This window comes from Geotrypetes seraphini, chromosome 9 (assembly GCF_902459505.1).
Source record: "Geotrypetes seraphini chromosome 9, aGeoSer1.1, whole genome shotgun sequence".
In the NCBI taxonomy this organism is placed as follows: domain Eukaryota; kingdom Metazoa; phylum Chordata; class Amphibia; order Gymnophiona; family Dermophiidae; genus Geotrypetes; species Geotrypetes seraphini.
In genome coordinates, this window is record NC_047092.1 from 175,392,620 (window position 1) to 175,508,125 (window position 115,506).

General features: G+C 41.8%; 2 protein-coding genes across 10 annotated transcripts; one reads left to right on the forward strand and one right to left on the reverse strand.

Annotated features, from left to right (window-relative positions):
* Positions 1-348: 348 nt before the first annotated feature.
* Positions 349-23,467, reverse strand: ZMAT3 (zinc finger matrin-type 3). Of its 3 annotated transcripts, none has more exons than XM_033958769.1 (6): positions 23,348-23,467; positions 14,191-14,525; positions 6,717-6,839; positions 4,749-4,915; positions 3,954-4,054; positions 349-2,249 (listed from the first exon to the last, which is right to left on the reverse strand). In XM_033958769.1, the coding sequence occupies exons 2-6, from the start codon at positions 14,467-14,469 to the stop codon at positions 2,041-2,043; spliced, it is 879 nt and encodes a 292-aa protein (XP_033814660.1). In that variant the 5' UTR covers positions 14,470-14,525; positions 23,348-23,467; the 3' UTR covers positions 349-2,040. The 3 variants fall into 3 exon arrangements, with proteins under 3 accessions (XP_033814660.1, XP_033814658.1, XP_033814659.1); XM_033958767.1 differs by lacking the exon at positions 23,348-23,467 and adding an exon at positions 16,966-17,165; XM_033958768.1 differs by lacking the exon at positions 23,348-23,467 and adding an exon at positions 16,853-17,165.
* An 11,048-nt stretch (positions 23,468-34,515) lies between these two features.
* Positions 34,516-109,410, forward strand: PIK3CA (phosphatidylinositol-4,5-bisphosphate 3-kinase catalytic subunit alpha). Of its 7 annotated transcripts, none has more exons than XM_033958291.1 (22): positions 34,516-34,651; positions 36,705-36,781; positions 45,869-46,309; positions 63,231-63,440; positions 67,610-67,860; positions 74,211-74,456; positions 76,097-76,182; positions 80,995-81,100; positions 82,675-82,827; positions 83,102-83,236; positions 89,519-89,643; positions 94,033-94,114; positions 96,269-96,433; positions 98,435-98,538; positions 98,968-99,139; positions 99,921-100,027; positions 100,991-101,112; positions 101,746-101,824; positions 103,202-103,396; positions 105,152-105,269; positions 106,373-106,524; positions 108,095-109,410. In XM_033958291.1, the coding sequence occupies exons 3-22, from the start codon at positions 45,958-45,960 to the stop codon at positions 108,363-108,365; spliced, it is 3,231 nt and encodes a 1,076-aa protein (XP_033814182.1). In that variant the 5' UTR covers positions 34,516-34,651; positions 36,705-36,781; positions 45,869-45,957; the 3' UTR covers positions 108,366-109,410. The 7 variants fall into 7 exon arrangements, with proteins under 7 accessions (XP_033814182.1, XP_033814180.1, XP_033814186.1 ...); XM_033958289.1 differs by having other exon boundaries at positions 34,517-34,651; positions 36,705-36,936; XM_033958295.1 differs by having other exon boundaries at positions 34,517-34,651; positions 36,705-36,936; positions 103,226-103,396.
* The last annotated feature ends 6,096 nt before the right edge of the window (positions 109,411-115,506 follow it).

Genomic DNA, 115,506 nt, shown 5'->3' on the forward strand with positions numbered 1-115,506 from the left:
AGAGTTAACAATTCCCTCCTCCCCAGAAACCTAAGTTCAAATAAGCTGTTAGCTGTTAATTGGGTGTGACCGAGACCATGTATTAAATGACAAAACTGACATTATTTCATCAATACATCTACGAGCAGCTGCAAAATAGAAGTAATATATGTATTCCCTACGGTATTCCCACACCCAGAACACGCCCCCTTCACATCTGTACATAATCAGCAACTTTTCAACGCATGCTACTTATACATAGTATTTGTGGATAACAAATGAACCACAGATACTGTTTTCTGTAAAAATGTCTGTAACAGAAGTGTGCATGAGTACCAAAGTGTCCATGGGGAGGTGAACTTCATCGCCTACAAAAACAACTTGTGATCTTTACTTTCTTGGTAAACATGGAGTTTAAAACTTTCTTTAGCATTAATTCTGCGAAATAAATGAACATAATTATTTCCCCCCTCCCCAACTACTAGCAGCATTTTCTCAGAATTCTAGAAACTATTTGAAAACTATTCAAATAGTCTAAATTATACAAACCCATGAGCTACTACACTCAAAGTTTTAAGAATGGTTATGCACACAATTTTTCTGGATGCATGACCTCCTTTGACTTTTAGAATTTTGCTTATTTGTTAAATATATACAGTAACCTATTTAAATTGCAGAAGTCCCTAACATTTCATTACCTTGCCTTTCCAAATTCAGGGCAAGTTACTAACTGAGGTACAGCAGCTTTTGTTCTCCCATCTACTTCAGTCATGCATACATATTCATAAGGAAGCAACCTATTGCATATGACTCCAAAAGATGTCCAGAAATTACATATATAACCAGAGAGAGATAACTATACCAGTGCTACCTTTTTGGTAAATTAGGCTGCAATCTGAAATGATTTTGGTTGCCTCACCCCAAATCACAGCTAATGTTCAGGCACTACACATATCCATAAAGAAAGTCAAAGGGATTGTCAATCTGATCAGGAAGAGTCCACTAGCAGATGGCAAGACCTATGTTCGCTCTACCTGGCTCTAGTGATGCTACAGTCTTTCACTTCCCATAGCACACCAATGCAGCACATACCAACAAACCTTCTATACCCTGACAAACAAAATACTGACTTGGAAAATATAGAAAATCTATCCAGAGAATAATGGTCCTACAACTATTTGACTATCACTACATTAGTTACCCCTCAGGGGTATTACACATATTGAGTACAATATGCTGAGAATCACAATGTGCCTTTCTTTATATATTCATATTCATTTCCCATCATAATGAATGGAAGCAGCACTCAATTTATGTAAATACATCTACAACTCTCTTTCACAGTGTCTTGTAAATGTAACTGTTCAGCTATAATGCCCTTGGCCCTCTACCTGGTGAGGTGTAAGCCTTCAATCTTCATATATATTTTAGAATTTTATATAGATAATAATTTTAATAAAAGATTATATATATATTTTTATATACATTATATATATATATATATGTAACATATACATAATCTTTTACTAAAATTCTAAAAGCAAATCTAATCATTATCATAATTAACATGAAAAGAAACAATTTTAAAATGTCTTGTATAGGAAGGGAAAGATGCAAGGAAAGGAAAAAAAAGTAGTAAGTTTTCCTCCAACCCTCACCAAAAAAAGCTATTCTCCGAATGAATTATTAACACAAGAGCCCAAACACTGGAGCTTAATAAATGCAAAAAAAAAAAAAAAAAAAAAATCAACAATGTATATGTGGGGAAAGAACGGCCTATAATGTGTATCACCACATATCAAGCCTGAAAAAAAATGATCAAAGTAAGTATTTGAACAGGTGAAAAAATGCAAGTATCTGTCATGCCCTAAAGAGCATAACCTTTTCTGTTTTTATACATAATTTAAAAACTTACAGTACCTTAAAGTCATATACATTGAATGTATACCCAGGAAACATACAATGCTTATACCAAACTGATCACAAAGCATGTCATGTTTAGTAAGAGCGATTAAGACAAGCTGCGATCACTCTGAAAAATGGCAGACTGAATGAGTTCTATTACGCATATCCCAAATTCTCCATTTCATTCCTGTACCGCTGTTCAGACACCTTGCTTTTGTGCAGCTTGCTTTCTAAATGCTGTCGAAACTCTGTTTCCTCGCCAGCACCAGCGTTGCACATTGAACAATAGAACTGGCCACTTGGAGTTACACACATAGCTAGATCGCGAGGAATTCGCTGGCGAGAATGTGGATTGAAATAAGGACCTGCAAGGATAATCAAAGGGATATGTGAATAGTAATGCAAAAATATTGGAAAAGTTATAGCACACCACTGCACCCAACTTTATAATTTCACATTAAGCAGAGAGTAATTGATAATCTTCAAATGCCCAGAACGTTTCTAAGTACTTTACAACTATATATGAATTTTAAAGTTTTGAGAAATTTGCACTGAATACTTGGATAAAGAGTAAAACCCAAGATAGTTGGATTGATGGTGATAATGAAGAGAAACATTTATGGACTGTAATATCAGCTACCGAGCTTCCTATATTTGATGGCCTGCATCTCATTTTTAAATATATAAGTATTATAAGGACAAGTTGATACTTGAAGCAGTTTTATTTTTTTTGTTATTCATAGTAACATAGTAACATAATAGATGACGGCAGATAAAGACCCGAATGGTCCATCCAGTCTGCCCAACCTGATTCAATTTAAATTTTTATTTTTATTTTTTTTAATTTTTCTTCTTAGCTATTTCTGGGCAAGAATCCAAAGCTTTACCCGGTACTGTGCTTGGGTTCCAACTGCCAAAATCTCTGTTAAGACTTACTCCAGCCCATCTACACCCTCCCAGCCATTGAAGCCCTCCCCTGCCCATCCTCCACCAAACGGCCATACACAGACACAGACCGTGCAAGTCTGCCCAGTAACTGGCCTAGTTCAATATTTAATATTATTTTCTGATTCTAAATCTTCTGTGTTCATCCCACGCTTCTTTGAACTCAGTCACAGTTTAACTCTCCACCACCTCTCTCAGGAGCGCATTCCAGGCATCCACTACCCTCTCCGTAAAGTAGAATTTCCTAACATTGCCCCTGAATCTACCACCCCTCAACCTCAAATTATGTCCTCTGGTTTTACCATTTTCCTTTCTCTGGAAGGAACTATGTTGAATTATATATTGTTTTGGCCAAGTCTTGAGTAGCTTTCATAAAATAGGCACCCCTTTATAAAATCAAGCCCTATATTAAAAGCTTACATCATGGTGATGTAAAAACATAGATAACTGAATCTTTGGGAAGGTTGTACCAAAACCAATCTATTTGTGATTTATAAACAGTTGTACAGAATATTGTCCTTTTTTTTAACTTTCATGAAAAGAATTAAATATTTGTTTTTATTTATTTAGCCCGTCCTCCCAAAGGAGCCCAGAACGGGTTACAAGAATACATTCATAGTATTATAAGTAAGACAAACTTTGTTGGGAAAACCAAACTTGGTGTACATAGAGGTATAAATTTCAGCTTTTACAGTATAGTCATTAACATAAAGATTTGAAGATACAGACAGTGAACATAGGGTGTTTTAAAAATTGCAGTATTTTCTGAGAAGACAGTCTATGGTGGTTTAAATTACATCATTTCCCATATGGACATAGTCTAACATAGGTAAAATAGCTTTGTAGGTTTGTGCGTCATTGAAGTATGGTGGGTTTTTGGTACGGTGGTCTGACGTAAAGGTATCTGTATTCGAGATAGCATGGGACAGGCATGTGGGATCTCTTAGGGAGAAGATAATGGATGGTGGTGAAGAGCAGACTGGAGGGGCCATTAGGTCTTTATCTGCCATCGTGTTTCTATGTTTCAATGTTTGAGGCTTGTGCAAATACGGACAGAGTCCGCAAGGTTGCGGGTGGAGACTATACATATATGTAAACAAGACGTGAAAAAAAACTGGCGGTACCTGTAGGACTTTGAGTAGTGTATGTATTTCTTCTGTTCTGCAGCATTTTATATTCATTCCCTTCTTTACGTACTCTTCTTTTACTTGGTTCTGCTGAATCCCTGATAATGAAAACATGGTATATTTAAAAAGATACTGTAAATGGGCATAGATGTTTTAATTATGTATACCAAACTTTTAGATAGCAGCTTAAAACACTTTTATTCTACCAACTGTTACAAAATGTATCGCATGCAGCTGGCACAGAGATACATAATTCTCCCTCCCCCCCCCACAAGTCAGACCCAATACTTACAATGCATCAGCGTGAGCAATAACCAAGACTCATCCCCAAAATGAGAATCAGATACAAATATGTTTCCAAAATAAAAAAGGAATTTTGGAGAAAAAATTGGAGAAAATATTTCTTCACTCAATATGCAAGTTAAAACTCTGAAATTTATTTTCAGAGAATTTGGTAAAAGCAGTTAGCTTAGTAGGGTTTAATAAAATAATAATAATAAAAAGATTTGGATAATTTCCTAAAAGAAAAATCCAAAAGCCATTGTTAAAATGGGGAAAATCCACTGCTTTTTTTTTTTTTTTTTTTTTTTTGGATAAGTAGCGTAAAATCTGTTTTATGCTTTTGGTATACTGCTGGATACTTGTGACCTGGATTTGCCACTCTTGGAAACAAGATACTGGGCTTGATGGATCTTTGGTCTGTTCCAGTATGACAATGCTTATGTTAATATAAAAATTAAACTGTCCTAGTAGCACTGAGATCAGCCTTAGTGAAAGTTAACCAATACCTACGAGAGCGCATTGTTTTGTGCTTCAGCTAGACGTAGCCTCTTAGCATGATTCTTCCCTTGATAGTGAGCCTGAGCCACAACAGGAGAACTAAATGAGGCATCGCACATTTTGCAGTAATCATTCTCTGTTGCCATAATCACACGACCAGCTGGTCTGGAAGAGCCCACCTAGCAAGAAAGAATTGATCATCATAAATAGTTTTCTTTGATTTCACAAATGCTTATATTGCATAACATCGTCTCTTGATTTCAATCCCTACTAAGCATACAAAGGGCTTATGACAAGAGGCACAAAGTCTGAAACATGACATATTCCAAGCCATCTACTTTAAACAATTTAAGATTTTCTAGTCACTTCGTTGCCTAAATATTAACTCAGTAGCAAGGCTGAGAATGACATAAGAGCTCTATAAGAATATTCCACAGGTGTCCTACAGAATCAGGAAAGAATAAAAGAATACCAGTTCAGTCTAAGGCGCTCATTTTCACAGCAAACAGATGTCTTCAAATGGCCAAAAAAAGTCCACCTGCCAAGAAAACAACTGAATCATGATTTTTCAATAAGGCAGAATCTTGATGTTTTCCACCAAGTTCGGCCAAACAGCAAGGGGGTTTGTTAGAGGAAAGGGGATGGGATTGGATATTCCACCTTTCTGTGGTTGCAATCAAAGCAGTTTACATATTATATTACAGGTACTTATTTTGTACCTGGGGAAATGGAGGATTAAGTGACTTGCCCAGAGTCAAGAGGAGCTGCAGTGGGAACTGAACCCAGATTCTCAGGCTGCTGTACTAACCACTAAGCTACTCCTCCACTCTCACATTTTGGGTGGGACAAGGGCAAGCACAAAATTAGAACATCTTTTAGCAATAAGAAGTACATTTTTATCTAGATTTGCTTCAATCACGTCCAAGTTAAAAAAAAAAAAAAAGCTCTGAATTACCAGCTGACCACTGGAAAGATTACTGTTTGATCCCTCCTTAATCCCTCAGTGGATGCTGTCTCCCTCCCACCCCTTAAGAAGTGAAACTGAAAGGGGATACGATAGAATCGGGTATTATGGGCATACCCAACAGAACAGTAAGCTGTTCAGTAGTTCAGTTATTATGTGCCATGACTGAACAATGGGATCCAGGCCCACACCTCTCTCTACCTAATACATCTGTGGTGGAAACTGTGAGTTCTATAAAACCACCAAAGCTACCTACAGTACCTAAATACAGGAGACACCTGCAGGCTTGAAGGCTATCGTACTGGTACACACTGTAGTTAAGATAGTAGGTTTTATTCTGTTCCTGTAGGGTTCACAATTCAAAATAAAGAAGTTATAGTGGGAATTGTACCTGGGTGCCACTAAGTCCACTGCACTGACCTTCTGATCTGTAAGGACATCTCTGTATAGCCATTTTTCTCAAAATGATGCTAGAGAGATGTTCCTGTGCCTGTTTTTTTGGCATTTATAAGCTGGTGCATCAGTTTGGAAAATGTCTCTTCCATTTAGACGTCATCTGTGCAAAAACGTTCACCTTAGAGCCATATTTGAAGTAGAAACCCAGATGTTTTTCAGTGACAAAGACCTCCACACCTCAAGCTGTAAGCCTATCACAATCTGGTTGATGGTTAAAAAAAAAAACAGGGGATACCATAGCTTCTGAGTCTGGAAACTGCAAGGTAAAATAAATGCAAAACCATACATAACACTGCTTAATAACGCAGTACAAATCCAATTGACCTGATGTCAGTCAGGACCAAAGTAAGCTGCATGGTAGAGGTGCATACCAAACCCAATATCCCTCCTTTGGATAACACCTAGGGGTTTTTTTTGGCCATTAAAGCATTCTACAATTAAAAAAAAAATCCTTAGAATTCATTGTGGATTCTAGACTTCATACTCTATGAAACATCTGAATTAAAATGCAATATTATCCCCTGCTTTGAGGTTTTATTTCAGACATGTTTACACCTTACTTGTGGTGTGGGAAGAGTAAGCACAGATTGAGCTGGAGGCTCCACTGGATTATTCATCCTAGAGGAAGCTGGACAACTGTTTGCTGCACAGTAATTGCGAAGCTTCTTGCTGTGGTTTTTACCCTGAGAATAAAAAGAAAAAATCATTGGGATGTCCAAAAATTCATTCATAAGGATCAGAACAGGAAATATAAATAAAAAAATTGAAATATTTTACAATTATTCAGCTAGCTATCATTTCAAAAGACATCTAATCAAGCAAACTAAAAAGCAAATGGTTATAAATAGTCAAGGGCAGTAAAATGCTGCAAACAGATTTGATTTTCCAGATTTTCATTAGGAATAGTCATGAGACAGATTTGCACTTATTTCACTGAACACAAGCATAATTTAGCAATTTTTAAAAAAACTAGCCCTGTCTGCGGCAAGTGAGGACCACAGCTTTATCATTACTAAAATAGATAACTAATGTAGATGCTTTTTCTCACTGTATTTGCTAATACAATTGTTCATCTCTACAGATTTTGCCACATTGTCTGGTATTCCTAAAGACAGAATGGGAGAACTCATACTAAACACAGGTCTCAAGTCTTGTGAGTCTGGGGGGTGGGGAGGACAAATGAAGAATAAGGGGAGAAAGAGCAAGAGATTTAATTATGAATGAAGAATAGTTTCATTGTATAAAATCTGTAAGAACAATAAGAAAAAGGGTTTAAAAAGTGCCCTGAAAAGTGTCCTAGGAAACGGGGGGAGGGGGGGAAGTAAAAGGCATGTACAGTTCTTTTACAATATACATACACACTATGCAATACCCCTTCAACAGGGATGCACCACTGTCAGGCTTAATAGAAAGTATCTGTATAAGGAACTATACTGGCGGACAAGTTCCTTTCAGAAACTGCAAAAGAAAGACATTCTATGCAAATTAAGCACAGAGGGTGGTGGATGCCGGAAACAATTTCCCAGTGAAGTTTGTAGAAACAAAAATAGGTGATGGAATCAAAAATGCATAGGATAAACAAACAGAGAATCCCAAAATAGAAAGAGGATGGAATCAAAATAAAACTTAAATGACCTCATGACTGTTGACGTGTTATGAAGGCCATGAGTGGTGCACCTCTGTAGTTGAGAAGTCAGTCCAGTGCCGAGTAGACTTCTATTGTCCCCAAAATGGCATAACACAGATCAGCAGGGGCTCCAGCAGTTGAAATAAGTCCAATGCCAGACAGAATTCTAAGGGCTGTGACCCAAAAACAACAAAGACAGTTCAGGATCTGTTGTTGGACAGACAGGGTGGACCATGCAGGTCTCTATGTGCAATCATTTTACTCTGTTACTATATCCTGCTCTCTCTCTACTCTTATTTACACTCCCCCTTGACAAAACCATAGTAACAGTTCCAACACCCTGTATCGGTAGCATGGAATATTGCTACACCTTGGGTTTTGGCCAGGTACTAATGACCTGGATTGGTCACCGTGAGAACGGGCCACTGGGTTTGATGGTCTGACCCAGTAAGACTATTCTTATGTTGTTATGTACTGCCGCAGCCAGCGCTAAAAACCACACTACAGTTTTGTCAAGGGGGGGGTCAATATATAAACAATTATTTGAAGTAGTCATTATTTTTCCTACCAAAATTCAAGAGCTAAGGAAGGACTGGCATACCCCCAAAGGTCTGCTGTAGCTCCTTTACCGCCCGACTAAATTTTTTCCATTTTTTGTTTCCCTGAAAAAGAAGTCTTACCCCTTCTTCTATAAAACTGTGCTAGCAGTTTCTAGCGCGGGGAGCCGCACTGAATGGCCTGCGCTGCTCCCGATGCTCATAGAGTTCCTATGGGCATCGAGAGCAGCATGGGCCATTCAGTGCGGCTCCCCACACTAGAAACTGCTAGCACAGTTTTGTAGAAGAGGGGGTTAGTAAATCATTAGTGTAATGCATTACTGTACAATTCTGGCAGAAAATAGCAGTCTGTCTTATTCAAGCATGCTATTAGCAGAATGCCAGCACTCTTCCTCATCCCAAGCCAGGTGCAACTAACTATTTATTTATTTATTTATTCATTCATTCATTCATTTGGATTTATTACCTGCCTTTTCATGAACAGATTCACCCAAAGCGGTTTACAATACACTGAATAGTAATCCAGTACTCTTAAGTATTTTCCTAGCAGGTTCACTTATCAGCTGTAGCACACCAATCCCATCCTCTATCTCAGGGGTCCCTAACTACCAGGCTGCGGACCAGTATCGGGCCGTGGGCTGTGCTGAACCAGGGTGCACAGAAATTTTATTTTATTTACATTACAGGCAGTCCCCAGGTTCTGGCCAGCTCCCTCCTCCCAGCCACACTTCTCTTCACAAAGCCGCAAGCGGCTGCTCCTATACACTGCCCGTGGCTGACCCAGAAGCCTTCCTTCTAGGCTTCCGGGTCAGCCGAGGGTCATGCGTAGGAACCGCAGTCATTTCTTTGTGAAGAGGGAGCCAGCCTGAACAAGTAAACACCCATGGGAAGGAGGCACAAACTTGGGACACAGACTAGAGGGAGGGAAAGACACAAAAAGAAAGAACAAACTTCGGACAAAGGATGGAAAGGAGGACGGAAGGAGAGAAGGGGCATGAACTTGGGACATAGGATGGAAGAATGGAGGGAGTGAGAGAAAGAGATGCTGAAGTGGGGGATGGAATAGAAAGGGAGAATTGTTGGGCATGGGTGTCTGAGTGAGGGGGAAAGAGAAGGTGCACATAGGGAAATTAAGAAAGAGGAGAATTGTTGGACATGGTGGTAAGAGAAGAGTGAGGTAGAGATGCATGGGGAAGAGAGAGATGAGAGAGAGAAATGTTGGATGTGTTGGTGGTGAAGAAATAGTGAAACAGATGGAAAGAGATGCAAGCAGGGCCTCAAGGAGGTGGAGAAGGTGGGAAGAATACTAGGATCAGGCAGAGGGGGAAAAAAAAAAAGTTGCTCAGAAAGAATTCTTCCAGGTTAGCCATGGGCATTATGGTGTGAGGGAGGGAGGAATGTTGGACATGGTGGTGGAAGCAACAGAGGGAGAGATATGGCATTGTTTTGGAGAGGGCCATTCAAGGAGAAATGTTGGGTATGGGGCTGGTGGGCAGGGGTGAAAGATGCTGCACATGGTAATAATAGAAATAAAGTGCATAATATAAAATGTTATAATTACATTTACATTATATATGTAATAATTAGATTATGCACTTTATTGATTATGTGCTTGAATCCTTCCCTCCTCCCCCTCTGGGTCTGTGGAAAAATTGTCTTGCATGAAACCGGTTCCTAATGCAAAACAGATTGGAGACTGCTGCTCTAATCACATCTCCCTCTCATCTCATCCTCCTTCCCTCTCTCATTGTCTTTGGGCTAGATTCACTAAGCTGACTGATCATGTCCCGACTGTTTTGCAACCCCAACCCGATTCACTAACCTGCCTCCCGATCCCATCCCCCTATGCAAATGAGTGAAAATGACATGCAAAACAGGAAGGCAGCGATTTACTAAAAATAAAAGGGAACACCGATTGGGCTGGCCGATCCAAAAATAAGTGACTACTGAGGACCAGACGCTCACGTCCCTGCCGACTCTCCTGCTCCATGCCGCCCTGAAATCTCAGCCCCACAGCCCTGAAATCCAAACTTCTCCCACCCAGACTGATCTGCCACCCCAACTCTGGATCTCTGCAACCCTTTCCTGCAGTGCGAGCCCACGGGTTTAAAACGGGGCTGCACTACAGCGTGTTCCAGAACACACCGCAGTGTAGCCTCACTTTAAACCTGCGGGCTCGTACTACAGGGAAGGCAGCAGAGAGCAGGAGAACCAGGGCAGGTTAAAAAGGCCTTGCGTGTTCTGGCTGAAGCTTCTTTTCTGATAGCTCCCCACTCCCTTCCTGCAAAACACCACGATGATGAATGCAGAGGTTGAACCCCGTGAAAGTCCAAAGCGTCTACAGTTTGGCAGAGTCCTTTGCGCAAAGTACTTGCAGTTGCTCATGCATGTTGCTCAGAGTAACATCTGGCTTTTTATATATTTATGGATTTTTTTTTTTTTTTTTTTGCAAACAAAGAGGGATGCAATAAATGCGGCCAAGTGCAGAGTGATTTCTTATAAAGCAGTCGCCAGTCATCCGCTTTTTTTTTTTTTTTTAATTCCCCTCACCATTTGCAAATACATTCCCTGTTACAGTTGACTCCAGTTCATAAGTGTCTTCCTTGCGCGGAGAAACCATGTGCAGACCATAGACAGGCAAAGAAGATGGTCTGTGCATGTGTCAGGATCGCTTTCCAGCAATCTGTGTCGTCGGGGGGGGGGGGGTTGTTCCTTCGATCGCCCCTGTTTGAATATGGACCCGTAGTGAATTGGTTGGCCTGCCATGGATCGCACATGGATGGGACATGATCGGGCAGGTTAGTGAATCTAGCCCTTTGTCCTTTCTCTAGTCTCCTTCTCTCAACCCAAATCCTACCTAGCAATATCAAATCTTTCCAGCTTCCCCTCCCCCTTTAACTAGCCATTTGAACCGACTGATTGATTTATTGGGATTTATTAATCACCTTTATGAACTTATACACTCTCCATCACCTTAACTTGAGCACTCATTTAACCAGAAGTTCACATCAAGTTACTTCCTACTTAAAAAATAAAAAAAATCAATGCAAATCAACTGATATATATCAGTACATATGAATCTTATGAAATTTAAATGATATGTAAACATCAATTGCAAGCAACAGAAATAGTAGCAAAAGCTAAAAATGTGAATTCATATTTTTTTCTTTAAAAACATAGCCAATCTTCACAAACACTTTATTTCTTTAATTTGTTTTAGATCCCATTCTCCCCAAAGAGCTCAGAACAGGTTACAGGTTAAACATACATAATATACAGTATATTGTACAGGTTAATTTTTAAACCAACGGATCTTCCTAATCGGGAGATAAAAGCTTCAACTTATAAGCAGTGGCTAACACAACAACACATTAATTTGCAAGCTAAAGACCATTCAAATATTTTCTATTGTAATATACACCGTCTAATGATTGGGGGAGGGGAGGTATATTTTACATTTTTCTTATTGGAGAAATAATAAAGGAATGATGGGAGGGGAGGGTGGTAATTTTATGTATTGTAAGATAAATCAGAAAGATTGTCAAATGATATGTTTAATTGTATTGTTTTATTGTTTGTGCACTTGATGTAAGATTGAAAACAAATAAAGAATTTGAAAAAAAAAAAGAAAATAAGACAAATGTGTGCTTGCACAGAATAGCTGGTCACACATGATTACATTAGCAGCTGTATTTTGTAATAACTGTGGTCTTGTAATAATTCTCCTGATATAATGATGGCATGGACAATTTCAAGTTTATCTTCTGAAAAATACTACTGCTACTATTTCTCGAGCACTACTAGATGTACGCAGCGCTGTACAAAGTCACATAGGAGACAGTCCCTGCTCAATAGAGCTTACACTCTAAACAATCAAGACGGATTTATACCCACTGTACCAATTTAAGCCTCTATTAAGAAAGCGGAATCCAAAAACGACACCAAGAATTCTCAAAGACCGAGAGGAATGCATACGCCAGCTAAGCAAGGATGTTCAGTAGGAATCAATGATGACAAAATGCAAACCAACTGAAAATCAATCCAGAGAAAACCAATCATTTTATTTGTTGCCCCAGGAACAAACTTTAGACTGTGAGCCTCCTAAGGACATAGAAAATACTCTGTATATAATATGTACTTTGCAGTATATCAATTACAAAACAGATATCCAATAACTTATATGTTTGGCGCAAGGAATCATGAGATAATAATGATGAACGGAAAGAAGTAAAACAAAATTCTTAATTCCCACAAACCAGTACCAAATGATGTTAAATGAAATAGGGAAGAGCCCTGATGGCATCCTTCAAAATCTTACTGAGCAATCTACTCAGGAATCCAATAAACCACAGCTAACCACAGCCATCCAAACTAGGAAGCTTAGCTTAAGGTCAACGTGAAGTCCACATGCACTATTTTACCTCTCTCATCCAGGATTAAATTCAGGTAGGAGAGTAAAGTCACCTGAAGTGTTTCTGTGCTATAAAGGCTATGGGGCTCATAATCGAAAGAGAAAAACATCCAAAAACCGGCCTAACTCAGCACTTGGGTGAACACTATCAAAATACATCCAAGTGCCGATAATAAAAACAGGTTTTGGATGTATTTATAAACAACCTAGGCCTTCATAGTGCCGCTGAACGACCAGAGCTAAACGGGGCATGTCAGGAAGAGTGTCAAGTGCAGGAGTTAGGTGCGTCGTGGGCCGGCTTAGTTGTACTGCATGTATAACCAAAATTTTTACAGCACAGGATCGACGGAACTTGGACGTTGTGACTTAGACCATTTAAAACATGATCTAAGTCAAAATAAACCACCTAGTGACCAGATAAGCACTGCAAACACATAATACAGACCCCCACACACTACCCTAGTGATCACCGATCCCCACAACCCCCATAAAAATATTAATCACAACTTGAAAATTGTGCCTCCAGAACATCATCACCTGGCAGCCTGGCATAGGAAAGCCTAGTCGTGCTGCACAGAGGCGTCTTAAGCTGTCTTGGGGGTGGGTTAGGGACCCATGGAGAGGAGGACCCATGCCCGTAAGCCCCTGTAATCACTGCACTGATATTGAAACATGTGCACTCCCCTATACACCCCCAAAACTCTTTTGTACTGGCATATAAGTGGCTCCTGTAGCCATAAAGGCTATTGAGGTGGTAGATAAGTGGGTCTAGGGGATTCTGAGGGGCTCACCAAGACCTATAAGGGAGCTGTAGTGAGATGATGACATGGCACTCTTTTTGTGAAGTTCACAGCAGTGCCCTGTAATGTACCCCACTATTTAGGTGCTATGTCTGGGTGTTCAGTCCATCACATTGCAGACCCCTCCCACGTACAACAGGGCTTGTTCTAGGCATTTTTGACTTGGACGAAAAGTTGGACCAAAATTTATTATAAAGATGGATGGTCTAGCAGCTTGGATGATCAGATCGGCAGGACGTATACTTAGATGATTTTCGAAACAAAAAAAAATTTGAACGTATTTTTCGAAAATGTGTCCTAAGCTGTTTTCAACTTTGGAAGACTTGTGACTTAAACAAAAACGGACTTAGACATTCCTTTTGATTATGCCCCTCCACAGCATTCTGATGTGTGGGATCAACACCAAATTTGTTTTGCTTTAGATAAAAGCTGCAACTATCAAACCTGCTCAGAATGCAAAAACTAGCCTGTCACAAAATCCCTTCTGGACAAATGTGCCATAAAATAATATTACCATCTCAGTTATATTGCACATCTCTCTTATGCATAAGCATCAAAATGAAATCCAATCGTAAACACCTTTGGGGCATCCACAAAGGTTTCTAATTTTTAGTTTGTTGCCCAGTTTATCATTCTTACCTGGTAATGAGCTTGCGCTTGTTGGGCTGAATTTAAAGTGACATTGCAAAGTTTACAGGACAGAGGTTTGCAAAGATCCTCAAGTGCAGGATCCTGCTCCAACAGTTTTGCAAGCTCTTCGTCTCGTGCAAGTTCTAGGGGAACTTCACGTCCAGACCAAGACTGTTTTCTTGGAGACAGCAATATGGCTGCTGCTGGCTTTGTAACCACTGAGACAGGTAATGGAAATGGAGGCTGTTCAGGATGAGCTGGAGGACTCGCATGCTGCAACACAATCATTGGCTGGAAACACTGCTGGCAGGGTTTTTCAGGAAAGGAAAGTTTTGTCTTGAAATCTGAATAAACACAAGAAACTAGAACTCAGTTATACAATATCATCACATAAAATTATGATTCATAAATCCAATCAACAATCTTTAAATTTTCTTCTTTAAATTTACATTACAGTAGATCTTAGAAACTCAAGTAGGTATTTCCTTCAAATCTGTCATAACTATATTGTAAGCTCTTTTGAGCAGGGACTGTCTCTTCCATGCAGAAAAAATTAGCAGTATAAGGGATGTCCTAGTGACATTGATATTATGAGGCAAACTGACCTAGATCATCTGCTTTTCAGAAGGCTTCTAAATAAATTGTAGGCAGGATCAGAAGCATGCAAAGTTTAAAACAAGCTGGATATATGAACACTTCTAATCAACAGACGGAAGCAGAGCTATGGAGTCAGTACACCAAATTTTCGACTCCAACACCTCTATTTTTCTACTGTCCAGCTCTGATATTAGGCTTTAAATGTTTTGTCCTGGATGTAAAGTACTGGTAATATAAGTTATATTTACCAGTACCTTAGATCCAGGGCATAAGTATAAAATGATAAATTTACCATATTATAATGTAAAGTTTTTATTTTGAAGCTGGAGTCAGAGTAGGTGGAACACTTTGCCTCAGCATGTAAGAGAGGAAAATGATTTAAGTCATTTTAAAAGTATCTTATGTTCTTAAAGAGTTTCCTTTTAATTAAAATTTTAATCTTTAAATTATGTTCAAATTTTATATTAGTTTCTTCCAAGTTTTCACTTTTCCCTCCCTAATGTTCTTTCCATCAATGGTTCTCCTCTGTACTTTAAAGCATTGAATTGTAGTTCTGTCCCTTTTTACCTTGTGTATTGATTAGTCTGCATGTCTGTTGGTCTAACCCCATCATTTTAAATGGTATGTCAAAATAAATACTTATATTTTTTATTAATGTATTTTGCTTACTAAATCTAAATAAGTGATTCATCAAATTAAAATAAAACTTGAAACTTCTCCCCCCCTCTGTCAGTTGCTGGAAGTGACAAGGACCCTCCCCCCTCCCCTCAGTCAGTTGCTGGCAGCAACAAGGACCGCTCCCCCACCTCCCTCTCTTCCCCTCCTTTTCCCTCCCTCAGTCAGTTGTTGGCAGCGACAAGGACCCGCTCCCCCTCCTCCCCCCTACCCTCAGTCAGTTGCCGGCTGTGACAAGGACCCTGTCCCCCCTCCCCTCAGTCAGTTGTTGGCAGCGACAAGGACACTCTCCCCCTTCTTTTCCCTCCCCCTCCCCTCAGTCAGTTGCTGGCAGCACAAAGAACCCTCTCCCCCCTCCCCTCAGTCAGTTGTTGGCAGCGACAAGGACCCGCTCCCTCCTCCCCTCAGTTAGTTGCCGGTAGAGATAAGGACTCACTACCCTCTCCCTCTCCCCTCAGTCAGTTGCTGGCACTGACAAAGACCATCTCCCCCTCCCCTCAGTCAGTTGCCGGCAGCAACAAGGACCCTATCCCCCTCTTCTCTCTCTCCCCCTCCCCTCAGTCAGTTGTTGGCAGCGACAAGGACCCGCTCCCCCTCCTCCCTCAGTCAGCTGCCAGCAGTGACAAGGACCCTCTCCTCCCTCCCCTCAGTCAGTTGCCGGCAGCAACAAGGTCCCTCTCCCTCTCCATCCCGTCAGTCAGTTGCTGGCAGCAACAAGGACCCGCTCTCCCTCCTCCCTCTCTCCCCCCTCAGTCAGTTGCCGGCAGTGACAAGGACCCTCTCCCCCTCCTCCCTCCCCTCAATCAGTTGCCGGCAGCAACAAGGAGCCTCTCCCCATCCTCCCTCTCTCCCCCCATAGTCAGTTGCCGGCAGTGACAAGGACCCTCTCCCCCTCCTTTTCCCTCCCCCTCCCCTCAGTCAGTTGCTGGCAGCGACAAGGACCCGCTCCCCCTCCTCCCTCTCTCCCCCCTCAGTCAGTTGCCGGCAGTGACAAGGACCCTCTCCCCCTCCTCAATCAGTTGCCGGCAGCAACAAGGACCCTCTCCCCCTCCTCCCTCTCTCCCCCCATAGTCAGTTGCCGGCAGTGACAAGGACCCTCTCCCCCTCCTTTTCCCTCCCCCTTCCCTCAGTCAGTTGCTGGCAGCGACAAGGACCCGCTCCCCTCCTCCCTCTCTCCCCCCTCAGTCAGTTGCCGGCAGCGACAAGGACCCTCTCCCCCTCCTTTTCCCTCCCCCTCCCCTCAGTCAGTTGCTGGCAGTGACAAGGACCCTCTCCCCCTCCTCCCTCTCTCTCCCTCCCCTCGGTCAGTTGCCGGCAGTGACAAGGACCCTATCCCCCTCTTCCCTCTCTCTCCCTCCCCTCGGTCAGTTGCCAGCAGCGACAAGGACTCGCTCCTCACCCGCAGCCTTTCTCCCAGCGGCAGCCTCCCCGAACCAGCGCAGCCTGGGCCTAAAAACAGAGCATTCGCCTCAGCGGGCCCGTGCAGAGCCGGCAGCCGCAGGGAAGGCTCACCGGCCCGGCTCCGTCCGCAGCCCAACATCCAGCAGTCCCGGCCCGGGCCTCCCACGCGTTGTCACCGGCCGCTCCGCTTCCCGCATCCGGCGGCAAGTCGCGCGACCGGCCGCCTGGGTAACGCCGGGCTGAAGTCGCGCGAGAGCCGCTCTTCTCGGAGGCGCGAGGCGCCCTGCGTCGAAGTGACGGAGGCTGGCGCGCGCCCGGGGCGGGGCCGCAGGTGCAGGAGAGGTTCTTTCATTTGTGCGTCACTTCTCACTTTGATGCCGGAACTAACTTCCTTTACTGGGACTTAGGAACCGGCTCTCGGGGGGGGGGGGACTTTGAGCACCCCCCAACACTTGTCTCCTATCATGACCAGGGAGCATCAAGTTGGTGGTGGTTTTTAGTATGGTGCCCCAATCGTTTTGAAAAGTGGATTCAAATATCTCTCCCTTCCTCAAAAGCTGAGCCAAAGTCTAAAAACCTTTGCTGTGGTTTTCCATTTTGGCTTTGTGCAATACATTTTTATAAAATTTGCGTAGTATACTGTAGTGTAACGAAACGATGAGATCTGGATATCCAGTCTCTGGATTGATCTATGTTGCTTTGCTATACTGTATTGTGAATGTATTTATTTGTAAACCACTTAGGATTGTGAGATTCTCCTAGGACAAGCAGGATGAGTTAGCCACATATGGGTGTTGTCCCAATTTGCGGATAAGCTGTCCAATAGCTCAGAAAAATTTTTTTTTCTCTCTCTCTCTCTCAGCACTGCAGTGCCCGGGCCCCACTGGGCATGCCCGAGCTCTACCCATTTCCCCCTGCTTCCCCCTAATCCCCAGTCTTTAGTTAGAAATACTGTAAATGAATAAATGCACACTATTACTGCATCCCCCAGACTTAGCCTAATGCCCAAAAACTAGCTAACTACTTCCTAGACAAGATTGAGAAAAGGAGACTGCGTGGGGATATGATCGAGACCTTCAAAATACTGAAAGGAATCGACAAAATAGAGCAGAGAAGATTATTTACATTGTCCAATTTGACACGGACTAGAGGACATGTAATGAAGATAAGGGGGGACAGGTTCAGGACTAATGTCAGGAAGTTCTGCTTCACTCAGAGAGTGGTTGACACCTGGAATGCCCTCCCAGGGGAGATTATTGCGGAATCTACCGTCCTAGGCTTCAAGAGCAAACTAGATGCATATCTCCTTAAGAGAGGCATATAAAGATATGGTGGACTATAAATTATGCCAGGTGTACACCTGGCAGGGCCTCCGCGTGTGCGGATCGCCGGACTTGATGGACCAAAGGTCTGATCCGGAGATGGCAGTTCTTATGTTCTTATGTTAAAATGAAATAAACTATCCAGCACCAAAAGCACAGTGACCAGATCGGAACCCAAAACAACAGACCCCCTTCAGAGTGGTCCAGATCTGAAGCAATTCTGAACCGGTGGCGTAGCAAGGGTGAGAGGTGCCAGAGGCGGTGGTGTCCCTCCCCTTCCCCCATATCTCTAGTTGAAGTTTCTCACGGCAGTCAACAACGTGCTCCTCATGACCCCGTCAGCTCTCCCTATGCGCGGCACCCAGAAGAGACATTAGCGGGAGAGCCGAAAGGGTGGCAAAGAGCAAGTTGTTGAATGCCGCGAGCAACTTCCATTATTGCAGGGGTAGGGAACTCCGGTCCTCGAGAGCCGTATTCCAGTTGGGTTTTCAGGATTTCCCCAATGAATATGCATTGAAAGCAGTGTATGCAAATAGATCTCATGCATATTCATTGGGGAAATCCTGAAAACCCGACTGGAATACGGCTCTTGATGACAGGAGTTCCCTACCCCTGCATTAGAGATATGAGGGAAGGGAAGGGGGGCGCAGTGTGGACGGGAGTAATGGGAAGAGGCTGGGGGCAGAGAGGAGGAGAAGTGTTGACACCTGGGTGGACCTTCTCCCCCCCCCATACACACACACTACACCAGTGTTTCCCAACCCTGTCCTAGAGGACTACCAGGCCAATCAGGTTTTCAGGCTAGCCTTAATGAATATGCATGGAGCAGATTTGCATGCCTCTCACTTCCATTATATGTAAATCTCTCTCATGCATATTCATTAAGGCTAGCCTGAAAACCCGATTGGCCTGGTGGTCCTCCAGGACAGGGTTGGGAACCACTGCACTACGCCACTGCTCTGAACCAATCTTATCAACAGAACTTTTACTCAGCTAAAAATATTATCCACTTGAAGCTGCATACTGGATAAAAATGTCCCCCATGCCTCTTTACTTACATTCCAAACTCCCCAATATCCTGACTAATCTGTCTGCTCAATAACCAGTACAAATGGGCCACATCACACTCACCCCAATCATAAAAAATCTAGGAGCCAATTTATCCACTCCATCCAACTACAGCCCCATAGCCGGTGTCCCATTGCTCACCAAATTACTTAAAACCCTGGTCTGCACACAACTTGCTGCCTACATTGATAAATTATCCTGCCTCCACCCCACTCAGGGCTAGATTCTCAAAACTTTGCGTTAAAAACCGCTGTTGCAGCTGTTATTGTAGCGATTTCAAAAAGGTGAGTCATTCTCCAAAAAACATGCATGCAAATGAGGTTGGCAGAGAGTAGCAAACATTCACTAAATTTGCATGGTGCCCATCACTGGTGATAGCGATCGGCACATGTGCAAAATAAACATACACAAAAACCCCAACAAATCAAAGATCAGCAGCAACACGGCACACAAATGCCCAGGCGAGAGAAGGCCGCAAAGCAGCCTGTCTAGATTGCTGCCGACATTGCTTTTGTTACAAGGTATTTCGGTCTCACGGTTAGCGGGGGAGAGATGGAAGAGTCAGTGGGGGGGGGTGCGCAGTGGCGGCCGGGGGAAGCACTGCTGCCGGCGACTAGGGCTTATTTTCGGTGGTAGGGCAGAATGCAGTAGTTAGGGCTTATTTTTGGGGGTAGGGGTAGGGCAAAACGCAGCAGTTAGGCTGATTTTTGGGTTGAAGAAGTCCGATCACATAACCCCTTCCTACCGACTCCTGCACTGGTTGCCAATGGAGGCACATGCGAAGTTTAAGCTTGGATGTTTCTGCTTTAAGGCACTATACGGTTTAGCCCCTAAATATATAACTGACCTCTTCTCCTTCTCAACCAACAAACATAAGAGAAGCTCACACCCAAAGTTCGTCCCCCCCACCGGTTAGAGGATGTAAATTTAAAAGACACCATCAACATCTCCTCATATCAAGCAGCATCATGGAGCAAAGACCTGGAAAAACTACTTAGGCTTACAAACAACTATTGTGAATTTAGGAAACACTTAAAAACATATCTGTTCTTGAATTACCTAGGTAGCTGATCTGCACAATCTCTCCCACAACAACCGCTCTCATATTCTGTTAGCCACTAACCTCCAACTATGTAAGTTCTACTCAATTGTAGCATTCTTTTTAATCATTGTAAACTGCATAGAACTTCATGGTCCTGCGGTATATAAACTGCTATTATTATTATTATTATACTAGTTGTTTAGCCCGTTACATTAACGGGTGCTAGCAGCCCTTCTCCCTTACTTTTACCTCCTCCCTGTCCAGCAGCACCCCCACCCATTCCCTGCTCCCCCTATATAGCAGTAGCCCTTTTCCTTTTATCTCCCCCTGTTCAGCATCACCCCATTTCCAGCTCCCCATATCCAGCAGTAGCTATTCTCCTTTGCAGGAGCCCTTCTCCCTTCCTTTTATCCCCCCCCCCCTCCCGGTCTAGCAGTACCTCTTCCCTGCTTCCCCTATCCAGCAGTAGGCCTCCCTTCCTGTTACCTCCCCCCCTGTCCAGAATCACCTCTTCCCCGCTCCTCCTGTACTGCAGCACCCCCTTACCTGCTCCCCCTGTCCAGTCCGGTGATCTCCAGCCAACAGGATGGCTCCTGCAGGGAGTCTAGTTCCTGTCCGGTCCGCGCCAGGCGTGCGAGCCTGCTCCGCCCCCTCCCGACCTGCTGGGAGTATTTGAATTAGACCCGACGGTTCCTGTTGAGGGAAGCACTCCTCACCGGACTCAGCGGTGAACTCCAGCCATCGGGCCGACATCCGCCTTGGTTTTTTGTTTTTTTTTAGTTGAAAGATGCGGCGGTGGCTCCTCTCATGATCCCCGCCTGCGTCGGAAGTCCAACGCAGGCGGGGATCGTGAGATTAGCCACCGCCGCGTCTTTCAAAGAATCGTAAGCCGCGCATGCACACTTCCTATGTGTCAAATGCAGGGCTCACTTGACAGTGGATCGCAGGCGCTCCTCTTGTTCTCTGGCTGGTGTTAACGTCTGGGGCATTTTTTATTGTTATGTGTAATCAAGGCAGAGATGAGAAGTGGCTCGAGCCGACGCGCTTCTGCTGGGGACTCGTACAGTCCAGTCCTTCTGGAGAGTGTAGGGCAGTGGGGCCGTAGTAAGAGCGGGGCATGCTGCAGTCTTGGCGGCCACGGACATACGGATCATGGAAGCACGCCGATAAGACTGCGCATGCGCCGCCTACGGTTTTATTATATAGATTAAGACCTATCCCGAAAATCATGCTAGGGCTTATTTTCGGGGAAACACAGTAGGCTTTCCCATACCAAGTGCTGCTGTTCTACAGCCAGGTATGTACTGTTTCATTCAAGTTGGGGGAGGGGGGTCAGTGACCACTGGGGGAGTGTGTGTGGCTCATTACTTAATCCCTCCAGTGGACGTCTAGTCAGTTTGGGTACCCTTTTGGCATTTACGGTAGATGCTTCTCAAACAGGTCTAGTTGAAGATGTCTACATTCCTTCTAGGATGACCTGGGAAAGGTTCAATTATAGCTGCAGGATGTCCAAGGCTGAGCCCACCCAAAGCCCGCCCATTCCCTGCCCATCGCATACCTACCAACATGCCCATCTCTACTCTGGATGCACAGAAGGTAAGATGTCCCGCTAGACCAGTGTCTCTCAAACTGTGAGCCACGGCACAGTGGTGTGCCCCGAAGAGATTCCAGAATTTTACTTTATTTTTAAAAATTCCCTTCATAAGTATACACTAGAATAGATGACATGTATGTCGTGTACGCAAGATTCTGTCAATATTATGAGCATCTGTGTGCGTTTAGGATACAACCGCCCAGACAAGCATCGTTCTTTGACGTGATTTGTCCTTGAAAACTAACGGCAAGTCATTTTCCCTCCCTTTTACTAAACTGCGATAGCAGTTATTAGTGCAGGGAGCCGCGCTGAATGTGCTGCTCCCAACGCTCATAGGAACTCTCCTGCCTCCACCTGCTCATAGGAACTCTATGAGCTTCAGGAGAAGTGCGGAGCATTCAGCACAGCTCCCTGCACCAATAACCACTATCACGATTTAGTAAAAGGGGGGGGGTGTTATTGTTCATTTTTTATGATGTACTTATCCTAACTTGCACAACAAGGCAATCAAGGCTTTGTTACCATTTGGATCTTCTTATCTTTGCGAACTTGGATTTTCAGCTCTGACAAATGAAATTGAAAAAAAAAAGAGAACGACTGCAGATGGTGGATGATGAAATGCATGTTTCCTTGTCGACTATCAAGCCACGTTTTGAGTTAATTTGCATTCAAAAACAAGCACATCCATCGCATTGATTAGCAATTCTATTCTATCTACTTTAGTTTCACTAGTGTTACAATTACCAATACATAGCTTGAAGAACTTTCAATAAATAACTCTCAAATTTAGATTTTTTTTGTTGGATTTGCAATTTTATCATTTCAATTATAATGTGCCGCGAAAAACATTTGCCCCCGTTTAGTGTGCCGGAGCTAAAAAAAAAAGTTTGAGAGACACTGCGCTAGATGTCCAGAAAGTCCGTTATGAAAATGCCCACTTGGACATTTTGAGTAATAAGATGTACGAGTACCAGTTTACTAAATTAATGGCCTTAAAAATAGATCTTCTGAGTGAAGGCAATAATCAAAAACGAAAGCAAACCTTAGTATTCTTGATTTTACTTGCTTGCTTCTATTTCTTCTCATATAGTATCTCTTTTATTCTTTTCACTCTTCAAGAGCAAAGTAACATTCACTTTTCACTCTGTTTCAAACAATGGCCTCAGCGGCTACACTTGAACGTCATAATTCATGTAAAGTTCAAGGCAGCCTCTTCATTGGCCTTTAGCTTAATATTTCATACTGTTTTTAAATATATTCAAGCAGGTTTAAAGCCAATAAATAACTTATCTTACACTGAATGGGGCTCCAGTTTATGCTGTCTTTTGGACATCTATCTTTTTTGAAAATGAGCCCCTTACATCTCAGAAAAAAACTAAAAACTCTTCTCTTTGAGACAGTACAAGTATACTCCATTGACAATCACTAGTATGCTCAACAACAACGAACAATTAGTGTAAACAGTACCTCTAATGTCTTCTCTATATTTCCCTTGTAATAGGCTCGATTCCTTTGTATTTTTCCTCTGTCTTCTTACAATTACTGTCTTCTTCTATACATGTTGTGTGTCTTTTGGTAGTCCCTTCTTTGAAAGTGATCGGCACAAGACGATACGATATATTCTCAGTAGTTGCACCTCAAATCTGGAATTCTCTCCCCCAATATATTAGAGACAAAAAAGATATTAGCCGTTTCAAAACTAATTTAAAAACCCTTCTGTTTAAAGATGCGTTTACCTCCTATATGGAATAATTGCAGTGCAGCAGTCTTTCCAAAAAAAACACAAAACTACCCCTCCTAATGTTTTCTCCTTTCATGTTTCTCTCTTTTTAAAATGATTAATATTGTAACCAGTGTTCCCGCTAAGCTGCGCTGGCGTGCGCTGGCGCACAAAATACTACATCGCAGCGCACAAGTTTCTCGTCACAGCGCACGGCGTACGGCAGATGGCAGGGCGGCGAGAGGAGAATCGGGCGAGTTGGCTCATAACTTGCTGGCGCCCGATATTTTTGGCTCACAGCGAAAAAAGTTTGCTCACAACACCCGCCCGCTTAGAGGGAGCACTGATTGTAACCTGAATCCCTCTTTCCTTCCATCCAGTTGAGTCTGTTGGTCTGTAGGTCAAACCCCCTTTTTTTTTTATTTATTATTATTATTATTATTATTATTACCTTGTATCTTAACATATGTTCAAATTTGGATTTTATAGTAATTCGCTTAGTATTTTATTTATCATTATTTTGTATTTTATTGTACATTCAAATTTAGATTTTAATGTACATCGCTTAGTATTTTATGTATAAGCGATTCATCAAATTTCGAATAAACTTGAAACTTACATTGCTTTGAACCTAGTTAGGCATGGAGCGACTCAAATTGTAGATTAGATATTATTTGAACCCTGGTATGACAGTGTCCCATTGATTATCTTCCTTCCACCTGGTCTCTGAGATGCCAATTTATTAAGTGACATATAATAGAATTTACCTCTCTATGGAGTCCTTTTATGAAGGTGCACTAGTCATTTTAGCATGCGCTAAGCGTCTAGTTCACCTTAGTAAAAGGACTCCCATGTGCAATTATGAGCGTCATTTTAGATTCCAGGGTACATGTGTCATAGAAAACAGACTTTCATTCAGAAATCCATAAACCCTTTTTTTTTTTCCTTTAACCTCTGGCAATAGAATTGGGCCTGTCCCTCCCTTTACCCCTGATCAAGGGCACATTTAGCCTGAAAACCCTCATTTAGCTTGATAAATGACTATTACCATTCTTAATCATTTATATAGTGTCACAAGACATGTGGAGTGCTGCAGAGACACATGTGGGAGACGATCTTTGTCTCATTTCCCTTATTGCTTTTACACCACCCTCGTAGCAACCAGACTGCTCAGAGTGCTTTACAGAACAGTCAAAACATCAATTTAGAATCCATTAGAAAGAAAATAAACCCACAACCCACTCTCCTTAAAAAGGTTATAAATTCCCCATCCCTTAGTCTTACATATTGTTCGACCTCTCAGCTAATCCCACTGAAATCTGTCCTCATTCCTCCCCTTTCCTGTACACTCTCCCTCAGTGTTAAGGGTAAAAGAAAAAGAGATACAGTTTGATTTTGCATGAAGGTTACTCTGATGAGTTGTTATGATCAAACAGTAATTTTTATTTTTTTTTTTAAGAGAAGATTTAGGATTTTTTTTCTGATCTTGAGTCGAGCAAGACGACACGAAGGAGCGAATACTTTCACAGGCAGAAACACAGAGAGGAGGTCTGTGGTAAAAACACAGGCAATAAATAAATGACTGGTAGCATAAGTATAACACCCAGATGTCACTTTAGTCTCTGTAGAATACAGCATATTATAGAACTGAATACGCTCAACTTCCAAAGCTCACAAGTCTCTATGGGCCTCTTGTAACTTCTGTAATGTATCTCCATTCCAGGGCTGATGTTTACGCATTCCTTCCAAGGTGGGCTTTTAAACGAGTCAAATGCAGCACCTCTTCCTGCCTTTTGTGTTTATGATAAGCTACTATGGAAATAAGATGTTCCCTAAGCATGGCCTTAAACCCCTTCCAAATCGTGACCAGAGATGCCCCCTCCCTCAAATATATTCTTCTATGAGAGATTTTTTTTTTTTTTTTTTTTTCAATCATCGCTGGATCATCTAGTAAGCTGATAATTAATTCTCCAAAACTTCTGTCCCAAACATTTCAAAGGTTCCACTAACTGCAACCAAACTGGGGCATGACCTGAACACGTGAGCTGTTCAATGTTAGCCTGAGAGACCCTCTGAAGTAAGTCTTTATCTACCAACAAAAAGTCAATCCTAGAATGTTTTATGGACATGGGAATAGTAAGTAAAATCCCAGCACCCCAGATGTAGCCATCTCCACCCCATCCTTAAGAATGAGCATTTTGCAAAATGTTTGTAACAAGTTTCTCTCTCATTTGCCAAAATGCACCTTCCTCATATCTCTCCCCACACTTCCCCCCTCCCCTGTATTGTCCAGATGAGGTGACATAGTTAAGTTGAAGTCTCCCCCAATAATGAGTAATCCCTCCTTAGAAAGAAGCACTTTGGGGAGCAGAGTCTGGAAAAGCTCACCCTGACTTTCATTGGGAGCATAAAGGTCTACCGAGGTATATGTGGTCCCATTAAGTCCTATCAACAGAATTAAATATCTACCTTGTGCATCCCACAGCACTTTCCTCGCCTCTACATTCAAAACCTTAGTAAAAAGAATACCCACTCCCCCTTTCTTAGCTGTTCCCACTTTGGAAGCACAAAATGATAAAAGAAAATGACACCCATGGGACTTCCTCAGATGAGTTTCTTGCACCATGCAGAGATCCGTAGGTGCACCAACTCTCTAACAAAAAAAAGCCTTGTGGTTGTGGGGAGAGTTTTGTCCATAAGATAACACTTTAAGCCCTGCCATCTGTAACCCAGTGTTGTGAACTGACAGAGCTACCACTGACCACTGTCCCTCTTCATGCAGCATGCTGACGCCACATGGATGTCTGCTCAACATCTTTTTTCACGGCACAGCCCACTGCCTTATTTATTCATTAGTTTTCTAGCCTTTCCTCCCCTGGAGCCCAGAACGGGTTACAAAGGTACATCCACATTAGTTTGAATACATTAGACAGTGAGCAGGCAATGGGCATGGGGGATCAATAGATAATGTGCAGTTTAAATAGGTACATCTGCATTAGTCCAAATACAGTGGACAAAAGGCTGGGGATCAATAGACAACATACATGATATTTGTCCAGGGTGACCCACAGTGTTGGGATCAGTAGTGAGAAAAGTTGGAAGGGCATTTTCAAAACACATGTCTAAGTCTGATTTGGATATATGGCGCTGGATCTCCAAAGTCGGCAGTAAGAAAATGCCCATTTTCGAAAGGCAAAGCACCATATGACTAGAATTTTTATTTATTTATTTATTTTTAATCCTCTATCTGGACGTCCAGGCCATTGGAACACCCAGACCATCAGGATATCTATCTTTATACCACATTTTCGAACAAAATTTTGTCCAAGTCCCAAACGGCCAGAAGAAGACCATTTGGAGGTGGGAGGGGCCAGTCCTGTAATGGACTGGCCACCCAGACATGGCAATAGAGCAGTGAGGCACCTTAGAGGGCACTGCTGTGAACTTTACAAAAAGAGCGCCAACCTGAGCCTCCCCTCGACAAAAAATCTCAAGTACAAAAGAATCTTCCAATCCATGTTCACCTTCCTCGGAGTCACAGTCTGGAACAACCTCACAGAGACTATAAGAACGGAAACCAACCATACCCAATTCCGAAAGAAACTAAAAACTTCTCTCTTTGACAATTAATCCCCCTAATATCCTTTTAAGCATCTGACCCTATTTAACTTGCCCAAGTTTTAAATGTCCCGTCCCTTCTTCGACCCTTCCTTTAAATAAATAACTTTAAATAAATAACTCTCAAATTTAATTTTTTATTTCTTTTGCAATTTTATCATTTCAATTATAGGGCTCCTTTTACTTAGCTGCACTAGTGGTTTTAGCGCGCATTGCAATGCCGCTTGTGCTAGACGTTAACGCCTTCATTGAGCTGGCGTTAGTTTTTCCATGTAGCGTGGGGGTTAGCTACCGCAGCTTAGTAAAAGGAGCCCATAATGTGCCACCAAAAACTTTTGCTCCGTTTAGTGTGCCAGAGCTAAAAAAAAATTTGAGAGACACTGCTGTAGGCAATTCACCTAACCCTAACCTCTATTACCCCAGATACCATAGTTAGATTGTGAGTTCACTGGAACAGATAGGGAAAAATTGTTTAGAGTACCTGCCAAAGAAAGTGTGTGAACTGCTTTGACCTTAAGAACATAAGAACATAAGAAGTTGCCTCTACTGGGTCAGACCAGAGGTCCATCGCGCCCAGCGGTCCGCTCCTGCGGCGGCCCATCAGGTCTATGACCTGTGAAGTGGTTCCTGACCATTTCTCTAACCTACCTCTACTTCTATCTGTACCCCTCAATCCCCTTATCCTTTAGGAACCTATCTAAACCTTCCTTGGACCCCTGTAATGTGCTCTGGCCTATCACAACCTCCGGAAGCGCGTTCCATGTGTCAACCACCCTCTGGGTAAAAAAGAACTTCCTGGCATTTGTTCTAAACCTGTCCCCTCTCAGTTTCTCCGAGTGACCCCTTGTACTTGTGGTTCCCCACAGTCTGAAGAATCTGTCCCTGTCTACCTTCTCTATGCCCCTCAGGATTGTGAAGGTTTCTATCATGTCTCCTCTAAGTCTCCGCTTTTCCAGGGAGAACAGCCCCAGCATTTTCAACCTGTCAGCATATGAAAAGTTTTCCATACCTTTTATCAGTTTAGTCGCTCTTCTCTGGACCCCCTCAAGTACTGCCATGTCCTTCTTGAGGTACGGCGACCAGTACTGGACACAGTACTCCAGATGTGGACGCACCATTGCACGATACAGCGGAATGATGACTTCCTTCGTCCTGGTTGTGATACCCTTTTGATTGATAAAGTGGTATATCATATGAAATAAACTATTTACAAGAGATTTGACCTAGGTTTACATGGTGGAGAAATAGTACGTTAGCACGCTAGCAAAAATTAAAAATATCATAAGTAATGTCAGTTTTTCCATCACTTCAGAAATATATTTCAACAACAGCCAGCCAAGTCTCTGTGGTGAACTATAATGTTCCAAAGGCATCTGTCTGAGGAATGAAAACATGTGTTGAAATTTCAAGGCTGGGACACTTGAACTATTGGGAAAGAAAAAGATACATGGCCCTTGTTATGAACAGAGAAACCTTTACCTCCCCCACCTCCACACACACACACTTATCCCTCTACTCAGTGACTCATGCACTTAGCGTAATTTTGTTGGGGGGGAATTCACAGCAACATATGATGATAAAGTCAAGAGTTATAATGATTTAAAATTAGTGGACAGGGGTGGGGTGGGTCAGTGGGTCTGCTGTGGAAGATGACTGCACATCTGGTCAGCTGCCCAATCTTATCAGAAAATTCCATCCACTTAAGGCAGGGAAACTGGGCCAGAGAATTAAAACAAGATAAAGATGAGAAATAAGCTGAAATCCTCGGCAGTGATGCCAATTTGGAGCATGAATCAGAGACACGAGGCAGAGGGAAAACAACCCCAATTACCAGAAATGACAGAGGATAGAGAGATCACTGAAAACCAAGAGAAACTTGTACAAGTATTACATAATACAGTATGCTGAAATGATGGCTCAACATGTCCCAGAAATAGGAGGAGACAAAAATATGGTTAAGCAAACAATACCAGCACTTCACAAGGGATATCGTATGCTGATGTGGTGCTGAGGATCCTATTTGAATAGTTTGATAATGAAGATTTTTAGTATGAGAAAGGTTACTGAGGTTGTCCCAAGGAATATCCCTAACCACACCTTCTTCAAAGAACATCACGTAGTGTGATACTCACCAGTGAGCCTTCTCTGGAGTAGCCCCCACACCCTGGAATGGACTCCTTGAAAGGTTTGGCTTAACATGAGTCTATTTCTACTTTAGGAAGCAGATGGAAGCTTGGCTTTTCATCCAGGCTTTTAACTGAAGAAATAACTAAGGGCTAGACCAGGGATCTCAAAGTCCCTCTTTGAGGGCCGCAATCCAGTCAGGTTTTCAGGATTTCCCCAATGAATATGCATTGAAAGCAGTGCATGCACATAGATCTCATGCATATTCATTGGGAAATCCTGAAAACCCGACTGGATTACGGCCCTCAAGGAGGGACTTTGAGACCCCTGGGCTAGGCTCACTAAAGTCAGCAATTGTCGCTAAACCTGTTTTTACAGGTTTAGCAATGATCGCTGCTAACCGACCCGATTCACTAAATGGCCCACCATGTGTTTTTCCCCTCAATCGCCTTTTTTCCAATTCGGCCATGCAAATTTGTAAAACCCAATGCAAAATAGCCAGGCGATTGATTCACTTACTTGGCTATTTAGCATCAGGTTGTACCGATCCTAAAACCCGATTGCTGTAGACCTGTCAGTAATGGGGGAGGGGGGAGTCGGGTTTTTATTCAATGGCACAGATATTGTGCATGTATTACACACGCAAAATATCTGCCCCATTAAAAAAAAAATCCCCCACTGCTATCAATGGTCCCCCCCCCCAACAAATGTGATGACCGACCCTAAAACAAATGGCAGGAGAGATGCCCACTCCCCCTCGATAAAAATGGCAGGGGGATGCCCACTCCTTCCTGCCCAGAAAGACCTCTTCCCTACTCTCCCTGAAGAAAAAGGCAGGAGGGATGTCCACTCCCTCCTGCCCCCTCCCCCTCCAGGCTCCCGTGCCCCATACCTCAAAGCTGGGAGCAGGAGGTACTGAAAACACCTCCTGCTCCTCCTCTCTTGTGATGACACTGGGCCTTAGGCTCCTCCCTGCTGCATCTTGTGATGCATGGAGAGGAGCCTAAAGCCCTGATTGGCTCATTCTCTTAGCGCCAAGCAACAGCACCAAAGCGTGCTCCCGCTCAGTACTGTTCAGCGGCTGAAGCCAGAACTCACAGCAGCGACTGACCAGGTTAGCAGCAGGGCAGGAATGCAGAAACTCACTCCTGCCCGCTACACCTCTGGACCACCAGGGATTCCAGCGCCAGAGGAGGGCAGGGAGAGGGGACAGCCATGGAGGGAGGGGGCTGGGTGCAGTGCCTGGCAGGGAGGGGGCTGGGTGCAGAGCCTGACGGGATGGATGGAAGGGGGCTGGGTGCAGATCCTGGCAGGGCAGGGACTTGTATATTAAGCCATCTGACATATTTGAGTCAACCATTTTCCTCCTTTTGGGGGGGAAAAAATGGGGGTCTCGACATATTGAGATGTACTTATATATCCGGGGGCACATGCTTCAGCCAGCAAAATGTAGGGGACATGGTCTACAAAGGCAGAGCTGTCCAGACAAAACAAAAGGTTGAACAAATTGTTTAGTTTTGGCCTAATGATTTGAATAGGCCAGCTTTGGGAATTTGTACACAGAGAAAAAACATTTGTTTTGATTTCTCCTGTGTTATATTAAGCTAAGCCTGAAGAGGTAAGAACTAAATTCAAAATCTCTTCCCTTCCTTTCTCCAGAGCCCAAATTCTTGAGGTTTCCTGTTATGCGTTTGTTTGTCTGCACACATTTTTAACATGTGGTCATTTATTCTATATTTGGTGAGGTTCTATCTTTATTTTACATATGTAATCGAAATGGGGTATTTTGGGAGGCATTTCATTTCTGTGTAAAATTTGTAGAAGTCTGACTTGTTCCTTTACCCTGCCAGAGGTGTGTTCTAAGGGCTGGTATAATATTTGCAATGCTGCATTTTCATAGACTCTGTGATCAGAGAGGGTGTGCCCTTTAGTCATCAATCCACCCTGCATATAGGTACTGGCACCTTTTCTTCAAAAAAAGATTTTAAAAAAGTAATACATAGAAACATAGAAACATAGAAATAGACGGCAGATAAGGGCCACGGCCCATCTAGTCTGCCCACCTTAATGACCCACCCCTACCTTTCTCTGTGAAGAGAACCCACGTGACGATCCCATTTTGTCTTAAAATCAGTGGTACGCTATCAGTGGTACGCTATCGAAAGCATTGTAAATTATTTGGTTAGCAGAATGCACGGCAAATAAGAAAACCCTAGTACGATTTACTTATAAACTGATGGCAGATAAAGACCATATGGCCTATCTAGATTGCCCTTCCACACCACACTAATATTTTGAAGCAGGCCAGAAAATCAGCCTTGTAGGTGGCATGGGATGGCATTCCACATTTCCAAATTTCACAAATTAAATACTTAAGAAGGCAGCATATGGTGAGGTAAGAAAACAATATAGAAAAAATGGGGTGGTGATATAAGGTATGTTGCTCCCTGAAGTTCTAAATATTGGGTGAATCTCTTCATAAAGGCAGTCAATAAATCCAATAAAGTCTGTAATTGATCCATGTTCATAACTGATTAGGCAACTTCTTGTGACTCTATCACTGATGTATATTTGAACTCTGGGAGCTGCAAAGGGAGGTTGAGGATTTGGGAGGGAGGTTGGAAGAAGGAAAGAAGAAGAGAAGAGAATTAGATATAAGGCTAGAAGATGGAGAGAGAAGTGCAAGTGCTGGACTGGGTCTGAATGTGGAGATGGCTAGGCTGGAAGGGGGAGGAAAGAGGTGGAGATGGCTTACTAGAAAAGCAAGGAAAAAGAGAGATGGAAATGACTTACTGGAAGATCAGAGGAGAGACAGGTGGAGATAACTAGAGTGGAAAGATGAGTAGATGGCTGAATTGGAAGGGAGAAGAAAGAAAGGCAGAGGTGGCTGAAATAGAATGGAGGAGGGGACAGAGATGAAGATTATAATTTTTATGGTGGAAAATTGCCATAGGAAGGTTCAGCCTTAACCTACCCACCTGACCCACCCTGCCCTGCCCAGTCCAACCCCACCCAGGTGTCCCAGATTAAGAAACCCAAAATCTGGAAATCTGAAACACAAACTTAGAGTTGCCAGACGAAGGGGAAAACTTGGACATGTCCTCTTTTCCGAGGATGGTTCGGGTGCCCAGACGTTTTCTTTTTTAATGGGTGAGGCTGTCCATGTTTAGCCGGCTCTCCCAAATGCCCCACCTACCTCCTCCCCGGGCCCGGCTGCTGTAATTGAGGTAAGCCTGCTGCCACCTGCCTGGCTCGGAAGCTGCCTCTCTACAGTGACTTCCTGTTCCTGCATAGGTGGGACTTGCATAGAGGCAGTTTCTGGGGCAGGTTTGTGGTAGCAGACTCACCTCAGTGCTGTTGCCATCTGCCTGAAATTTCAATTACAGCGGCCGGGCCCAGGGAGGAGGTAAGTGGGGGAGGCAGGATCTGGAGAGGTTGTCAGGTGAAGCAATGTCAGAGGAGGGAGGGAGGAGAGAAACAGCATGGAGGGAGGGAGGGCTGGAGAAACAGAAGTGATAATAGTAGTAGTACATTTCTCCCTCCGTATTCGCTGTGATAGGGGATTAACAGAACTGCAAATACAGAAAAATCGCAAATAACTTTTTCATATGTTATTCGCTATTTTCTATTAAAAACATTGTGAATATTGTGAAATCACAAATAACATGGTGGGAATCCTGGCCTGTTCCTGAAGGAGAGGCAAAACACTGTGAAGAAATTGCTGGGAATCAGCGATTTCTCTATGCAAGCTGATGTCATTTGGGGGAGGAGCCAGCAAGCTAAAAAAAGTGAATAATCGAAACCGCGATTGCTGAAACCACGAATACGGAGGGAGAAGTGTAATATTACTGGAGAAACAGCATGGAGAGAGGGAGGACTGGGGAAGCATTATGGAAGGGAGAAAGTGCTGGAGAAAAGAGAATGGAATAGGGTAGTACTGGATTGGAGGGGAGAGACAAACAGCAGGAGAGGAAGTTGGAAAGAGAGAGAGGGGAGCCTGCAAAAAAAAAAAAAAAAAAGGGGGGGGGGATTGGAAGGAGAGAGAGAAAGAAAGAAGCACCCACAGAAGTGGAGGGGTTGGAAGGGGAGAAAGAAAAACATGCCTGGGGGAGGAGGGTTGGAGGAAGTGAGTGAAAGAGAAGTACTAAAGGGTAGATAATAGAAAGGGGGGGGGGACAAAGGAATTGGGTGGAGTGTGGGCGAGGCTGTGGGTAGAGTGTAAACAGGATCTTGTCTTCACAAATATGGTAACCCTACAGCAGGGGTGTCAAAGTCCCTCCTTGAGGGCTGCAATCCAGTCGGGTTTTCAGGATTTCCTCAATGAATATGCATGAGATCTATTTGCATGCACTGCTTTCATTGTATGCTAATAGATCTGGTGCATATTCATTGGGGAAATCCTGAAAACCTGACTGGATTGCCACCCTCGAGGAGGGACTTTGACATCCCTACCCTACACAAAAGCCCCTATGTACATAGCTAGCAAAACCCATAGGAAACGCTATTTTACAAAACGGATAGTATACAAGAATAATTTTAAAATATGTGGCACTTTAATTGCAAAGTTGTTTTATTTTATTTTATTTTTTTAATACAAAAAGACATTCTTTACAATCAAATTCACAATAAAACCTTTGCATAAACATTTTATCATTCTTCCAAAATATATTTTAGTATATCTAAACCACTTTTCCCCTATAACCACTTACAATAATATAGTACAATGAAATAATCATTACATAATAAATTTACCATATTAACATTTCATCACGTCATTCTTCAAAATAAATTTTAAAATGACCTATTACAACTATCAATATATTCCCCCTTTTACCTTCCACCCTCCCCTTTCCCCCCATTATTGTATATATAACTTTTTATTGAAGAAATGCAATAAATATATAAAAATAAAATAATCATTACATTTAATTTATAACATTTTATTGAAGGAATCAAATAAATATACAATAATATGATACAAAGAGATATTCATTGTTTTGATAAACTATGGCAGAGGATTTTCTTTGTTTTACACGGTCAGATATTTTAATCCAAGCCACGAGAACTCTCTCTAACAAAGAAGCGATGCAAACGGGCAGGTGTTCAACCACCTCTGCCGCCGTGACGCCCCCTCGAGCCCCGCCCACCTCGGGCTCTGGGCGCGCGCGCGCGCGCCAGCTTCCTGCACAAAGGCGCCTCGCGCCGTCTAGACGGCGGCCGAAGAGCGGCTCTCGCGCGATTTCAGGGCGGCGTTACCCAGGCGGCCTGTCGCGCGACGTGCCGCCGGATGCAGGAAGCGGAGCGGCCAGGTAAAAAAAAAAAAACCAACAAAACCCAACGAGTCAGGCCGGTGAGGAAGCGCGGGAGGCCCGGGCCGGGCTGCTGGATGTTGGGCTGCGGACGACGGGGACGGAGCCGGGGCGGTGAGCCTTCCCTGCGGCTGCCCGCTGAGGCGAATGCGCTGCTTTTAGGCCCCACTGGGGCGGGGAGGCTGCGGGTGAGAAGCGGGTCCTGGTCGCTGCCGGCAACCGGCCTTGGGGAGGGAGGCGGCTCAAGGAGGACGGGAGTGCGTGGGAACGAGACTTTGCGAGTAAGTACTTCTCAGACTCCTTTAAGGCATGCATTGGTTCTAGATACAGTTCCTGGGTGTAATTAATAGAGGAATTGGGGTTTCTATCCCCATTTTGCCTATATGATTGTATTTGTTTTATATTGTTTTAATTTATAACATTTTATTGAAGAAATGCAATATACATAATAATATAATACAGTAGAATAGTCATTACATTTATATTTACCATATTAACTAGTAATAAATGTTTATCATTCCTTCAAAATAAATTTTTCAAATTACCTAATACATCTCTCAATATATTCCCCTCAATTTCCAACCCTCCTTATCCTCTACCACCCATTGTTTTAATATTATTATAACATTATAATAAATGAATTAAACAGAAATACGTTATATATTGTTGTTTTAATATGTTTATATTGCAGTCTTCCTTGTTGTTTTCATGATGTAAAAACAGACTGTTTTTTAAAACCATTTGTGACACATTGTGTGAAAAGTAAAAAAACAAACAAACTGCAAGATCTCACCAACAGCAGCTCTTGATGTCTAGCACTACTACAGTAGAGTCTCGCTTAACCAAACGTTCTGGATTATCAGACCTACCTTGGTGAAGTGCACAGGTTGCTCTTTCCTGGCTTTACATTCAGTTAAAAGGCAGCAATGCTAGGTTAGAATTTTGGGCACATTAAGTTTTAGATTCTGGGTTTTTTTTTTGGGGGGGGGGGGGTTACTGCTTCCTCTTTTGAAACATGCATTCAGTGTGCCTCTGGTTTTATTTCTCATCCGCCTTTTTCTGTATTCTCTGACTTTTCAATTATTTAACAACCTGTAAGTGGGATAATTGAGACTTCACTGTACTTGCGCAAAATGTTAAAAGTGACTTAATCACCAAGCCACCGTCTTCTCGAGATTCTAGACTAAACAGTGGTCAAATAACAATGGTGGTGTTTTCAAGCACTGATTGAAAGATTTGGATTAGTAAAATTTGTAGGAAATAGGAGAAGAATGTCATCTGCTTACATGTGGTATGATAATGTATTAATGCTTTCAATTCCAAACTCTAGCCTACCTGTTAAGCACAGTGTATAGAGATGCACCAGTTTGTCTGTCTTGACTAGATTGTAAGCTCTTTTGAGCAGGGACTGTCTCTTCTATGTTTTATTGTACAGCGCTGCATGTATCTAGTAGTGCTGAATAAATGATTAGTAGCAGTAGTAAATTCTTGTACTAATAATGCAAGAGGATTCAAGAAAAGATTAATTAACATAGGTGAAAGAAAGGAACCCCACAATGAAATTGCTGGGCCATTGATAGGAGAGAAAATGTTCCAAGTTTACTAAAAATGTGATATACTGCCTATCAAACTAAGCGATTTACAATTAAATCTTAATTTAAAAAAAAAACCCAAAATTAAAAATTACTTTAAAATGTTCATATTAATTTGACAAAAACTGTACAAAATTGCTCAAACGAGAGTAAAAAAGGGAGAGCTCCATTTTTGTTTTTAGTAGAAGAGGGCAAGTGAAAAAAGAGAGGGAAGAAGGGAGATCCTTTATAGGCTGTTTTTCTCTTGCATGCTATTGCAGCTAGCAAAGTCTGAGCGTATAACTAGAAAAAATTCAAAGAATAGTAGATGCTACGCTAAATGCATCTGAAAATAAAAAGGTTTTTAGTAAAACTTTAAATCTATCAAGAGATAGATCTTTAAATCTATCAAGGTGGATAGGAAGAACATTCCATAATGAGGGACAGTAACTGAAAATATTGTTTTTCTTGTATCGTAAAAGATTTGTCTTGGGGATGGGACAACTAGAAGACTCTGAGCGGAACGTAAGGAAGTAAAAGCTGGTCAAGAAATGCAGAGGTATGGAAAAGATGGATTTAACCTGAAAAGATCTACCTTGCAAGAAAGATTTAAACCAGCAGAGGAGTGTATCAATTATACCCAAATCGGATAACCATGACGGAAGCAGAGATTGGTCAACTAAGTCGAATGCAGCAGAAAGGTTTAACGAAAAAGCAAGTACAATTCGATTCTGATATAAATGCGAGTGCACTTTACTAATAAGGGATGTGATCATCTCTGTGGTGAAAGGTTGTTTTTTGGCCTTCTGTCTGTCTGTCTGTCTCTCGCATCACAAGGAGAGCTCATTTAAATACTAATGAGCTCCTTGTGATGCATTTGCATAGGGTTCTTGGTGGCTGCTATGAGGATCAGTAGTAGCCACAGACAACCCTTTTGAAGATAGAGAAGAGTGTTTCTGTGCCAGTAAACCTTTTCAGCATTGAGGCCCTAGTGTTTTAAAGCATATTGTCAACTCTACACAGCATGCCTTTGCTGTTATTGAATTCTGCTCAAGATGATGTCATTTTATGTATCCTGGCGTTGCATCAGGTTATTTTCACATTCTCCAATGTTTCACAGGCAAACAATTCTTTTTGTTCTGCTCTGTTTTTCTTGAGCGGAATGGAGGTTGTAAAATCTCATAGTTTTAAATGCTGTTGTGACTGTGTTCCAACAAAACCTGATGTATTTTATATATCCATAGAGTTACAAGGATCTTTGTGTAGAGTGGAGTGGGGAACTGCCATTTTGTGGTTCAGTTCTGTCTGGCTTGTTGGTAGTTCCCCTCCCCCCTCAAAAAAAAAAAAAAGAAGACAATATTGGAAAATAAGTATATGAAGACCACTCCAAAGATATTCTGAAAGGGAAATGGGGGGGAGAGATTGGTTGATGGTGATCAGATGAATCGGTAGAATTTTATAATTTTATGGAAGTCTATTTACTGAGCCACATTAACAGTTAATGTGCTAATTTCTACATTATCCTCCTAGTGTGGAAGAGATAAGAGAACGCTTTACAGTTAATGTGGAGGTAGTTATCTGTCCTATTTATTAAGAGTTAACACAGAGTGGAAACGAAGTGATATCTTTATCAGGGATGTCAGCAGCTTGCTGAATTTCTATCAGATGACTAAATTGAGCAGTTCTCTCCCTCACTGACTGACTTTCCTGGCTGTACAGAAATACAAATAGCCAGGTGGTGCCAAATGCAATTTCTTTTGAGCTGCAACTGGACTGCAAGCATCAGAGTATGCTGGTGAGAAACCAGATGTGGAAGGGAGAGCTGTTAACAAGCAGAAGGTGAGCGCATGAAAGATGTCAACGGCTGATTGACACTAATTGTGAGGCAGCAAGAGAGAGAGTTATCACTAAGACCATTTGCTTATTTGGACCTCCTAGCTGTGGTTTGTTGAGTTGAAAGTGGAGCTGTGAACAGTAAAAGAGGAAGTCCACAGTACAGTTGAGGGATGGAAGAAAGTTGTCAGAGAAATTGGTGGGTGGCAGGGGGAATTAAAAATGAAGATGGATCAGTGTGAGACGTATACTAGGGCAGTGCAAAGATGGGTGAAGTTTTGGAGGACAAACGGTTAGTTCTTAGGGATCAAACTGAGAAATCAGAATGCACTGCCAGTTTGTACGTAGGAATTATTAAAAAAGGGATGGTTAACAAGACTAAGAATGTTATAATGCCTTTGTATCGCTTCATGGTGCGACCTCACCTGAAGTATTGCGTTCAATTCTGGTCTCCTTATCTTAATAAAGATATAGCAGCACTAGAAAAGATTCAAAGAAGAGCAACCAAGATGATAAACAGGATGGAACTCCTTTTGTATGAGGAAAGACTAAAAAGGTTAGGGCTCTTCAGGTTGGAAAAGAGATGACTGAGAGGAGATATGATTGAAGTCTACAAAATCCTGAGTGGAGTAGAATGGGTACAAGTGGATCGTTTTGTTTTTTTTTCATTCTGTCAAAAATTGTAAAGACTAGGGGACACTTGATGAATTTGCAGGAAAATAATTTTAAGACCAATAGGAGGAAAAAAAATTTTCACTCTGAGAATAGTTATGCTCTGGAATGCATGGGGGAAACCACTGCTTGCCCTGGATCGGTAGCATGGAATGGTGCTAGTATTTGAGATTCTAGAATCTTGTTACTCTTTGGGGTTCCGAAATCTTGCTTATTCTGAGATAATGGAATGTTGCTACTCTTTGAGTTTTGGCCAGGTACTAGGGACCAGGATTGGCCACCATGAGAACGGGATACTGGGCTTGATGGGCCATTGGTCTGACCCAGTAAGGCTATTCTTATGTTCTTAGAGACAACGCAACACTCGGCCTTTTGTGTTGCAACTTTTCTCTGGCATGTTCTTCTTCTTCTAGCAGCGCACTCTGAACAATCTTTCACTCGCTTCCATGATCTCTTGAAGATTCGTTTACTTTGTCTTTCCCATTTATGCAGCTGGCTTGATTGGTTGTTGTGGTCTGCCCTGTTTTCAGAGTCTTGCCTGTCTTTTTACTTGTTCTCTCTCTCTATTATTCTATCCTACCCTGAGCATTGTCGTTCCTTTTTATAGTAATGGAGCAGTTGGGATGCAAAAGTGGCAAATGTTGTTGTTCTCCTGTAGAAAGATTTGACTTTACAAAGATAAAGTGAGAAGGGGTGTGACTGTGCAAGGGATGGTTCAAAGTCAAAGGCTAATGGTTAATAACTTATGTGTCTAATGCTCACCAAAGAGACTTAACTGTTTTAAGTAGGATCTATTAAATTTTGTTCAAGGGGACATGGTCATGGAACAGATTTTAATGTAGCCATTGTTGAGAAATAAAAACTCAATGGAGTGCCCATTAATTGATTAAAAAAAAAATGTTTTAATGACATGCAGTCTCCTTGAAGATCCAAGAATCAGACATAAAGTTGAGAATATTAACTGATATTGCTCCGGTGTGGGTGTGGGTGTGTGTTAGGGTTTTGGGGGGAGACTTAAGTTCTGGTGTCTCCACAATGGGCTATTAAGGGATCAAAAGGTATGCCAAAAAAAAAAAAACTCAGACGGGGCCTGAGAGTGTTCTGGGTGTTCAATGATAGGGGGAAGTGAATTTGGAAGCATTACAGGATACAACTAAAGCAGTAGTGAGGGGAATCTTTGTAAAGTGTGGGTGGAGATGAAGTTAAGTCAAAAGCACAAGCAGAACAAGCTTAAGGTGACCCTACACGAGGAGCTAGTGAAGATGGAAAGGGATCTTAATTTGGGAGAAATTCAATTATATGACTTGGTTCAAGCAAAGATTGTACAAGACAGGCAGACGGAAGGTTTAGAGTTTGACATCCAGATTGAGGAATCTCCTCTAGGTCCTCTGAGAATTATGTTAATTTATTGTCCACCTAATAACTGGAAAACCCCCTTTTTGAAGCGATTAAGATTTTGTCAGCCTAATTTTCAGGATTGCTAATATTTTCAATTTGAATCTATATATGGAAGACACTTCAGAGGTTAATGCTGCCTCTTTCCTTTTTCTTCTCCACTCTAGAACTTTACTATTAACTATCGGGTAGATTGTGAGCCTGCCAGGACCGATGGGGGAAAATACTTGAGTGCCTGAATGTAAAAACCGCTTTGATGGTACACTTCTCCCTCCGTATTCGCGGTTTCAGCAATCGCGGTTTCGATTATTCACATTTTTTAGCTTTCTGGCTCCTCCCCCCTCCCCCCCCCCAAATTACATCAGCTTGCATAGAGAAATTGCCGATTCCTGGCACTTTCTTCACCGTGTTTGGCCTCTCCTTCAGGAACGGGCCAGGTCTCCCACCATGTGATTCGTGGTTTCATCATATTCATGATCGTTTTTAATAGAAAATAACGAATAACATATGAAAAAGTGATTCATGGTTTTTCTGTATTTGCAGAGGGAGAAGTGCATTGCGAAAGGCAGTGTATGTAGGTACTTTAATAAACATATTAATTGTACCAACCCATGAAAAAGTCATTCTCTTGACATTATTGGGTATTCTGTGCAATCCTCTGGTGCAGTGGTTCCTAACTCTGTCCTGGAGGACCACCAGCCAGTCGGGTTTTTGAGATTGCCCTAATGAATATGCATGAAAGAGATTTGCATGTAATGAAGATGATAGGAGTGCTGATCTGCCCCATGCATATTCATTAGGGCTATCCTGAAAACCCGACTGGCAAGTGGTCCTCCAGGACAGGGTTGGGGACCACTGTGTCTAGTGTGAATCTTTTATAATTGTACTTGGTCATCAGTTCCACGGTCTGACCACTTTCTAAGTGAATTAACTTTATCAATTTTTATGACTAGACAACAAGAAAATCAAATTATGCAACTCTTTACTCCAGGGGAAAGATAGATGAAGATCTCTTTTGAAAACTGCTTTTACTTCAAATTTCTGCTCCTTTAGAAGATAAAAGCTTAAAGATTTAATAGGTAATTGGAATGAAAGTGTGTCTAATGCACCAGATTCATTAGCTCTTATTGCACTAAAGAAGTCCATGAAGATTAAGGAATTCTCCATGGTATTCTCCTCAAGTGCATGCCAGAAGAAATGTTGATGACTAGAGAATCTGGGGGGGGGGAAACTAGGAAGGAGTAGCCTAATGGTTAGTGCAAACCTAGGAAACTGGTTTCAGTTACCATTTCAAGCTCATGGTTAGTGTAGTGGGCCGAGAACCTGAGTAACTGGGTTCAATTCCCACTGCAACTCCTTGTGATCTCAGGCAAGTCACTTAACCATCTATTGTCCTAGGTACAGAATTTTGTGAGCCCAATAGGGAAAGAAAAATGTACTTGCATATAGGATATATGTAAACCACCTTGATTGTACCCACAAAAAGGCGGTATGTCAAATTCATTATCCCTACCCTTACAAAATGTGATGGAAGCAATAGATTTAAAAAAAGAAATAAATTATTCTAGCAGATATTGTTACTTTAATTGGTCCTAGATGATTAAATCAGAATATTCTTTTCCAGCTACTGAAGGATTGAACAGCCCAAATTAAAACCCTTTTTCTACACATCAACCTAGTGCCAGTGCTCTAGCAACTTACTTTCAAGATAAAATGAGTATGTTACATAGCTCACGTTTTCAAGAGCAATGAAAGTTGAAAGAATCTTCAAAACCTTCATCACAAATTATCTCTGATATTCCTCTAGATAGACTCTGAACATCTGTGAACAATACAATGGAAGCTACTGTAAGTAGTTTTCTTACAAAAGCAGCTCAGTCTTCCCATCTTTAGACTATCCTTCACTTTGCTAAGGCAGCTTCCTCCATCAGTTGTTCACAGATTACTATTTACTACAGGCAGGATTTTTTTTCACCTTTCATGGGTGGACTAGTTCTTGATCCAATCCTTAAATCTTAATCTTTAATTCCATCAAAACCGTCTAACTAAAGGCCAGTTCTGTTGCAAAGACATAGGAGTCTACTCTAGGTGAACAACCCCTAGTCGCAAGTTGCTTGCAGAAGGATGTCAATCACTTTTTTCAGCTCCTCCTCCTTCACCAGTGGAGTATAGTGCCCTCTTGTTTTTCTTTCTATGAGCACATTGAGAAGGTGTGTTCTGGTCTGCACTGTTCAGTTGTGGGTTGTTTTTTTTTCTTATTTTGGGGGCAGTTCTGCCTGGGGGAGGAAGCAGACTCTACATGGGCAGTCTGTAGCTGGCAGGGCAACCCCTAGGTGTAACTGGTGAGCTGGACTGCTTTGTTCAGCCCAGGGAGCTAGCTCACCTTCTGATTTATTAGAGGCTTGTACACAGGCTGCACTGCCTGTGAGCATGCTAGGTTTGGACCGGGAACACCGCTCCAGGAGACCTCCTCGCGGCTGAGGGAGCCAGCCTGTGTGACCCAGAGGTACAGAACTGGGAGGATTGGAGGGCAGACTCCATGCCTTAAAGTCCCAAGACATAGCTTCCTCTCTGACCAGGAAGAAAATCCATCTGTGCACTGGCTTTTCAAAGTCTGCTTCTGTACCACATGTTGTCACAGATGTGCTTAGGAAGTTAAAGCTGGAACCTCAACAGCCATCAACATCTCTGTGAACGGTTATGAGCAGCTCAAATACTCTGACCACCTTTTTTTCCCGTACATCACCTTAAAGTTTATTTATATTCTGCATATATATAAGGTGGATTATAACATTACATAAATAATTTAAAAATACAAAAATGCACAAGACACTTAAATATACATACATAGCAGGAAACTGTCATTGTAACATACATCAGCCACAGAGCTATGGGAGTCTGTGGAGGGTTCCCTAAGGGTGGCCAAAACTGTCCAAATTTTACTCTATGGCTCCTGAATTTCAGCAGCTTTTTAGCCAGCTGAAGGTTGATTCCATGGTGATGCAAGTAACCGAACATACCTCCCTCCCCAGTTAGGGTGGTGTGATGTTAAAAAGATGCACAAGATTGCAAGGTGGACGTTGTCCTTAAGAGAGAATTTGAAGCACTAGCCTTGGGGATCAAGGCTGCGTTATGGCATGTGCTTACCACCAGGGCTGTAGAGTTGGAAACAATTTTTGGGTTACTGGGGTCAGAGTTGGTGAAAATGTGCCAACTCTGACTCCTAATAGAGTTGAATTGTATATTATGCAAATATTATAATGCTTAAATTTCTTATTTCACAGATAATAGTTTGATTTATTTAAAATTTGCTATATCACCTGGGCTATAAACAATAGATTTCAGTGGTTTAAAATAAAAATGGAAAGTTTGTAAAGAACTACAAAGATAACAGGACAGCACTCAGTCAAAGTTAAAATAGATAAGGAAAGAGTCAGAAGAGCCTTGGAGAAAAAGGGAGGAAAGGCAACACTAATCATGAACCAGTCAAGCTTAAGTTGACTCAAATTTTAACATATACGCAATGCTGAAAAGCCAAGTTTTCAGCAAAACTTTGAAATTCTTTATAGTTCTCACTACATATTGAGAGGAAGAAAATTCCAAAAATGAGAGGCAGCAAAGTAAATCCCCATTTTTATTTTTATTTTTTTCCAGGATATGTTTTACTTTTAGAATATATTTTTATATCAAGTTATTTGATTACAAAACATAATATATTTTATGATATTTATGTTAGCGAAAATGGCATTTAGAGAATGACACGGGGACAAAGTTTGTTCCTGTCCTCACCCCTTCCCTGCAAACTTTCTGAGCCCATCTGCGCAAGCTTTGAATAATTATGATTTGGTATTGAAATAATTTTATTAAAGTATAAAAAGAAACAATATTCTGTCCAACTTTCATTTAATAAATCACAAAAACAGAACAAGAATCAACAAAACACCTGTCTCCCCTCCCCACCCCTTTCCAGCTCTGGTGCATCAAAGTTCAGGTAGAGCCTTTCAGGGCACCAATTCCTGTGATCCTTGCCTTTCTACAGGCCAGATTAGAAAAGGGCCTGGCAGTAGCATCTTTCAAAGTTCAGCTGGCAGGCCTCAAGTGTCTGAGCTCAAGAGGGGAAAGTATCTCATCTAGATGTAACCATGAGGGGGAGTGATAAGGTTGTGGCTTCCAATACACCACCCCTTCTTGTCTTGGAATCTTAATATCGTCCTGAAGGGTCTTAGCCTCCTTACAAGCTGCTGCAAGAGGTGTCCCTCCTGGACCTTATGGTGAGGACAGTATTTCTCATAGCAATAGTCTCAGTGAGAAGGGTCTCAGAATTACAGACTCTTTCATACAGAGCGCCTTACCTCATGAACACAGATGCTGGGATTTCCCTGCACACGGTCCCTTCTTTTCTGTCGAAGACTGTTTCAGCCTTACATATCAACCAAGAGGTTTGTTTAAATGCTGTTCAATCTGCAGATTCAACTAAGCAAGATAGGATATTGCAGAGGTTGGACGTGCAAAGAGTTTTACTTCATTATGTGGAAAGAACCAATGATTTTCACCTTTCTGACCATCTGTTTGTTTTAACTAGTCAGTCAAGACGAGACAGACCAGCTTCCAATGCCAGATGGATTCGCATGGCAATCTGGTTGATGTACATAGGCTGTGTCAAATGGCTGCCTATCTCTGTCAAAGCTCATTCAACCAGAAATATGGTGTCTTCATGGGCAGAGGCTTGGGCAGTTTTGCCTGAGGAGATTTGTAGAGCAGATACTTCGTCTATTCTTCATACCTTTATAAAGTTCTACAGAGTGGACATGGCAGCATGGGAGGACATTGCTTTTGGGCCCTCAGTCTTGTGGTTAGGCTCATCTGTCCCACCCTAGACATCAGGTACTGTTTGGTACGTCACCTAGAGCAGACTCCTATGTCTTGCAACAGAATGGAAGATTAGGTTCTTACCTGGATAATCTTCTTTCTGTTAGAAGACATAGGAGTCTGTATGGCCCGCCCAGTGCCTGCTTTCTGCCTCGTACAAATCTATAGTCCGAAACTGGAGTTTTTCTCCTGTTAGTTGGATGAAAATGTACAGATAAATTGAAAATAAAGTAATGAATTTGTTGAGTTTTGGAGCCTATATGTGTTAGGGTTACTTGCACACAGCAGGTTGATTCATTGGTGCACCCCTATTGTGAGGTCATACTAATTATTGTTCTTTTTCATGAGTTAGAGTAGAACAGAAATGTATTGTGTTCGCAGGGAAGTTCCCCTGTGCCACCCCTTCTGTTTCTTTTTTCATAGTAGAGCTCGACTGCTTTGGTGCAAACCGAAGAAGGTACTACAATGGTGAAGGAAGGAGGAGCTGAAATATGTGATTGACATCCTTCTGCAAGCAACGTGACCAGGAGTTCACCTAGATTAGACGTCTGTCTTCTAACAGAATGAAGATTATTCAGGTAAGCACCTAATCTTCCATTGCCAATATCCCTTTGTTCACTAAACTTGCTTAATTTCTGGTAGCTCAAAAGGTAATGGGATTTATGGACAGATTTTCAGTACTGCATACATTTCAACATGACTTTTGAGGCACTAATGTTTCCAAATTCACGTCATGGGGGTATATATGGTACTTTTTTAATTTTCTTCTAAGGAGTTTGTTAAATGCAACATGTAACATTTTCTATGGTACTGTCTTGAGTTTCAGTATTTCTTTCAGTATTTCCTCATGTGTGTTGTGTGTGTGTTTCATTTGTAGGTTACCCTAAATTCCTGCTTAAGTGCTTCAAGCAGTTTACTTGATTTGTAAGATTACCACCTCTAAAAAGAAAGAGAAAATAAGCAATCATGCCACCACGGCCATCTTCAGGAGAACTTTGGGGCATCCACTTGATGCCCCCAAGGATACAGGTAGAGTGTTTACTCCCTAATGGAATGATGGTGTGTTTAGAATGCCTCCGTGAGGCAACATTAGTGACTATTAAACATGAACTATTTAAAGAAGCACGGAAATATCCTCTTCACCATCTCCTTCAGGATGAGTCCTCTTACATTTTTGTAAGTGTCACCCAGGAGGCAGAGCTAGAAGAATTTTTTGATGAAACGAGGCGACTTTGTGACCTTCGGCTATTCCAACCTTTTTTAAAAGTCATTGAGCCTGTGGGTAACAGAGAAGAGAAAATTCTCAATCGAGAGATTGGTAAGAAATGCTCAATTAGTTTGTTAAACAGTACAGGTACACAATCTCTTATCTAAAATGCTCCAAAAACCAATATTTTTTTTTCAAGAAGGTGGTTTGTATACCAATGCTCATATTTGGTGCCAATCAAATGGAAAAAAAACCCAGCTAAAATACCCACTGTTAAATCCACACTGAGGTCTTCTCACTAAAATTATATATTACGTTGAATGTTTCCCAACTGGGGTAATTAATTTTTGCGCTACATGAGTTGTCGAACAATTTCACTTTAGAACCATTTATTGGCTCGTATTTGGTGCTAAACATGCTGCAATGTGACAGACTCTTAGCCCAAAAGAGCAGCAGATTCCCCTCTGGCTAACAATGAGAAGCAGAAAATAAACAATATTTAACAATTATTACTAATAAACTATGCAATACTTTCTCTAAGCTCCTAATCCCTAATCTTTCTACCATTCTGCAATCTGAAAAGTTCCAAAATCTGAAATGTGTGTGGTCCCAAGGATTTCGGATAAGAGATTGTGTACCCGTAAATGTTTTCTTTTTTTTTCTTTTGTTGTTGCATGCTGTGGGTGAAAGTTGAATTCAGTGTTCATTTTTAAATTCATTTCTGTCTGCTAAAACTAGTGTCTTAACCTTGCTTTTCTTAGAGCAGTATTCTTTATTGCAAGACCCAGGGGCCAGTGGCAGTGCCTAATGTGTCCTAAATGTGGCTCCCCTGGCTCCTCTTGCTACTACTCATATCAGTTTTGTTTTCTACCTCCACCATTCTGCAAGTTTGAGCCACCTGTTGCCCAAATTCCTTCACCAGCCTTGTAAGACTCGGAGAGCAGTGTGGGAGCATATTTTGGCAGCTAAAATCTTCCGAAGGTCATGTGTTGCCAGAAGAAAGCAGAATAGCTGTTCAGAGGTGGTTCTGTCAACAAGCCTATAGGAGGATTAAAATTAAAATAAATTCAAACCTTGTGGAAGAGCCATCTTGAAGGAGGGTTGGAAGTGAAGATAGGATGATGAATGTTCTGGTGGGATTGGAGATATCTGGGTTAGAGATGGAGGGGGAGTGTGCTGGGGGGAGCATGAGTTTAGAGAGCATATGTGCGTGGGGAGGGGTAGGTTGTGGGTTTTTCTTGTTTTGTTTTTTGTTAAATTACTTAAAATGCACCTGAGTAGTCAGGCAAACTGTATTAGAAGGTGATCCCCTCAGAACAGATATCATTGGAGGAGAACTCCCCTTCTCCTTCCTGTCTGGTGTGACATCCACTTTGTCCAGCAAAAATCTTAGCTCTTACACTGACATTGAGGGAAATACAACCAAGTCTGTATGTACTAGTTTATTGAAAAATAAATTTGTCTTGGATATATTTTACCAATATATATTTTACCTATGAAAATTCAGAAATAGATGATTTTGTTGTGTTCATTGCTGGCATCTTGTATTTATTTGTTAGCAATAACGGTATTGTGTGTTCCACATTTTTATTTAGTAGGACGTACCTTGCTTTTGTTCAGTAGTGTCAATATGTTTGCATGGTTTCGATTGCTAATCTCTAAAGCTAGTTTAACTCATACAAGCTTGTATGCTCGCATTACTCCACATTTAAAATGTATTCATTGGCTACCTGTTATGTGGTAGGTTTGGTTTAAGATGACTGTACTGACTTAAGACACTTTAGAGTGAGGGACCCTAGTACCTGAATTACTTGTTGAGCCCATGGATTACTATTTGGTCCCTTTGATCTACTGATAATGGTCTCCTGGTTTTGCCCACAGTTAAGCCTCTGCCTAACGTGACCCGAGATTAAACCTTTTTAATTGTTACCTAAATATTATAGAATTTCCTTCCTATAGATATTCAGACTGAAATAGAGTATCTAGCATTCTGAGGTTGCGAGTTTGATTTCCTCTGCAGCTCCTTTTGACTATGGGCAAACACGTCATTGCCCCAGGTACAAAATAAGTACTTGTCTAAAAAATTATATAAACTGCTTTGATTTGTAACAACACAGAAAAAGCGGTATATCGAGTCCCATCCCCTTTATCAGGAAAAAGCTAAAAGTATTAGTTCATAGCTGCTTTTCTGTACATTTTTGTATTTGAGTGTTTTATGCTGTAATCCACTCTGAACTCCTTTGGACGGAATAATGCAATTTAAGTATATAGAAATAAACAGATGGTCATCTTCAGTATTTAGATTTTAGCAATTGATCTTCGGGTTTTATTTAGGTGTTTGCTGATTGTGAGATTTAATATAATGAATATATTCTATTGTCTTATGTCTTGGAGTCGTCTTCGATTCTGACCTCTCATTTTCTATGCACATCCAAAAAACTGCTAAGACCTGTCGCTTCCATTTCTACAACATCACCAAAATTTGCCCCTTCCTCTCTAAGCACACTACCTAGACCCTTGTCCACATTCTCGTAGCCTCATGCTTAAATTACTGCAATCTACTTCTAACTGGTCTCCCGCAATGCCGCCTCTTCCCCCTGCAATCTGTGCAAAACTCTGCTCATCTTCTACCAATCTTCACCCCCTCTCCTTAAATCACTTCACTGGCTCCCTATCCACCTTCACATACAATTCAAGCTCCTATTGCTGACCTTCACGTGTGTTCAGTCTGCTTCCCCTCAATATCTCTCCTCTCCCTTATACACCTCCCAGAGAACTCCATTCCTCAGATAAGCTGCTCTTAGTTGTACCCTTCTCCTCCACTGCCAATTCCATACTTCGTTCCTTTCATATAGCTGCCCCCTGTGCCTGGAATAAATTACAGAAGTTTGTCCACCGAGCCACTTCCCTTGTTTAAAAGCAGACTGAAAACCCACCGCTTTGATATAGCCTTCAATACATAACCCTACTCCCCACTGCCCACCAACTACTGCTACTTATATAGTGCTGAAAGGCTTATGCAGCGCTGTACATTTTGACATTTATAGTTGGTCCCTGCTTGGAAGAGCTTACAATCTAACTTGGACAGACAGACATGACACATAGGGTTGGGGATGCAGAACCTAAGGACTTAGGAGTCGAAAGCACTCTCAAAGAGGTGGGCTTTTAACTGGACCTTGAACACCTGCCAGAGACAGAGCCTGCTGTAGGGATTTGGGCAACTTGTTCCAAGCATAAGGCGCAGCAAGGTAGAAGGGACAGAGTCTGGAGTTGGCAGTTGACGAGAAGGGCACAGATAAGAGGGACTTACCAGCTGAGCAGAGCCAACTCAGCCAGCAGATTAACCGTTCCCCTTAACTCTATCCATGACATCCTGTTTGTCTGTCTTGTCTGTTTAGATTGTAAGCTCTTATTAAGGGACTGTCTTCTTTGTGACTCTGTACAACACTGCATATGTCTGGTAGCGCTATAGAAATAATAATAAAATAATTATGCAAAATAACAAGACATTTTTCACCATTCTTCTTAAGTTTGCTGTTGAAAACTGCAGAGAATTTGTAATTATCCCAGGACAAGCAGGCATGATATTCTCACATGTGGGTGACGTCATCTACGGAGCCCCGGCGCGGACAGCTTTTCAAGCAAACTTGCTAGAAGTTTCAAGTTTGCACACTGCACCACGCATGTGCGTGCCTTCTGCCCACTAGAGGGCGCATCCCACCTCGTGGTCCTCAGTTCAAATTTTTCCGCGGAGCAAGAAAGCCCTGTGGATCTGAGCTCCAGTGTTTTTGCCTTCTAGCTGCCGCGTTTAGTTTGTTTATTGATCGGATTAATCGCGGTGCTGCTTTATTTTTCGTCCGTCTTACAAAAAAAAAAAAAAAAAAAAAAAATAATAATTGTTTTTCGTTGGGCTCCGGGGGCTCCCGGAAGCCTGAGCCGGGGAACGTCGGTCGTTCCCGGCCTTCTTCTTTTTCTCGTCGATGTCCCGTCCTGTTACGGGATTCAAGAAATGCAGCCGGTGTGAGAGACTACTCTCCATCACCGACCCTCACCGGTGGTGCATTGTCTGTCTTGGGCCCGAACATCCAACAGCCTCGTGTGATCGCTGTGCTACCTTCCAGAACAGGGCCCTCCGTCGCCGTAAGGCCAGAATGGCGGAATTGTTCGCCGTCGACGCGCCGCCCAAGGCCTCGACGTCGGCCCCGGCTTCGGCCCCGGCCTTGACCTCGGCCTCGGCGTCCTCGGGGGCCTCGGCGTCGCCTCGGCCCTCATCTTCGAAGCCGTCGTCATCGAAGCCAGCTTCGGGTAAGTCCTCTGTTCCATCCCCCTCAGCAAAGAAGCCATCCTCGAGTCAGGCCAAAGCGGGTGGGTCGACCCCGGCCCCGCATCGGACCTCGACTCCGCACACCCCGAGGGAATACTCGAGACCGAGGTCGCCCTCCAGGGAGTGTGCCCCGGACTCGGAACTCCCCACCTTCGTGGGGATTCCGGCCTTCCAGGATCTCCTTCGAGCCTTGATCTCATCGGAGCTGTCGGGAGCCCTGGAAGTGCTGCAGCGTGCTGCGGGCCCGGCGACGTCGACCTCGGCCGGGGCGCCCTCGGCCTCGGAGGCCCCGGTCTCGGCTCCCTCGACCTCGGGAGCCCCGGCCTCGGCGACCTCGGTCTCGGGTATTGCGGCCCCGTCCACCTCGGTCTCGGCCCCGCCCCGGACCTCGACCTCGGGGGAGCCTCCTGAGCGCAGTGTCCGCCCAAAAGAAAAGTTCCGCAGAGTGCGCCGACTTTCCTCCTCGGCTTCGGGATCTTCCCCGGACGCCTCGCCCTCGAGGCGACCTCGGACGAGGCGCCGATCGAGGAAGCCTAAGCGACCCCGGGGCTCGCCTCGGCGCGATCGTTCCTCGTCGTTCGGGGGCGAGGCGCTGCAGGTGTCGGAGTTGCGCCTCGATAATCCGAGGCTCCTCCGCTCACCTCGGGGAAAGTCTTCCCGCGCCGCCTCGCCGAGGAAACGGGAGAGGACCCCACGGACCCCGGGATCCTCCCCCAGGGACTCCCCTAGGAGGATGATTTCACCCTCCCCCTCGAGGGCCGTGGAGAGAGGATCCTGGGATTCAGGATCGGTTAGGAATCCTCAGTACTCCCATGAGGCCTCCCCCCGCTCCTCGGTGGGACGGTCGAGAACCCCGTCCCCCCAGGCTAGGCCGTCCTCCTTCTCATCTTTTGTCCAGGACATGGCCCAAGCCCTGGGGATTGACCTGATGGTAGGTTCCAAATATTCCAAGGAATTTCTAGAGGAACAGGACCTTCCCACTCCCCCTAGAGAGGTACCTAGACTCCCTCTCAACAGTGTCCTCCTGCAGACCTGGCTGAAGAACTTGTCGAGCCCTCTTACAGGCACATCTGTCCCGTCAAAAATGGAATCAAAGTATAGGACGATTCCCCCGAAAGGGTTTGATAAGGCGCAGCTCTCCCACCAGTCCCTCCTGGTGGAATCTGCCCTTAAAAAATCACAGCCCTCACGGGTTTCTGCGGCGGTTCCACCCGGCAGGGAGGGGCGGACCCTGGACAAGTTTGGCCGTCGCCTCTATTCAAACACTCTGATGGCCACCAGAGTTCTAAATTACTCCTTCACCTTTTCCTCCTACTTGCGTGGGATGGTGAAGGACCTTCCTCATATCGGAACTCGTTACCGGACTCCAAAAGAGCAGGATTCGATAAGTTTATGTCCAACCTGTCTCAATTGCGGTTGTACCTTTTCCATTCAGTGTACGACACCTTTGAGCTGGTTTCGAGGGTGTCGGCCCTCGCAGTGGCCATGCGCCGCTTGGCCTGGCTTCGCACCCTCGACATGGACCCAAACCTGCAGGAACGTCTTGCAGACCTGCCCTGTGTGGGGTCCGAGTTATTTGACGAGTCTTTGGAGGCGGCGACCAAACGGTTGTCGGAACAGGAACGCTCTTTAGCATCCCTGGTCCGCCCCAAACCTAGGCCCCCGCCACAGAAACCTTTCCGGCCTCCGCCGCGCCGGTACCCCCAGAAGTCGACCCCGTCCTTCTCAAGACCGCCTCCGAGACGTTCGTCTCAACGAGGCAGAGGGGGACAAACCCAAGCCCCGGCGCAGGGCCCTTCTAAGCCCGCGCCTTCCTTTTGACGGGCTGAGCGGACGGGGCGGGTTCCCCTCCGCACCTTCACCAGAACCCCTTCCTATCGGGGGGCGTCTTCGGTCCTTCCGGAAGGCATGGACCGCGATTACCTCAGACGCTTGGGTGCTCCGGATCGTCTCCGAAGGCTACTCGCTCAATTTTGTGTCCTCACCACCGGACAGTCCCCCAAGTTTAGCCTGGTGCAACCGGTCGCAACTACCGACCCTTATGACCGAAGCCAAAGCTCTCCTGAAGCTTCGGGCGGTCGAGCCGGTCCCCAAGGACCAGTGGGGGACGGGATTTTACTCCCGTTACTTTTTGGTCCCAAAAAAGACCGGGGACATGCGCCCCATACTCGACCTCAGGAAGCTCAACAAATGCCTGGCCAGGGAGAAATTTCGAATGCTATCTCTCCCGGTCTTGTATCCTCTCTTGGAGGAAGGGGACTGGATGTGCTCCCTCGACTTGAAGGAAGCATATACCCATGTCCCGGTGCACCCCACCTGCCGAAAATTCTTACGATTCCAGGTGGGAGACCTACACCTCCAGTACAGAGTCCTGCCCTTCGGCCTGGCCGCGTCCCCACGAGTATTCACGAAGTGCATGGTAGTAGTGGCGGCAGCCCTGAGGTCTCGCGGGCTCCACGTGTTCCCTTACCTGGACGACTGGCTCATCAAAGCCCCGACCAGGGAGGAGGTTATCTCAGCGACCCGACAGTCTATTGCCTTCCTGCAAACCCTCGGATTCGAGATAAACTTTCCAAAGTCTCAGTTGAGGCCGGCTCAGTCTCTTCAATTCATAGGTGCGGTGCTGGACACGGTGCGCCTGCGCTCCTACCTTCCGACCCAACGGTTGGAAGTCTTGGTACGGATGAGCCGCCAGGTCTCTCAACTACCAAGGGTGTCGGCCAAGCGCATGATGATGCTGCTCGGCCATATGGCCTCGACGGTACACGTCACGCCATTTGCGAGGCTGCATCTGAGGATCCCTCAGTATACACTCGCATCACAATGGCGCCAGGAGTGCGATCCGGAGTCGCGCCTCATTTCGGTGACTCCGCTTTTGCGGAAATCGCTAAGTTGGTGGACAGACTCTTCAAATCTGTCCACGGGACTAATGTTTCGCACTCCCCCATTTCGCAAGGTTCTGACCACGGACTCCTCGGACTACGCGTGGGGAGCCCACCTCGACGGTCTTCGCACACAGGGCCTGTGGTCGGCGGAGGACCGTCGCTGTCACATCAACGTGCTAGAGCTTCGGGCCATCTTCCTAGCACTTCGAGCCTTCGTTCACGTAGTACAGGACCAGGTGGTCCTCGTCCGCACGGACAACCAAGTAGCAATGTACTATGTGAACAAACAGGGGGGAACGGGGTCGTGGCCCCTCTGCTCCGAGGCCCTTCGCCTCTGGGAGTGGGCGGCCTCCCGGAACATCTTCCTCCGGGCGGTCTACATCCAGGGGGAACTGAATTGTCTGGCGGACAAACTCAGTCGACTCCTGCAACCCCACGAGTGGACTCTACACTCAGCAGTTCTGCACGAGGTCTTCGCTCGCTGGGGAACGCCACAGGTAGATCTGTTCGCCTCTCCGGAGGCACACAAACTACCACTATATTGTTCTCGGATGTACTCGCGGGATCGTCTGGAGGCGGATGCCTTCCTTCTCGATTGGGACGGGAAGTTCCTCTATGCATTCCCTCCTTTCCCTCTGATCATGCGAACGTTGGTACACCTCAGATCGTCCACGGCCACGATGATTCTCATAGCTCCTCGGTGGCCGCGTCAGAACTGGTTCTCCCTACTGCTCCAACTCAGCGCCAGGGAACCCCTTCTTCTGCCTGTCGGTCCTTCTCTGCTATCTCAGAATCAAGGATCCATGTTACATCCCAATCTGCAGTCATTGCACCTGACAGCTTGGTTTCTTGTTCCCTGACCCCTCCGGACCTGTCTCAATCAGTGAGGGAAGTGCTGGAAGCCTCCCGCAAGATCTCGACGAGGCTTTGCTATTCGCAGAAATGGACCAGGTTTTCCACCTGGTGCTCTTCTTTCCTCCTGGACCCGGTATCGGCCCCGGTACCCTCGGTTCTGGACTACTTATTCCATTTGTCGCGCTCTGGCCTGAAAACCACTTCGGTGCGTGTCCATCTTAGTGCGATTTCCGCCTTCCACCAACACCTGGATGGACGCCCTCTGTCTCTCCATCCCTTGGTGACACGCTTCATGAAAGGATTACTCAAGGTTTGTCCCCCGCTCAAACCTCCCCCAGTCGTATGGAATTTGAATGTGGTTTTAGCTCAACTGATGAAACCACCCTTTGAGCCACTCAACAAGTCCCTCTTGAAATTTCTGACTTGGAAGGTGGTGTTTCTGATTGCCCTCACCTCCGCTAGGCGGATTGGGGAACTACAAGCCTTGGTTGCGGACCCACCCTTCACCGTATTCCATCATGACAAGGTGGTCCTCCGCACCCATCCTAAGTTTGTCCCGAAGGTTGTTTCTGATTTCCACCTCAATCAGTCCATTGTCCTTCCTGTGTTCTTCCCTAAGCCCCACTCCCATCCTGGCGAGACGGCGCTTCACACGCTTGACTGTAAGAGGGCGTTGGCATTTTACCTTCAACGCACCAAGTCCCATCGGAAGGTCCCGCAATTATTCTTGTCCTTCGATCCCAATCGATTAGGGCACCCAGTTTCCAAGCGCACTCTGTCTAACTGGTTGGCGGCGTGCATCTCCCTTTGCTATACTCAGGCTGGCCTTCCTCCCCCGGGTCGAGTCACGGGGCACAAGGTCCGAGCAATGGCAGCTTCGATAGCCTTCCTCCGTTCCACCCCGATGGAAGACATATGTAAGGCTGCCACTTGGTCTTCGGTTCATACATTCACCTCTCACTACTGTCTGGACACTCTGTCCAGGAGTGACGGCCGGTTTGGCCAGTCAGTTTTACAAAATCTGTTTTCTTAAAATTGCCATCCTCCCACCTGCCCTTTTTGGTTTGGCTTGGAGGTCACCCACATGTGAGAATATCATGCCTGCTTGTCCTGGGATAAAGCACAGTTACTTACCGTAACAGGTGTTATCCAGGGACAGCAGGCATATATTCTCACAACCCGCCCACCTCCCCGGGGATGGCTTCTAAGCTAGTTATGGAACTGAGGACCACGAGGTGGGATGCGCCCTCTAGTGGGCAGAAGGCACGCACATGCGTGGTGCAGTGTGCAAACTTGAAACTTCTAGCAAGTTTGCTTGAAAAGCTGTCCGCGCCGGGGCTCCGTAGATGACGTCACCCACATGTGAGAATATATGCCTGCTGTCCCTGGATAACACCTGTTACGGTAAGTAACTGTGCTGAATCGCTGCTGGTTTACTCTTTAAAGAAACTGATCACTGAAACTAGTGGGGACCCACTGTTCAGAGTTATTTAACTGAAAAGGAGAAGGCTCCTGCTCAATTTGTCACACAGTAGTTCTATCTCCAGTTAGCTATGCAATTAGAGCATTAAATATTGGTCACACCCACATAAATTCCAGATACCACTGCTGACCTGTTTATTTGATGCCAGTGCACGGGGTTATGTTTGATAGGTCGTCTCTTTCTGGTCTTTTTTTTTTTTTTTCTCCTAAGGCAGATCAAATATTAAAACCACCACCTTGAAGAGGCACTTTTTGCACCTTAATCCTGGCATTTATAATTTATATAGCTTTATAGTTTATTTTATATTCCACCTTTAAACAAGGTGAATTACGACCATGAATACATAATTAAAATAAATAACAATAAACAAAAACAAATATGTAAAAAAATATTAAAATTACTAGTTCATATAAAAGGCATCAACCATTATACTTCATTTTACAAAACAGATGATATTTAACAATTTTTTTAGCTTATCTCCTAAGCTTGACTATTGCAATTCTTTCTTATTTGGTCTTCCTCGATCCCAAATCCATAGGTACAGCAATGGGTAAAAAAAAAAAAATTGATCACATGACCCCACTTTTCCAATTAGAATATTGGTTCACAGTTTCTTATAGAATCCCTCACAAGGTCATAGAAACATGATGGCAGATAAAGGCCAAATGGCCTATCTAGTCTGCCCATCTGCAGTAACCATAATCTCTTCCTCTCTGATATTCCACGTGCATATCCCATTCCGCTTTTAATTCAGACTCTCTGGGCTCCTTTTACTAAGCTGCGATAGTGGTTTTAGCGCGCGCTAGATGCTAACGCCAGCATTGAGCTGGCGTTGGTTCTAGCCGCGTAGTGCAGGTTTAGTGCGCGCAGCAATTTGTGCGCTAAGAACGCTATCGCAGCTTAGTAAAAGAAGCCCTCTTTCTACCGCTTCTTCCAGGAGACTGTTCCATGCATCTATCACCCTTTCTATAAAAAAAATTTCCTTAGATTACTTCTGAGCCTATCACCTCTTAACTACATCCTATGCCCTCTCATTCCAGGGCTTCCTTTCAAATGAAAATCTCGACTGATGCGCATTTACGCTACATAGATATTTAAACATCTGTATCATATCTCCCCTCTCCCGCCTTTCCTCTAAAGTATACATATTGAGATCTTTTAAATCTGTCTCCATACGCCTTATGACGAAGACCACGCACCATTTTAGTAGCCTTCCTCTGGACCGACTCCATCCTTTTTATATCTTTTTGAAGGTGTGGTCGTCAGAATTGTACACAATATTCTAAATGAAGTCTCTCCAGAGTCTTATACAGGGGCATCAATACCTCCTTTTCTTTTTTTTTTCCACTGTATTGCTCCTTTGGGGTTTTGCAGCCCAAATGCATTACCTTGCATTTCTTAGCATTAAATTTTAGCTGCCAAATTTCAGACCATTCTTCAAACTTCACTAGGTCTTTCTTAGTTATTCATACTATCTGGGGTGTCTGCTCTATTACAGATTTTGGTATCGTCCGCAAAGAGGCAAATCTTACCTGACTACTCTTCAGCAATATTGCTTATAAAATGTTAAAAAGAACAGGCCCAAGGACAGAAACTTGAGGCACACCACTGGTAACATCCCTTTCCTCAGAGCGATCTCCATTGATCACTACCCTCTGTCGTCTTCCACTCAACCAGTTCCTGACCCAGCCCGTCACTTTAGGGCTCATCCTGAAGGCACTCAGCTTATTTATTAGATGTCTGTGTGGAACATTGACAAAGGCTTTGCTAAAATCTAAATGCACCATATCTAGCGCACTCCCTCTACCTGACCTCTGGTCACCCAATCAAAGAAATTGATCAGATTTGTCTGACAAGACCTACCTCTAGTGAATCCATGTTGCCTCTGATCCTGTAATCCACCGGATTCCAGAACCTTCACCATTCTCTGTTTTAAAAACATGTCCATTAATTTGCTTACCACAGAAGTCAGACTTACTGGCATGTAATTCCCTATTTCTTCTTTATTTCCACTTTTGTGTTAAGGGATCACATCCGCCCTTCTCCAATCTTCGGTACCACTCCCAACTCCTAGAGAAGCATTGAAAAGGTCAGTCACCAGAACTTCCCTAAGTTCCTTCAGCACCCTCGGAAGTACACCATGCTGCCCCATCGCTTTGTCTACCTTTAATTTAGCTAGCTCCTTACAAACACAACCCTCTGAAAATCAATCAGGGTCTACCACTCCACCATCCCTATTTGCATTTATCTTCTGCAGTCCTGCCCCCAGATCTTCAGCTGTGAACACAGAGCAAAAATATTTAAGTAATTCGGCCTTTTCTTTATCAGCTTCTATATTCCTCCCTTTAAAGTTTTGAGTCTCACAATGCCACTTTTGCACTTCTTTCTATCACTGATATATCTAAAAAGGTCTTTCCTCCCATTTTACTGTTAACTGTTTTTTCTTCCATTTGCATCTTTGCTTTCCTGACTGCACGACCAGCCTCTCTTAACTTTTCCAGATATTTTTGCCTTTCTTCCTCTTTCTGTGATCTTTTGTAGTTTATGAAAGCTAACCTCTTAAAGGATTTCTTAGTGATGGCAACCAGAATGCACATCTTTATCTAGCTGCAGTTGGTAAGGATCCCTAAGCTGAAGAGCTGTGAAGTTTGTCCTGACAAAAATGAAAACTGCTCTGTGTAATGGAGGTTATTTTTTGGGCTACACTAAGAAGAGTAAACACATTAGAACCAACTTCCAAGCTTGTTTAAATTTTCATGTGATTTCCAGAATGTTTTCAAATTGTCTATAGCAGAAATAGAGTACAGTATGTTTAAAAGAGTTTGTCTATCTTTAAACTTAGTACAATTGGTTTTTGTTGATTACAGGGCTCTGCATACATCCTGTTCTATGTGGTATTTTTATTTTTTTTTTTTAAATCCCAACAAAACAACCCTTGGAATTTACACAGAAACCTTAATAAAAATAAAGGCTTGGGGAAGTAAAGGAGTCACATGCTCGCAACACAGTCTTAGTCTTCTTTCAGATATATGGATTCTGATTGTATAGAAGGGATATGTGAGTGTATACAAATAAGTAGATAATGCAGAACTAGTTTCAGAAGGTGTCCGACAGTCTCCCTTGAGAGATTTCTTAAGAAATTAGTCATGAAATAGGAGGCAGTGCCCTTTTGTGGAGTCAAAATAGGATTAAATGCTGTCCCTCACCCCCCCCCCAAAAAAAAATAAAAATATATATATATATAATTTTATTTTTTGGGGGGGGAGGAGGTGAGGATATATATAAGATCTTGGGAGTCAGCTGGTGAGATCATTGGGAAGAGATTAGGGTTGTTGAGGGGTTTTTTTTTTCTCTACCTCCATCTGCTGGTAGGAGGGGATAACGCCCACTAGAATGGTGCAGTTGACTAAAGGAAAGGAAATTATCCCAGGACAAGCAGGCAGCATATTCTTGACTGATGGGTGACGGCACCGACGGAGCCCCGGTACGGACAATTTTAGAGTGATTGCACTCTAAGAACTTGGAAAGTTCTAGCAGGCCGCACCGCGCACGCGCCTTCCCGCTCGACGGAGGCGTGCGGTCCCCAGTTTCTTAGTTTCCGCGGAGCTAAGAAGACGCACTTTCAACGGCTGTTGAAAACTTTTTTCTCATTCGCCTTCCCGCTCGCGTAAACCTTTTCGGAATTTGTATTCCCCTTTTTTCTTTTCTTATTTTATTTAAAAAAAAAATTTTAATTTTTTTTTTCTTCTCTTTTTCGGGTTCGCCCCGGCGGGGCCTGCTGCCACCATCGAGGCCTCGGCCTTCGATTTGGCAGAAGCCATTTTCACGTTCATGCCCCCCCAACCTGGTTTTAAGAAGTGCCAGCGGTGCGCAAGGCCCATTTCCCTCACTGACCCGCACAACTGGTGCTTACAGTGCCTGGGTCCTGACCATCGGGCGTCCACCTGCACCCGCTGTGCCACTCTAAAAAAGAGAACGTTAAAAAACCGCCAGATCCAACAGCAACTTTTATTTGGTACCGAGATGTCGGATTCGGTGGCACCGGTCCCGACTTCGGCCCCGACGCAGTCGGCACCTACCTCATAGACGCCGCGCGACACCGTGCCGACGTCTCATCCCTCAGGTAAGCCGGCTAAGAAGCCTTCCCTGCTGGAGCGTCCTCCAGTCTCACTTTACTAGTGGAATCTACTTTAAAGAAATCCACGGGGGCTAGTGTGTACGCCTCTGTCCCTCCTGGCAGAGAAGGTAAGGCCATGGATAAGTTTGGCAAGCGGTTGTATCAGAATGCGATGCTAGCTAATAGATCTGGGAACTATGCTTTCCATTTTTCGTTCAACCCAGGCGTCAGAGGCAACAACAGAGGCAAGCTGCTAGACCAGCACAGCAGCAACAACAGGTGAAGCCTCCCCCTTCACAAAAATCCACTCAACCCTTTTGACTTGGTTCTCCAGGACATAGCCAGTCTCCATCCTGCTGCCCACCTTCCGCAGCCCATAGGAGGACGCCTTACTCTTTTCATAAGCCGTTGGGAAACCATCACCTCGGATCAGTGGGTCCTCAACATCATCCGCCACGGCTACTCTCTCAACTTTCAGACACTTCCTGCCCAAAGTCTGCCAAGAGAGTCTGCTTTGAACACTCCTCAGGTTTCACTCCTTCTTCAGGAGGTTCAATCCCTCCTCCTTCTGAACGCCATAGAGGAAGTTCCTCTAGATCAAAAGGGGCAGGGATTCTACTCCCGTTATTTTCTAGTTCCCAAAAAAACAGGAGATCTCAGACCCATCTTAGATCTTCGCGATCTCAACAAATGCTTGGTCAAATAGAAATTCAGAATGCTCTCTTTAGCCACTCTTTACCCTCTTCTTAATCAAGGCGACTGGCTATGTTCCCTCGATCTCAAAGAAGCATACACTCACATACCGATCAATCTGGCCTCCAGACAGTACCTACGCTTCATGATCAATCGTTGTCATTACCAGTACAAAGTGCTACCCTTCGGTCTTGCCTCCTCTCCAAGAGTGTTTACCAAATGTCTGATTGTGGTGGCTGCTTTTCTACGTTCCCATCACCTTCAGGTGTTTCCTTACCTGGACGATTGGTTGATAAAGGCCAATTCATCTCAGACAGTACTCCAGGCCACCAACCAGACCATCCTATTTCTACGTTTGCTGGGGTTCGAGATCAATCTACCCAAATCTCATCTCATCCCCACTCATAGACTTCAATTCATTGGAGCAGTCTTGGACACAGTCCTCATGAGAGCGTTCCTGCCGTCCAACCGTCTTCAAACGCTTCAATCTCTATGTCAGCAGGTGCTTCCACAACGTTCCATCTCTGCCAAGCAAATGATGATACTCTTGGGTCACATGGCCTCCACAGTTCATGTCACACCACTTGCACATCTTCACCTGCGCACTCCTCAATGGACCCTAGCTACCCAGTGGTCCCAAGCGATGGATCCTTGCTCACGTCGCATATCTGTAACATCATCTCTTCGTCAGTCTCTACAATGGTGGTTGATATTCTCAAATCTCTCCAGAGGTCTTCTGTTCCATCTACCTCCTCATCAACTTGTCATCACCACCGACGCCTCCCCTTATGCCTGGGGAGCTCATTTGAACGAGTTCCAAACTCAAGGACTTTGGACAGCTCAGGAAATGAAGCATCACATCAATTTCCTGGAACTCAGAGCAATGTTTTATGCCCTCAAGGCCTTCCAGCATCTTCTCTTTCCTCAAGTCCTCCTGCTGTGCAAAGACAATCAAGTTGCGATGTACTACATCAACAAGCAGGGTGGGACAGGCTCTCGCCTCTTGTGCCAAGAAGCCCAGAAGGTTTGGGCTTGGGCCACAGATCACCATCTATTCCTGAAAGCTATCTACATTCAGGGAGAACAGAATTCCTTGGCGGACAAGCTCAGCAGAATTCTCCAGCCTCACGAGTGGACACTCGATCCTTTAACTCTGCAGTCCATCTTCGTTCAGTGGGGCACTCCTCAGATAGACCTCATTGCAGCTCCTCACAATCACCAGCTGCCCCTATTCTGCTCCAGACTCTCCTCTCCTCACCGTCTGGCAGCGGATGCATTTCTCCTCGATTTGTCCAATTTGTTCCTGTACACTTTCCCTCCTCTGCCTCTCATGTTAAGAACCTTGTTCAAGCTCAAGAGGGAACGAGCCACCATGATTCTGATTGCTCCACGGTGGCCCAGGCAACATTGGTTCTCCCTTCTACTTCAACTCAGTTCCAGGGAACCTTTTCTTCTTCCACTGTTTCCTTCTCTGCTTACACAGCATCAGGAGACCCTTCTACATCCCAACCTCCAGTCGCTGCACCTGACAGCTTGGTATCTCTCGGGCTGACTTCGACTGATACTCTTTTGTCTCAGCCCGTTCGCTCCATTCTGGACGCATCCAGGAAACCGGCCACTCTGCAATGTTACCTTCAGAAGTGGACTCGATTTTCTTCCTGGTGTCTTCTTCATCATTTTGATCCCACTTCCCTCGCAGTGGAGACGTTGTTGGATTATCTTCTTTCTTTGTCTGACTCTGGCCTCAAGTCTACTTCCATCAGAGTCCACCTCAGTGCTATTGCTGCTTTTCATGAGCCAGTCCATGGAAAACTCCTCTCAGCTCATCCCTTGGTGTCCAGATTCAATGCTGGTTACTCTTCTGTTATTAAAAAAGTGAGGAAATATTAAAATAAGGTAAATAAAGAAGTAGGTAATGAATTTAAAGGCCACAGAAGTTCATGATTCTATAGACGTGGGGGATATTGACTTGTATTGTGTTGATGATAGTTCTAGAATGACATTTCAAGAGAAAAGAAGGGAGATAAAATTTGGCCTAATTCTGGTATTTGCTGGTCAAGGTTTCATGTTTCTGGGGATTATTGATCCAAATATGTTTACATTCTAAAATCTGTTTTCATCATTCCACAATAATGGTATGATGAAAGAACTGTCCCGTCCATTGAAACTAATAAAATCTTAAGTTTAGTGCATTGCGTATGGTATTGCTCCAAGCTAAATGGCCGATAGATTTCTCATAGCATTTCATAAACATAGGAGAGAATCTGCATTGTTTAATTTTCCATCTGCTCAAGGTTTTAAGAGCAAGAAATCCTTGGAACATACACTAGCATTTCAGGCCGCTTTCTATGACAGGGAATTTAAGCCACTGTTGTGTAGTGCTTGCTCTTACAAGCACTCTAGAACTCAATTTAAAACATCTTTTTTCAAAATATTTAGCGTACTAATTTAAATCATCCTTAGATTGTTATTTTTAATCTTTTTGTTCACCACATTGAACTTACGGTTATGCGGTTTATAAGTACGATGTTATGTTATAAGTAATCTATTTGTCATTTTTTGGTAGGGAAGTGGATATATAGGTAATGCTGTGAATGAAGCTGATTAAAAAAAATTGATATAATTCACAGAAAGGTCTTTTGTTTTTTTGTTTTTTTTTTATGAACATACTGCAGGGTTTGCAATTGGCATGCCTATCTGTGAATTTGATATGGTAAAAGATCCTGAAGTCCAGGAGTTCAGAAGAAATGTCCTAAATGTTTGCAAAGAAGCTGTGGATCTTCGTGATGCAAATGGACCCCAGAGTAGAGCATTATACGTTTACCCCCCTAATGTAGAATCATCACCAGAGCTTCCAAAGCACATATACGCAAAACTAGATAAAGGTAAGACAACAATTCTTAGGATACGGTTCTATAGTCTAAAATAGAAATGCTTTTAATGGAAGAGGAAAATGTTAAAGGATTGCCATAGACAGGGCTTGACAAACTCCAGGTGCCAGGTTGCCACGGTGATTAAAAACAAACCTGGTGCCTAGTTTTTGCAGCCTAAAAATGTGCAGCTTGGTCAGGCTGTGGAAAGAAGCTGACATTAGTAGCGGGCTCTGTCCACTGTTCCCTCCTCTCCCATTCTGATGTATGTACACATGCGTCCTCCCATCCCAGTTTCTGGCCCAGTGGTGATCAGAAGTGGAAGGAAAGAAGAATGACTATGTATCTGACCACAGCTAGATGCTCAGAACTCTTTCCACTTCTGATCCTTTCCAGGCCAGGCTGTGAGTTGGGAGGGGCGGGGGGTGAGAGTTTAGGTGTCTTTGTGCAGCAGGGAGAGGGGAGAGAGCTTTGGGTGTCTCTGTTCTGCAGGAAGGGAGAAGAGCTAGCTGTCTGTGTGCCTGTATTTCCAATCGACCTGTTAGCTATGGGATTTCAGGAAGCCTTTAAGCCAATTTAATACGTTCCCCGAAAGACCAAAGGAGTAAAGGCATAGAAGCAGAAGATCATGGTCCACCAGGTCGAAAGTTCTAATGAGGTCAAATTGAAGAACAAGGGCATTCTGACCCTTGCTAAGTATCTTGTATAGGTTGTTGTTATTGATGGATTGTCTGAAGCCTGATTGTGGATCGTGAAGCAGTTGAAAATGTTCTAAGTGGCTCATAAGTTGTGTTTGCACTACACCTTGCATAAGTTTGCTGAAAAGAGGGCTTAAAGCAATAGGTCTGTAATTGCTTGGCTTGGAAGAGGGGTTTGTTTGTTTTTTGTCTTTAATGATGGTGATATGCCTTCTTTTCAGGGAATATTCCTTCAGTTAGCAAATTGGATAGCCGAAGGTTTCTATACATCACTTTGTCAAACACTAGCTTCAGGGATAGACAGCATACCAAGGTGATAAAAAGTGGACTGGCATACCTTACTTATCAGTCCTGGAACCATTTCTGTTCAATATCTTTATAAGTGAAATGGCAGTGAGAATTTATTTTAAGTGGAGGAAGCTAAGATTTACAAAAGAGCGGATGGATGAGTTTAAGGAAATGGGACAGTCTGAGGGAGCTCTAAGAAGGCCTGAGTGGTGGTTGTGTACTTGGAAGCTTAGTTTTAACAATGAGACATAGTTAAGCGTTTTTTGGTGCAGATCCAAGAGAATAATACGTAAGAGTGAGTTGTGAGAAAGATTAACTGATTTCAAGGTAATTAATTAGTATGACAGAATAGTGGCCAGAGTCCTAAAAAGCAGGTAAGAGGAATGACTATGCTACTGGGTATGTCACTGGTGAAGCCTCACCTAGAGTATAGTGTCCATTTCTGAAGACGACCTCCACAAGCATGTTGTAGACAAAGTGGAGGCAGTCCATAGTAAATCAAGTTTCAAGTTTATTCAAAAATTTTATAAACCACCCAATCGGCCTTCTAGGCGGTGAATATTATGTTAAAAAACATATATGGGGTATACATCCTTTAAAACAATAATCATTATTTAAAACATTTAAAAACAATACCAAAACAAACAGGAACATAAAAGGGAAGAAGGATAGAACTACAATTTATCAAATAAGAAAGAGAACATATAGGGAAAGGACAAAAGGGAGGGTATCTAAAAGTAGATTGAAACTACATAGCCCTAAAAAGGGCATTTAGGTCTCTAAAGCATCAAGAAAAAGAAATGTTTTTAATTTCGTTTTAAAATGGTGAAGATTTGATTCTTCCTGTAAGTGGACCGGAGTATCATTCCAAGGAGTTGGAGCGCTGACAGAGAAAATGGTAGACCTCATTGTGTTGATAAACTTCAGAGATGGAACAGATAGCAGATTTTTAGAAGAAGATCTTAGAGTCTTAGAAGAACTATAGGGAATAAGAAGGTATTGATATTGATACTTAGCTGACTTGCAATTCTCCAGTCCCGTCCCCCCCCCCCCCCCCGACTATCTAATACTTTGCAGACTGACTGCTTGGTGCATCCCAGAGGGATGAGGAAGCGGTACACGAACAGGGTGTACTTCTGGAAACCGTGGAATTTTTTTTTTATGTTGAGGGGAGATGGGGTGGATGCCGCTATTTTTTTAATTGTCAGTGAGGGGGCATGATGCAAAAACAATGCAGGCAAATTGCCCTTTTTGTAAATATCACCCTATTTGTGAGCCAGTCACCACTCATTCACTGACAAGGATGACATTTTGCAGTGAGTAGTGGATTACTACCAGGGTTTTGACGCAGCAGTAATTTGCTTGCTCATTGAATCCTGCAGCATTTTTTTCTCGTTTAATTTTGCGGTAGAAATCGCACACACAGCTAGCTCTTCTGCATGTTTTTGTTTTGTTTTGTTTTTTGCATCAGCACAGTATAACTAATGCAGTCCTCATTAGCCCTTGAATCAGCATACTTAGCCCTTCATCAATTAAGGGGTATTACAGGATTGGATATTTCCATATGAAAAACTGTCCCTGTATAGATGGGAGAATTTAGTTTATTACATTGATGTCTTCTATCCCACCAATACCTTTCAGTTCTAGACGGTTTACAACAAGAAATTAGCCTGGGCATTCCCAGGGAGATTACAAGGTTGATAGCTATAGTATGCATCAGGATCTGGGAAGGGAAGGGTCGATACAGTTTGGCTAGATCAATTGACAAATTTCTTGAATAGTATGGTTTTCAGTTCTTTCCTGAATGTTTTGTAGTTGGGCGTTGTGGTCAGTAAATTTGAGAGATGGTGGTCTATTTTTGCTGCTGTCGTGGCTAGTAGACCTTCATATTTTATTTTTTTTTTTGGCTTTGCATGCCTTTGATTGGGGGGTGGGTAAAGTGTGCTTGAGTTCTCCTTGGTCTGGATGTGTTTTTCCAGATTAGGCAGTTGTTCAGATAGCTTGGTCCATTTCCATTTAGGGCTTTGAATAAGGTGCAGTAGAAATTGTGTTGTATACGTGCTTGTACTGGGAGCCAGTGTGAGTCTTTAGATTTGGTAGTCTGATTTACATCAGCATCTCAAAGCACAGTTATTGCAGACAAATATAATAAAACAGTAAAAATTGACTATACTTAATTCCCCATCAATAAATCTTAAGTATGTTTATGTAAGCAGCCTGGTCGTCTTCTCAAATGTTCACAAGGACCAAGTTCTACAGTTTGGTCCCATATAGGAAAAAAGAGGGATGTTGCATTATCCCTAAGTTAACTGACCTGATGAGAGAGGTACCTGAGGCAGCCTTTGTAAGGATCAAAGTGATCTTGAAGGAGAATAATGTGTCAACATGGAGAATTCTTAATGTCTTAATGAAACATGAAAATTATTCATATACATCAAATACTCCTCTTAGGATTTCCTCTACAACTCAATGGTCTTTCACTGGAATTGTAGCTAACACTTTTCGTCCCAAAGATCAAGCCAGAACTTGTGTCTTCAGCAGGTGGAAATATGAGATTAGAGACAACAGAGCTCTTCCATAAAGGATATTGTACAGCTGCTTTTAGTCAGTATTTTTCTATCTCCAGCAAGTGGTAACATCTAACATGTGCAGATTTGTGACTTGTTTCTGATGCTAGCTCCTGGCCTGAATTGGTTTTAGGGGAATTAGGCTTCTGGCTCCAAGCCTACCCAAGGATTCACCTGGTGGTGCCAGGTTCCTCCCCCTCCCCACATTTTTCTCCTGCCTCCTTAATTAACTCCCTCAAACACACACACACACTTCCATTATATGCAAATCTCTCTCATATTCATTAGGGATATCTTGAAAACCCGACTGGCTGTGGGGGGGGGGGGGGGGGGTCCCCAGGACAGGGTTGAGACCACTATTCTAAACCAAATCACCATATATGGGGCTCAGAACATGCAAAATTTCCCAGTACCTGCCTTAGTTTGTTTTATACCATTCATTTTCTAATTAGAGAACTAAGAGCAGTTGTACCGTATCTTTTTAAGTCAAAAACTCTTATCATTCTTTCTATCTTTACTTGCTGGCAGACAGGCATAACTCACGAGTTCTGAACTAAATGAATTTCTCTTTCTATACAGTGAAATAAGTTGTCAAATGTGCATGTGGCCTCAAATGTAATTGTTTTTACAGGTCAAATAATTGTGGTAATTTGGGTCATCGTATCTCCAAACAATGACAAACAGAAATACACACTAAAGATCAATCATGACTGTGTGCCTGAACAAGTGATTGCTGAAGCGATCCGAAAAAAAACAAGAAGCATGTTGCTATCTCCTGAACAACTAAAACTTTGTGTCTTAGAGTACCAGGGCAAGTATATTTTAAAAGTGTGTGGCTGCGATGAATACCTGTTGGAGAAGTACCCCCTGAGTCAGTATAAGGTAAGCACATTGTTTATAATTTGATCCATCACATGCAACCTGTAGGAGAAAATGAAAGTGGAATGTGGTGAAAGTTCAAAGAGCTGCAATTTTATTCTGGTTTGTCAAAGCAGATATGTAATAATAAATTTATTCTTTTATACTGCCATTACCCAAGAGTTCTAGGTGGTTTACATCAAAGAAACTGAACAGTCAGCGAAACATGTACATATAATAAGATAAAAACAGAGTAAAAGATTAAAAAAATTACAATCTTAAAAACAATCTAGTTAAGTGATAAATTTATCAAACAGAGCAGATTTTACTAGTTTATGAAAAGAGCAATAAGGCATGGCTTGATGGATGCATTCACCAAGCCAACATTGTATTTCGCCTGCCTGAAATGCTAAGGTCCTTTCAAAAAAGGTCTTATATCTGACTCCATTTGATTTAGGATAAGTAAATAAGTTGGAGCTTCTTGTGATCCTTGATGGTCTGTAAAATTCAAAGTGAAAAGAGATTCTCCCGAGATCAGCTTAAAACAAATACAGGGAAACTTAAATAATATTCTTGCCTCCTATGCCAGCCAATGCAATAAAAGAAAATATGGACTAACGTGATCGTTTTTCTTTAGGCCAAATATCAATTGAACCGCTGTGTTCTGAATTATTCTCGATCTTCTTAAGGTCTTCTGGGTAGTTCCAGATAAATGTTACAATAATCCAGAAGGAGGTTTCTGCTCCCCTGTGGAAAGCAAGCATATGCTTACTAATGGATTTGGATTTCAAATTTAATGCTTACTTTTCAGATTCAAGCTCAAGGCAAGTCACAAACAGCTACAGTTATTTCTCTTTCCAAGAGGATTTATAATCCAAATTTTGAACTTGAAGCACTGGAGGGTTAAGTGAATTGTCCAAGGTTACAAGGAGTGTTGAAGGGAGGAGGGAGATTTGAACTCTGGCTTCCCTAGTTTTAATTTATCCAATATTTTTTAAAAAAATGATAAAATGCTATGTCTGCTTTTAAGCTCTCTCCAACTGTTTTATTCTTATAACTATTGTACATTTATATTATGATAAAATAGCTTTAAGTCCAGAGCTTTCCAAACCTGTCTTGGGGACCCCACAATCAGTCAGATTTTCAGGAGACCCACAGTAGATCAGTTCAATATATTGTCTGCAATGCACACAGAAAAATCTCATGCATATTCATGGTGAATATCCTGAAAATCCAACTGTTGTGGGGTCCATAGAACAGATTTTTAATAAATCCTAGCTTAGTCACTTAATCACATAACAGCACTTGTAAAGCTGTGACCATCTATCAAATAGTAGTATAATTTTAAGCAATTGATTTAGCCTTAATCAGTTCCCTGATAGCTTTGAATATAAAATCCAAAGACAAATTCTCATGGCTATTGTCCAAATTTTTTGAGCACCTGGCTTCTTAAAATTAAGGGATAATGATACCTACTAGCAGAACCAGGTGAAACAGATGCCATTGGAGCCCAGCTCTGAACAGATGAGCTGCAGAAGAGTGACTGGGGATAGACAGACTAGGTGGGAAGGAAAGAGGAGAGCAAAACCAAAGTAAAGAAAGGTAAGGAGAAAAAGCTACTATTTGGGTTTTTGCCAGGTACTTGTGACCTGGATTGGCTACTGTAGAAACAGGATACTGGGCTAGATGCCCCTATATAAGACTTTGGTGAGACCTCATTTAGAATATTGTGTACAATTCTGAAGGCTGCACCTTCAAAAACATATTAAAAGGATGAAGTCGGTCCAGAGGAAGACTACTAATATGGTGCGTGGTCTTCATCATAAGAAGTATGGGGACAGACTTAAAGAAAGGCGGGAGAGGGGAGATATGATAAGACATTTAAATACCTACGTAATGTAAATGCACATGAATCGAGTCTCTTTCATTTGAAAGGAAACTCTGGAATGAGAGGGCATAGGATAAAGTTAAGAGGTGATAGGCTCCGGAGTAATCTAAGGAAATACTATTTTACAGAAAGGGTGGTAGATGCTTAGAACAGTCTCCCAGAAAAGGTAGTGGAGACCAGAGACTCTGTGAATTCAAGAGGGCCTGGGATAGGCATGTGGGATCTCTGAGAGAGAGAGAGAGAAAGATAATGGTTTCTGCGAATGGGCAGACTGGATGGGCCATTTGGCCTTTATCTGCCATCATGTTTCTATGTTTGTATTGGTCTGTTCCAGTATGGCTATTCTTATGTACATTTTTGCAAGCTCCTTTATTTTTTTACGAAATTAAACCCATTTTGACATCTGATCAAATTTTTTATAAAAGTTTCTACTCCTACCTTTATTACTGTGAAAAAAGTCAGAAATAGTCCATGTTTTGTGTGTGTTAAGCACACTGGTTATACAGACTTTGATTTGATTGTGTTCAGTCCCTTTTAGATTTACTTTCCTTTGAGCAATCGTAATTGCTTCTCTGTGTAATGAGTGGATTTGCTATCTTTTGTGGTTCCATTTACTACGCTTTAGGGAGGGGTAAGTGGAGCCACAAAGGAAATAAGAATCAACAAGGCAATCTGTTTTGGCAGTTGTCTGTAGAAAATAAATCTTCTCTCTTCCTTTCATACAGTGATGTAGATTGACTTTTCAGTGATCTAGTTTCAATGACACATAGCGTAATTATTGTCCACAGTTTATAAGATGAGAGTGCTCTAGGTCAGTGCACCCAAGTCGGTCCTGGAATACCCTCTTGCTAATCAGGTTTTCGGAATATCCAAAATGAATATGTATGAAAGAAATCTGCATACACTGGATGCCAGTCTCGCGCATATTCATTGTAGATATCTTGAAAACCTGACTGGCAACTTAGGGAACACTCTTCTAAGTGATGCAGGGGAGAGAACCAATACTCCTTGTGACCTTAGCAAGTTGCATCATCCTCTTTCCTCAGGTACACACTTGTGGGCTGTCTCTACAAATGGGCGTCCCAATTGTAGGCGGCACTAGGCACTAGGATGCATGTTTTTGTTTTGTTTTGTTTTTTTAAATGCAGGCAGGTAAGGACATCTACATTGTAGGCATATGTCATGCACCTACAGAGATATGTAGAGACACTTACAGATGCCCAAAGCGTGGTGTGTGCATGGTCTATACTGGAAGTGGCCTTGGTTATTCGTAAGCATCCCTAGGTGTCTCAGTAGGCGTGAGATTGATGCCTTAAATGTAGGTCTATAAAATGCTGGCCTATATTTAAATCCCAGTAAACATCAAGTTACCACCTGAATTGGAGAAATTCAACACAAAAGTTCCTTAGAATGCCACACCAGATATACGTGTGGTAGCCGTCCTCATAGGAACATAGTAATGTGTGAATATGTTATTTTATAACGTTTCATAACGCTTATAAAGTGCAAGTGCTTCAATAAGTTATATAATGGTCATTTTTTAAGAGTTACTGCAAAGGCAATACTTAGCTTTGTGAAACTTAGCTTTGTGAAACTCAATTGAGGCAGACTCAGTTTCACAAAGCTAAGTATTGCCTTTGCAGTAACTCTTAAAAAATGACCATTATATAATTTATTGAAGCACTTGCACTTTATAAGCGTTATGAAACATTATAAAATAACATAATCACACATTACTATGTTCCTATGAGGACGGCTACCACACGTATATCTGGTGTGGCATTCTGAGGAACTTGTGTGTTGAATTTCTCCAATTCAGGTGGTAACTTGATGTTTACTGGGATTTCAGGATTGTCTTTTGTGTGCACATTTAGACTTTGAGTTTCAGGCCTATATTTAAGGCATCTGTTAGTAAAAGTCAACGTGATTTTTCTACGGGACACCGTTGCGTGACTGACATGCAATTGGCGGCCACTGAGATCAACATCCTTTAGAGCAGGGATGTCGAACTCAAATCACATAAGGGGCCGAAATCTAAAACACAGACTAAGTCGTGGGCCGAATTTTTTTATTAATATACTTACCCCCTCTTCTACAAAACTGCGCTAGCATTTTCTAGCATGGGGAGCCGCGCTGAATAGCCCATGCTGCTCCCAACACTCATAGAGCTCCTATGAGCATCGGAAGCAGCACAGGTCATTCAGCGCAGCTGTCTGAGCTAGAAACTGCTAGCGCAGTTTCGTAGAAGAGGGGGTTAGTCTTAGTAGAAGTATAAGGATACAACCTCTCCAATGACATGCAACTTCCTGTTTCCGCCCGGGTGGACCACAGCAGACGGAAAGCAGGAAGGGGAGCCACGGAAAACTGCTGACGCTGCCAAGGCTGGCAGATTTTTCAGCGTGACGGTGACATCAGACCGGTGCAGGAGGGAAGACACGCTGGGCTGTGAGAAGGGGAAGTTTTGGAGTACTGTTGCGGGCCACATAAAATTGCCAGGAGGGCCAGATTCGGCCCGCATGCCTTGTGTTTGACACCTGTGCTTTAGAGAATGAGGCCCTTAGGGCCCCTTTTACAAAGCCACAGTAGCAATTTCTGTGTTGACAAATGCGATGCAGCCCATAAGAACTGAATGGACTATGTCATATTTGCCACACAAAAATCATTACCATGGCTTTGTAAAAGGGGCCCTTAGATTTTTATGCCCTCTAGAAACAGGTAAATACCTTGCATAACTAATGAGGAGGCATGAGCTAAGTCCTAAAATGTAATTTTTTCACGTTCCTCAATAAGATACACATGAATTCTTTTTTTTCTAACATATCTACCAAAATCGGTGACTTTATAAAATGAAAAGTTTCAGGATATGAGAGCAACATTTGAACTAATTTCCAGCCACAATCCATCGAGTCTATATAATGAAAACATTTGTTTCCTGATGTATACGTTGGCAAATGCCTTTAAAAGTTTGATTGCACTGATGTAAACTCAGCGTTTTGATGGCTTCATGGACAATAGCAGAAATGGGCTCGTATAACCAAACCTGTCTTTCTAGTATATTCTTCAAAATATTTGTAGTCTGAATTATTTTACTATGGGTTGAGTGTGGCTTCAGCATATTGATTTTATTGTAATTTAGAATTGATACATTTTATTTATTTATTTATTTTTCCCCATGAAATTTTATTGAAAATTTTAAAACATTAGTATGTGAAATTCTAAACATAGTCCATAACATAAGTATTAAATAAGCACATAATGGGGGATGGGGGGGGGGTGAGAGGAAAGAAAAAAAAATGGAAGCACAGTACATATACAATATCTGGAAAAGTAATAATAAACTTCTAAGTATCCATGGAGGACTCAGTACACTCAGCCACTTCATCCCCCAACAAATCAGATTACAGAACTCATTGATGACCTTCTGGAAAGCTGTAAAGACCCTCCTCTTCAACTAAAATTCCAACTGCCCCCTTAAATTCCCCCTTCCTCCTAACCTGCACTCACTTCTCCATTCTTAACCTATACTTAAGTTGTTGTATGGGGTGTCCAACTTTTTGGCTTCCCTGGGCTGCATTGGCTGAAAAAAAATTTTCTGGGACCACACAAACGCTGCAGCAAGACAGAGGAGGGAGCCAGCAAGATGGTAAACACCCGGGGGGCAACAGAGGAAAACACTGCATCGCCCTCAACCGGGGCCGCACAAAATACTTCACGGGGCCGCATGCAGCCCTCGGGCCGCAGGTTGGACACCCCTGCTAGTGTATAGTCTTTGTAATGTCCAAATGTATTCCACTCTGAATGTTTGCTTGTAACCCGTTCTGAGCTACTGGGGAGGATGGGATAGAAATCAAATGAAATAAATAAACAATCGTGAGAATTAGTCGCAGTAAGAGGATAGAAGAGACCAAGTTTTGTTTTTTGTTTTTTATTCGCTCTAGAGATCCTTATCCTGTCTGCCCTAGAAAATTCACATATATGGTGAAACAAAAGTGAATTCCACCAAGCATGAACATTAAGCAAATGTGAAGTTTTTCAATTTGACAAAATCAATTTTTGAGTGACTGTAAGCAAAATATCAAATAACTTTGAATGCCTTCTTGGAATACTGATATCTGGAGAATGAGATTTGAATATAACAATTGAAAAAGTGATCTGATTTGAAATATCAAATATCTTTTGCATAATTATCTTTCCATAGGGAGATAACAAAGAGACATTCATATAACATTGGTACATTTTAATTGTTTTACTGTATGCCATGTATTATTGTATATGTAACTATAACTTGCTTATTTTTTATTTTTAGGTAAAGCAAACTAGACTTTTTAAAATATCTTTATTGCCAAGATAAAATGCCATTTAATAGTGTCAGAATGCATTTGGAAAAATCTTTTTTAGAATTGGTGGTGTTTTGTTTTAAAGTTAATTTAATTGTACTGTATTTTAAATGGATACATTGTCTTCTTTTATATCTTTACTGTTTCAGTATATAAGAAGCTGTATAATGCTTGGGCGAATGCCCAATCTGATGCTGATGGCCAAAGAGAGTCTTTATACCCAGCTACCTGTAGATAACTTCACTATGCCATCTTACTCCAGGCGCATCTCAACAGCAACCCCTTACATGAACGGAGAAGCTTCTGTAAAACCCCTTTGGACTATTAACAGCTCACTCAGAATCAAAATACTCTGTGCAACTTATGTAAATGTAAACATTCGAGATATTGATAAGGTAAAGTTCAATAATGAATAAATCGGTAGGCTCTGTGGGTGTGGTATTATCTTAAAGTAACCCAACAAGCTAGCCCAGTGGTTCCCAACCCTGTCCTGGAGGACTACCAGCCAGTCGTGTTTTTCAGGATAGCCCTAATAAATATGCACGAGAAAGATTTGCATATAATGGAGGTGACAGGCATGCAAATCTACTCCATGCATATTCATTAGGGCTATCCTGAAAACCTGACTGGCTGGTGGTCCTCCAGGATAGGGTTGGGAACCTCTGAGCTAGCCAGTTGTTACTCTGCTTTGAAAAGAAAACACATTTTAATTAAGAACTTATACAGAGCTTCTGTTTTCAGGTAAAATACCATTCAGTTTGCCACATATATAAGATGGAAAAGATGATAGCGTTACAACAAGGGAATCTTCATAATTTTAAAAAAATATGGGGACCATTGACTAGTTACTCTAATGATCAGATATCTTAGCACATGGGTAGTATATATGTGGGGTTGGGGGTGGGAAATGTATATCATATGGAAATAGGAATATTGATAAAAAGGGGGGTATTTATTTTATCTTACACAAGAATATTTGATTGTAAATTACAAGTGATATGTGAAAATTGTTTTTATTATGTATAATTCACTTGTTGTAAGAATCAAAAATGAATAAAGATTTACAAAAAAAAGAAAACACATTTTAATTAAGAATTTATACAGAGATTCTGTTTTCAGGTAAAATACCTTTAATGTACAAAATATGTTTATTGACTCGATTCTAGAAAAACACTACTTTCATCTAGTATTTTTCCCTTTGCCTACCTCAGATTCTTCACTCTGTTTTTGCACCTTATCTGTGCTGAGTCTTCATTTGCTCCCTAGACACCACCCACTTTTGCCAAAGAACAACATACCACTGTTATAACATTTTATGACTGATTCCAATGACTAACCGCTTGCCATCTAAATATAAAACATAATTTAAGACCTCCTGTTACAGCATTTTACAGTTGCTACTAGGTAGCTTTCTTTGGCATATTGCTCTGAGCAGAGTCTAGGTCAGGGGTCTCAAAGTCCCTCCTTGAGGGCCACAATCCAGTCAGGTTTTCAGGATTTCCCTAATGAATATGCATGAGATCTATGTGCCTGCACTGCTTTCAGTGCATATTCATTGGGGAAATCCTGAAAACCTGACTGGATTGCGGCCCTCAAGGAGGGACTTTGAGATCCCTGGACTAGGTAGAGCAAAGTGTTTTGTTTTAGTAAACTTGATGGGTTTATCATGGTAAAAAAAGAAAAGGCAGCAGTATGAAGGCAACTGTAGTGAAAACAAATTCTGATAAAGATTTTTAGTTTAGTTCATCTAGGACAGGGGTAGGCAATTCCAGTCCTCGAGAGACGGAGCCAGGTCAGGTTTTCAGGGTATCCACAATAAATGGATTTGCATCTCAAGGAGGCAGTACATGCAGATCCATCTCATACATATTCATTGTGGATATCCTGAAAACCTGACGTGGCTCCGGCTCTCAAGGACCAGAATTGCCTACCCCTGACCTAGGATATCATCCATATAACAGTATTTCTAGTGCAAGGTAAGAACCTAATCTCTTTATACCACTAAATTGATGCTCAAATTCACTTTTCTTTTTAGATTTACGTCAGAACAGGTATCTGCCATGGGGGTGAACCACTGTGTGACAATGTGAACACTCAGCGTGTACCTTGTTCCAATCCCAGGTAACTATATCCACCAGTAACCTAAGGTTTCATGAATAATATTTTGAGTGTACATCACTATATAATATACAGAGGCAAGACCGTCTCTCCAAATTGTCTGATATCACTTTTTATTTTTTAATAATCTTGAAGGCATTCACATAGGGAGACATTGATACTATGACACACTGACAACTTACTGATGGTAGCAGCAGGCTAGAAGTTGCTCTTCCTCCACAAAATACTACTTTTGGATGGCAATTGCAATCCCCTAAATGATGTTGAAAAACCTTGCCCTCTTTGCACACCACGCACACACAAAAAAGTCCTGATTGTGATTTATTGTCTAAGGTTCATATTTGCAAAAGTTCACATTTATTTTTTGCCATTGGAGCTACCTTCAGAATTATGTCAACTTTAAAAATTAGATGATATTGGATGGCTCCTTCAGTTTGTTTATTAGGCTGTTATCTAGTTCAAGTGAAGAACATAAGAATTGCTGCTACTGGGTCAGACCAGTGGTCCATCATGCCCAGCAGTCTGCTCCCGCGGCAGCCCTTAGGTCAGAGCAGTGCCCTAACTGAGTCTAGCCTTACCTGCAAGTTCAGCAGGAACTTGTCTAACTTTGTCTCGAATCCCTGGAGGGTGTTTTCCCCTATTACAGCCTCCGGAAGAGCGTTCCAGTTTTCTACCACTCTCTGGGTGAAAAAGAACTTCCTTACGTTCGTACGGAATCTATCCCCTTTTAACTTTAGAGAGTGCCCTCTCGTTCTCTCCACCTTGGAGAGGGCGAACAACCTGTCTTTATCTACTAAGTCTGTTCCCTTCAGTATCTTGAATGTGAAGGAGTAGGCCTGGTGGTTAATGTAGTGGCCTGAGAACCTGGCGAACTGAGTTTGGTTCCCATGGAATCTCTTTGACTCTGGGCAAGTCACTTACTCCTCCATTGCCCCAGGTACAAAATAAGTAGGGTGTTCCACAGGGATCGGTGCTCGGACCGCTGCTATTCAATGTATTCATAAATGATCTAGAAACAGGGACAAAGTGCGAAGTAATAAAATTCACAGACGATACCAAACTATTTAGTGGGGCTAGGACTCTAGAGGACTACAAAGGTTTACAAAGGGACCTGAACAAACTAGGGGAGTGGGCGATGAGATGGCAGATGAAGTTCAATGTAGAGAAATGTAAAGTCTTGCACGTAGGAAACAGAAACCTGAGATACAGCTACACGATGGGAGGGTTGTTATTGAGTGAGAGTACCCAAGAAAGGAACTTGGGGTAATAGTCGACAAGACAATGAAGCCGTCGGCGCAGTGCACAGCGGCCACTAAGAAAGGCGTTTGGAATGCTCTTGCTTCACGTTGGAAACTGGTCCTCGACATTGGGCAGCTGGGCTTTCTAACGCTAAGAAATGTAAGGTTAATGCATCTCGGTAGCCAGAAATCCATGCAAACCTTACACCTTAATGAGAAACACTAAGCTAGGACATTCAGAAGAAAGAGACTTTGGGAATAATCATCAGTGCAGACATGAAGGCCGCCAAACAGTAAGAGAAGGCCTCATCCAAGCAAGGCAACTTATGGGATGTATCAATAGAAGCTTCGTTAGCCGCAAACCTGAAGTCATTAATTGCCACTGTACAGAACCATTGTGAGTACCTCATCTGAATACTGATGTGCAATTCTGGAGGCCACATTACCGTAAAGATCGTTGCTTAGATGTTGAGTCGGTTCAGCCGGATGGCCACTAGGATTGATCTCGGTGCATCAAGGGTCTCTCATCCGAAGAAAGACTAAACAAATTGCAGCTCTACACATCTAGAGGAGACGCAGGGAGAGGGGGGACATGATTGAGACATTTTAAATTACATCACGGTACGTGTCGAAGGTGGAAGAAGACTTCTTCTTTCTCAGGGGACCCTCGGTCACAAGGGGACATCCATTCAACTCATGAGGATGGGAAATTCGATTAGTGACATAAGGACGTATTTCTTCACAGAAAGGGTTTGTAGATCACTGGAAAAAGCTTCCAGAGCAGGTGAATCACAGGCCACCAGCGTTCTATTGACTCTTTAATGAATAAATGTGATGCCCTAGTAGGATCCTTACGAGGGGTCGAGGTTAAGGAACTAGGTCATTAGTACTCAGACTTAATGGGGTGGGTCAGTAAGAGTCGGGCAGACTTGATGGGCTATAGCCCTTTTCTGCCGTCATCTTTCTATGTTTCCAATTCTATGTTTCTAGGTATCAAGAAGGGTATTACAACCAGAACAAAAGAAGTCATCCTGCCATTGTATCGGGCGATGGTGCGCCCGCATCTGGAGTACTTTGTCCAGTATTGGTCGCCATACCTAAAGAAGGATATGGCAATACTCGAGAGGGTTCGGAAGAGAGCGACACGTTTGATAAAAGGTACGGAAAACCTTTCATACGCCGAAAGATTGGAGAAACTGGGGCTCTTTTCCCTGGAGAAGCGGAGACTTAGAGGGGACATGATAGAGACTTACAAGATCTTGAAGGGCATGGAGAAATTGAAGAGGGACAGATTCTTCAAAACGTTCGAAAACTACAAGAACGAGAGGGCATTCGGAAAAATTAAGAGGGGACAGATTCAGAACCAATGCTAGGAAGTTCTTCTTCACCCAAAGGGTGGTGGACACCTGGAATGTGCTTCCAGAGGGTGTGATAGGACAGAGTACGGTATTGGGGTTCAAGAAGGGTTTGGACAATTTTCTGAAAGAAAAGGGGATAGAAGGGTATAGATAGAGGGTTACTATATAGGTCCTGGACCTGGTGGGCCCCCGCGTGAGTGGACTGCTGGGCACGATGGACCACTGGTCTGACCCAGCAGAAGCACTTATGTTCTTATATAAACTGCTTTGATTGAACCACAGGAAAGTGGTGTATCAAGTCCCATCCCTTTCCCCTAAAAAAAAAAAAATCAGCAATACTACTACTATTACTTATCACTTATATAGCGCTGAAAGGCATATGCAGCGCTGTACATTTTGACATTTATGGACGGTCCCTGCTTGGAAGAGCTTACTACTACTTATCACTTTTGATTACAATGATTAGCATTTCTAATCATTGTAAACCGCATAGAACTTCACGGTCCTGCGGTATATAAACTGCTGTTGTTGCTGTTATTATTACTTATATAGCGCTGAAAGGCACACGCAGCACTGTCTTGGCTGTTTAGATTGTAAGCTCTTTTGAGCAGACTAATTCCCTCCGCCTCCACCAGAATACTTTGGTCTAATGACCAGCATTTGCTAACCGTTCTATCACTTAAAAACTATTAATCCACGAAGACAATACATTTTTTCAGTTGTGGCCCCCCCCCCCCCCCCAATTTTCGAATTCCTTGCCAATCTACTTATGTGAAGAAAGAAATATTGATAGATTTAAGAGTCAGTTGAAATGCTTTCTTTTTAAAGATGCTTTTGACTGCTAGACATTGTAAAACCAAAAAAAACTCTACTTTTGTAATTTTCCTTGATTGTCTCATTTGCCTCCAATTATTGTATTTCTATCCCACTTCCCGTACTGGTCCTGTCCGTCTTGTATTTGCTATTTGAACTTTTGTTTCCCTGTATACTGTTATAAACTGTGTTTAGAATTGTGCATCGCCTTGAATATATGATTAGGCGATCAATCAATCAAATTTTAAATAAACTTGATAAACTTGGACATAATCGGCTCTTTGGAAGAGGTTGAAAATGATACTCATTGCATTTGTAATCTGTATGATCTGCCTCAGATTCCTAATTGCTTCAGCCACTTTGCATGGTCTTTTGTCAACATTTTCATAGTGTTCATCAATTCCTGTATTCTTCATGTGATGTTACTAATTCTAGATCTGACTTATAATGGTTTTGAGTTTTTATGCATATGAGGTAACTTAATGTAGATCTCTGCACTGGATATGTTTAACTCATTACAAATGCAGTTATTCCAGTGCAATAGGTGAGACATTCTAGAAATGTATCTCCCAGTGACCACATGCCATATGCAAAAGGAATCCACTCCAGATTGTTTCTGTGACTCTCCTCTACTTCACCAAGAGCTCTAGCACCACCTACAGTTTTTCCCTTCTGCACGCATGCCTGAAGGAGTGTTCCCGTTCTGCTCTCCCCTTTTTCTTGTTTTATTCAATGTTTTCATCCCTTTTTGGGATTTCTTTGTGCTCTAAGAGATTCTTCTGCTCTTCCTGTTTTGAACACACAGACTTCAGTACGCAGATTTGCTTTCTCAGAAATGACATGTTGGCCTGTTTAATTTGCTTGTTACATGTATGATGCTGTGGTTCATTTCTTGTATGGCTATAAAATATTTGATACTTCATGTATATTAAAAAGGGGGGAAGGGGATAAACACAGGCATTTTTTGTATTGATAGAAACCACATAAGACACTGTTTTGATGGTTGAATGTTTATTAAATTTCCAATTAAAAAAAAAAATTTTACATAAAAATTATTGCTTTACCTATATAAAGGCCAAGAATATATGAAACTTGAAATGAGTCGTTTGGAAACAAACAAACTTAAATTAGAATGACAACAAAAACAAAGCCAAAATCCAAACAATGAAGGAAAATAATGCATGAAAGCCAACTGGGGATGTATATTACATAGAATTAATCTTTATTTATACAACATTGTATACAAATTTATTTCACACTTACAGTACTTAGTGTGGATATCCTGAAAACCACATCTGGGTTCAATTTGTTGTAATAATTTGAGTAGTGTTCATGAAAACATTTGAAAGAACCAAAGTGCATATGTTGATTTTCCAGTGTTTAATGCATGTGTTTAAATTCCCTAGATGGAACGAATGGCTGTTGTATGATATGTACATTCCTGATCTCCCACGTGCTGCTCGCCTTTGTCTATCTATCTGCTCTGTTAAAGGCAGGAAGGGTGCTAAAGAGGTGACTTGTTTGAGAATATATTTATGTAATGCTGGCCCCAGATTGCAGCCTGTCTGTGAAACCTTAAGTGCACTGTTTCAGCTTATCTATTTATTTAAGCAATTTATATTATCAACATTTCTAGGAGGATTCCAACAAACATACATTAAACAGCAATTGCTTGATAAACTAAAATCTGCCTTTAACGTGGTCGCTAAACTGGTTCCAGCCGGTTTAACATGCATATATTTTAGCAGCGGAGTGTGTGGTGCAGTGGTTAGAGCTACAGCCTCAGCACCCTGATAGAGTTTGAACCCACCGGGACAAATGATAAAGCCTGAAAGTGAAACCACTTAGGATATAACTGGTATATAAATAAAATTAAAATAATAAAAATTAAAAATCTTACCGAGGTCTTCTAGCAGTCTCTGATACTACCATTCAAATGTGGTACAACAAGGTCATTAATATTTAAATGATTACTCCGAGCAATTCTCTAACCTCATTGTGCCACATTTGCAGCCAAAATTTACCGACGGGTTTGAGATGTCATTGCCTTACTTTGTGATCAGTTCCTGAGTACTGATTGGCTCAGGCACTGACAGGAAAGTAAGGTTTGAAAGCTCAGACCCCCCCCCCCATGCAAATTAAAATAATTTTAAAAAACAATCCAAATTGAAAATCAGTAGGAGAGATGCCCACTCTCCTGCCAGTGATGTCAAGCGACACCCTCCACTACCTGATACCCCCTTCCCCCGGCAGCAGGAGAGATGCCCACCCCTTCCTGCCACCACGCAACCCCCCCTCCCCACACACACACACACACCCCCTGTGCCTCTGACAATCACCGTCCCTTTCCCTTACTTATGATGGCTGGCCGGAGGGATGCCAACTCCCTCTGGCCAGCAGGCCCGCCTCTTCAAAATGGTGGGCCTTCCCCTCCCTGGTGCATCCTGGGAGTGGGCATCTCTCCCACTGCTTGGGGGAGAGGGTCGGATCGATTGGCATTGGGAGAGAGTGGGCATCTCTCCTGCTGCCGGGTGGGAGGTGTCAGGTGGGTGTGTTTCTTGGCAGCAGGAGGCAGTGGACATCTCTCCCGCTGCTGAGAGGGGTGTGGGGTTGCTTGACTTGGTAGCTCGATTTTGTTGTGAGTTGGGGTTTTTTTGTTTTGCATTCTGCACATGTCCTTCATTGCTATCACCAGTGATGCACACATGCAAATTTAACAAACCTTCGCTACTTTCCGCCAACCTCATTTGCATGAGCGTTTTTTGGAGAATGACTTGCTTTTTTTTTTTTTTTTTAAATCACTACAATGATGACTGCAACAGCTGCCCATCGGTTTTTAATGCAAATTTTTGAGAATCTAGCCCTCAGTGCCTTAGTGATACCACAATCATGAGCTGTATACTTACTGCTGCACTCAGTAAACATCTTTACACAGACCATGTGAAAAATGTTACTTGTTGTTCAGTGACCATGTTTAATCATCTATGATCCACCCTTTCAACTTTAATCCTATTGGGCTGTTAGCACAACCTACAGTGTTTCATGTACAGATTAGACTAATGAGTGGTTTATCTGATCTTTTTAAGGAGCACTGCCCCTTGGCTTGGGGAAATATAAATCTATTTGATTATACGGACACCCTGGTATCTGGAAAAATGGCATTGAACCTGTGGCCTGTACCTCATGGCATGGAAGATTTGCTAAATCCTATTGGTGTTACTGGATCTAATCCGAACAAGGTAAGTTAGTTAATTCTTTACACATCAGCAGCGTAATTATTTTTTTAGCCAGATATGTAAAATCTGGATTTTCAGTTGTACTATACATGTGGGACATGGGTTGACCACTGTTGGAAACAGGATGCAGGGCTTAAATGACCTTTGGTCTATCTCAGTATGCCAATTCTTATGTTCTTATGAATGCTGCAAACACTATTGACCTTTCTTAGAAAAGAGAACAATTTAATGGCGCTCACATTACTGTCTTGTCTTTTTTTTTTTTTTTTTAATCTAGGAAACTCCATGTCTCGAACTAGAATTTGATTGGTTTAGCAGTCCTGTAAAGTTTCCAGATATGATGGTGATTGAAGAACATGCTAATTGGACTATCTCTCGAGAGCTGGGCTTTAACTATAGTCATGCAGGGCTGGTAAGGATTGGGTTTTTTTTTCTTTTGAGATTTATATTTGAACACTAGCATGCATGAAGCTATTTCAGACATCACAAAATATTTAATTTCTAGATCTTTCTTTCCCCATCTCCCTGTTTCCCTAAGCACAATAACATGAATGGTTTCCTAGGAATACATATATTTTAAAACGGAAGCACTTGCACTGTCCTGCTTATTTAGCTCATAAAAGAGAAATAAATACAGTACTAAGCAGCCCTTTTGCTAAAGTGTGATTAAAAACTGAAAGCTTTTTGTGGAAAAAAATTAACACAGGTAACTGTAAAAGCCTGTGCGTAGCTATTGGGACGTGCGCGGCATTTTTCCATACATCTACCACAGACATACAACATTTACCATGTGTAAAGTGCATGACAGCACAGATCACCTAAATCCACCTCTGCATTATCTGCTGTGGTAAGTTACTGTGCATTAACTGCAAGATGCCGTTCACACCCATTCCCCACGATTCATTTAGTGTGTAAATTAGCATGTGCTAAGCGTCAGGCACTACTGAAACTTATTATCAAGACCATGCTCTAACAGAGAATGACGTGGGGACAAAGGGCTAGTCTTGTCCCAACCACTTTGCGACCCGATTTTCCTCTGACCCGATTCACTAACCTCGTGGCCAATCATCCTCTGATCAGATCAGATCCGCGCATGCAAATGAGCGGAAACGGCATGCAAAGTAGGAAGGACGCAATTCACTAAACAAATGCAGGCACCGACTGGACTGGCTGATCCAAAAATAAGCGACTGCTGAGGACCAGTTGCTTGTGTAAAAACCCTGCTCTCTGCCGCGATTCTCCTGCTCTGGCCACCCTGCTCTCTTCCCCGATGTCCTTCTGCTCTCTGACCCAATCTCCTGCACTCTGCTATATTTACGTTGTATTTCACGTTAAGTGTGGTTTATTCCCTCCAGCTGCAAAATATGCGTGACACATGAACTACGAGTGCAAGAAAAGCTTTGATTATGGCGAGCCATTGACAAGACACTTGAAAACAGACAAAGCTAGAGTCTGCCAGAATTAGAAGCAGCCTTAATTAACACCATCTTAAATAGTCCAACAGGCCCTGCTCTCTGCCCCAATCGCTGCCCTGCTTTCTGCCCTGACTCTCCTTGCCTTCCCCCGCAGTGCGTGTCAATGGGTTTAAAGCGGGATAAAACCACGGGTTCACGAAAAAGTAAACAAAAGTAGTAAATAAAAAGTTTTCTTTAGCTCTGCTGGGCACGGAGGGCCAGCGCATATGCAGATCTGCGCATGCATGGGGATCGCTGGAAAGCGATCTGTGCGGTCGGTCATGCCCTCTGTGGGGCATGAGTCCAATCGTCCTAATTTGCATTCGTGAATCAGCCACCCGGAATCGGATCGCTCATGGATCGGATCCGATGCATGGCCTTAGTGAATCTAGCCCAAAGTTTATTCCCCTCCCCGTGAGCCCCATCTCCAGCATCCATACAAGCTTCAAATAGGTATGATTTTGTAGACTTGTCTTTTTTATTAATGTATAAAAGGGAACAACTCTCCAGATCAACACCAGCACCAACACTGGCAAAAAAATGGCCTCCTTTTAATTTCAATGAAAGAAACCCTAGGGCCCACTTTCTTTTGCTTGCATGCTTTTTCCTTCCCTTCCCCCCCTCCCCCCCCCCCACCCAACACAACGTGGCTAGAGGGATGAGAAGGAACAGGCAAGCAGAAAACAGTAGGCCCTAGAGCTTTTTTTCTTAACAAAACAAAAAAAAGGAAAAAATTTACAGCGTGTAGTAGAGCTTTGCCCTTGTCTGCCTGCTTCCTGCCATCGCTGCCCGCTCATTCCAACTCTGGATCCTTTTCCCTGCCTGCCTCTGCACACTCACTCTGAGGCTTGTGCCACAGTTTACCCTCTCTTCACCCCAGCTCCTGCTCTCCGGCTTGTGCGCTGTTCTTTCCGCCTCAGCCCACCCACTCACTCCAGACTAGCCAAGTCCATCTCACTGCCACCGCCACAACTAAAGCCCACAAAATGGCTTATTGCCGTAGGGTTTTAAATGTGTGTGAAGCAGTAGCAATTGGGTCCCTGTAGAGCAGTGGTCTCAAACTCAAACCCTTTGCAGGGCCACATTTTGGATTTGTAGGTACTTGGAGGGCTGCAGAAAGAATAATTAATTTCTTCTTATTAAAGAAATGACAATTTTGCATGCGGTAAAACTCTTTATAGTTTATAAATCTTTCCTTTTGGCTAAGTCTTAATAATAATATTGCAATTTATAAGTAAAGAGACATATGATCAAAATGGTTTTATTTTACTTTTGTGATTATGATAAATATGCCAAGGGCCTCAAAATAGGACCTGGCAGGCCGCATGTGGCCCCCGGGCCGCGAGTTTGAGACCACTGCTGTAGAGGGAGGAGGAGGAAGTGTGGAGGGGGAGAATGAAAAGACCAATTGGGTCCTCTCTTACAGGAAGAGGTGGAGGAAGGACAAGGCTAGGCCAGCCCAGTAATGGCATCACTAGAGGGCTCGGCAGGGAGCTGCAGTAAACAGCTGTTCTTATTTTTAACCACAGGAACAAAGCTTTTTTTACTGCTCCCATGGGCAGTAAAAAATTTTTATCCCCAGATCCACGGTGATGCTAAAAGTTTTCCATTGCCATGGATATACTTCACCTCCCCGTTCCCATGTCATTATCTATCTAACAGTGCATATTAATTGATGATGTATTCATTGCGTAACATGCTTTAATGAAAAGGTCCCTTAGTCTCACTCATCAGCATGAAAGGCACGTTAATGAAGAAAATCTCCACTAAAATAAAAGTGCTTCATTAGCATTTTCACCAGAGTCCAGAATCTGAGTTCTGCCTGACAACTAGCAGATGGAAATGGTGGGGAGAAAAAGTTCTGCATGTTTCAATGCAGTTTTAGATGGTTGGTATTTCTCTGTCTCCAGCACTTGATGGTAAGAAGACTGTGCAGTTCCTGAAACGGGGACTGAAACGGTTCCTGACTCGGTTTGAGAACTATGTGTCAATTATGCCTGAGATTTTAAGCTGAAAAAAAAAGGATAGATAGCAAATTTTAATCTGCTGTGGATCAGAGATGACACTTGGGAGAATCTGATCTCTTCTGCCCCCATTCTTCCTCTCCCCACTTTCTTCCTTCCTCTGATTAAATGGAGAATTGCTTCTTCACCTCACGACATCAGAAGAATTCTGCAGTATTTGTTTCAGGCTGCATTAGTGGTTCATAGAAACAGGTGGGAGAATGCATCTGTACCGTAAAGAGAAAAATCTTTTTCTTATTTTCTTTCTTTCCTTTTTTCCTTCCTTCTTTTCTTTCAGTTTGTAACATAGTAGATGACAGCAAATAAAGACCCGAATGGTCCATCCAGTCTGCCCAACCAGATTCAATTTAAATTTTTTAAATTTTTTTCTTCTTAGCTATTTCTGGGCAAGAATCCAAAGCTCTACCCGGTACTGTGCTTGGGTTCCAATTGCCGAAATCTCCGTCAAAATCTACTCCAGCCCATCCTCCCCCAAATAGCCATATATAGACACAGACCATGCAAGTCTGCCCAGTACAGGCCTTAGTTTAATATTATTTTCTGATTCTAGATCCTCTGTGTTCATCCCACACTTCTTTGAACTCAGTCGCCGTTTTCCTCTCCACCACCTTTCATGGGAGTGCATTCCGGTCATCCACCACCCTCTCCGTAAAGTAGAATTTCCTAACATTGCCCCTGAATCTACCACCCCTCAACCTCAAATTATGTCCTCTGGTTTTACCATTTTCCTTTCTCTGGAAAAGATTTTGTTCTGGGCCTAGGTTTCTCCTGGCTTAGCCTGCACACCAGAGGTAATTTTCAGGTCATGGTTCAGGATGCAGGTGTCTGTGTCTGTGTGTAAGGGGACGCTTCCCCTCCCCATCCCCCCAAACGCGTTTCTTTTCTTTCAGCCAGTGTTTCTAACATTTTAAATGTAAGCTCAGTGTTGAGCAAAGCTGTATTTTTATTGTGCAGTTGAACATGAGGTCTTCCACTAGTACTGGAGGAGGGGGTTCTCTTCATATACATGCCCCGGGAGAGATCAGTCTGCAGCTGCTTTCCTTTGCTGGTGGATAGTTACCATATCTGTAAAGTGAAAAAAGAGGACACATGATGTCACCCCTGGCACTGCCCCCAGAAGCTAGTTAGGGTTATCAATTATATTCAATGACTTCAAAGAATTATTTATGAATTTGAAACAAAAAAGTATTTTCTCTGAATTCTATTTGTAAGACTGTTTCATGAACTCTTAGGGAGAACTGATATGTTATAATTTCCCATTTTGTTTTGTTTTTTATCATTCAAGAGTTCCCTGGTTGAAGTAGTTTGATAATTTGATACAGTAGCAGACCAATTTGCACTAAAGTTGTTTTTATTTTTTTAAGCATTAAAAACAGCATGGGAAAGATACTGCAGAAAAATATTTATAAATAGTAGGCATGAAAAACATTTCATGATGGTTTTTCAGCACCCAGATCTTTTGTATTTTTCTCTTCTGTATATTTTATCACTGACTAAAAGAGGATGTAATATTTGTCTCAAAAGCTTTGTTTTTCATGATTAATGGATTGCTTATTATTTATTTTATTCAAGTGTGCCAACTTATTTGGGTTCTGTTTTTATTATCTTCATTAGTTGCTAAGGAAGTTCAGTTGAACCTTATGCTCCTTTGATGGGTTGATGTGATTCTTGTCAGTTCAACATGTTTGTTTGATTCATCTTGTGTCATAAATACTGTCAAATGTTTTATCACTGTGCATGTGAGACTTTGTCACTCTTACTGTTTATATGGTAACATGAAGAGGCTTGTTAGCAAGTACAGTGGTACTTTGGATTACGAGCATAATCCATTCCAGGAGCATGCTCGTAATCCAAAATGCTCGTTTATCAAAGCGAGTTTCCCCATAGGAAATAATGGAAACTCGCTTTGATGCGTTCTCCCCCCCCCCCCCCCGAGAACCAGCATTGCTCCCCGCAATCAGGCACCCCCCCTGCGATCCGGCACCCCCCTGCCTCAAACCGGCACCCCCCCCCCGACACGATTGGGCACCCTCCCGACACGATTGGGCACCCCCTGCCGCTTCTTCAGAACGTGAACTCGCAGGCCTTGAGCATGCTCAGATGCTCAAGGCCCAGCAGAGGAGAAGGCCGATTTTCAAGAATGCCCAGATGAGGGTAAGAAGCGGCAGGGGGGTGCCCAATTGTGTCGGGGGGGGGGGTCGGATCGTGGCGGGGGGGTGGCCAATTGAGGCAGGGGGGTGCCGGATTGCGGGGGGTGCTCGTAAATCGAGCCATGCTCGGTTTCCGAGGCACCGATTTTGCAAATGTTTTGCTCGTCTTGCAAAACACTCGCAAACCGGTGCACTCGTAAACCGAGGTACCACTGTATATCAGATCTAGAATGGTTAAATATTTGCTTTGTAGTATAGCTGGAAAGACAGACTGCATTCTGGGATCTTCGGTCATTAAAATAAAGGAACTCGCCTCCTCCGGATTTCATTTAAATTGCTGGATTAGTTGTACTTATTAAAGAGGAATTTCATGTTTTCCTATCAGATTAGAATGGCACCACAGATTGCATGGCATAATCCCTCACAAGTCAGAACCGTTTAAGTTACTTATTGATCAAGTCCTAAGTTTCAGAAAAAAATAAAGGAAACTGTGTGCACCATATCCTTGATAGTCATGGTTATTCCCTAAACTGATTAATCATTGAATCCAAGAAAATCGTGATATTCTGCTATAATTTTAAAATTCATTGATCACCTTTTGGTTCTGTGCAATAAAAGTATCCTGTTTGAGAACGCTCAAGATTCACTGATTGACTATACATAAACAGTTTTGTGCCCTAAGTTAAAAAAAAAAAAAAATGCTTCCCTCGTCCAGCATTTTGGATCATTCGCATGATTTGTGGCACATTGGAATAGCCTGGAAAAGATATTATTAAAGAAGCTTGTTGCCCTTTTTTTTTTTTTTTTTTTTATAGCCATTCAAAGGGCTTACCGTTTTCCTGAAGATGTGGTGATTTAAGTATCTTGTCTAAATCATGAGTGATAATAAATACCATTGTCTTATACAATATGCTTTGGGGATGTTCTCCATCCTGCAATTATGATTTGATAACAGTTCTTTCAATTGATTGTTTTTGCATGGTTAGCTGATTGATGGTTGATGGTGATGGTTCTTAAATTAAGAATACAGTCCTAATGTAAAGACATCATTTTTTTTATTTTGCAGAGTAACAGGACAGCTAGAGACTGCGAATTAAGAGAGAGTGATAAGGAGCAGCTTCGTGCTGTTTGTACCAGAGACCCTCTCTCTGAAATCACTGAACAAGAGAAGGACTTCTTGTGGAGTAACAGGTATTTGGGACATTCCCTCCAGTATCGCATACCCCCAACTAGACTTGAAGATGGAATATGTTAGCAGAATTAGCAGGACAACTTGGAAAAGCAAACTAATTTTGGTACTGATGAAGGTACTTAAGTATTTTGATTTAAAGCTTAAAAGGGAGGCTGTAAGGTTTACACACAATCTCAGTGGTAAGATACAGAAGTGAAACATAGTCTTAGAGATCATAAAGGAAACTAAAGTTTGAAATAAGATGTTGAACATGTTGACTCATCTTTAGAATTGGATGAAATAGACAAGATGGGAAAAACTGATGAAAGATAAATTTATATTTGTTGAGCATTATTCTCATAGGTTCATATGGGAAGATTAATTAAGGGGTCTTTTTACCAAGATGCAGTAAAAGTTGGCCTTGGCACACTATTAGCGGTGTTTTTCCCATAATACTAAGGCTATTTTTTACTAAAGCTGGAAAACGGTCGATTTCTTCAGTTAATCTAACGTTAGGGGTGGACCAAAGAATTTCCAGCGTGATTCTGTTTAAACTGATGAAACAAACACAATTTGTTAATAATACGTAAACTTTAAACTGAGCTGGAAATGCTTTGGTCCACCCCTACTTGCTTTTTTGTTCTTATATGGTTTTCCTTCCTCTTTTTGTTTTGCATGTACTAATGTTGTCATTAGCGTGTAAGTCCAATATCAAATTCTTCATAAATCGCCAAAATATATTGAGAGATCCTCACAATATCCCAAATAAGGGAAAACAAATATCTCAAAATTAAATTAATTATTCATGTGTGTGTGTATGCAAGGCCCTCAATTAACAGAACTCAATTTATTGGGGCAAACCCTGCCATGTTGAGTTGAAAGCTGTATAAATCCACAAGGGTCTTTTTTTAAGCGTGTTACATTCCCGGTCCTTTGTGCAATCGTGTTTTAGCATAAAGTGCAAACGTGCCCAAAATGAAAAGTGTGTATGGATCTCTCCAATATATATATATATAGTGCAATGAAAATTGCTACATTTTGTTTTCTTGATTTGGGGGTTCAACGTCCCACAATGTACTCTCCTTCACGTAAAACCTGTTTCCTAAATAAGCAAACTTAAAATGGTGGCATATAAACAGTCCATCGTTCGTGCTATATAGATGACATGCTCAACAGAGACAAGAGACCTCCTTCCTCAAGAGCAGTGGCACTGAACCTCTCACAAATTCAAGAGGGAAGGGTAGGAACACGGAGAGCTGAGTTGGATCCCAAAAGAAAATGGCGCTCTAGCATGGAAACGCCCACAGAAACTGCTGCTGGGTTTGTCGACCTTTTCAAGCCTTTAGCGTGTAGCCATTAAAACCCCCCACTTAAGCACACCTATCTGAAGGTGGTAAGGTCTCGCAAGGTAATCATGCACTAACTGATTTGTGCTGAAATGTCACTCTCCACCCGCAGATACCCCACCCCACCCTCATGAAAAAAAAACCCAAAATTTTTTGACCTATGCCAATTGGGAGTGGTTAGAACTACAGCCTCAGCACCCTGAGATTGTGGGTTCAAGCCCCACACTGCTCCTTGTGACCCTGGGCAAGTCGCTCAGTCCTCCATTGCCCCAGGTACATTAGATTGTGAGCCCACAAGGACAGATAGGGACAAATGACTGAGTAATTGAATGTAAACTACTTGGGCAATTATAGGTGGTATATAAATAAATAAATTAGCCCATACCAGGTTATTTATCTTCCTAAAGCTGAATGTGTTGGAATGTTTGTATGTTTGTGCATAAAAACAAGTTAATGTACTCGTATATACTGTGAGTGCATACTTTGTATGCACATGCTTTCAGGCTGGCTTGTAATATGCCCTCTAGTTTTACCATTTTGTCATCTTTTCCAGAGAACATAAAATGGTAGAACTAGAGGGCATAATTTGAGGTTGCACTCAGGGCAATTTTAGGAAATTATTTTTCACAGAGAGGGTGGTAGATACCTGAATGCCCTCCCGAGGGAAGTGGTGGAGAGGAAAACGGTGATGGAATTCAAAAAAGTGTGGGATAAACACAAATTAGAAAATGAAGGATATAAATTAAAGAGCTAAGGCCGGTACTGGCAGGCAGACTTGCATGGTCTGTGTCCCATATGTGATGATTTGGTATAGGATGGACAGGGAAGGGTATCAATGGGACCTCCACTGACTTGGAACATGCGGATGTTACTGGACGGACTTTATGGTAGATATCCTGCAAACAGGATGGTTGGATAGGTTGGTGTGATCTTGGACGGCAATTTCAGCATTTGGAACCTAGGACAATACCAGGTAGACTTTACAGTCTATGGTCCAGAAATATCAAAGAAGAGACAAGTTAATTTAATGATGTATTGTTAATGAGTATAACTAATGGGCAAAGTGGATGGACCGTCATTTACTATATTACTAATACATTGGACCAGCTAATATACTGTCCCTATTTTGAACATAAGAATTGCTGCTGCTGGGTCAGACCAGTGGTCTATCATGCCCAGCAGTCCGCTCCCGCGGCAGCCCTTAGGTCAAAGACCAGTACCCTATTTGAGTATAGCCTTATCTGCGTACGTTCTGGTTCAGCAGGAACTTGTCTAACCTTGTCTTGAATCCCTGGAGGGTGTTTTCCCCTATAACAGCCTCTAAAAGAGCGTTCCAGATTTTTTACCACACTGGGTGAAGAAGAAGTTTCTTACGTTTGTACGGAATCTATCCCCTTTTAACTTTAACTTGGTTAAGCTTCAAGTTTTTTTTTGTTTTTTTTTATTATTTCTTTATTAATTTTCAATTTAAATCAAGCTAAACACTTGTACAGAAAGCAATAGTCATAATATCAAAATAATCATAAAGAAATTAAACATCTAATAAGAAAAACATGTATTATTTAACTATTTAAGCTCAAGTCCTCCTAAAGGAACCAAGATTTTAAATTAGCGAAGCATTAAAATTATAGAAATTATTTTTGCAAGATATTCAAAGCAGAAGCACTGAGAAATAAAGTTTCTTAATTATATTAGGGTTTAAGATGATTCTCCATCCAAACGAGACGTAGCTACAAAAGTTGTCAATTGAGATGGTTCAAAGAATACATATTTAACAGAACGGTAACACACTATACATTTACATGGATGTCTCAAATAAAAGGTTGCCCCCAAAGAAGTAACCCCAGGTTTGAAAAGAAGAAATTCACGGCGACGTTTCTGTGTCTCCCTTGTAAGATCAGGAAACATCTGTACTTTACAACCAAGAAAAATTTTTTGTCTATTTTTAAAGTAAAGTCTTAATAACCATGTTTTATCTAACGGAAGCGCCACAGTTAGAATCAAAGTTGCTGGTGATGCCAAGTCTTTATCAGATGTCTCCAATAATTCTGAAACATTTAAAGTTTGTTGGGCCAATTCTTTTTGTTGATTTACAGAAACTTTCATTGGCAAATAATAGACACGTGAGAATGGTGGTAACATTTCTTCTGATACTTCTAAAATTTCCATCAAGTATCTCTTAAGCATTTCTCTTGGATTTACCATTTCTAATTTAGGAAAGTTAATTAACCTTAAATTATTACTACGAGAATTATTCTCAAGCATTTCAACTTTCCTTCTCAAGTTAGTATTGTCTTTAATCAAAGTCTCTTGAAGCTGTTTTGATGTAATTATTTCTTTTTCAATTTTCTGAATGGTTTTATCTGAGTCAGACAGTTCTTTTCTTAGATCTTTAAATTCTTTTGTATGTTCTGTAATTTTCCCTTCCAAGTATTGAAATTTAGGCTTAGTAAACTTAACAAAATCAGCCATTAAATCCCATAGTGAGTCTAAGGTTACAACTTCAGGTTTTACCAAAGAAATTGAACGTTGTAAATTAGTATAGTGCTCACCATTCTGTAAAGAATCTTCAGGGCCTATCTCTTGGATTTCCCCCCCTTGTAAAGCTGGATTCTCTTCAGGTAGATTCAAGTTTATTAGTACTTGATATACTGCCCAATGACTAACCTTTCAGAGCAGTTTACAGTGACTAACTGGTTATAGAGACTTAATCATAGTGGTTTCAAACTCAAACCCTTGGCAGGGCCACATTTTGGATTTTAGGTACTTGGAGGGCCTCAGAAAAAATAGTTAATGCCTTATTAAAGAAATGACAATTTTGCACAAGGTAAAACTCTTTATAGTTTATAAATCTTTCCTTTTAGCTAAGTCTTTAATATTATAATTTATAGCTAAAGAGACATATGATCAGGAAACAGTTTTATTTTACTTTTGTGATATGATAAATATACCGAGGGCCTCAAAATAGTACCTGGCAGGCCGCATGCGGCCCCAAGGTCGCGTGTTTGAGACCACTGGTCTAAACCTTTTTATTAATTATTTATTTATTTATTTTTTCTATAGACATTATTGTTTATACACCCCTGAAATTCTTCCAAAGCTGCTTCTGGCTGTTAAATGGAATTCCAGAGATGAAGTAGCCCAGGTATGAAATGTTCATTTGTCACAATAAGCTCCATCAGTCATATTTCCTGGGTATGAAAGCCAAAGATTGTTTTCTTAAATTTCCTTGTAAATGTTGAATAAGTTTTCAGAATAATGATTATATTTTTTGGGATTCACTTCAATTACAACAGTTTCTTAAAGACACAGAACAAGCAGTCTTGACTTGGCATAGTAAGCAGATGCAACGCTGTTTAAATAGTAGAATGTTTTATCCTAATTATTTTCTTGAGATGCGTTCCCTTCAATTTTAGAAACGGCCTCTCCCTTGATGTGGGCTGGATGGGATTTTTTTAATTTCTTTTTTTTTCCTTCCTCTTTGTATTATATGATGATTACTATTTTCCTGATTATAAAATCTTATTTTGGATTGTGCTTAATAAAACATTTTAAAAAGTCAAAAGATTGGCATATTAAATATTAGTAACCTGAGTGGCCTCTTATTTTCCATGGCTAGTTGTTGCATGGAAGACTGAAAACAGACGAGTATAAATTCTGTTATGTATTACAACATACTTAGGTACATAGTAATTCAGAAGTGAAATGGCTTCCCAGAATTGTGGTGCGTACTATGTATCTGTAACATGCCGAAACTATTACTGTGTTGCTTTTGCGACTAAAATAATTTGGTATTTGATGGATAATGAAGGAAGCAACATGATATTTTCTAAATATGGTAGGAGAGAAATCTGGGGAGTCGGATAGGATAAGAGGAACTTGTGAGGGAGTGGATAGAATGAAACACAACAGGAACAGGGTAGAAAACTAGAGCTGGGGGAAAGGGAGTAGTGGGAGAGGCAGTGGAAAGGAGAGGTTCATGAATATAAGAAGGGGAGGTTTGAGAGAAGACTCCTGCAAAGGGAAGATTGGCCTAGAAGCTTGGATTTTAATCAGAGATCCAAACTCCTTTTTATATGATCAGGAACATTCGATCCAACAAGTAAATTTAAAAATTCTAAACCATCTTGTTCTTTATTTGTTTATTTATCTTGTTGTAAGATTTGAAAATGAATAAAGAATTAAAAAAAAAAAAATCAGAGATCCACTCTCCAAAGAGTCTGTTATGATTCTGAATCTGATGATCACATTCAAGTATCAACCGGCAGATGGCTAGAGCAGATCATGAGTGGTAGTGGTATAGGCTAAAAAACAGCAGAATTCAGAAGGTACCCAAGTAAGAAGAATATACCTAAAGCTGTGTTTTGAGCCGTTTGGTGCAATCCCTTAGTGAGGGTGAAGAATTTTGTATTTGGCGAAGACTGCCGATGGAGATTTAGGGCTCCTTTTTACAAAGCTGCGCTAGCGGGCTTAGCGCGTGCTAAATTGCCCCGCGCACTAGACGCTAACGCCAGCATTTTGCTGGCGTTAGTTCTAGCCGTGTAGCGGGGGGTTAGCGCGTGCTAAAATTCTGCGTGCGCTAAAAGCGCTATCGCAGCTTTGTAAAAGGAGCCCTTAATGTTGCAGCTCTTGATAAAAACTGGAGACAAAACGGGGCCGCTGTTGGGCTTTTTTGTGAATGAGAGATCAAGAATACAGCTGGACTTTGCTTTTTGTTTTTTCAGCCGTTATGGTTGTAAGTTGTGAATGATATGGGATTAAACTGCTTAAAGACACATTTTTGCAAATTTTTTATTTTTTTTTTGGAAGACTGCAATAGAATGATATACTCAAAATGGAGTTTTTTTGACCAATGACTGGAGAAGCTTCTATATATAAAATATATTCATTCTCATGAAATTGGGACTTGTTGGAGCAAGATATTGGAGGTCTTTTATCTCCACTATTTGAAATTTGTGCAGTTTCTATTGATATAATTGCTAATGTGTTTAGCCTGTTTTCTGGTTATATTCTATATATATTTTAGGCTTTGCTAGTAAGATTATATAGTTTATTCCTCTTTATAACTTTAGTATACCTAAAGCTGAAAACCAGGTTTGATCTGTGGTATTTCAGTAGGAATGCAATCAAAATTGGCATCAGCTGATTTATTTAAATGAAATTCCGTGAGATTATCACCCGCTTAATAAAGGCAGTATTGTACAACTCTTATAACTGATTAAACATTTGGCAGATCTGAATTCACTGGTCTCTGCTACAGCTCCTGAGCAGTATTTTTCTTTCTTATTTTTATGCACAGATGTACTGTCTGTTAAAGGACTGGCCTCCGATAAAACCAGAGCAAGCAATGGAGCTGCTGGACTGTAATTACCCTGATCCCATGGTGCGCGCCTTTGCTGTGAAGTGCCTGGAGAAGTATTTAACAGATGACAAACTGTCTCAGTACCTAATCCAATTAGTGCAGGTATCATAGTAGTTTAAGGCTCTTCATTCGTGGTAGAATGAAGTTCTTGGCCCATATGTTGAATCTGATATTATCAGCATTTGAGATGAGTTTAATGTTATCAGATGAAAACATACTGAAACTTAATTTAAATTACTGGGTTTCAAAAAATCCATTATCATTTACATTGCATTGACCTTTGGCTCCTTACATTGTACTGGTCTGTACTTTGATCTCTTCCCTTGAATGTATGCTTGTTATATATATAGATATATACTGTTTCCCTAAAAATAAGACCTATCCCATTTTTAAAGATGCTCCTAATATAAGCCCTAACTCAAAAATAAGCCCTAGTTAAGATCGACCCCCGAAGCCTCCCCCCCCAAAATGTACCCAACACTCCCTGACTCCATCCCTGACACTAGTGCTGCCTGATTTGCTGAAAAAATTGGACTCATCGATTCAGCAACCCCCACCCCTGCTGCTTCAGGAGGCCTCGGAGTGGAGGTATGTCAGTCTCATGGTGGAAGGGTCGGTGAGGTTCTGTTGTACAGGAAGGAGGGAGGGATGGATAGAAAGATGCTGCACAAAGGGATGGATGAGAGGAGAGGAAAGATGTTGCACATGGGGGGGGGGAGGAAAGAGGAAGAATTGGGGTGGAGGAGAGGAAGGGAGAGAGAATTGTTCAAGAAAAAAATAAGACATCCCCGAAAGTAAGCCCTAGTACATTTTTTTTGGACCCCCAAACTAATATAAGACACTTTCTTATTTTCAGGGAAACACGGTAGTAGTATCCAAATAGCAAATATTGGATATGAATTTAGGGACAAGTGGGGAAACAAAGGTTAACACCTTGTTACTGAAACAGTTATCTTTTTGCTTTAAAGCCGCAATTTATCTTGTTTACTACAAACATTATTTTGGCAGCTTATAGGAGTCTTGTGCATTTGGTAAACATGAAATGCTTTGTTATGTCCAGATCTAAATTTATGTAGAAAAAGCCTTTTTTCTCATGAATGTGTAGCAATGTACTCTGTTTGAGGCTATATCAGCGCTAATTTCTGCCTTGCCAATATGAATGTTCTTGAATCTAGTCAAAAAGTTTCAAGTTGTATTTAAAATTTGATATACCACTTAAAAAGTTGTCAATCAGAGGGTTCAGCGGGAGTACAAAAGAAGGGGTTCCTTATATGATGTGGTCTTCCTTTCTAGACAGGAAAGGAAATGGAAGAGGCTAGGTCGGAGCATTGCTTGGTCTGCAGCTGTTATTGCTTTGATTGCTGTGATGGGTTGAGGGGGAAAAATAACATTTTCTAAATATAAGAGGAGAGATGGGCTGAGTGAGTGAAAGAACATAAGAATAGCCTTACTGGGTCAACCAATGGTCCATCAAGCCCAGTAGCCCATTCTCACGGTGGCCAATCCAGGTCCCTAGTACCTGGCCAAAACCCAAGGTGTAGCAATTGATACAGGGCAAGCAGTGGCTTTCCCCGTGTCTTTCTCAATAACAGACTATGGACTTTTCCTCCAGGAACGTGTCCAAACCTTTCTTAAAATCAGCTACGCTATCCGTTCTTACCATATCCTCTGGCAACTTGTTTCTTAATGTGAGTAGAGATGGGAGAAAGAAGGTAGAGGGTATGGTGAGGAGAGGACAGTGGGAAGAGAGATGAAAAGGAGGCATCCATGAGGATAAATGTAGATGTGAAAGGAAAGAAGCTTTCTGAGAATGAATGGGAGCCCAGTTACTTGAAATCTAATTGAAGACCTGCTGTCAAAGGGATTCTGAACTGCTGAAGTGTGGTTCAGGCTTTATTCTGATGCATGACTTTTCACCTTCTAATATCTATAGGTCTCTATCAAAATGTTTATGTAACCTCTTGAGTCCTGTACTTAAATTTTAATCACATTAATGTGTTGGTTCTATATTGTTATACAGTTGATTAAATTAAATTTTTAAAAAATGAGATCGAGTGCACCTCAGTTTAGACCTTCTAATTTGTGTCATCTCTTTGTGGTTAGGTGTTGAAGTATGAGCAGTATTTGGACAACTTGCTGGTGAGGTTTTTGTTAAAGAAGGCATTGACTAATCAAAGGATAGGACATTTCTTCTTTTGGCACTTAAAGTAAGTTGATCAACTCAGTTAATTACATGCATGAAACTAGTCTTCACATAATGAAGTTTTTGCAGTTAAGTGCCTTTTTTTTTTGGGGGGGGGGAGGGTTGTGTGTGTTTATCATGATTTAGTTCTCTCCTGTTAATCTGATCTCATGTGACAACTAGATTTAGCACATAAACATTATAGAGCTGTGAAGTGATCCAGTTCAAGGAGAGACAACCCCATTCTGATGAGTTATGGGACCTGCAGTTTTGATTTCAAATTATAGAGGCAGGGACTACAAATTGCCATAAAGCAGTAGGTTGTAAATTCTAGGACCAATCAAGTAAGCCCTAGTACAAACTGGGCCTACTTGGTAGCACTGTCATTAAAGTCCATTAAGTAATTTTTACTGATGTTAAATAACATTTAGAATGGTATATTCTGCACTGATAGGTCTGAAATGCACAATAAAACTGTGAGCCAACGGTTTGGCTTGCTTCTGGAGTCATATTGCCGAGCCTGTGGAATGTACCTGAAACACTTAAGCAGGCAGGTGGAAGCAATGGAGAAACTGATTAACCTCACAGACATCCTCAAACAAGAGAAGAAAGATGAAACACAAAAGGTATTAGCATGCTCAGTTACCTGAAGGAAACATTTACTTTCTTGCATGTGTATGATACTGCACCTTTGTGCCAAGGTTTTTTTATCTCTGCATATTAGCACTAGAGACTGATAACATCCGGTTGTGTATGGTCTGAGAAGTACACTGATAAGATTTTGTGCATTTTCACACTCGTTTATCAGCAGTGCTAACATCTACAAAAGTTATAGGCAAGGTGATTGTTTCCCTGGCTTTTCATATCCTGGACTTTAATTATGCAAATCTAATCCACACAGTAAAGGCAGTGATTTTATTTGCTAATACATATACTCAAGTACTGCAGTCTCTTTATAACATAGACTGGGGAAGAACAGATTTATATCTTATAAAAGTTTTCTGTGACAATATTGGATTGGTATAATATTGCACAGGGTGACTGTGGAGACAAAACCTTTTAGTTTCTTGTCACCTGGAATCCACTGTAATTTATTTTCAAAAGTCAGGAGCTGAGGTTTAATTGGGTTCTAATCTAATCTAAGCCTTAAGTTTATATACCGCATCATCTCCACGAAACTCGGCACGGTTTACAAGCTAAGAAATATAATAAGAGGGAGGGGGGAAGATCTTATTAAATTAATATTTGTATTTTAGGTAACAACCTGTTTGTTAGCTTTAGGAAAATATGTGGTATTTGCATGAGGTAGTTTGTACAAAGCAAAATGGTGACACAAATGTAATATTTACGTATATAAAGTTCTGATTATTTTTTATCTTCTCAGCCATCTGTAAAATTCTCTCTTAGGTACAAATGAAATTCCTTGTTGAACAAATGAGGCGTCCAGATTTCATGGATGCCTTGCAAGGCTTTAGCTCCCCTCTTAATCCTGCCCATCAGTTGGGAACCTTGAGGTAGGTACCTTTTTTGTGTTGTATTCTTTCTTCTGCAGTGTTCTCTTTTTGAACGGGAAATACAGGGTGTCCACAAAGTCTCTTTACAATTTCAAGATTTTATTAGAAAAAAAAAAATGAATAGACAAATCTGTAGAAATGATTACAAAATGAGGAGTAGATACAGAAAGTGTTTTTTTTGTCTCATTTAATATACCTCAATATGGATGGATTCTGAAGGAGAACGAGCAAAGGATTGTCTTAGACGATCGACGTTTTCCTCTGATATTCTTTGTCGTCCATGCCTTTCTTTATCCAGTATTGTCCCTGTCTCCATAAATTTCTTGTGCCATGCACGAATTGACAGATGTGATGCTGGATGTTTTCCATACGTAGTCCTGTAGTTTTGTTGAGTCTGCATATCTGATTTTGTTTCAATAAACCGCAATATACATTGTACTTTTTCGGGGGGGGGTTTTTTGTTTGTGTTTTAGGGGTTTATTCAACAGCTTCTCTTTAATCAACGACTAAGTGCATAGGACAAATTTGATTAACATATCTCATCAACTGCCTTTTTAGTAATTTTTTGAAATTGTAGAGAGTCTTTATGGACACCCTGTAGTTTTCAGCGAGTGTAACTTCAGAGTATAATCAAAAGTCTTTAACTGAGCTGAAGAAACTTTGAGTCTGGACATATGTACAACTGAACTTGGTTAACTCATTGCTGCCTCTGCAAGCCTTTCAGAAATGGTTTTCATAATACATTTTGTTTGGGGATTATATAAAATTATTTTGGCTGAATTGTTTTAGGTAAGACAGCTGTTGCTTCCCTTTGTAAACCTATATCTAGATTAGAAATGGTCAGAAGTTCCACAGAATGGCTGGAATGAGAGGTACTGCCAAGAGGTCACACTGTAGGATAATCATTAATATAATTCTTTAAGAGGAAGTATCTAAAAAGTCAATTTGATTTTTTCTCATTAGGCTTGAGGAATGCAGGATCATGTCTTCTGCGAAAAGGCCACTCTGGCTGAACTGGGAAAACCCGGATATTATGTCTGAGCTATTGTTTCAGAACAATGAGATTATCTTTAAAAATGGGGATGGTAAGTGTTACATCATTTCACTTTGTAATTCCCACATATTGCTGCTCCATTGATGTCAACAAAAGCTGTTTCTTTGTTTAACAGATTAGTGGTATGAGTAATTCTTTAGGCAGTGGATAGATGAGAACTAGTCTTGTACGAACCTTTTCCCTGCCACTAATTTGCCATTAAGTGGACAGTCCTCATCCTCCCACCCTGAAGATACTCCACCAAGCAATCAAAACCCCAGGGCATTTGGCAGTGCATCTGCAAGGCAGGTCACAGTGCATTCAGTTCACATCCTACATGGATAGAGACTTACTATTTTTGTCTTGTACACAAAGATGATAAAAGAAGCAGAGGCATAGGTTGGAGTGGGCAATGGCCCCCACCCAAGTAAAATGTTGTGGGTGCTGATGCTAAAGTGGTCAGTCTTTCCATAGTCTATATTTTTTTTTTTTTTACCCTTCTGCTGACACCCCCCTCCCCCCCCCCAAGACTACACTGAGGAAAGGAAGCCATGAGAATTGTATTTTAATAGTAATATTACTTTTTTAGCATGACTGCTCCAAAAGTAATTTGCTGTCCTGTTATACCTTAAGTGTAAATGTTATAAACGTTGGATAAGTGATAAGCGACATTCATTTGTTTCAGATTTGCGACAGGATATGCTGACACTTCAAATTATTCGAATTATGGAAAACATTTGGCAAAATCAGGGTCTTGATCTTCGGTAAGCAGCAAAAGGGTATCAATACAGCTTAATTTTTTTTCTCCTATATCGCCTATTTGTCACCTCTCTCTTGGTTGACATCTGAAAGAGCCCTATGCAATAAAATGTGTACACTCCTTCGCACACTGTGGCATTGTGTTGAGTTACCTCAGTCTTTAAGTAGTTAAATAAGGAGTACAGCTCTGTTCTTCTGTCCACTGAGAACACCTGCTACAGGTAAGTTAACTATTAGCAGTTTTTGAGATAGGACGTGGAGCATAGATTTATTCTATTCTGGAGGGGGGGGTTTCCTAGCAATGACTATGAATTACATTTTAACAATCTTCCATAGATGTCTATAGTTGATCTCGAAACAGTTTTAAAAATGAAGATTTGGTGACATTCAGCCCATGGTACTGACCAGGACAGCAGCATTTCAGAAATTCTTGTTGTGCTTGCACACTCCCATTCAAGATCAAAGAAATGCAAGGCCAAAATAGATGTTTGCTGGTTTTGAACTTTTCAGTGCAACAAAATACTGCAAAACAATTTGAGATAATTTCTGATGTTTATCAAGCTGAAATTTTAAAACTCAAATATGCATAACAGAGAGAGTGATATTAAAAAGATTTGCTGGGACAGCTTTGGAAGTTTGATTCTGGAAATCTTCCTCCTCCACTACCCTTGCTGCTGATATAAATTTTGTCCCACCAAAGAGACTATGGAAGGAATTGCAGGGGCTTGTAGTAACTGGGTATGTTTAGCTGTAGTTTTATCCTAGTTCTTTCTACAATACCCACCCCTGCTTCCCGAGCTGCTAAATAGTCTTAGTAATCAAACCTTTTTGAAAGTGCATTCAATTTTATTGTATTTTAAACAGCATTCCTGTGTAGATACCTTACTCGTGTTTTGTAACTTTGATTATGTGCTGAGCTTTCCCAGTGTGGTCATTTGACTGAGCAATGGAAATGCACAAGAAGCCAAAAGGAAGTCTCTCCATTCAGAAACAAGATTTATTGCTAAAAGTACCACGTTTATCAGAAAAGCAGCTATTTTCTTGAGTCTTGTAGCAGATAAGATTTGGAGTTGCACAGTCATGTTGCACAGTTTGGCAGCATTACGTAAGGTTTTGTCACCCCTGAGGCAGGTGACCTTTGCCGAAACAGGTCTGTTCAATTGCGATGCCTTAACAATAAACCACTTGTGTTTTTGGTTTGTTTGTTTTTTAATTGTGAGACTTCATTTAGCTTCATGTGGATTTCCATTATCCTACCCTCTTCCTTTGTTGGATTTTTGTCAGCGTAGGTTAATTCTTCTGGTTCAGTTTGTTTCATAAGACTGAACAGCCATTGGCAAGGTTTATTTTGTTTTATTTCAATCTTTGTTCATCATTAATAGCTGCTTTTTAAAAAAAAAAATCAGGATGTTGCCTTATGGCTGCTTATCCATTGGAGACTGTGTGGGTCTGATTGAAGTCGTGAGGAGTTCCCATACAATTATGCAGATCCAGTGCAAAGGAGGCATAAAGGGAGCGCTACAGTTTAACAGCCACACCCTGCACCAATGGCTCAAGGACAAAAATAAAGGAGAAATGTGAGTTTTATTGACACTTAAGCATTCATCTCTATTTAGGGAGAAAGGGAATGGGACTTGTATGCTGCCTGCCTTTTTGTGCTTACACATTCAAAGCGGTGAGCAGTAAAGGATTGCGACTTGCCCAGGGTCACAGGGAGCAGCGCTGGGATTCAATCCCACAACCTCGGGGTCCTGAGAGCAGCTCTACGATTAGGCCACTCATTAGCTGTATTAGACAAGGTTCAGATTCTGCTTTATTTAATATACTGCATCTGTTGTTGTGAAGATTGTAGAGTTCTTTGTGGCGAGTATGGAAGCAGGAAACTATATAGAAAAGAAGACCGCTCTATAGATTTGTGAGACACAGCCACCAGATTCTGTTTCTGTGCAGCTTCTCACCACCTGCTCTCCTTTTTGACTTACACTAACTTAGTGAATACAATGAGAAAACCATGATTTTTAAGTCTTTCTGACTAGTGATTTAAATTGAAATCAAGTCCTCCCTGGTCTAAAGTATTTTAACGTATATATCTGTATCCTTTTTCCTTATGATTTTTTTTTTTTTTTTAATTTATAATCATTTTGTATTAACATTTTAACAAAAAATACAGACCAAAGTGGGCCACACATGTTTGTTCTTCACGGTGGCCCCAGGTACAGAACAAGTCCCAACTGTCCTGCCCCCCTCCGCCCCCCCCCCCCCCCACACACACACACAGCATCACATATTCAGCAAGTAGCTATGGGCTCTGGGAGACAAGCTATCAAACACAGGGGACCAAACCTGTAGAAACTGCCGCCAGGCAGCCAGTCCATATGCTTTTTTTTTTTTTGCATGCATTAATTTTTCTTTGTTGCTTTATCTGTTGCTCTAACCACTATGCTTTTAAATACAATTTATTAGTCGTTTCCTCATTCCAACAACTCTTCCTCGATTTTCATAGGAATTCTTCATTTTTTTTTTGTCATGGCTCCCACTCTCTAGAATTCTCTGCCTTTTTAGCTCCGTTCAGAAAAATCATTAGTAAATTTTCAAGACACAATTAAAGGCAAACTACGTCATCTCCTTGGCTTTCTGTTCTTAATTTTCTAAAAAGATCCATTGTTGGCTTTATCTCAACTAATGTGGGCAGAACAAACTTGTTTTTTCTCTTACCATATGGTCCATTCCTTCCCTTTCCCCCAACCTTTTTCATTCTATTATAACCTACCAACTCTCTCCTTTTCTCATATTTCTTTGTTGGTTTGACTGTTTCTGTATTTTATGTTTTGTTTGTTTGTTCTTTGTTTTTGTTTATTTTGTGTATTTTGTTTTTGTTTATTTTGTGTATTTTGTTTTTGTTTATTTTGTGTATTTTGTTTTTGTTTATTTTGTGTATTTTGTTTTTGTTTATTTTGTGTATTTTGTTTTTGTTTAATTTTTATATTTATTTATTTTAAACTTTTATTGTAATCCACTTAGATTTACCATTTGGTTTTATATTTGCAGTATATTAAATAAATTCAACTTGGAACTTGTCATAAATCTGGTACCAGTTTGAGTGTCCATGGTAAAGATGACACTTAACATCAGTCTATGATATTCAGCAGCACCAGGTTAACAAGATATCCAAATATCTTATCCAGTTGGGACTATTGAATATTGCCCTGTAGAGTGGTTGGGTTGTGGTTTTTTTTTTTTTGGAGGGGATGAATAGACTATTTTGTCAAACTTCAAATCCACAAGTGAAACGACTAAGGATAATTTCATGAACAGTCTATTGTCCTGAACAGGTACGATGCAGCTATTGATCTGTTTACCCGCTCTTGTGCTGGTTATTGTGTTGCTACCTTCATACTGGGTATTGGTGATCGTCACAACAGTAACATCATGGTGAAAGATGATGGACAGGTAAGACTTCCTTTTGAATTTAGAAGGGTTCTGATATAACTTCCCTTTTAAAGCACAGTACTCCCCTGATATTCGCGGGGGTTCCGTTCTAGGAACCCCTGTGAATCTTGAAAAACCGCGAATACGGTTTTTAGTGGGGGAGACAGGAGAGGGCAGCCGGAGCGCCGGCGAGTGAAGGAAATCACTTGCGGTGTGCTCCGACTGCCTCTTCCTGCACTAAAGTCGGGCCTCACCAATCAGATGCTGCTTTGACACACAGCTCCTGATTGGCAAGGCCTGACACAAAATGACGATTATGAAATGTACAGAAAATGTAAGTGCAGCAAAAGAAAGCACCTATTTTACACAGAGCAAATATATAATTTGTGTGTAATTAGGGATATCTCGGAGCATATTTTGTAAAGACACATGAGCCCCTATGCTGCCTTTTATAAAATAGACCCCTCTTCCCCCCGGGTCTATTTTATAAAAGCAACATAGGGGCTCATGTGTCTTTACAAAATAGGCTTTCTGAGGTGTCCCTAATTATACACAAATTTACATCTGCTCAGTAGGGGTGAGGGTTAAATTCATTTTAAGTGACCTGTTAATAAAATTGCCCCATACCTTACAAAAGGCACAAAAATATATATTTCAAAAGAAACTACAATGGGAAATAAGAGCCAAGAAACAAACAAGGTAATAGTTAAAAAAAAAAATAGTAATGCTGAACACAGAGGATCTAGAATCAGAAAATAATAGTAAATATTGAATAACTAAGACCAGTACTGCACAGACTTGCATGGTCTGTGTCTGTATATGGCCGTTTGGTGGAGGATGGGCTGGGGAGGGCTTCAATGGCTGGGGGGGCGTAGATGGACTGGAGTGAGCTTTGATGAGACTACATTGTTTGGAACCTAAGAACAGTACCGGGCAGAGCTTTGAATTCTTGCCCATAAATAGATAAGACGAAGAAGGAAAAAAAAACAACAAATTTTTGGATTGAATCAGGTTGGGCATTCAGGTCTTTATCTGTCATCATCTACTATGTTATATGTTTTTAAATGAAAACTCAGCCTGAGCTTCAACACTCAAGTAATTATATGTAAATATGTGTTATAAAGCTGTTTCACATAGATTTCGGGCACTTTTTGGATCATAAAAAGAAGAAGTTTGGCTATAAGCGAGAACGTGTGCCCTTCGTCTTAACGCAAGATTTCTTGATAGTCATTAGTAAAGGAACCCAAGAATGCACCAAGACAAGGGACTTTGAGAGGTAAGCGCGCAGAAAGGTTGTAGGACCAGTTGAGCGCTATATGAATCAAAAAAGATGATTATGATCTTGGCTTGCTTATACTGTATGTTCCGAGCTGTATGCTTTGTCCACCTGCAAATTGTAATTTATGGAGTAAGTGGTGATTTTAAGTGCTGCCGTCTCACAGAACAATTAATTGTCAATGTGTTTCCCAGCGCTTTATAGAAAATCTGTACCCCTCGCCCCTTTTCCTGTCCTTTGAAGACCTTTTGATATCCTTGAGGTTACAGGGAGGAGGACTTAGGAGTAATGATAGGAAATTATTTTTTCACGGAGAGAGTGGTAGATGCCTGGAATGCCCTCCCAAGGGAGGTGGTGATGGAATTCAAAAAAGCATGGGATAAACACAGAGGATCTCTTAAGTAAAAACAAATGGTATAAATTAAAGAACTAAGGCCAGTATTGACAGACTTGTACAGCTTGTGTCCCAGATATGGTGATTCGGTGTAGGATGGGCTGGGGAGAGCATAGGTGGGAACTCCACTAAATTGGAACATGAGGACGTTACTGGCAAGACTTTACAGTAGATATTCTGCAAACAACGGGATGGTTGGATAGGCTGGAGTGAGCTTAGATGGCAACTTCAGTAGTTGGAACATAGGACGATACCAGGTGGACTTTAGTCTATGGCCCAGAAATATCAAAGAAACAGCAAATTAATTAATCATGTTTTTTAATGAGAATAACTAATGGGCAGACTGGATGGACAGTCTAGGTCTTTATCTGCTCTCATTTACTATGTTATGTTACTGTCCTTGTTTTGTCCTCCAGGCTTCCTCCTATATTCTCTTGTACCAGTCCCCGTCCCGTCCCCCCCCCCCGTGTATTCCTGTTCCTTTTGCAGGTTCCTTTTGTGGTGCAGTGGTTAGAGCTTACAGCCTCGGCACCTTGAGGTGGTGGGTTCAACCCCCAAGCTGCTCCTTGTGACCCTGGGCAAGTCACTTAATCCTCCACTGCCCCAGGTACCTTACATAGATTGTGAGCACACTGGGACAGACGGGGAAAACCCCTTTACCTTTTGCATCCTTCCCTTCTTGCTGGTTCCTGCCTGTGGGCCTCAGATGTCCAGTGTAAACTCAGAGAGGTGAGCAGAGTTAGACTATTAAGTAGTTTGGCTGTTGCTAGATTCCTAGTTATACCTCTTTATAGCAATTTGGCAATGGGGGATTGCAGATGTAGAGAATTCCAGTCCTCTCTATTCTCTCTGTAATAGAGAATGACACGGTGACAAAATTCTACACCATTCCCATCCCCGTGGAAACTGCAGGAAACCATCCCCATGTCATTCTTTATGGAGAGAGGGAAGAATCAGAGGTTGAGATAGACACTAAAGAATGACAGTCTCTGGTATCCAGAGCTGATACTGTGATGTCATAATGCTTCATTCCACCAATAAGAGCCAACCTCATCAGTAATATCTTATGGTATTGATATAGCCTTTTTGTTCCTTACCTTTCTAAATGAAAGCACCAAACTTATTTTTTCATATGAAGAGTCTAAATTGATTTTTTTTTTTTTTTTTTTTTGTAAGGTTCCAGGAGATGTGTTATAAGGCCTACTTAGCCATTCGCCAGCATGCCAATCTCTTCATCAATCTTTTCTCCATGATGCTTGGTTCAGGAATGCCAGAATTGCAATCTTTTGACGATATTGCTTATATACGAAAGACTCTTGCATTAGACAAGACAGAGCAGGAAGCTTTAGAGTACTTCATGAAGCAGATGAATGATGCCCATCATGGTGGCTGGACAACTAAAATGGACTGGATCTTCCATACAATCAAGCAGCACGCTTTGAACTGAAATGGAAGCCTGGATAGTGAAGGATAAGACTGATAACCCATTTTATGGGTGCCACACTGCACTGTTATACCAGACAGCAAGTCGAGCCCTGGTTGCATAGGAATTGCACAAACCAAGAACATCAGCAGCCGACGGAAATATTAAGGCAATTGCAGTAAAAATAGTGCTATCACAACAGGGTTTCAGATGATGCTAATGCTGAAAATGATGAGATTTAAGCTTTAGCCATCTGACAATTCATGTGCTCTGCCTTACTGCCCAACCCAAAGGCAATTGACATCTGTTAAGTATTAATGATGGTTTCTGACTATTGATAACAGTGAAAGAACTTGGTGATCAGAAAGACTATACTATGGAACCCTCATAGATTAAATGCTCATTTTTCTATTTAAAAAGCCATTAAATTGGGAAGTCCATAATGCAAAGAGAGCACTTTTCCTCCTAATGTTTAGCGAAAATGTACCTACAGCAGCTGTTGGCGTGAAATAAGAATACGTACAAATATGAAGAGCTCTTACATGTTAATTTATTTTGGATGCAGTTTGAGCTATGTTGGTCGTGCTGTGCCATTGAAAAGCCTGTCCTCCCTGATGGTGATTCACCATAACAGGAAATGCCTTTATTCATTATGTACATTGGAAGGAATATGGCATGTCAAACAGTATTCCTTATGAGCCCACAATAACAGGGTTCCATGGTGTATAACTTTGGTTTAGTAAGCCCATGTATCAGCCATATAGTTAAGTGTAGCAGGACCGATAAAATGTGAAACTGGATGTTGGGATGAAAAGCAGGAAACCTTCAATTTTTTTTGTGAGGTAAGCACTGGAGATAACAAAAGTCAAATTATACTTGATACAAAGTAATTATAATGCACATTTTGATTCAGCAAATGTTTGCCACATTGTATACCCCCCTCCCCACCAATATCATATTTCTTACTTTTGTTAAAACAAAACTCTCTATTTTCAAAGCATCAAACAAATTACTCGTCATAAATGCAGATGAATCTCCGGGTCTGCTCTGCAATTAGATTATATGGGAACACTAAAATTAACAAAGCCCCATTCTGTCAAGAAGAGTGGTATAGTTATATCTTAAGAAATCAAATATTCTAGAAGGATGCATGTTTTTTAAGATTAGAGGGTTGTGCATGCAAGTGGAGTTCACTGTATGTATACATTTGTGACTGAACTGTTTTGTTTTGTTTTTTTGTCTAAATCTTAGGGCTAGATCACTAAAGTGCACTATTACATTTGCACACATTGTGAGTAAATACATCCTGTTGCAGCAGATGGAACCTGTGGGTAATAATACATGTTATTACATGTTAGTGCACAGTAATGCAGTAGTGCTTTTTTAGTAAATCTAGCCCTTCCGTTTTGGAGAGAGCTATGTGGATGAGGTTTTCTTGTCAGCGTGTGTACATAACCAAGTTCTTTATTTTTCAGAGAATCTCAAAAGCCAGGCAAAATTTGCATGTATGTATCAGTTGCTCATACACAAGTTACTGTAAGCTTTTGCAATGTATGGAAATACAGTGGAACGCTGACTACCCGGACTAACCTTAGTAGAGGATGGCCCAGATAAGCAAAAATCCAGTTGACTGGACATTAATTTTTTTTGTTTTGTTTTTAATAATTGTTAAAAAAGAAATAGTCAGTACACACACCCCTCCCTCCCTGAACAGGCATCACAAACCTCCTCCCAGACCCTAGGCCTATTTTTCTTCCCTGGTGGTCTAGCGGCACACACTGGGCAGGAGCGAGTGGGATCGCTCCTGCTCCAGCACACCGCTAGACCACCAGAGAAACAAGGTAGGCCTGGGGTCTTTCCTCTTGGTCCAGGAGAGGGTTGGTGGTGCCTGTTCAAGGAGGGAGGGGGAAATTCTGCCTTTTCTTGTTGAGGGGGGGGGTACGCTGACAGTATTCTTTTTTTAACAATTATTAAAAACAAAAGAAAAAAAAATTAGTATCCAATCATTGCAGGGGGCGTGCTGACGGTGGGGGAGAGTGTCCCGGTTTGGGGGGTGGGGCTCGCTGGGCTGGACTGATGGCAGTGGCAGAAGCAGAGAAGGAGCACTAATGGGAGGGAGGGTGATAGGCATGGTATTTGGGGGGGGAGGAAACTCAAATATAAACTCAGACCCCCGAAGCAATCTGGATAATTGGACCTCCGGATAATCGGCGTTCTAGTGTAATAGAATGGAGTGGAATTTTTCCTAAGAGGAGAATGTTCTGGTATTCACTCTGGATTCAACTTATTCTAAACCGACTGTTTTCCTGCTTTTTTCCTCATCACCTAGTTGAGGTGGTTATGAAACAAAGTTTGTTTGTTTTTCTCTATGGAGGCTATGTACAGGTATATATAAAAGTGTACAAAATAGAAAATATTAATATATATTCTTTATGTATATTATCTTTCTCAAATGTTTCTTTCATTCTGGGTAATCCTTTCTCTCCGTCTTCCTAAGCTGTATCATTACAAATGATACAGCTTAGGATGATACAGTTGTAATACAGCCCAGTCTCTTTACTGGATTCCTGGTGAAACATGGGCTGGATTTCAAACATTTTCTCCTTTTCCATGCTTGTAGAAATATTCTTGAGTATATCAGGCCTCTGGGGTTCTGTAACTGATTAATATGTGGTCTAAATTTGTCACTTTCCCAAGCCCCATAGTTTCTGCCACTGGTTGGAGACCAGTCTAGCAGCTTATGTTAGAGCAAAGAGATCTATATATCAAGGACCTGAACTGGAGAAATATTTTGGGCTATGCAGGCCACTTACTGCGCATGGAAACCATGACCTAATCAACTGGGCTTGACCAGCTCTGGATTCCAGTGTCTTTCTGAATCTGAAACCTTTGACCACCACAGTCCTCTGTAGAGCAAGGTGCAGAAAGCTGCTTCAGATGTGGATCTCCTAAGTCGTCAGTGCTTGGGCTTGTACTTTTTACAATTACTAGTTTCAACTTTATTTATTTTTTTTTTGTAATATGCCACTATAATACTTTAAGACCAGCACAGCATTTGGAGGTCATCAAGACTGTTCGTGAGATTTGTAGTCAGAATGCAAGTATCTGAAATAAGAGCAGTTGATTGAATTCCCAAACATTTCAGAAGCCGGCTGGTGGCTATCTGAAGTGTGAGGGCAACTGTTTCTCCACTATAGCGCTTAATACAATTTCACTTTCAGTATTTGGAAGGAATTCCTTACATATGTGTGTCTCTCTTGCAGAAAGGTTTTTAGGTGCCACACAAAAAAAAAAAGTGCAATACTTCATGTATTTATAAGGTGCTGACCATTGCTGATAGGGTAGTAATATTGTTAGCATATATAGTTGTGCATAAACTCTCTGTAATAAGGACATTTGAATACTATAGTTGCTTTCATTAGGAAAGCATAATGCGGTTAAATTGTATAGTAAAGTACAGACCCAGGAAAACTTTAAGATGAAAGTGGGCTTGAGAATGAAGTGCCAAATAAAATCTTGGCAAAACCCAAATGTCCTTATGCAATTATACAGAACATTTACTGGGTGTAATAGTTCAGGTATGTTAACTAGAGAGAGAAATAAAGCATCGTTTGGGGGGGAATGTAATTTGCTTCGTCTTCTGGATTTGAGCAGGTTCAGTTAATTTGTGTTTTGCCCACGTGCAAAAGGTTTCACTCCAACAGACCAACAAGTAGGATTTCTGCTTTTGTAGCGTCTTTGGTTGCCCTGCTTTGCTGCTTTAGTCTTCCCTAAATGCAGAGTTACCTGGCTTGAGGGGGGTCCTTTTACTAAAATATAAAACTTATTCAGTGTGCACTAATTCTTTACGCAAAAGGGCCCCTTGGTAAGCCAGAGTAAAGGGAATTTATTTTGGAGGCAAAAAATAGGAAACCCTGACAATGATGGAAGATTAAAGAATTGTCTTACCCAAGTGTCAGAAGTGTTATCCCTAAAAGCAGTTAAACTATTCCTTGCTGTTACAAAGTTGTTGGTATACCTCCTGGCTTGCTTGTTTATGTATCTACTTTTTTCATTTGGTCAACTCACCACTTTGAGCTATTGTTCGGAAAGAAAAAAAGTAAGCCTTAAAAGACTAAAAAAGCAAACTGTTCCATATGAAATTCACAAGTATTCCATCAGAGAAGGGTCAGTTCTAAAAATAACTAGTGCCGTGTAACTATAGAATTCTGGATCCTGCATTGCTGAACTTTACCTACCCATCATTAGTAAACAAAAGTAATTTTCAAATGCAGCTGAAAAAGGCAAAAGTAGTGGACATTGTAGAAGAAACTATTAGAAAAATTGTTATGTTGTAGTGAAATCTGTATGTTACTTTTTTTCCCCCCAACTGTGAATTTATTGAATAGTCTTGACAAACTGGCAGCTAGGATTAGGGTAGTATTTTCACAGTTTAAAATGTTTGTCTTCATGCAACTTGCTTAGGAATTTCTACACTGAGTTATGAAGGTTATCTTCATGTTCACTTATCAAGCAACGCCAGGTAATACAATCCACCTATAAAATTAAATTTCATTGTGTTTAGTTTTTATTTGGGGTGAGGCTTAAGCCAGAATTTAGTGGTTTGGCAACATATACACAAATGCTAGAAATTTCTCAGAATGTACTTTATTTAACATTGTATTTTATCTCTTTCTCTCGCTTTCTCGCTTTTTCTCTCTTTCTCTCTTGCTTTCTCTCTTTCTCTCTTGCTTTCTCGCTTTCTCTCTCTCTCTTTCTCTTTCTCTTGCTTTCTCTCTCTTTCTCTTGCTTTCTCTCTCTTTCTCTTGCTTTCTCTCTCTTTCTCTCTTTCTCTTGCTTTCTCTCTCTTTTTCTTGCGTTCTCTCTCTTTCTCTTGCGTTCTCTCTCTTTCTCTTGCGTTCTCTCTCTTTCTCTCGCGTTCTCTCGCTTTCTCTTTCTCTTGCGTTCTCTCTCTTTCTCTTGCGTTCTCTCTCTTTCTCTCGCGTTCTCTCGCTTTCTCTCTTTCTCTCGCTTTCTCTCTCTTTCTCTTCTGTGTCAGAGGGGTCAGTGGCCTGTCAGGTGAAATTTTGCAGAGATTTTCTTGTCTTTCCTATGATTTATAACCAGCATGTAAATGTTTGCGCTGAATAAATGTAATTTTCCTCTTGTTTTTCCTGTCTGTACAGGTTGCAGACTCTGGGCTGGACCCATGCTAAACGTCCACTTAACATGCCTGTGTATTTTGATGTCTAAGACATCTTTGGAAATGTTGCAATTTAGGGCTCCTTTTACGAAGCTGCGTTAGCGGTTTTACCACACGCAGCTTTTTAGCGCGCGCTAAACCCACGCTACGCAGCTAGACTTAACGCCAGCTCAATGCTGGCGTTAGCGTCTAGCACGGCCAGCAGTTTAGCGTGCTTTAATACGCGCGTTAAACCGCTAATGCGGCTTCGTAAAAGGAGCCCTTAGTGTGAGCGTGAAGAGAATTTTGACTCGTTGCTTTATTATGATTTTTTTAATTTCTGTATTTCAGATTTTTTAACGATTTTACTTGAATGGACTATGAACAACCCTTTTGTACAATTACTAGATAAGTCACTGTGTGGCACAACACTGACAGTTGTTACAGTAGACACTATATCAATATTGAATGTTTAACCCTTTGATCAGTGCTATCCATAATTTTGAAGTTAGCTGTCATGTTGGGGGTGGGTGTTTTTTGTTTTTTTTTTCTGTTAATTTTTTAGATGTGAAAATTTGGCCTATATCTTATTTTAAGGCAGCCTTACCAAGAACAGTTTACATTTATTTTTTAACTGGAGTTATATAAAGATAGTATTCTGTGCCAGTGTTCATGTGGTACAAGGAATGGCGAAGTAGCATATTTTAAAATGCTTAGGACAGTACTTATCTAAATATTATCCATTCTCTAGTGGATGAGTTTGACACAGCCAGTGATCAACCGTGGGTGAAGTGGAAAGCTAGCATGTACCCATCTGAGCATTTACAAGTGTATACATGCTGTTGGATTATGCCTTGTCTTCATACAACTATTTCCTCATTTAATCTTTATCTAGTGGACTAGCAAGTGATCAGCATGATTGAGAGCAATTTTTAACCATTGTCTATGAGCCTTACAGACAACGCCAGCTTGGTGTACTGATGCCTAAAGCTGTCCTTGACGTGCACTCCAGTCCCCAGTGCGTGTGAACAAGTTGTAGTCATAGTTGCTGAAAACTAGACCGGATGTCTGTTTCTCTAGGACTGGTTGAGAATCGCTGGTTTAGTGGCAGGATCTGTTGCTTTTATGCTAAGCAAAATAGACTTCTTGATCAAATGAAGACTGAATGTCTCATTTCTTTGCACTGTATAATGAGACCTTTAAAAATATCTTTTGGAACATTTGTTGTTTTGCGGGGAGAGGAACATAGGATTTGTACCAAATATTTCCCATTATGCTTTGGATTTTGTTATTTCTTTTCTGATTGGAATTTTGACATCCAGTGGTCATTATTTACTTTCCATCTTAGCAGTCAAATACATTAAAAATTGGCAGCAGGTAAAGCCATTGTCCCATCTCACATGCCAAGCTTCAACTATTCACCTAGTTGATCTTGAGCCTACCCTTCACTTTTTTCCATTTGCATATCATCTGTGCTTATCCCATGCTTTCTTGAAGCCTTACCAAGAACAGTTTACATTTATTTTTTAACTGGAGTTATAGAAAGGCCCCGTGGTGTGCTATGATTGAAAAAGAAGAGATTTGTTTTCTTTGGAGGTGTGACTCCAGGCTGGTCTCATTAACCTTTTTTTCTGAGCACTTTTAATGCTTTTAAGATATAAGATTTAAGTTTCAGTGAAACTGGGTTGTTTATGGTATTTGTTATATTTTCAGAGCAGAACAGAGCTGTAGTTTGAGGAGTTCCTCGTACCCCTCTTTTGCATATGTTTCTATATAGGGCTATCGCCTTTGGTACAAACTGAAGGGGGCAGCAGAGCCCTCTGGTGAAGGAGGAGAAGGAACCAAAAACCTGGAGTAGATCCCTTCTGCATAGCTCACGAGCACAGGGAGATTACCCGTCCATCCAGAATGACACACCTATATACTAGAAAAGATAAGGTAAGAACCTAATCTACAACTACACAGCACTGTACAGAGTCACAAAGAGTAAGAAAACAGCCCCTG

Excerpts from the sequence above, each read along its gene's own strand:
- PIK3CA (XM_033958291.1), top strand. The coding sequence starts at position 45,958 with ATGCCACCACGGCCATCTTCAGGAGAACTTTGGGGCATCCACTTGATG. Across the intron at positions 81,101-82,674 it reads GCAGGAAGGGTGCTAAAGAG|GAGCACTGCCCCTTGGCTTG; the intron begins GTGACTTGTTTG and ends GATCTTTTTAAG. Across the intron at positions 103,397-105,151 it reads GACAAAAATAAAGGAGAAAT|GTACGATGCAGCTATTGATC; the intron begins GTGAGTTTTATT and ends TGTCCTGAACAG.
- ZMAT3 (XM_033958767.1), bottom strand. The coding sequence starts at position 16,993 with ATGTTGGGCTGCGGACGGAGCCGGGCCG. Across the intron at positions 4,916-6,716 it reads TTACTCTTCCCACACCACAA|GTGGGCTCTTCCAGACCAGC; the intron begins GTAAGGTGTAAA and ends CTTTCTTGCTAG. Across the intron at positions 4,055-4,748 it reads GCACAAAACAATGCGCTCTC|GGATTCAGCAGAACCAAGTA; the intron begins GTAGGTATTGGT and ends TTTCATTATCAG.